Genomic DNA, 144,179 nt, shown 5'->3' on the forward strand with positions numbered 1-144,179 from the left:
ATACCGGTAGATTTTTTTACCAATTACCGACTGCATCTTCCGTTTCGATATCTTAAAACACTTAAAAAGTAGTCCTAGTCCGTTATAAATTTACCATAATTTAGTAACAATACGCAACGCGACATTGCGCTATCCAATATTAACAATTAAGTAGGTCTTCTTTTGCTGAACCTAAACTGTTTATACAGCGTCAGTGTAATTGAAAACCGTCAAAAAAAATCAATTTTGTTGCCGCGCCATATGTCAGCCAAAATCACAAATACAGTAAAGCCATTTTCCAGTCACAAGGTTAAAGGTCTGTTTGGTTTTACATCAACTGTGTGTTTAAAAACGTTGTAACAATCTCAAAGGGATAAAAAAATTAAATTAAATTGAAACTGGCTCCGTGAGAATGCGTCTTATTTACTATGTCAAGAACAGAAAAGGATGTTGGGATAATAACAGGCAGCAAATAGGATGTTGAACTGTGTTTTTGGTAAGATGCTTAGCTGAAAAGTGAAAAGAATTACTACAGTAAACTAGATTTTCAATAATTTTATATAAGTTATTTAATATTTATCAAGCCAATGGCATACGTTTTTGCGAAGCCGGTTTCATAACTACCTATCTTATGCCAGCAGATTATAAAAAACAAAAAAAGCTTTTCTTTTTTTAATGTTTTTTTTTTTCACTGTCAGTAGGGTCGGCTTCGTGGATGCTAATTCTTCACATTACTCTGTCAGTGCACAAAAGAAAGTTTATGATAGTTCAGAATTTGTCAAGAATGAAACCAGAATAAATGAAAGGTGGTGGTTTGTGCCTTAACGTCCATGCAACTTAATCAAGACAACTTTTGTCATATCCAGACGGAGGTCCTGTGGTAGGAAAGGACTTAGAAGGGTTTTTGGCAAAAAATCATGCTCTAATAGGCTGAGAATATGGACCATGATATGACAATTCCGACAAGCCCAAATTTATGCCTTTGGACCATCGTTTACCCTCTTGAACATACCTCTTGAAGATGACCACTTAGTGATTATAAATATTTTCATGCAGTGTTGTCATATAAAATAACATCATTACTTTTACACCTTTTTGTCTTACGAAGTTAATTAATTTATAGATATGAAGAGTTTTTTTAACCAGAACATAAAATTATGTTTGCTGTTAAATGGCATCGTGTTATTGAATTTCGCTTAAAATAATTTATAAATTATTTCGAATGGTAACACCTGTTCTGCTTGGAAAATGGCAAAATTGCAATGTTTCATTGTTTATACAGTTTGGTGCGAGCGATGATAGCCTACAAACCAACTATATCATTTTGTTGCATGCGTGATAGTTCTTAGTCTAAGCTCTTCTAATAGGCTACCCTTTTTGGTGAAAGCAACTTTCAGTCTATTGGAGTCTGACATAGCGCCATATTGTAGTAGCAATAAAGGTGTCCTGTCCACTAGCTCATGTTGTCTGGTTGATGTCTTGAATTTGGTATTACCTTGTGTTAATCTCAATCGTGTCCGAATATCTATCGAGTAAGAGTAAAAGACTGTAAAAGCAAACGTTGTCCAAGAAAGGAAAACGAAAGACATGAAGGGACAGCCACTCTGGGTGGGGACAAACTGGTAGTGGTTGAAAAGTTCTGCTACCTAGGAAATGTTTTGAGTATGGATGTAAGAGCACGATTCAATAATAAAGTGCTGGTTGGAAAAATTCAAGGTGTCCTGGATTCTATGTGGGAGAGTAGGCTACTTTCCCGGAAAATTAGAGGCATTGTTTATAAGACATGCATAAGAAGTACGATGGAGCTGAAAGATGGGCTATGAGGATCAAAGATATGAACAAGATGGAAGCAACAGAAGTAAGAATGGTTCGAATGATGTGTAAAAAAAACTTGAAAGATAAAATAGGAAAAAAAGTATTTATGAGATGACATAGGTAAAAAAACATCCGTGAGTTTCTTAGAAGCCATCGATAGCTCAGTTGGTTAGCGCGTGACTTCGTAAACGAAGAAGCTTTAAGATCATCATTAAGTTATCATCACTTACAGTCATCATCATCATCATTTTCAGCCTGTCATAACTCACTACACTAAGTTACAGTAAAATTTGATATTTTGGCACGATTATCGTTAGAAGACTGCAGAAGTGATGTAGTAGTGGAGGTAACGAATTTGATTATGACGTTACGCATTCACCAAAGAACAGCTGCGTCATTACGTCACTTACGCATAAAAGCATGAGTGAACGCATTTTCTTCACTGACGTGATGCGTGGTGATCGACAGACCTGAAAGGCGTAAGCTTACGTTGTACGTTCCGCCGTTTATCTTCAACTTTAGTCATGATATACAAGGAAACTGTTCGGTTACGCATTGTTACTGTGTCCTGCAGTCACCAGAGATTTTTATCGAAAAGGAGGAACACCAGAAAATAGCCTACTATACTTTTAAATATTTTAAGGACTTTCCACGTTTCGCTGTTCAATGAAGTTTTATTTTTGTCCATGGCTCATTATGTTTTTATCTCAATGCAGCCTACTGATCATGGAATGCTTCAATTAACGTCATTGCCTCATAGGCTAAGTTAACTTTAAAGTTTATTCAAAATAAATCAATTAATTTTTTTTCAAAACGCTTTCAATCATTCAAATAATACATAATATTTTGAGTTTTGTTTTTGGTTCAGTTTATTATGAGTCTTTTTTGTTTCTTTCGGCCTTATTTCTACTTCCGGATAAAGATATATTGTTTTGTTTAAGAGGCCATATCTTTATAAGGTTATTCTGAAACCAGGAATCTTGACAGCAAACAATTCTCTGAAGTCTTTTCTTAATGTGGAAATAGCATTGCGTATCTATCTTTTATGGTGGTTATGCGCATTGAAAAGCGGATTGAACAGATTGAAATTCTTTGAGGGCCAGATTCGTTCCGCGGAACAGACTTTGGGGACCGCTGGTCTTTAGTGATAGTTTATGTAAATTGTAAACTGCTCTCACTGCAACACTTATAGTTCGGCTCTGAAAAATGCTTCTAGACTTTTAGACCTGTGTTATCTTTATTCGGCACTACTATTAAGTTAAAATCTGCAGATTTCAAATTAAAGGCACTCACAAAAGCTTTTTATTCAATAATGTCAAAATTTTGGTCTGAAAGCAACTACAGTGTTTCAGTTTGGCAACATTGTTTGCTGCTGCCAGTGTAGTAGAGTTGAGAGTGGAGTGGGGCCGGAGTTTGCCCAATTATCAAAAAATGGAATGGATTCGGAGTTTCATTTTTCACAAAAGATTTGGAGTGGATTCGGAGTTTGGTTCAGCAACTTTGCATTAAATCAAATAAGTTCAGTAATTTTTAATTTTAGAAGATAAAAAATGAAAACTCTCCTTACGATTTCCGCCTGCCATTAAAAACATTTACGTGGTACTTAAGTGGACAAAAGATTTTTGCAAACCTGGGCTATATTGGTGTTATACGCATTGGTTAGTGTCACGTTAATTTAGAACTTCATTTTGAAGCGGAGTGGTTTCGGAGTCTGAAGTGATGAAAATTTTCGGAGTCAGATTGGAGTTTGGTTTCATGGAGTGGAGTCGGGTCTCAATAATCACACTCCTTTCAACACTGCAATGTAGTAAACATGCGGCTACTTACGTGGGTAGATAGTTTTTGCATTTATTGCTTGAATTCTAGACAGAAACATTTATTTGCTCAAGATTGGACTTGTGGTTGTTCTTCCCAAACAGAAAATCAGTCTCTTTTTACATTGACTCAACGTCTGCAGACGTGATGTGTTCTTGAACTACACCTGGAGTTTTACTACGACGTGGATCTGTATTCTGCATTCTCAGTTTCAAAGTTAGCAGCCGTTGACATATTTAACCAGAATTTTTTAGTTTAGAAGATATTGTTGGTTTTGAAGAGACAGACTAATCACAAGTTTAAATGTCAAGAAGTTTTTAAACCATACTTTATGTTACCTGATGGAATTACTAGAACAGAGATTCTAAAATGTAGGTACGTGTACCCCTAGGGGTAGGCCTACGCAAAAGAAATTTCGTGGTACGCCGTACGCGACCAAGTTCGTTTTACTAGCACTATGACGATTTTTTGCAACAGTGATTGAAACCAATCGTTGCTAACTTTTATATGATGAGCTAGAACAAAGTTTAAGTCTACCAAGCTAAAACCATCATGCGGCGCAAATTACCGACATTATTGATTGTGTAGAATCACTTGGTTTCGTTGCATAATCAGTTAGGAACTTACTTTCCTGATGTGAACGAACTTGATTATCGCCTGATTCGGAATCCATTCGGGTTTTTTCCCAAATCACTTCCAGACGGCTTGCATGATGAATTTGTGAAACATCTGAATGATTCAACCATGAGATTCAACAGACAAAGATATGTTTTGAAATATCTTTCCTGCAAACGTTTTCGTCTTCCATGGCAAAGTCATATCTAGCAGTGTCAAAAAGGTTTGTAGAGAGTCTTTTGCTCTTCCTATCCACTTAGTTGTGAGCAAGATTTTTCAAGCACGTGCATGATGAAAAACAAATCTTGTATCAGACTATCAGTTGAACATAATTTACGAGAGTACCTTTCTAAAACACTTCTCAGAATAGATCTACTCGGAAAAAACGCGAACCTCATCCAACGCATTAAATGTGTAAAATGATGGTTGTAAGTGTGAACAGATAGTTTGCTGTGTTTTGCCTTTTTAGTTGGGTACAGTTTATGCTTTTAACAGGTACTCCATAGATGCATTTAAATCGAAAGGGTACGCAGCTAAAAAAAAGCTTGAGAACCCCTAAAATATAACTAAACTACTAAAATATCCCCAGTCTACAACAAGGTCATTTACAGTTTGGTCGAAAAGGGTAACTTTGTGAGCAAAAAAATCGATGAAGGATAACCAGGTTACTAATGAAACTTCATGTGTTGTGGGTTGATCTCTTGAAAGCTGCAGTCAGTCGCACTTACTGTCGCTCTCTGCGCGCCATATTCTTGTCAGTCAATGACTTGAGATAACGAAACAGGCATAACTCTGGATTTATGGCACGTGTTTGTTTTCGGTCAACGTTTTTTAACGTTGGATTTAGATTTTTACAAATATTTTGCTAACAGGACAAAGTTGTTGATAATTATCCAGGATGATGAATTGGGCTTAAGCAGGATTTGTTACTGTGCACTGCAATCAAAAAACCTGAGGATCAAATGTTGTGTTCCACGCTTTGAGGCGTATTTTTCGAGTGATGGAATGCTTGGATACAAAAATCTTAGCATTTTTTACTATTGTGAGCTACAGTACAGGAAGCAAAATGTAAAATAAACATGAACTCCTTTCACAGCTGCTGTTAGCTGCCCAGTTTCTTGGGCAATAGACCTAAACTATATCAGATTGAGTTGATAGTTTTTAGACAAAGCTAAAGTTCAGTCGATTCCCTGTGTAAAGTCATCAGCATGGTCTCACCAGGAATCAAAGCCAGGCTCACTGGAAGTAATGACAGCTTAAACCACTTACTAATTGTCCTGGTTAGGGAGGTTTCTCTAAATAAGCAACAAGAGTTCATAAATTTCTTTTAGTATCACAGAAAAAGTATAAGAACGTTGTTTTAGTAAATTAATTTAATACAGATTTTGCAATCTTTTTCAGCTCCCCAACAACTTTTTTGGGAATCACTGTAAAATGTTGTGATAGACCCGTCGTAGGCCTGCAATAAAACTTTTCATGTGAGAATGAAACATAACACGGGCAACACGAAATAGCCTATTCTACATTACTTATATACATGTAATTTACTTATGGAAAACTTGAATTTGCTTATTCAGTGTGAAAAATTAAATCGAAGCTTCATAGAAGACAAACTCACATGCAACATAGCACTCTTTTTCGACTAAAGTACCCTGATCAGTGGATAAATGGTAGTTTAGTTGGACAATCAATCAACCACCAGTTTACTTTTTTTTAAATATCACGATAATACACTGGTACAATACGTAATGAAATGAGAGAGGAAGGGAGCGAAAGATCTGAAGAGGTCATTTATGAAAGAGTTTGTTTCGCGGGCCCACTTATGGGAATGCGCTAAATAAAGACTCAGCACTTGCAGAAGCTGAACATAATTATGAGTAAAAATGGGGAGTCTTATTTATTTATATCGTTAAGGGCGAAAAAAACATAACTGAACTACCCGTGAAGCATCACCACCAAAATTGAAATCTTTTGTAGGCAAACAGTGTAAATACTCTCTTAGCAACTGTCGTGTATTTTTTTTCTGCACAAAAATTGTGTAGAATTTCTTCAGCATATGAAGACCCCAAATGAAGTGCTCTTGCAATGTAGATTTTCAGAAATTATTTCTATAGGAATATCTAGAAGCAAGTGTTTGTTCGAACAAGAAAAACTCTTCACAAAAAGTTTAGTTCAAAAGGAATTCAAGATAACAAATATAGTGTCAAAACGAAATAAAATATTTTGTGCAGAATGTTCATAAGCCTGAATAGGCTAATTGAGAAATCGTTTCGTTTCGAATTCAAAACAAAGAAATTCTCTTTATTCGAAATGAAACTAAGACAAAGCTGTTGTGTCAAATGGATACAAAAATTTCAAAATATCCTGATGGGTCAGCCTTATTTGCTTCGCATTGGTTTGCTGTCTTGTTTGGATGTATGAGTTGCTGTTAAGTGGAACACGACAAGATAAAACACTTCTAGCTAAGGCAAAAACTGCCCTTTTTTACATCGCTTTAACGTTACATACTGTGGAAAAAGTTGGAACAACTTTGCTGATAGAAACCATAACAAAAATCAAGCAGCTGCATTAAGTACAACTCATGAACAAGCGAATCACCCAAAGAGACGTAAAAACCAAGCTGCTGAACGTTACAATAACATTTTTAGTTGTTTAGCCAACTTGATATTGGGTTTCATTACCGTACTGCAATAACAGCAGTATAGTAATGAAACCTAATTTATTAATACCGCATTCGTCGTTGCGTTTATTAATTTACTATGTAGTGGACAATCTTTCAATGTTATTAGGTTCGTTGGATTTTGAAGCTGTTCAAATATCAATAAGTACCTTGACATCAATGGGGAGAGAGAATTGTCAGAAGCTTCAAAATGTGATATATTGGTCACATACATACATCATACTCGGTGCCATAAGAGAATTCAGTGAACGTCTGTGTCTTTTTAATAGGCCAACAAATTGTGAAAATGGATTTACATTGATCGATTGTTTCCAGTGGAAAATATTAGCTTTCGCACTTCTACAATCCACATACTAGTGCAATGAAACCTTCCACAGAAGTTGTAACATATAAACTTTCTAAACATACTGTTCATTTCTTATGCTTTTTGACAGCAAGTAAGCTAATATTTTGTCAATTTTATCACTTGGGCAATGAAGAGTCCAAGAGTTTATTTGCCGTGAGCAGTAAGGAGACATGTATGTTGGATAATATTTGCATATTTCTAAAACCAACGGCATCTGGATATTATTGTGAACATCGCACTGCTGGGAACAACCAAGATGGATAATGGTAACCAGACAAAATTAGACGGTAAGATTTTTTTTTTAATTTTAAGATGGTGCCAAGCTTGCATGTAGTGTGATTAATAAGAAGTGACATGAGAGAAAGGGTATTTTGTGTCCTAAAGGGAGTTGTCCACCAGCTTTGAGGGCGGGACCAGGACTGGGGTGATTTGGTGTCTACAAAAAGAAAAACAATTGGCATTCAAACTTTTGTTGTTGTTAAATCAAGATGGGCCAGGAAAGTAAATCCGGTCCCACCTTTTTTTGTGAGAGGTAGTCTTTCGACGGTCTTCAGAGATGCAAGACGACTGGCTTATATCAGTAAGAGCAAACTCAGAACGAACGTATGAGTCGCTTGCGTGTCTTTCTTGAGGTATAGATAAAGTTAGAGTTCATACAAACGAACCATGTTTAACAGAGTATTGGACACAATTTAAAGTACAAGATTTAGTGTATTGCGTGATACAGCCTATTGATTGTGTGCAAAAAATGGGGTAGGCAATTCAACGTATTAGAGAACAGTTTCACGCCCAGTCAAGCTGGTGCAAGAGAGAAGCCCACTTATGGATCAAAATTGATTGTGTGCCTGGCCTGGGGGTTATTTCCATTTCATATAAGTGGATTTAATCCTAACTTAGTGATATACTGTTTAACAAAGTAAAAAATGGAGAAATATTTCATGAGAATAAATTTTTCTATGGTAGCATTCATAAAAAGTTTTTTTCCAACGTTATTTTCATATACTGTTATTGCATTTTTTTTAGCCTACTGGTGGATTAGGTTAATCTTAACTTGTTAAAAAGTTCATATCTTCCTGATACAATCTCATAAATAACATCAGTTAATTAAATGTATGCTTTTAAAGTGAGTTTAAAATGCTGAAGTTTAAGATTCGTAAGAAATGCTTGCCATGTGATCATCGATGCCACTTGTGTTCAATGTCTCACTTGTCATTTGCGCCATACTCGGAAACTGCGTTACGAAAGCTCGCGGAAAACCGTTGTTACCGCAGCGAACCGTCACCTCCGAGATAAGCAATAAAACTAAACTGCTGTCATTAGTTCGTAAGTGTTGGATTGATTGCTTAACCCTAACCCGGGGTCAGAGGAGGGATAGGAGGAGGCGTGTTGGGTAACTGGCATCGGACCTTGTTGTTGGTATAAAGAAGTACCTTTGGCTACCAGATAAGAGAAGCAATGTAAGCAAACAGTATGCTTAAAACAAGAGAACTGGCAGTCGACACCTTATGCGAACTGGTGAATTGCGGAAAGATAAGATACTGAAATCACCAAAGTAAATATATCGTGACTCCTGAAAAACAGTTCTTAGTCTTCTTCTCTCGTTTGACTTGTAGTAGCTTAGATTGGCACTGCCTCCTCGTGCAGCCAAGATACGGTAGTTTGGTCCAGTTGTCGAATACCAATGATTCCACTTGGGGGCCGTAAGATGGAACATTCGTGGAGTATGTGTTGCATTGTTTGTTCTACCGCTCCGCAGAGACATATCGGCGTATTATGCAACCCCCACCTAAACAGATTAGCTCCAGTGCAGCCAACGTCACATCTGATCCTGTTCAATGTAACCTATGCCTTTCTTGAGAGGTCTGCTCCAGGAGGGATGGAGAGTGCTGGTATAACTGAAAACTGGGGAAGGATATGTGGCAGCTCGTTCCATTCCTGGACCCATGTCTCCATGCAGCTGAAGTTCTTATGGGCGCCTTGATGGTAGGCGTTGAGGTCTGACTAGTCCATTTCTTTGGGAGTGACTGTGGAGAAGGTGTTGAGGATCGAGTCTTGCATGCAAAGCCAGTTTGTGAGAGGCTTCTTCCCTACGTACATGAGCATGGATAACGACACATGGTTAAGTTTCTGGTAGAGACCATCTCGAACCGTACCTTCATACTGCATACCAACGAGGGAAAACCCAGCAGACCACGCCGCCTGAAAAATGGCGTCCCCCAAGGGTCAACACTATCGCCACTCCTATTTAATATCTATATAAGTGACCTCCCATGCACTACATCGCAACAGTATGGATATGCGGATGATCTAGCTCTTCTATACGCTCACAGGAACTAGCATGAGGTGGAAAGAAAACTTGAAACTGACCTGAAACTGGTGGCTGACTATCTGGACAAGTGGAGGCTCAAACTGAATGCGTCGAAAACAACAATCTCCGCTTTCCATCTAAATAATCGGGAATTTCAGCGTCAACTGTCTGTCTCGCTAAAAGGAAATCTTTTACCATATACTGCAAACTCAACTTACCTTGGAGTAAAACTTGACCGGCAGCTGACCTACAAACCCCACATCGAGTCACTCCGTGCCAAGGTTACCTCGCAAAATAACCTCTTGAGAAGCTTTGCAGGAACAGGATGGGGAGCCCAAGCATCAACCTTGCGTACAAGTGCACTAGCCTTGGTCTACAGCTCAGCCGAATATGCCTCAGCTGTGTGGAACCGCAGCAGACACACAAAAAAGATGGATGTATGCATTAACGACACCTTGCGCATCATCACTGGCTGTCTCGCCCCACACCTACTGCTTATCTGCCAACTTTGGCTGGAATTGCTCCTGCTCCTGTACGTAGGGAAGGACAGTTCTTAGTAATATTAATTAACGTTTTCAATCAATTTCTAGATCTCAAAATGTGTGAATAACTACCGAAACAAACACTATTCAAAGTCAGAACTTACAGTTACAAAATTAACCAACCTTCGGTTAACTCCAATTGAATCTCTAGCTGGATTCAAGGGCTTCCACAGCTCTTGTCGGTTGTTCTAAATAACTTCCCAGCGAACGTTCTTCAATTTAATTGACGTTCCTCATCTACCTCTCATCACATGTATGTTTACTGCTCAAACTCCATGAAATGAGCAAAGTCAAGAGCATAAGTTTTGTTTTTCATTAACCCACGACGCAAATGATGAAAACAATCCTGACCCGTTTGACCTTCATTGTGGATCATCAGGGATGAGTTCGTAGAAGCTGGGTTGGGAAATATTTCATTTAATGCACACTTTGTTATGAGACAAGGCGCCAGTTTGTTTCGTAAGGTTGTACTTTTAATTCAATTTTTCAGCGCAAGAGAGTATCTGCTTTTGCAACATTGAATAATATCATATGGCTTTTGTCCAGGGTGACAACCGTAACTACTAGTTGATGCAGTACACAGACCGTGTAGTTGTACTTTGCGTTATTAAATCATTTAATCGCGTTGAAGTGACGTATATGAACTAATTGATTGATCGATACGGCGTTTGACAATAATCATTTTGAGCAGCTCAAGTTCATTTATTTAGCTGTTTTCTGCTTTCCTCGGTATAATGTTCATCCTTCAAATTCAGCAATGTAAAATCAATTCTAGCAAACATCTTTTTCATAGTTGTTATATCGACCAGATCTGTCTTGCTACAACGAAAATCCATTTTTGATCTTTTCGATCTTTTGTGATAATTCAATAAAGTTGGACTTTTGTTCAGACTTATTTGAAGTTTACATTTTTGTTTTCACTTTTGAGATAAGTTTGTATTTTTGATTGAAATCTTAAATTTACTTCATTTTTAACAGCGCAATATATATTGTAAACCTTATTTCCGTTCAGTATAAATTAATCACCCATACTGACAAGCGGTAGTTGTATGTAGCCTACCCACAACGTTTTAAGTGAATGTACCCTACTTAAGGTCGGATAAGTGATCTGCAGCAAGCATCCATGATCACAATTTTGTTTCCGTAAAACAACATGGGCATGTTTACTGACTAACTGTATACATTAAACTGCGAGTTTGACAAAATAAAATTTAGTATTTCTAGCCTGCATTATCAGTAACTTCAATAGCTTGCCATGCTTTCCATCTCAGTTTTGTTACTGTGACTGTCTCGCTTCTGCTGTTGCACCAACTTCAACAACTTTAGCTGAAAAGGAATCTTCAAGTATAAACATTTTGACTGTTCCAATTCATAAAAATTTGCTTCACAGAAAGACACCATACTGTTTTTAATGCACAGTGGTGTTCAAACTATAGCCTTTTATTACAAGGGAATTGCAGGGAACCAAAAGGACAAAGCGAGATTACAAGTGGGCACAATAGTCGTTCCAGCAAAAATGTGTGAATTTTTGATCGTCGTGAAGAAGAATTTGAAAAACCATTTTTGAGAAACCAAATTTGGGCTGTGGAGTCGGGAGAAAAATATACAACTCCGACTCCTCTATTTATAACTGACCGACATCGACTACGGACACTTCAAAATCACTTCGACTCTATTACCCCGACTCCACAGACCTCAGCTCTGTGATAATCACTGGTCTATTAAGAAATGTTAGTAGCTGGCCTTAATAAAAGTATCACAAATGATTTGACATGGATCGCATGAGGACAGGAAAAACGAGACCCTGATTGTAGTTACTATTTAACTGAAAACGATTATTGTGGATTGCTACTGGGCTAATTGTCGACAGTTTTGTAGACAAAACAGTATATAATTATGTAAATATACGAATATATCGGTAATCAAATCAACGTTTATAGCCAAACCTTATTCTGTTGTTTTAACAAAGTTGTTTATTTATTGTAAAAGTTACTTGAAGCTTTGATTATCATGACTCGGATTTACTCGTGAAAAAGTTTTTTCAATTTTTTTTAATCAGCACATGACTCAATTGAAAAGTTTTCCTAGGATGTGAAGTCGTCGAAAATACAGACACAAACGGAATGATTCCTGTACGGACAAAAGTACCTCGATTAAATATTATGCACAGAAAAATAGGGCGCCCACAATCAGGGCCGGATTAAGGGTACTGTAGGCCTAAGGCTGTTTACTAGAGAAGGGCCTATTTTTGCAAACCAAGCTACAAAAAGTAATAAAAATACATAGCCTATATGAAAAATTGAAATTATTTACCTACTGCAAAATAACATAAACAGAACAGAAAATTTTTATTGTCAAATTTGAAGCAGATGTAAAAGATTATGGAAAGAAAGAAATGGAGTAGGTACCTATGGTAATACTTTACCTAATGACACCGTAAACCAGGGGTTTTCAACCTTTTTTCCACCGCGACCCTCTCAGAGCAATCAACGTTGTCTCGCCCCCCCCTCCTCTCCTCCATAAAAGTATTCAACAAAAGCATATTTAATGCAAAATTTAACCAAATTTGATTCATGACGACATCCAGTTATGTTTAGTTTTGCTGTTCCAACGTAAACTTCCGAAACGAAAAACGTTTTTTGCGATGTTATCACGGCTTTTATTACATTTCCTCCGATTGTTATTTCCATTTTCTATCAAGCTTGGCTAGATAATAGGAAAAAAATAATGAAAATAATCTACGTTTTCGCACTTTCACCGGTTGAATTTATTGCAATCTTTTATGGATTTATGTACATCAATTTCAGTGAGATGGTTGGTATTTCATATTTTTAACTATTACGTTTGTCAATGCGTGCACCTGTTGCTGAAAGAACTTTCAAACAAAATAGACGACACTAATTTTTTTCAATACCTTTGAAAACGATACTAAGAAATCTATATTTTGCATAGGATTCTACAAAATTTTGCTTTTTTACCATAGCGGTGTTACTGGTTAACTTTAGTCTGCACAAAACAACGTAGTCCTACAAGAACTTCGTGAAAAATATCGAATGCTTATAGTTAAAGCCTTTGCAACGTCTGAAAGCTTAAACGATATAATAACCTCAAGCAGAGAAATGGGGGATTGCGAAAAAAAAACACTTTTTAATCTTTTCTGGCAAAAACGAATTGGAAACAATAGGGCCTATACACTGGAATTTCAAGCGCCTTGCGAGCCTTCGAAAAACAGCTCGCGACCCCCAGGTTGAAAAGCCCTGCTCTAAACTCAATTTCGGTAAAAGTGGCCCCTACGTGGTTTTGGAAATGGGCTTTTTCATATGTATTGACTCAACTCAGTAACTCAGTCATTCGTTTTTAAGAAAAAACTGTATTGTACTGTTACTGGATCTGTATCACTATCAGCCTTGCAAAAATTGAGGGCCGAATTTTTCCAGGGCCTAAGGCTATAGCCTTATTAGCCTAATGGCTAATCCGGCCCTGCCCACAATGGATGCTTGCAGCGGGCCCACGACTGACGAAGTTACGGCACTAGTGAGTCACCACCTTTCTGTCTTTCTGAACAGAAAAACAGAAGTTCATTGCGGTAGTTAACTATAAAGCATTTATAGCAGGCCACATAAATGGTATACTGTAATTCCGAGTAAATTATGTTACTTGTTCAAACAACAGAGATTTGCGTTAAAACGCCAATCGTACGAAGACGAACAATAAAAATGCAACTGCTTTTGGTGGTTACACAGAAAAAAGATACACATTTATTAAATTTAAAAGAGGTGCCGGAATTGGGTGGTACTTTTAATGAAGTGCTAGGAAGGGAAAATGTGAAGTATCGTTGCTTTAATCAGGACGGAGCCAAAATACAAGCCAAACAACTATCTTTTTTGAGAACTTGCGTTGTAATCAAGTTTATAAACGTCCACTAAATGCAAAACTTTTATCAAAATTAAAGAAGTGGAGAAAACAATGATTGCCTACTTGCAAAAGCTTCACGAAATATTTTTTTTTGGTGGAATCGAAACTCTTCAAAAAATAAAAATAAATCGTTGCAAAACGAAATCAAGACAACAAATTTTCAATAGAAGCAAGACTAACTATTTCTAAACTTCGAATTATTGTTCTGCTGGTCGCTCGTAAGAATAAATAGAAAATTCTTTTGTTTTGAATTTACAATCAAATGAAATCGTTTTTCCTTTTAAGTGAAATGAAACATAGCCAAGACAAAAACATTGCCTCGAAAGGAAACAATATTTTCGTTTCACTTGAAAATACTTGATATATACTTTTGAGAATAATGCACCACCTCTCTCTCAAAACGTTTGGTCTGTTAAAAGGTTTTACCATTGTTAACATGGATATGCTGTAAATTGACCATAAATTAATAAGAATTAAACCGAAATTTTTTTGGAATGGTTTTCCGTTTTTGATAACTTAATTGATTTATTGAATTAAACTTTCAGTGTTTTTTAGGATAACATAATTGATGAATTTGGTTCAAACAGAGATTTTTTGATCCATAAAAATGCAAATGTCGATGACACAGGCCTTTTCCATTCTTTTGCATAAATTCCAAAAATTTGCACATAATTTTACATTAACCAACATAAAAGTGCCGTTCATGATTGAAAATCAGTGTGAGCTGTTTTGGCAAGGTCATCCACATCAGAATCACTTTCCCGATATAATTAGCTTTCTTAAAATATTGATGAGAATAGCGCTCGAAATCACGGTACCGTCCAAGCAGCTGGACTTGATGGTAGCCTACTGCTGTACGAAAACTTAGACTGCCACATCTGTGGCTCAGATTAGAACAGATGCAAAGCTTGATATGACAAAAAGCTTCTGTTGTCAAGGAAATTTCATTTTGCAGAAGTCGAGTGGCAAGAATGTTATCACAATGTTAAAGTTGAAAAAGTTTAAAAATCATATTAATCTATCAAATTATGAATGATGTAAAAAAAAACTTTATGCATTAATAACTCCGACATTGCAAGAACTCCTAAACTTAAAATTCAGTCAACTAATGCAAAAAAAGAAATGTAAAACAAACAAAGCAATGCAAAAAAATCTAAGATTAACATTAATGCAACGACAAAGTACGTTGTTCTATTGGTGGCTCGACGTCCGAAATGATAAGATCAAAATAATGATTGGATTGCAAAAATATCTAGACACCTTCAGCAAGATAAAAACGAAAACAAGATTGCATTGCAGTGACGTGTATTCACATTGGAATATTTGAAATGGGTTAGAGTGGAAAAGAATGCGAGTAAGAGGCGTCAGCTTTTAATATTAAAATGATTTACAATCGTTGTACTGTAGATATGGTGAGATGCATCAACTGCACGCATAGTGTTGCTGCAGTTTTTCGTTTTACGAGTAGGCTGCATGACAGACACTGTAGTCAGAGTTAAAACCCTGAAGTTAAACTACAGCAGCTATTGCAACTTTTGCACAGACTTCTTTTTTATCGTAAACGAAGAAAACTTTTATGTTACATAAGCCAATGCAGACAAGCTTTGTGAATGCCAAAGCACAGGATATCGATAATAATTGGATTAAAATTAATCGAGCTGTTATACTGGGTTTGTTCAGACAGGGAATTCAGATAACAATTATGGTCCCATTTACTGCCAAGTGAAAATTTTTTGGTAAATTTTGTAAATTTTAAGGCCAGATATTATAAAAATATTAGTAACCTCCCAAGCACATGTAGCTCTACACAAAGTGGAAATTACATGACTTATTGATTCTTTTATGTTTAAAAAAAATGTCTAAAAATACATTTTTAACTGCAGGCAGAGACCAATGTTTCGATCTTAAGGATCTCATCAGTGCTGAGTGTAGAGAGTTTTCGAAGTTTCGGATGAAGTTTGTATGCCCTGTGGATCCTTCTCGTGTATCATAGGCCAATCATACAGATGTTTGCTGGTACACCCCTTCATTTTTGTTTTGAATTTATAGATATTATAGTTTGAAATTAATCTTGAGAAAGCAATATTCAGTTCAGTCAGACTCGATCAAAGACGAAAAGCCTTCACGCATATTCCTGCTGAGTAAGGGCATTTTCAAAATCAAAACTGCTGGTGTGCTGTGAAGATGTAAAGTGTAAACAAATGCTATAATTCTCTCTGTGTGTTCAATAAGAGTAAAATCTACTCACTTTGCTTGTTTACCATTACTTTCTATGAGAATTTCAGTATAAGTTAGAAGCGTGGTCTGTTTTTTAAAAAGCAAAACTGGTGTGAAGTAAAAGATTTGCTACAGTGCTATACAAGGCTGTGTACATTAACTAGCTTTTACCTACTTGCATAATTAAGGAGCAAGAGCCGGATTTTGAAGTAAATTTAACATTATCTCATTTAAGACCTGCTTTAACACAGGCACAGGCTTTATCTGTTGTAAAATTCTTTTAGAAAAGAATCAATACATCAATTCCAATTTCCAATATAATCAAAAACCATTCCATTAGGGTTAGAGAAAGACATAAGATTTTTGACAGTAGTTGTAAATTTTAATTCACTTTTAAACATCAACATGTGCTACGTCTGAAAACTATAGGTTCGAATTTGTTTTTATTTTATGCTTGTATGTTGCACAGCAATCATCCTCCTGATGTTGTTTCCTATTACGAATCGATGCTACAGCAATATGTGCTCCACATCAGTAGTGTAGTCAAACACACATTTGAACTTTGTACCCCCTCTGTAAGATATATGCGATGTCACGGTGATCGGATCAATAATAACGTTTTTATGGATTGGATATTATGGTGACGTCACTAACGTCTAAAAGGGAAAGGGGGAGTTAAAATCCACAATCTCTACTTTGGATACGTCACAATTTCAGGTTGCATGAGAAAGTGACCTCTTATTGCAGCAAGACTGCTCAATGCAACGCCGAACAAAAGTGAATTAGACCACTGCCAATCTAACAGAATTTTATACGCAAAACATCTTCGGACTGTAAGATTCCCAGGAGATTCTGAAAATCACGCAAAATCGCAAACTTTAAGAAAACATAAAGAAAGCTGAAACTATAAATTATATTGACGCTGTCCTTCACCGCTTATGTAAGAAATGGTTGTTTTGTTTCAGTTTTAGTTGGAATTGAACCAGATGTTAGTTGATTGACAGTTAAAACAGAAAGAGTTGCAAACGAAAAGTAAATGACAGTTTAGGAATGTAATTAAAAGGTCTGAGTAATATTTTGAAACCCAAGCTAACAGTATTCTGTTGAAACGATGTAAAAAAATAACGTTTATTAGCTCGAACCTGATGAATTTGTTTGGTTGATCAAGACGAAATTTCAAAACAGTCTTTGCCTACAAAGTGACTGTTCTATTAATGGCTTATATGATCAGTTGAAGATTAACTTTAGAAAGATGTTAATTGACATTTAATTTATCTGATCTCTGGAGACATTAGGCTTGTTTAAATCTCATTGCTGTTTCAGTATTCGTTTTTAATCTAGTTATGCCATCAATGTCAACTTTGCGGGGCCGGCAAATCACAAATCAGTTTTTTTATCACATTCATTCAACGTTTTATTTAACTTGACGAATTAATGCTATTGAACCAATTACGTCTGCAGGCGTTTATACAATGTACAAAAGAATTTATTTACTGGATGGTTGGAAGTCCTTTTATTCGACACTGTCATTAGTTTCTTACAAAAAAATAGAAGTTTCTACAAAACTGTTTATTTTTTCACAAACAGTGTTTGCACATTTTTAACATTGCATATGAATGATTTCCTGAAAGCCTGTTACCTGAAGACTTTCGGTCAAACATAGCAGCAACTTTTTTATTTTTTCCCAATAAAAATTTACTCTAATCATAAATTTATCATTTTTAGAGAGAGGGCTGCCTGCAAACTGGCATGTTGCAAAACTTCAGCCTTTTGACAATGCTTCAAGCAGCAAGTATAATTATTATCAATTGAAAAGAAAGGGCAATTTTGTGATGTTTGATTGCAATGGAAAAAATCAACCTACGCAGAGAATTTCTTCTTTCCGCCACCGACTCTTCTTTGCGTTTTAAGATCCCAGACAACAAATCAACCGCTTTTTACATTGCTTCAACGTTTGCAGAACGTTGAATCAAATGAATCAATGGTTGAATTGCTGTCTGAGGAACAAAACTGCTGGCTACAAAGCAATTGCTGAAAAAGAATTTCAAGGCTTTTCTTAATCGTTGTTATTAGCGCACATTCTTTACGTTTAACTACGTTGCATTATGGCGACAATAAAACATGCTTGGAGCTTTCAAACACTTTGTTGCTTCCCGGACAGCAAATTAATCGTTTTTTACATTGAATCATTGTCTATCGACGTTGAATTAATGTAAAAAAACGGTTGCTTTGCTGTCTGGGTTTAGTGATTTCCATAAAAAAACGTCATAGTTCTTTTTTAATGACATCACAAACCAAAAAACATCTTCAATTTTACGTTGTTTCATGCTGCTGTGTGCTATTGTTCCACTTCAGTTGGTTTGCTGTCTAAACGAGAATTTCAAGCTATTTCAATTTATTGAAATGACCCGGGCAGACCTTTTGTGCAAAGGAGTTCTCTTAGGCACAAGCGTTTAGTCTCACTAAGCAGACTAGTGTTGTTATCACAGATCACAGTATATACGCTGTCTGTTATAAAATTTTAAATCAACAATAAGCAATCGATTGTAGTTGACAAAGCACTGTTCCAGCTTGGAAAACCAAATTTTTTACTTTGCATCAAAGTCTGTAGACGTTTATTCAATGTAAAAAGAACAGGTTTTGTTAGCTGAGTAAAGTGCTTGTCATTTTCTTGACAATGTTGGTCAAAGATTTCACGAATAAGCTGATACTAATCCACGTTGAGGCTGAGCAAGAGCAAATCCGCAGCGAAGCAAAAAATTTCATTTCGTGAAAACAATGTTTGGTATTTGAAGTGAGCTTAAAAACAAAGAGAAGCAAACCACTATCAGCGTTAGCATATGGAAGAAAACGTTGTATTTTGTCAAAGGCTGATTTTACTAGTTTTGTTTTCAGTTGAAATGTTGCATGAATCAGATCGTGAAGTTAAAACAACAATTTTTTTGTTTTTATTATGTAACTAATGGTAACTAATTTGTGTTTCATCAAGTTAGCATCAAAAGCTGGTCTGTTCTAGGATTAAGATACAAGTTGTCAAATTTGTTTGGGATCTTCAAAGGGATACTTGACATAATGGTAAGTATTGGTGCTGGGATTTTTCGTGTGGCTACTGGTGTAAGTTGCAATTGAAATTAGTCAGTCAAAAGGGTCAGTCTAAAAGAAAGTCTATTGAGTGAATACTTCACGGATGTAACATTTTCTTTTATTGAGAGCACGTTTTGGTCCCAAGAGTTAACCACACACGAAGGTGTCCGGAGATTGGCAGCAGAAAGGTTGTTGTTTTGTACCAATGCTTCTAAGTAAGGCGTGCTGTGTTGAAATCGCGAACCTAAGAAAGTGATCCTACGAAAAATTAACATAACAGAGGCTTTGCTTTCAGTTGTTTCAAAAGTTTTTTTTGTAGCTTGGGAGTACCTACCCTTCAGCTTTATTTCACCACCATTTCATTTTCTTTTTATAGTTTGTGTTTCATGGGAAAAACAACACACTGCGAAAGACAGTAAATGTAAATCGAAAATTTCACCTACAAAATGCATCTTCCTTGACAAATTAACTGGGAAAATTTGACGTGTTTGTATGGCATAAAAATGTGTACTACTTCTACTTGTGCTTACGCAATTCAACTTTACTTATTCAGCGTTTCACTTCTCACAAAAAGCGTTAAAACACAGTGTTTATTGTTTCACTCACTGCACATCAAGCTTCCTACACCAACTGTGGTACTGCATGGGTGGTTTGTCACATTGAACTCAGTTAAATGTGCAATGATCTCAGTTACCGGTACCAGTTTTAGACAAGTTTCCAATCTGTCACAGGTTTCCAATTTGTGAGACAAGTTTTCAATCTGTCACGTGTTTAAAATCGTCATCTACACTTCAGGCCGCCTTAGCTGCAGGTAGTTCAACAGTGTTCATGATTACAGTACTGAAAATCGGAACTGGCAACCTCGAGTGGAAGCCATAAAACTACTCAGTCTCTAACAGCACCAACCTAAATATGGTAACGTTTTATGATATCTAGGGCAACCAAAAGTCAATAAAGTCAAAATTTTTCTGCCTTGTTCAAAGTTTATGAAACGTCCATAAACTAAATATCAGGCTGACACGAAGAGAGGTTTCAAAGTTATTAAGTAAAAAAAAAGTCAAAATTCATGGTTAGGTCAAAATTTTCTTTTAATGTAGTTTTTCTTCTCTCTATTGATATTTTATTAAAAGCTACACAGATACTGATTTTTTGTTGCAATTTCTGTTGCTATTCTGACGTAATAATCGATTTGTTGCAATTTCTGAGGTAATAATCTTGTTTCGCCCACTACTGACGATTGAATATTAGCCAACTACCCTGCTGTTGATGAGTTGGTTGCCAGGGTTAAAGCAGTGACCATTAAAAACAGGTCAAGAAGAGCTAGTTTTACTTCCATTGGCCAACCTCCACAGCCAAATGTAACTAGATGGGCCCTTGGTTGAAAGCTGCTTTCTATTATTCAAGAAGTCTACCAGAAGTAAGAAATATTGTGGAAGACTTCCATGATGGTGGTGTCTTGCTGCGGCGTGCTCAAGATGCTGTAAAAGCTCCCAATTTAGCTACTCACCTTGTAGAAATAGAGGAGCAGTACAGCGCACTGTTCGATTCAATTCAGAAGATGAAAGACAGCCGATACACCATTCAAGAAGCTTACCAGAAAATGAGGTCCCTTAACTTTGGTGTTGATGGCTGCCGAATTGGAAAATATATTCAAGCAAGAATCTCAAGGAATGACATCAAGTGCATTGTGAAAATGGGACGAGATGATATTTCACCACATTTTTATAGCCTGCTGAGGAACTCCCAAGCAACTTCTGTATTTCTCTATTTTAGGAAAAATTTTGGTGAGAGACAGGAACTTCAAAGGCGATAATGTGAAACATTACTTGATGTTGAAGTATAATAGTGCAGGACCCTCTCAGTAATTTCGGGATATTTAAAGACACTCCATATTTATCTTTTGCAGTTTTTCGAGTGACTTTCATTTTACCTGTTCGCTGTTCGTTAGATGTGGTGTCCTTGAGTCTTCCACATTTTTCTCATATTTCATTAGAAAAGAAGATATCCTTACCTAACGGTTTGATTTATAATATGCTTTGTATTTCGCATTTGGATTGCAAACGCAGAAAGCTATTGGTCAAAATTAGGTCAAAATTTGTAACTTATAAAGTCAAAATTTCAAGTTTTTAGGCCAAAAAATTGGTTGCCCTAATGATATCGTTTGACGTTGTTTTTTTTGCAGCTTTTGTACTTTTCGTGCTTGTAACACTTGGCTGGCTTGTCTTTAATTTTACGTTGTTAAAGTCTTCCTCCATGCAGGTCATAGATACAGTACATCAATTTAAATGTTTATAAAAAATGTTTTAGGAGGTTTGTGAAGGCCGCATGCAAGTTTAAGCATAAAAATTAAAGAAGATGAGTTGAGCCAAGTTTTTCTATTTCTGAAAATGCTTTATTTTTTGTCAGGATCCATAATTTTCATTACAATTTTAAGGGGGGTATATGTCGATCAAACTCTTCAAAGTTAGAAAAGCTCACCACAACATGTGGTAAACATAGCTCAGTAGTTTATGTAAACTTCAGCTGACTTACATTGCAAAGATTTGTGGCTCCAACAAAATCATGGACTTTGCTTTGGCATTAGTTCATGACAACGACTATCCTTCATAACATGCGACATTGTCGAGTCTGGTTTACTGTATTATAGCATCTCTATAGCAGCATTGAAGCTTTTTAGTCTTGCTGAAGCTTCTGTCATTTTCTATTTTCACTTTGAAACATTTTAAATGTTGAACGGGTATCTATGCTCAACGATTAGAGCTTTTTGCTTTCAAACAAAGAAAACTCATTTAGAAAGAAATTGAATTTGAAACGAGACAACAGAGTTCGAAATTTTGTTGTGTTTGTGTTTCGAACAATCTCATTGTCGACGTAGCCTGAGCCATTTTTATATCGGTCATCTTTGTGATCGAAAATGAAATCCGGGTGAGAATATTACGTAGAATGAAATGACAAAGGCAGAAGTGAATTCTTTTAGGGATGTTTGTTAAATCCTTGGAAACGTGGTGCAATATCACTTCAAAATATAACCTTTCGGCCACATCTGTGTTTTGAGATTCTTATATTTTTCAAAAGCATAATATGAAGCAAAATTGTTTGATTTTCGAAACGAAATAAAATATCATTATACAAAAGTGTCACAAAATAAAATTCCGAAAAGGAATATTTACTTAAAATCAAACGAAATACTTCTGCTTTAAAAGCTGTCTATATGCACTGCTGCTTCTAGCTTGCACAGGGTATTCAATGTTTACTATATTGGAAATGCAGTAGCCCACATTAATGAACAATCATATGCTGTATATACCTGATACAGTAAGTTCTGAAGCAATTGCTTGCCCATGGTGAATCTGCATGCCCCTGCATTCATGCAACACAAAACTTGTCTCTACGCGCCTAACAATTGTGGCATTTTTGCGGTAGTTTTCCATCAATGTGTACGTGAAAAATTTGTTTCAGTATGTATCATATGTAGCCTGTTTATTTCACAACGAGCTTTTCAACAAAATAAAGTAGCATGACCAAAGAATCCGTTGCATGGTAAGTTGCCGTCAATGCACTTCCCTTTGTGAAGTATCATCCCTGAATCGATCGACATTTGAACAATTTTGAAACGCGAAGTCGGTCGATAGCCTATCAAAGTAAACCACACGAAAAACCATGTGGTTATTTTTCCTCACAAATGGGCCTTTTTATGTAGAAGCAATGTTGACAGACGTTAACCCAATGCAAGAATATCAGGCTGCTTCATTTCGTTTGCATTATAGCGCCTGATATAGCAGCAAAGTTGGTGTCCGATTTGCCATCACATGAGGTGAAAAATTTAATCTTTTTTTAAAGCAAAGAAACTACAGAAAGGGGACACTAATGAGAAAGATCGATTTTCTTTATACGCGTTTTATCTTGTTGGATTTAAAGCCATGATGTATAAATGAAGTGTTTGTCACTTGGTAATGCCTTTCAGTGTGACAATCATCCTGTCTTTTGCATGATAACCTACTAGCCACGTGGCCAGCCTGTACATCAATCCTCTTTAAATTGATTCAACGTCTGCAGAGGTTAACTAAGTTCAAACTCAAATCAAAAATGAGAATTTTCATGAAGAAAAATTATTAAAATTTTGTTTCTAAATAGTTTTCTTTTAAACAGCGCATTCCCCTGATATGTTCAACTTATGTCTATTGAACTTGTGTACTGTTGAATTGAATGCTTCAGCTTTTGCAACCGTGGTATTGAGCTGCTACAAATTGAAGACCTTCCACATGAACAGGTTACCCACTTACCTGCGACAATATTTTTGATTGATTGTGGAATCCTTTGTCTTCAAATTGAGAAAGCCTGTACTTACTGAGAAGGGCTAGGCTATTGAGAAAATAGTACACCCGGCATCAAATCAAGGATCCGCAAACAAGACACCCCTGAAACCAATAGACTTCAAAAAGTACGCGATGTTTTCTTTCAATTTCTGGGCCACCTAGAATAATGCATGGCCCCTAAAGTAATCTCAGAATGAGGTACAAAGTATCCCCTGGAACTCTTTGTCAACGCAATTGCTGGTAAAAGTTTTTAACCACTGGGCCCTGTCATCAAGATCGACAGAGTGAAGTATCCGACTTAATGAAGATTCCTGTTGAGTGCTTATAGGTTAAGCCGAAAACGTTCGATTGTCAAAACTATTTGTAAATATGTAAAATATATTGTTGTAATGCTCAACCCTGTGTTATTGTTGTGTCTTGCCTGTCTTTGGTACAAGAAAGCAAACTCTCTCCCGATACTATATTATTGAAGATTTTGTCAGTAAATTATTCCATCAGTCATTGGCATCAAAATAAGTTTGCAACCTTTCAAAATCAGAAACAACTATTGAATCCTGGTTTGTGGTTTCTAGCAGTAGCTAATGAGCTTGGCAGGATTATCACATATTTGTGCACAACAATGATGCTGGTCAAACGATGCTCTTCCAACGTATTGCCACGTCAAGAGACCATCATTCGATACTGATTTATTGTTAAAAAATGTTGTGGTTTTCAATCGTAAACGGGTTTCGGTGTTTCTAGAAGGCGTGAGAAAGGGCCGATTGTTAACTACAATTGCATTAAATATCTTTTGTTCTATTATTTGCTACTGTTACGCAAGTTTTGTTTCCCTTGTGTAGTTTATTTAAACGTATTTTTAACTGTAGTTCGTTTTGGATTGAAATAAAACGTCAAGAAGTCTTTCAAGAGATGTAAAAAAACGATCGCTTCTTTTGCCATGGTATCAAATCTCTTGTAATCAATAACTTTCTGTGAGTTTTGAGTAACCAAGTTTTAGTTTACTTGAAGCCAGGGCCAAGGTGATATGTTGAACCAAACCTTTCTTTCTCAAAAGCTGAGTTTTGGTTCTCAAGCTTGTCTACAAAGGATGGATTAGTTGTAAATAAGTACTTCTAAAATAGCGCTTTTTCAAACGAAAATACGGTAAATAAAGTAAACAATATCACACCAAATCAGAAGAATCGGTTTATTTAAATACAGAGCTTTCAGATTACATTTTCTTACATTTTCAGATTTATTTTCAGATTATATTTTCAGATTATTTACAGAGATTCTATTTGAATAAGTTTATACTGATGAAGCCACACTTGTGTGGCGAAAGCTCTGTATTTAAATAAACCGATTCTTCTGATTTGGTGTGATATTGTTTACTTTATTTAAAATGTTTTGTCACACCGTGCATCCCAGTGGATCATCAGTTGAATTATAGGAAAATTTGATGAAAAGTTTAGGAACGAAGCTTTGTTTTGGAAAATACGGTAGTTCGAAAAGTGTTGAAACGAAACTTTGTCAGCGCTTTTCGTTGTCGAAGTTTTGTTTTTGACGTAAACGACTTGGCCTTGGATTCAGTTAATTTCTAAACCAAAGCAATTCTTGGCTTATATAAAGCAATTCAATGCTTATTATTACTGTAACATTTTACTGTTACATGTTACATTTTACTGTAACGTTTCAAGTGCTTTGATTTGCATAGTTATTAGAATGTCTACGCTCTATACCAGGGGCGTGCAACTGTTTATCGCAATGGGCCACAACGTACAATTATAATGATGCTGAGGGCCAGTCTATCGAATAACATATGAATTTATATGAACAATTTATTTAATGGAAAAGTACACACAATCAAGTTACACATTGAGTGAGTGATCAATGAGATGTCTGATATCTTCTCTGTCCAGAGATCTTGCCAATGTCAGCTTTGACGGAAGAAGTGGCAACTCGAAGTTGACTTGACAAGTGCTCATCTGTAAGCTGATTCCTGCATTTTGTCTTGAACAGCTTCATTTTTTAAAAGAACTGCTCACAGCAGTATGTGCTTCTTAAAAGAGAGATCATTTCTTTAGCGTGATTTTCTAGATTTGTGTAATCGCTTGATATTGTACTCTTTCATTACTGCTATAGTGTTTTGACAAATCAGGCAAACAACATCTTGATTGTGTTGAACAACGAAGTAATTTATACACCACTCATTGTTGAACTTCCGCCTTTCATAATCAACCTTCCTTTTCTTACTTGTAGACATTTTTACTATGCTAAGCTTTTTGTAGAATAAATATTAATATATTCACCACACTGCACCCATAAAGTAAGATTTATGTTACTGAATCATTGCCAGAAGAACAAGGCGGTTTTCTACAATGCTTACTAATGACGCAACAATAATGCTAATGATGTAATAATGCTAAAAGTCAATAATGCTAATGATGACGTTACAAATAACAACATCCTCCGATCTAACAGTGAAAAGTATTTAAAAATAATGGGCTACTTGAAGAATGTGCGGGCCACGTAAATGGGTACCGCGGGCCGTGCTTTGGCCCGCGGGCCGTATGTTGCACGCCTCTGCTCTATACTATAGTGATTAAGGCTTGGGAATGTTTGAAAGAAACGAAATTCTATTTTACCCACAGAATATGCGTTTCTAACATCTGTTTTTTTTTTAAAGTATACAAAAATAAAAACTTGCCTTATTTTTATAACTTATTAATTTTCTATTTTACTATAGTCTTGTTAATTTGACTTAATTCTATTTTTTGAAAACTTATTTTTTTGCTTCTTGCAATTAATTTCATTTTTTTGCCCATTTGATTTCAGAAATAGCTTATTTGATAGTAAACATTCAACGTAACCTATTTAACTGTGTTCATTTTTTACTCTAGCCTTGGGAAGATGCCCGTGCACTCCTTGATTGTGATCTTTTCTGGCAGCTTAGCACTTATATGATATGATTTTCTTTAGTCAAGCTTTAGTTTTGTCTGGGGTTATAACAAATTTGCACTGTTTCTTTCTTTTTTCTCCCAAGTATATTATTTTGTTTGCATTGTATGGTATCAGTTTTTTAATAGATCGTCTGGTTGCTTTTCCGCATTGTTTACTCTGCAGTAAAAAGTGCGTTGTCCATATAGTGAAAGTTTTGCTTGTTTTGCCCACACCACTGAAGGAACTTTAGGTTGGGTTATTTCGCTTCGTCTTCGTTGCAATTTGCTTCCCCGAGAATATGTTTTGTTGATTTATCACAAAGTCCTCCATGCATTGAGCTGCAGAAAAGATTCGTTCTTTATTGATGTTATTTTTGGGTCTGCTACTATTCGGTGAGTCCGATTCGGTGAGTCCGATTCGGTGAGTCCGATTCGGTGAGTCTGATTCTGTGAGTTCCTAACCTCTAACCCCTAACCCTAACTCCAAACCCCTAACCCTAAAACGGCAATGATAATTAAGCTACGGTACCCGATAATTTAAAAAAAAAATTGAAAAAATTCCCCGTTAAGGGATCGGACTCACCGAATCGGACTCACCGAATCAGACTCACCGAATCGGACTCACCGAAACGGGCCATTCCGGTTATTTTTGGTTGAGACAAACTTGATACAAAAGTATTCCAGGTGTTCATCTTGTCTCTTGTGCTACAACATAATTCTCAGCACACAAAAAACAAATGCAACGTATACAAGCAATTCAAAAGCAGAAAATGATGTTTTCAGATTTTAGTTAAATGTGCACGAAATTTGAATCGGATCTGAGCTTTGCTCTATACGCTATTAGTTCTTTGCAGCTATGGTTCTTTGCGACAGGAAATAAGGGTGCAGTTTGGCACCCAAAATAGTCTAACCGTTGATCAATGATGGGGGAGGGGGCTTTTCCAACGGCATTCTAAATATTAAACAAATTACTCTTTGTTTTTATTAACAAAAATACATTTCATGAATATCTCCATATATGGCGACAGGTTTGCCCAGCGAAAATTTGCTGCAAATTGTACCTACAAGTAGGAGCTTGTTATAATTAACCTCAGCACCAACACAAGTTGCAATCACTGCTTTGATACGACATACGCAATGAGCGTTAATTGTTGCAGCAGTGTGTATTTTTCTAAACAAAAATATGCTGCAAAAATACTCTTGCAAAGAGTTAAAAAAAGTGTTATTGTAAGGCTACGGGACTGTACCCTTGACTATTGTCAAGACTATTGCCTATACTTAAAGTAATGCGTTTGACATCAATAGTTTGACAATTCCTAGAAATAACGACTTTTCATGCAGATTACATTTCAGCTTAATCTTGCTCTGCATTTTTACAATGTAGACTTTGATGTAGAAACATTACGTAAACTTAATCAGCTACTTCCGCGGCTGCGTCCCATTATTTTAAGCAGTTAAAGTATGCAGGTAAACTTCCAAATAACGATTCTCTCAACTGCAGTTGTCCAAATTTATAATGTCTATGTCAATGCAACATCATTTTACGAACTCTTTATGCAAACAATTAAATGTGTTTAATAGGTGTAGCTTAGGAATCTTGACAGAGTGCCCCTTGAGATTTGCGGCCATGCTGGGCGAGCGTTTTTCACATCTTATGTCTTTCTTCCATTTGCAGGTCTGAAGGATGACTCGTCGACAGCCGATAGAAAGGTCTCCAATCTCGGTCGAGTCAAGCAGAATCAGCCAGTTAGTACCAGTTTTGAAAGCAGTAGAGACAACAACGTTGGAAATTTTGGAACACGGACTGTCGGCTTTAGTGAAACTACTTCCCTGTTGCAAAGAGGGAACAACAAGAAAAACCTTAACGGTTTCCCAGATTCAGTGTCAAATTCGGACTTCAACAAATCCATATCTTCACACGGCCCAGTAGTTGTGACTGCTGTTGCTTCTGGTGTAGCTGACAGTCTTACAGGCAAAGCACCAGAAGCAAAATCTTTAAACGCAGGTGAACCCCAAAAAGTCGATTGGTCAGCAGTTTTAGAGGCAGCCAGGAAACAAAATCGAAAGATGAATGGATCTGGAAAGAAAGCTGCACCTTTAGATGAAAACAAAATCTCTGACGATGCGTTATTCTGTCTGGGTCCAAGAAATCCGTTTCGGATTTTTTGTCGAAAAATTGTGGAATGGAAGTAAGTATACCTTTACGCTTTTCATAAAATTTGATAAAAGAGAAAACTTTTTAACAAGAAGTAGGAGAACAACAGACCCAGGCCGCAAAATCCGTCATTTTTACATTGATTAAACGCCTGCAAACGTTAAATCAATGTAAAAATGACGGATTTTGCTGCATGGGGAGGTTAGGTCACTCAAAATGCCTATTTAGTGGGTACTCCACTTGATTAAAACACTTTTCTTAGCAATAGCAAAAGTAGTGATACAAGTTAAGATATGCCTCTTGAATACCTGAAACAAGATATGCCTCAAACAGCTTTTTTTAACAGAAGAAATGACCAAATTGCAGAGATGTCAATTTTATATAATATGTCAAGACACTATCCTTTCCCATTTAATACGTTAGTTTTACAAAGCAGTTGTGGCAGTAATCTTTTGGCTCCCACCACTACAGTGGAATATCAAACCCTGCGCAATCTTTATGCAGTAGCAGATAATTGTTTGAACAATGAAATTCGTAGACGTACTATGACTATGCCTAAACTCTCATCTAGTTCAAACAAAATCACAATCAACAACAAATATCTGAGCTGATAATGCATACGTTTATGTTTTAATTTTAAACTTAAAATTACGTTTTTATGAGCGCATGTACTACTAGAGAGTTAGACGAACTTTCTGTATATTTTTTGCTTGCAAGTTCTAATTTCTTGGTAGCGCTCATGATAATGAATTGCCAAGAAAAAACTTCGCCAAGCCGGCGGCTAAGCCATTCAGTCAACAGTTAGAAGAAACATTACTGCGATGACTGTCTTGTTATTTTATCATGTCATAGTCTATTCACAGACTGAATGCAGCTAACGTTTACTTGTCATTAAACACCATCACATGAACAACATCGAACTTGGTCATTTGGCTTGGAGTGGCTCGTGGCGTCTGCTTATATTATATTTTGTGTATTTCATTAACCTAACTTGGAAACCCATAACTTCAATCTTTCGTAATACAATGTTCCTTAATGTTGGATTTTTGTAAAAATAGAAAATTCCCTTACTTGCGTCTGCTTATTATCGGTAAGGCTTACTCTATTAGATTTTCACCGACCTGAAACATCCATGAGATAGGAATTATGCCTCTTGCGTTTCCCAGCAGTTGGCTTAATCAAGGCGAACAGCTGCTTTAGCTTCAAGCAAGCAGTCAATTGCAATCGTGTGTTACACGGTCGTGTATTGGAGATTTATTCCCAACTGCAACACACACGCGCGCTAATTTTCACATAGTAATAAATGTGATATGGTTTGCAAAGTAAACTATTTTGGACGTCTGTCTTTATAGTTATATTTTATGGCTTTTCGCGTACGAAGATTATTATTTAACACTTACGCGCAAGCGTGTAAAGTTATCGGTTTTCGAATCATTCTACATTGAGAATAATCCAATTGATTAAAAAGTCCATAAAACAAAAATTACGACAATAATATTGTGAACAATCTCGTTTTATGCAAAAAATTTGCAGGGCCCAGCTTTGTGTGGTAGGTTGTTTTATTGCATGACTAACAAATTATTCAGACGTGAGGGTTAAAAGTCACAAGTTGCCATAGTGACTCCGAAAGTGATAAGGTGTTCGCGAGAAAAAAAGATGAAAGTTGCATAGGTAGGCCTACTCGTACTTAATAATTTTTACTAGGTCGTTGAAGGGTCATGTTATCTCGTCTCCCATGAAAATAGGTCCATGGCACATGGATACCAGAAACATAAACAAAGTGAAGAGGTCGGAGGTCACGTTGTACTGTAACGTTTAACAATCTTCAAGCTGAAAAAATCTTATTTCACAAGAATTTTTGGGATTTGAAACATTCAAATGTAGGCTGCAATATAAAAAGGCAGCAAAAAGTAATTGACAACTGGAGAATAACGTGAATTTCTTAACAAATTCAAAGCGTTCGACAAATATATTACTAATCGACCTTGTAGCAAACGGAATCCTTCGCAGGTAAAATATTATTTTCACCCCATAAAAGCCGTGAAACTTCAGCTGAAATCTTTATTTTTCTACTTTCTGTGTATTCGATCTAAAATGAAAGCTTGTTTTTAATTTAGTAGCTTTTTTATAAATGAAAGGTATTGTGTGCCTTTTCAGAGACTAAAGCAACCGCTTTTTACATTGATTCAACGTCTGCAGACGTTGAATTGAACCAATGTTAAAAACGGTTGATTTGCTGTTTGCCTGATTAGAATATTTACGGATATTGTCATCGACGAGAAATGCACTTTTAAAGGTTTTGTGGCATTTAATTGTTGATTTTGCAAATTAATAATAATTTGAACTTTCCATTGTTGATTTAGAGTTATTTTTATGCAGATCCCAATAGTTCGTGACTGTATGCACTAATAACACACAAATAAAAGACGTAAAAGAATAATAATAAATCTTCAAAACGATTGACCAACAAAAAAATTTATAATCCAGAAAACATAATCAATACTAAATAAAAAAAAAGTTCAAATACTGAATAAACTGCAAGTTCTGATGTGACTACTGACTAGGCCTAGGGTGACTAAACGTTTTGCTCGAAGCTTTTGCATTTTGAAAGCTCGTAGTAAAATTCGTTAAACAACGTGCTCTTGCAGATTGCTAAATACAGTACCTCACGCGTTCTTGTATACCGGTACTACCATTACCACCTTGAGGATATTTTTCAGATGATAAAATAAAACTTGTGGTGTCAAATGTTGGGGTCTAAATTAAGTTTTACGTCTTCATAACGAACTATTGCAAACAAATACTACACTGTACAAATTCCATTCAAATTTCAACACAAACCTAGAAGCAAAACAAATCGTATTATCTCAAAGTACTGTCCTGCATTTTAATTATACTTGAAGAGCTTTCATTGAAAATTAATGATTTCGTTTTAAGCATAAGTCTGGTTAAGGCGATGAATGAATTTATTTGAAGTGGAAATTTTTCAATGACTTCTTGCGAGTGTCGTATTTACGACGGGGTACTTTTTTTAATAAACATGATTTCCCCGCGTCTTTGATCTGCGTACGCGGACCCAAAGAAAATAAGAATGACTAATTATTGCAGGTTGTATTTGTATGTATAAGCTTTATGCATTTTTTAGCTTACATTTTATGGTATGATTTCTTGCAGGCCATTTGAAATCGTCATTTTACTCACAATCTTTGCCAATTGCGTTGCTTTAGCCATCTATGTTCCATTCCCTGAGCAAGATTCGAACTCCACCAATGATATTTTGGTAAGAAAACTTTATCATGTTGATTGCGTTGTGATAATGCAAATGTTTTGGCTGATACATCCCAGATAACAAAATCCGTCATTTTTACATCTGCACACGTTGAATCAATGTAAAAGTGGCGGATTTTGCTGTCATGGATACGTTAGTGCAAAGCTCCGCCTTCAAAAAAGTATGTTTTTACATTGATTGAATGCAATTCAAACGTTGAGTCAGTGCAAACAGAACTCAATTGTTGGTTGGGAAGTGACGAGCCTTCAAGTGTAGCTTATGTTTTAAAAGCATTGAAATAATGTAGGCTTGGGAATACGAGTTGTTGGTAAAAGATCTTCTGGTACCTTATTTTGTGATGCAGGAAAAAGTGGAATACATATTTTTAGCTATTTTCACTCTCGAATCTTTTGTAAAAATCATCTCGTTTGGATTCTTATTTCATCCCAATGCCTATTTGCGGAATGGATGGAACTTTCTGGATTTCGTAATTGTTGTTGTAGGGTAAGCAAAGAATGACGTTTTCTTTCGATGACGCATTTTATTTGTATGTTTTGTATTCCTTGACCTTATGTATCGTAGTAACCAGTGCCGGTCTTTGGGGTGTGCAAACCGTGCGTTCGCACAGGGCCCGCAATTTACTCAGAAAATGCAGTAATTTTTGTCATTTCCAATGGAAAAAATTCAATTCGATTCACAAGCAAGTACCGGTATCTTTGAAGTCAGTTGCGGCTTTAGGGTGAGGCAAGTGCTGAGATTGTGGCGTCGGGCCACCTTTACATGCTTTTAGTCCACCCACGACATTTCACCATGTGCCAAATAGTTAAAATTGCACTGTGACAACAGAATTTCGTTTTGTGGCAATTGCATTTAAATAGAATACATGTTACTTTCAATACAAAACCATCGCTATTATGCCATGTATATATAGTTTCAAAACTAAACATTTAAAGACCCGGATTTTTTAAACGCCATGTATCAAATTGCTTAGTATTCTATGAATTCAGGAAACTTCACTCTTGTGAAAATTTAAATGCATGTTACGCCGGCCGTCAAACCTTCCTCCCCTTTCGAAATACCTAGCTACGCTACTGAATTGGATCATTGTCATTGGGGCCCGCAAAGCATATTCCGCACAGGGCCCGAAATACCCTAAGACCGGCACTGGTAGTAACTACCTTATTTTGTTTTTCGGTTTCTTTGTTCCACTAACTTTGGTTTTCCCATTCGTTATTCTGCTTAGTTAGTCTACGACTTAAACAACATTTAGGATAATTCTACACTGTCCAAAACGCTACCAGATTTTAGTGCGTTGACCAGTTCATTTTTTGTTAAAAGGTTTATGAAAAAATAAGCTGGTTGAAAATGAAAACGCTCAATCAAAATCCACCAATTTGTGCAAATTGCGAAAAAAGCAGGCAGACTGTTGATCATTTGCATTTAAACTGTCCATGAACTGCAATACTTCAACACAGTTTACCGCTGCAAAAATTTATTTAAAAACCGGTTTAAAGACAACGAGCTTCAAATGTGAAAATGCCATATGAAACTACTATCGCTTCCAACATAGAAGTTTGGCAATTGGCCGCTTAGAGAAATTGTGTTTTTCCAGTATCCTCCTGCTCTTAGCGTCACTTTAAACTAACAGTAGTAAAATAATTGCAAATTTTTTTAAAGTCTATCTTTAATTTAGTTTTAGCATAGAATTGCTTCAATAAGATATTTTTCAGTTGTGTGTAGGAATTTTTCAATTTTATTTTTTATTTATAGCCGTTTGATAGCGGTTACTTTTTAGAACAATGCAAAAAACACTTTTAGAGTTGAGATTTCTGTAACTATCGCGGTAGCTGTTAACTCATAATTTAAACATAAAGCGATCAGGCAATTAGCTGGACCATTGTCATATTAACCAAAACACTGGATTCTAATCGGCATCAGCATGCTTGGAACTCTTCTTTTTGCGCCGTCAGTTGGATATGGGAGTCAAGTCCATTTGTAACAAACCAGGGGTTGTACTAACTTATACCTCAGAAAACAAAGCTAAATTCTTTGCTTGGTCAAGTTTCAGGGAAAGTTCAATGCAACCAGTAGCCTAGTATTTTTGGTTTCGTCTTTTTGTATTGCGCATTCGACATAAAAAAATCAAACTTTAGAGAAGGTATAATTGAAATCTTGCGTTATTTTGATCAGTATGGTTGCTTATCTTGCAATAATTTGCAGTATAGTTTACTACTTTTTTCAAACTGACTTTGCCGAAATATACCTCAGGTTGTTCAGCATCATTTTTGAGATCACTGACGTCGGAAGCACAGATAAAGTTCGTGCTCTTCGGGCTTTTCGTGTCCTCAGGCCCCTGCGGCTTGTGTCTGGAGTGCCAAGTAAGTTTCCTGCTAGAACAGCACTTTCTTGTTTTGTTATTGCTATACTGCGTATACAGTAGTATATTGATGAAGCTGATATACATTTTAATGGATTCTCGTTAAAAGTTGTTAAATTGGAGTTTTGGTTATTGTGTCATTTTATTTGTAAATTTTTGACCCTGATATGTGCCTTATATTGATTATGTATGAAATTATGTATGCATTTAAACCAAAGAGGGATGCCAGGACAAATGCTTACAAAATCTTCTTGAAATTTGAAATTTCGTCAAAGAGCGCAATGGGAGAGTTCGAACGCTTATGTTTGTACATTTGCATATGTATGGAAGATGACTGAATAGTGCAGAGTTATTGCTGTTGATTCTTGAACAAAACATCCACCATACCGAAGTTAACGACTTGTATTTCACGACTATTTGCTCATGTACTACGTGGTGTTATGCAAGTTTCTTTAGAATTCCTTTTTTTTTGTTACATACTGTACAGCAGTGTTTTTCAATCTTTTTTGAGCCACGGAACACTTTATGCATTAAAATAATCTGACGGAACACTAAACGAAATTTTATAATGATACAATAAAATAAACAACACAACAACAATTCCTTTAGAATGAGGCTGTTCACCAGGCATTAAATTAAATGATATGAGATTTTCTACAGTAGAACATCTCATATCATTTAACAATTCTTTTACTTTTAGTTTTTGTCAGTGCGATATCTGGGCCTGTTTGGATGATCACGAAGTTGATATTCGGGCAGAAATTGCAGAAGACAAACGCGAAGCTGTTGTGATTTTGATTTTCCACCGATGTTAAATTTGGGAAAGATTTCACTGTTCTGCACTGAAACATATGAATAGTTACATGTACAAAATGTCAATCTCAGTGTGTTTTACTTACTCAGTGTGAAACTTGTGCCTGTTTGGATAACCAAAGAGCTGACATCCTGGCAGGAATTGAAGAAAGACACACACGAAGCTCTTCCTCAACAGCTTTCAGTCGCTCTCTGTTTTTAGTTTTGATGGCAGTCAGGCTCGAGAAGCTCACCTCACACAGATATGTCGTGGAAAATGGGAGCAATGTCACAATAGCTTTGCAATGCAACTCGCTACCTACTGTCATCTAGCACTAGCGTTATGTAAGAGTTTTACAGGATTACGCTATGAGTCACTACTGCAGCACGTACACTCGACAACGGTATATTATTTGCAGATAATAATTAATTTGTTTTCAAAAAATTATTTTAGACCAATCAGGTGAAATTGGATAATTTCACACGGCACACTTGACGATCTCACACGGCACAGTAGCTGAAAAACACTGCTGTACAGTATATTGCAATGTCTTTTGAACTTCACTTGAACCAGTTAAATGTTGGCTTAGCTGCTCTTCACATGCCTTGTGCGTTTAGCCATTAAGCTTCTTCGCAAATCTTGATTGTGCAATATATCTTTGATTTTAGTTTTATTCATTACAGTTGTGTTGTATCAATGTAAGTGTAAAATATCACACAATACAGTAACACTGTCAGAATTACAGCTAAATCCTTTTTTACCAGGGTTGTCGGTATTTTACCCAACCCAAAAAAAACGGGTGGATTTTTTAAAAAAAAACCCACTTAAAAAAACCTAAAAAAAAAACATAAAAAACCCAGAGCATCATATTTGTCCAATTTTTATAAGAAAATTGAAAAAATGAACCAAAGCACTTCAAGGTACCTCAAACAAACTTCAAATTAGGACTTAAGGATGTGATTGTGAAGGAAATCTCCAAAGATAAATTGAAAATACAGTGGATATTTCTGTACACAAAAATCAAGTAGGCCTACTGCCACTTTGTACTACACTAAAACTCATTTATGCAAGAAGGCCTCATAGTTAAACAGCCTTAGTGCATTATTTTATTGAGTTATGCCAGCATGTACTGTGAGTGAGAGGCACTTCATTGGTAAAAAGTAGTATTTGAGGTGAAATAAGCATGAATCTACCTTTTTTGCATCCTTTTTAAATAAAACCCAGAAAAACCCGGGTTTTTCTCAACCCTGTTTTTTACAAACTATTATTTATTGCTCCAATTTTATAAAAGGTATAACGTTATTTTTATCACAGTAGCTGCAATGCGTCTTGTCCAGAATTCCATTTATTCATGATTCTTTTACTTTATAGGTCTCCAAGTAGTTCTCAACGCCATCATACGTGCTATGTTTCCACTTTTACACATTGCACTGTTAGTTGTATTTGTTATCATTATTTACGCCGTAGTTGGACTGGAGCTTTTTAAAGGCAAGCTCCATAAAACCTGCTACACTACAAATGCAAGTAAGTCGGAAACAAGCATATAGTTTAGTGCTGTAGCCTATATTTTGCCCCGCTACATGGAACATAAAGATTTATAGAATTTTTGTGACGATGTGGAACCCACTCGCGGGTTCAAATAGTTGCAAAAAAGAACAAGATTGTAGTCAAACCTAACCATTAAACCAGTTGTTTTTTTTGCATTACATAAGTTGAATTACATCAAATTCAGTTACTATTCTCTAAAAACCGTAACAGCCTGATTCACCTTATTAGGGCCATCGGAAGGTACTTAGTCAAATAGACTCTATGTATAAAATTGACTGATTTACTGACTGGGTTGGTAAGCGTTTTCTACAAAAAGGGAAAATAAGATTAGTTTTTATTTACTTAAAACTTGTTTATGGGTTTTTGTTTGAGAATTATTAAAATAAAGTTCAACCAGCCTCATGTTTAAAAAGAATATATATTTCGCTACATAATGAGCATCTTCAGTTCTTATTCAAATAGAATCTATTTGAATTATATTTGAATAAGAACTATTTGAATAAGAACTGAAGATGCTCATTATGTAGCGAAATATATATTCTTTTTAAACATGAGGCTGGTTGAACTTTATTTTAATAATTCTCAAACAAAATTTTCGATGTGATCAAGTCAACCGCTTCTTGCTGACGGCGTGCCAGGGTTAGGTCTCGGTGTCTCAGAAGACATTCACTTTATCAACTTGTTTATGGGTTAAGATTAAACTTTATCGCGATTCGAATAACCTCATTTCGTCCAGTTGCGGCCTATTTTTGGTGTTCGTTTTCCGTTCGTAGCAAGCTACTGTGTGAGGGTTCTGTTGTTTGTGAGATTAGGACTAGATTCTTTAGTTCATTGTAGAAGATGGACCACGAAAAAGTAGCAATGAAATGTTTAAACTTACTCTGAATGTCACAAATGTGTCAGCCTACAAAATTGTGCGCTCAACCGTGACAAAATCGCCACGTTTGTAGACTTGAGAAGTAAATGTTTGTCTACTGAGTCTACAGCAGTTGGTTCCTTACTACTTATGGTTCCACAAATAGAGCTATTTAGGCTAATCTGGAAAAACTTAGATATTTCTCACACAACTGTTGAGTTTTATACAATCCGCAAGGAATGACATCCCTCACTAAAAACAAATTTTGATTTACTTTTGTAGGATATAAACATCTAAAACGTTTTGAAGATTGTTGACTTCATTTCAAGCTAAGATATCTTAAATTAGCTTGTTTTTATTGGCTTTTTGATCATTTGCAATTTCAAATGTCCACCTTAGAAGTGGTATTCTAATGCAAAGAAAATAAATGCAAAAAATGACGAAATCAAATCCCATTGCAGACTTTGAAATCGTGATTGCTGAAGATGATCCGGCACCATGTGCAACAAATGACTCGTACGGCAGGCAGTGCCCTGAAGGGACTTTCTGTGCGGAGGGATGGGTAGGGCCTTCAAACGGACTTATAAACTTTGACACTTTTTACTACTCTACAATCACAGTCTTTCAGTGCATTACCATGGAAGGCTGGACAGATGTGCTTTACTACGTAAGTTCATGCTGTGTCACTACATGCTCTTACCAGGTTTTAGCAATCAAACTAGGTAGATGTACGTACAGGCGCTGCAGCAGCTATAACAAAACTATTAGTTTTAAAATCGACAATCACCTAATACTGATAATGTCGCAAAAGCTATGTTAACTTTGTTTATCTCTGAGTAACTGCGAGACGCAATATCGCAGTCTTTCACTTCTGCGTTGAAATAACGTTTTAGGACGTTACTCCGGTCAGCCAAAATTTTTCCTTTGCTTTGATAAAACGTGTCAAACAGGATGACGAAATTAACTGTCTTCTCTACTCTAATTGATGCATGAAAAATAGATAACTTTTCCCAGACAGCAAAATCCGTCATTTTTACATTGATTCATCGTCTGCAGACGGTAAATCAATGTAAAAATTACGGATTTTGCTGTCTGGATCACTGCCTAAAATGGTCTAAATAGTGTTGATCCAACGCCATTGATAGTCACACTCGTAATGCCTAATGACTGTTTATTGCTTTTAGTTTAGTTAAATAATGAATGGATGGAACGCTTACTACTTCCTCGACAAGAAAACGTTTGATTTATGAGACTGTTCATGTTCCACTTTTAACCAAAGCTTTACCTTTAAACTAATCACTTATCACTTTGCATTGATTGACGTTTGAAACAGGTTTGGAATCCCAAAAAACTTAACAGCAAGAAGCGGCCCTAAAAGTGAAACTTAAATTTTGAATTCCAGTCCCATTTATTTTGACAAACTGTTTCGCTTGATGTCGAACTTGTTTCCCCTTCCCATTATTTGTTACTTTTTTTCAAGAGAAATTTCTTGTTCTCTCTGCAGACCAACGATGCGATGGGTAGCTATTTACCTTGGGTCTACTTTGTGTCCCTCATCATCGTTGGATCATTTTTTGTAATGAATCTTATTCTTGGTGTTCTCAGCGGGTGAGTAGCATATCCATTAGTAGATCCATATCCAAAGTAGATCATCTCATACCTTTAAGTTAGCTTGCATTAGTAGAACCAACGCGGCGATTTTCGGAAATATTGTAAAATTTAAAAAAGCATTGTTGTTCTTAAATTGCATACTTGTGTTGATACAACGTTGGAAAATCTTACGACAGATCATGCTACAGTGCATGATTTCACCAGTCACCACAAAGCTCTTTATTCTATGAATGCGGAACGTTAAAACTGTTTTTGATGTTCTTTGAACCTCCTTTTAGATACCATCTTCTGATTTTGTTTTTGTGTTGTTAAATTAAACGTATTTTCTATTGAACTTGCAGCATTTTTCGTAGTGCTGCGCTACATAGCCCTGCTCTGGGTTATTAGTATTACGTTGTGCGTTGTATGGAGTAGGCTAGTAACCATAAGTTATGTTAAATTTTTTTAACTTACGTCTTCAACAACGCCATGGCTTTGCACAAATACTTGTGTGTTACCCAGTAAGAAATTTAGTTAGATCATCTGACATAAATCTTGTAGAAAAATGAAGTCAAAGAAGATTTAAAATACTCTTGGTTGTTTCAGGTGAGCAACTGCAGTTTAAATTTCGGGATAAAATTTTTATTTAAAAAAACAAATCTATGTTTGACTTTGGAAAAAATATGTCTTTTACCAAAAAGATTTTGTTTTGTGTTTCTAAAGTCTTCTGCCTTACTATAACTATTTAGAGAATTTTCCAAAGAGAGAGAGAAGGCGAACGCAAGAGGAGAATTCCAGAAGCTTCGAGAGAAACAGCAATTTGATGAGGATGTGAAAGGTTATCTTGAATGGATCACTTTTGCTGAGGACATTGACAATGACAATGATGATTCCAGCTGTGATGAAAAACGTAAGTTTGTTTCATTTCAGAGAAAAGCATCCAAAGAGTGCGACTGTTTCCATTTTTTCATGTTTTTGTACTTTATTCGCTTACTAAAGGAGACAGCCGTATACACATTGATTGAAATGATTGTAAGTTTTGAAAATCTTTGCTATGTTCCAAAGCATATCTTCTTCCTGCGTTCGAGGCCGCCGCAGGTCATGTTGTTATATCCAGGCGCAGCGGCCAATAGATTCATGTGTGTGTTCATCGAGCGTTGTTAGGTCCACATGTCTATCCTTGGGTCGGTATACAGGAGTAAGCTATGCTTTTTTTCGCTCGCATTCAAAGTCTAATGATTTTTGTAATTTCAAAAATCAATACCCACAGTTGGGTACGTTTATACTGCGAGTTGAAAAACGATCATTGACTTGAAAACGCTTCTTTTTAAATTGAATATAAATTAATAAAATGAAAGGGATAAGGAACATTCCATGACCAATGTTTCCCCGTAGCTTCCACAAAATTGTTACAAGCTTGGAAATAATATGCAGTGGTGGCTGTGTGATTATGAAGACAAAGCCCAGCATGGTTCGTGATATACTATTTAACTATTGAAACATTGTTGAAAAGGCAGACATCAAGTTCGATTGCCACGTGGTCATGGTGCAGGTGTTGTGTATTCAATACAAAAATCTGTAATTTAAGAAATGCTAACTTCACGCATCATGAGCTGAAGTTGCTATAATTGCAGTGAAATCGATTGTTCAATAATTTATGCTAAGATGTTTGATTGTTGTGTAAATACAAGCATATGATGAATGCAAATTAGAAGTGCTGCCTTCATAATACCAGCTTTGAAACGAATAAAACCAGTTGCAAAACCGCTTACGAATGAACTTTAACGCTAAAAAATCAAAGTAAAAACAATGAAAATAATACACTTGTGAAATGTTAAATATTACAAAAATTATATTGTTTAAAATGATACATTATCTGATTTAAAACTTGCAATTTTGCAACTCAAACTATCAGTTGTCAATTGACGTCTTCCATTAACAAGCGCAGTAGAAATTTGTGTGGGCTCGACCGCTTTGTGCCACAATCTAGTTCATCATACACGTTTCCGATCGTTATTTTTAAACTAATTAACGTTGATACAACATGAAATCGATAATGCATTGAGTAGTTTGGCCTGGCTAAGAAATAGCCATCGAGCTCCACCTGGGTATTGGTGACGTACATTCAATTGGCGCTCTAATTTACCTGCGTCAGTGGATTAAAATAGCCTACCTGCAGAAGAGAGTGGGCGGTTAGAAAAGAAGGCATCAAAGTCAAGTTCTGGACAATTAAGTAATATTTTCTGTTTCTTGATTGATCTAAAACTGATTCGAAATTGCATTTTTAATTTTTTTTGCTTTAATTTGATTGACACGTTCTATTCTAGTTTTATTTAATTTAACCTCCAAATGTAGAATGGATATAATTCTAAAAACCTGTTGCTTTAGGGTTAGGATAATCAACAGGTGTTGCATTGACCACGCATGTACTCAGCCAACAAACCAAAGACCTTAAAGACGTTGAATCAATGTAATTTACTTATTAGGAAAACCTACCGATCTAAAAACATTTTGCTGGAAGGTGGGGATCACGGTGGACACGAATTGTTCTTGTTTTATTTTTCCGTCCAGTTGTTGTAAATTTTCGTCCACGATTGATACGCCTGGGCGACAAAAGTTGTGATGCAAATTTATCGTAAGAATTCTCAAACATAAATGTGTTTTCTGCAGGTTCGGTAGGGTTTGAAGACAATTGCAGTGATAAAGCCCCTTCTCAAGCAGGTCGTACAAGCTGGTGGCAGAAACATAGGTATGATTTTCTTTCTTTTTACCTTTTTCTGTTTTTATGACCATAGTCGTTTGATCATGTTGAATAAACGGGATAACAACATTTAAAACGTTGTTTTCGCATTTACTGTAGTAATGCTATTGTAGCTTGGGTTGTCGTGTCGCATGACTGTCAAAATCGGACTTGACTGAAAATAATAGCTGTAGTTGCACTCACATGATACAATGCAGAAATGGTGGCTGTCACACTAGCCTACTTGAAACACGCATTTATTTTAAAATTTTAATTATATATTTTTCAACTTTCACGATAAATTTTACTGACTATGAGCAGGTTTGGTGCACTTTCACACATATGGCACGGAACGGTCATTGCTATTTTTGTCACTTCGTTTGCAATCTTTCCGTAGTTTCTTATTTTTGAACTGCCATCCTTGAATAGTACGTCACAGAATCAGAGTAGCCTACTGTCGCGCCAAAACCACAAACCGTGCAAAACTTCATCTCAGCCAGCAAATGCGTTCTTTTTGCTTGGATTCAACGTTTTTACATGTTGAATCAATGTGAAAAGGTCTGATTGTTTTGACTGAGAAGTTCGCTTCAAAGCCCTGTTGTAATATCTTTAGGTGATTTGAAAAATTTTGTATACCTGTGTTTCAGACAATAAAACCTATTTTACGTCATCATAATGCTTTTAACGGTCAGATCAACATCAACATGATTGACTTGACAAGCTATGAAAGCATTTCTATCATTTTGAAATAAGCCTCCAAAGTCGACATGCCATTTTGGTTTTTGAGCAAAGCGTTACTCCAAATAGCATGATCCACACTTTGATTCAGCGTCTGCTGAAGTTAAATGGATGTAAGAAAAAGATTGACTTTGGTAGCTGTGATGAAAGTTAAGATGTAGGATTTTTTAAAATCAAACCTCCATTATGTGTACTGTTTTTGTTATGTTTCATTGTGCATTCTCCAATCCATGCTCGTTTCGTCACTTTTCACTGCGTCATCACTTCGTTTGTTGTCATCATCGTTCAATAGAAAATTATGCTGCAGCAAGTTACGCAGGTTTGTTTATTTATAAAAAGTATTTTCTACATATAGTGTTGATGAAGCGTTGAGATTTATTGTTGTTTTGTTTGTTTTTGTTTTGCTTGTTTGTTTTTTGTTTTGTTTAAACAGTTTAATATGATTAAGATTCGTCGTTTTACTTACAGGGGCACCGCAGCCTTGAAAATCGATACGAAAATGCAAAGCGTGCGTTAATTGAGTTACAATCGATTTTGCTTCAAAATGACATCGTTTTCATGATGTGGTCTGAATGCAACACGAAGTTGCAATTTGAATGGGCACAGCATGTCCCAGTTTGCAAAACCCATCCATTTCACAATAATTAAACGTGCAAAGACGTTGAGTCAATGTAAAATGGATGGAGTTTGACCTTTTTAATACTAAAATATTAAACAGAAAGAGTGCCGTCACTTTCTGCTGACAAGACTTCGGTACTAAAATATCAATTGATATATGAGTGTTTTTTCTAAGCTTGTCAGACTTATGCAGTAATCATCCAAGCTTTGTTAATAAAATATGGAAAATGTGCTGTCTGCGTGAACAGCGTCTTTTCCGTAAGCAGCGAACCCTATCTGCGCGATATCCACTAGCGAGATTGTATTCTAGAGATGTAAATCATAGTGATTCTAAACAAAATGATATAAACAGTTTCAATTTCAAATTGTCAATGCTTTGTGCTAATGCAAGCTTCTACCCAATGACCCTGCACATTGCAGTTAGTTCAATAAAACAAACTAAAACTTGAGACGAATCATTAGAATAAAACAAGGACAAGAAGAAAAACTTAGATTTTTTCAAACCTCTCCAATTAGACTTAAAAACAAAATGTTCATTTGTTTTTATCAGCCAAATAAAAAACCAATGCGTCAATACTTGTTGCCTGATGTACAGATAATGAAGGAATTGTGAATAAACCATGTTATTCCTATTTTCCAGTCGTCGCTTTCGTCGCTGGCATCACATAGCAAGACGCCACTGCAGGTGGATGGTGAAGACTCAAGCTTTCTACTGGGCCGTTATCTTTTTAGTCTTCCTCAACACATTGTCATTAGCAACAGAGCATTATCAACAACCTGATTGGCTGACGACTGTTCAAGGTAAAGTGCGAACATTGGTGATGGATAGTTTCACGAAATGATTACTTTGGTGTTGTTTGTTCGTATGCTTAAGATCGTCGTCTAGTCCCACATTTAACACAAATGTTGGAAGGCAAACGCAATGTCATTTCAACCTATATTTGCAACTTTGAACTGTAACACTGACAGTTAAAAACGATGTCATGCGTTTTGTATTTGATGTTTTGATATTGGGTCTGTATACCTACAATATGATAAAGTCAGCTGATATATTGTTGAACGAACAGCTTGGTAATGCAATGTTTTAGTTTCTTTGAACAAGGCACATTGGGCCATTTGAATGCGCTACATTAAATAGTTATTAGCATCACAAGTGCAACTTTTAGAGTTGAAATTTTTCACAAAACTTATGTTCAATTCTAAACCTGACCGGAAAACTTGTTTGGCTGATAAAATATGTTATTCCAAAAAGTGAACTCTTTACCAAAGCTGTATATTTATTTTTGTTATTTGCTAGATTAGAAGCTTTTCTCTCAACTTTCTGTTTTTCCTTAGAGATAACAGGCAGCTGATTGCTTTGCCGGTAGCACAGTCTCCTGCTTGTAGCGTTCTTGTGGTTGGCATTCCGATGAGGGAAACTTTGTAATTAGTTTAATTCGATCATTGAAACGCGATTTTTCGAGGTGAAAAGTTCACACTGTCGCCAGCTCTGAATGCATTAATTACAAAACCATTTTCTTGTCAATTTGCGATTTAAATGGGACGATAGCTCGGTCGATCGCCATTCGCTCTCGCTGTCTTTTGTTGAGCATGCCACTCTCAGATGTGGAATGGCAGTTTGCGGTGCTTGCTGTCACGTTATTTTATACTTTTTTGTCTTTAAATGCAACATTTACCTCGTTGCTGTTTTAAAAAAGCTTTAGACTAGAGGAAGCAATCACTAAGGTTTTTTGACATCCAAACAATTTCGCTTCGTTTTCATCGTGAAACGAGCACACGAGAATCTCAATATCCTTTCAAAGTACATTTCTCAGTGAAACATTTTATTTTTTAAGTTCAAACACTATTTTCTATCATGATTAAACAACGCAAATGGGTTGATCGATGTCTGCTCTAACATTTTGCCCTGCTGCTGCTGCCCCCCCCCCCCCCCCCTGTCTCAAGGACGGAGCACGGCAGAGCATCTTTTACCCTTGGACTAGCAATGAAACATAAAAATAACAAAGAACGCTGTTTAGAGTTTTTAATCTTTTCACACGAACTTTGAACCATTTCACGCTCTGCATTTTTGAGCCACTTGCATCACTTACATCCCTCTTACATCTTACATTCTTCTTACACTTACATTCCTCTTACATCCAAACTAGTTAAACATGTATGACAAAATTCTTTAACGAAAACAGTATATCATTCTTGGAATTCATATGTAAGTATTTACAACGCGCTGATGAGAAGAGCCCAGCGCCACCTACAGAGTTTTAAGTCAAAGGTACAGACCACAGAGGGATGGGATATACGCTAAGGCAGTGGTTCCCAACCTTTTTTTGGCTGTTACCCTAATCTCCACCCTGAAGTGAGCCAATTACCCCCACGATCAATTTTCAAAAACAAAAATGATTATTGCTATGTATTTCAAAGGGCTAACTATGACAATCAAAATGCAATACAATACTGAATACAAGATAACAATGCGTGGTAAACATTCAATGCGAAGGTCAGGCCTGGACTTCAGGCGTCAGCTTTGCGATCCTGGGCTTTGTGGTAGGCTACTGAGGACAATTCTTGTGTCGCTTTCGACATCCTGGCGATTGCGCTTCTTTGTCTTCCTTCCCAAGACAGTTAAAAATCCTTGTTCACAGCGATACGTTGTTGAAAAAGATGTCAGGATATTTAATGCCCGTGTCGCTAATGTTGGTGCGTCCTGGAGTCTGCTAAACCAGAAGGTTTCTAAGCCTTTCCCATTGAAATCAAGTTTCAACGCTTTGTTCATTCGGAGAGTGATAAATTCTTCTTTGGCCGAAAAGTCGTCATCATCCACCTGGCTGTCATCACATGTGAAGGGCTCAGTGCACCATTGAAAACTAGCCGTGTTCAAATTCGGAAAGTAGTTGTCCATCTTCTTGGCTAGCTGGCCTAAGTGGTCAGCTATGTCCTTCCCGCCGCTGTCAACTCAAGTCCATTGCCTCCGAGATACATGTCAAACGTCTAAAACTGTGCTTCTTCCAACTCGCTTGTTCCACAATTTAACCTTTGCGATAAATGCTGCTCCGGCTACTTTGGTGTCGATCACAGTTACATTCTTGCCTTGAATTAAAAGATTGCCTTTGTTCGATTCACCAAAGATATCAGCCAGGTAGCACAGCTGGGAAATCCACTGTTGGTTAGAGAAGTATTCAGTCAAGTCGGACTTCTTTTCTATCAGAAAAACATGGACAGCCTCACGAAGTTCGACCAGGCGGGTTATCCTTTGCCATGAGACAGCCATCGTACTTCTGTGTGGTACAGTAATACTTCGTATATTTCTCCCATCTTCTTGCACAGTTCCTTGTAAAGACGACTGTTCCATTCCCTCGCTTTTATAAAGTTTACAACCTCCGGTCTCGTTACCCGCCGAAAACAGGCAAATTACCCCCCGGGGGTAATTTACCCCCAGGTTGGGAAACACTGCGCTAAGGTAAAGTCGAGTGCATACCTCTTACATTTCACATGAACTACAGAATATACAAAACAGGAAGATATCAGTTGATGTGACATTATCACAGCATAAGATTTTAGGATAGTTTGCTTACTGCTTCTTACAAGGCCTGTCAAATTTCATTATCTTTTCGCGACGTGAGAGAAATAAATTAATTTATCTCATCTTTTTCCTTCTCGGCAAAAGTTTTGTCGAAGTTGAATTAGTCTGATGCACTTACAAGCATTCACTGCACTAATTGCTTTTTCCGCTCCTTTTAACTCTCTCAAGCAGATTGCTAGTGATCATTGAGAACGGCCACTTCTTTCAAATCTCTTTTTTTCCAAGCCAAACTGAGACCGGAACTGTGACGCGGAAATCATTAGCGGTGTAGTTAACATGTCAGCTGATCGATATCAACAAAGCTAATTCCTTTTAAGCGTTCTGTCCGTAATTGTCAGACCTTTTAAATGTAGCTAAGTGCGGAAAAGTATTTTATTGCCAATCAAGCTTTCATTAACTTGAAAGCGACTTCACCAGCACTGTTAGTAAGCTTGTTCAAATATCAAATTTAAGCCAAATTTATTCTGTTTCAGTATGATTTCCGATACCTTTTCGATGGTAAAAGCTTTACTGACTAAAAGATTTCTGTTGTTGAACTCAGCTGCTTTTTTACTTGATAATGGATTCTCGAAATCAAGTGACTCGGCTACACAATGTTATATAACCGCACGCTTGCACAACTTGCAACAACGAAACGGTTATCTCAATTGTCGATACATCACAATGTAGATATTTTACCATGTTAATTTCCGCCGGAAAGTTAGTGCAAACCGCTACTACTACAGGGAACGCGCAGCATCAGGCTAAAACAGGTCGTTAGTATCTACTGTACAGTGTACATTGTGAAGTAAGCAACGATCATGCTGCTAAAAACGAAACTCAATCTATTAATTAAATTGTCCAATCTTTAAATTTTTTAGTTGCTTTTTTCATATTGTTATAATGTAGGCCAGGGGTGTGCAACGTGAGGCCCGCGGGCCAAATGCGGCCCGCGAAGAAAAATTGTGCGGCCCGTGAAACGTGTTTATAGTTTAGTTTAGTCTGGTACGTGTGAACAATTCATTGTGGAGTGGATTATTGTAGATTTCGCCCTTCTGTTAACCATTTTAGAAATCTCCCACCGGCCACCGCTCATCCATTGTATTTAATTATTTGGAATGTAAAAATGTATGGTCACATAAAAGGCATTATGAACAAATTACGACTTATAATAATAATAATAAGATTCGTGTTTTTATTTGCGCCCATATCAATAACATACCGTACACTGCGATCACCGGTGCGATACAACAGACGATAAGAAGCAGCGAAGTTACATATAGTCTTCGAGTCAGCTGCTCCCCTTATTTTGACTTGTCATTAGAATAAGTGTCTTTGTCGAGACACAGCCGCGTGCTCTGAAGCGGTGTCAAACCCACGTCCTTTCGAAAGCTCTGGAAAGCTCACGTACAGACAGGAAATCCTTTCCACTTTGAGAGACTATGGAATGCATCCTGAGAAGAAAACTGAATTTGCAGACCAACTTGAAAATTTGTTGTATGAATTTTTGGCTCGTTTCAAAGACTTCAAATCTCATGAACATTTATTTGGTATATTCGCTTCGCCATTCAACACAGACATTGATAAAGCACCAGCAAATATAATTTGAACTGATTGATTTTCAAGAAAAAACAGATTTGAAAGCAAAGTAAGTTATTTAGAAATGAATCTTGGCGATTTTTACCGAAAACATCTCAACTAAGATGACTTTCCACATTTAAAAAAATCCATGGCTTCAAAAATGGCTCTTTTTGGCTCAACGTAGGCTATTTGTGCAAACAATTTTTTCTAAAATGGGCGTCATGAAATCTCCCTATCGGACGATTCTGACAGACGAACACTTGGAAAATGGACTTGAATTGCGAGCACTTCCATTAAAGTAAATTTGGAAAAAAACCGTCGGGAAAAGAAGCCAGCTGCAAACTTCTCACTGAACTCGTTTAAAGACGGTGTGACAATAAATTTGAATAACAGTTTTCTTCAAAAATTTATGCGTTTTAACTTGTAATTTCTGCAAGGAGATAATTTCTAATAATACCATAAGAATAACATGAATAACAAAAAAACTACTTTTTTGTGCCTGCAACTACTAGAAATCATATGTTAAATAAACGTGCGGCCCGCGGTTTCCCCCCATTATTTATATCTGGCCCTCCTGTAATAAAGGTTGCACACCCCTGATGTAGGCTACTATTTTCGTAAGTATTGCAAGGCTTAGTACAATTTTGCTGACGACAATTTTTGCTGAAAGTGACGATGCTGCTTTCTCCAGAAGGAAAATCGATTTTTGTAGGCTACTTTTAATTTCTCGTGCTGTCAGGTTTTTTGTGTTTGTTTAATGCTTTATTTTGTTTATATTTTTGTCATTTCAGAATTAGCGAACAAAATCCTTTTGGCGGTTTTCACTGCAGAGATGCTGTTGAAGATGTACGCATTGGGAATGAGTGGCTATTTCGTTTCCCTCTTCAATCGTTTCGATTGCTTTGTTGTGTGTGGTGGAATTGTCGAATTGGTTCTAACCAGTGCGCACGTAAGACTTATGCCATCTTCTTTACTTCCTGTACTGATTATTTAGTCTATGTTGACTTTTTCAGCAGCGACTAGGCGAGGCCTGCTCCCAAATGAAAGCAACTTGTGTTTGTGTATGTATGGCAGCAAATTTACCATTGTCATTTTTTTCTTGCATTGTTATAAGTTAACTGTATTTAACAGCGGTCAATAAAATTTGACTTTCCATCCGCGTGCCATTATTAAACTAAGTAACATACATCGGATGTTACTATTGGTTTTTAATCTAAACAAAACAGGAACGTTTTCACCTTTCTTTGAGCATCAGGAATTCAAATATTGTACAAGATAAGTTTTAGTTCATTTTTTATGTAGTGGCTTAAAAGAAATTTAGACATATTTAAAACGAATTAACTGACATTAGATACCAAAGTCACAATGTTAAACTAATCCAGGAGGAGATTGCTCACAATCCAATCTGCATCCAGTCTTTGTACAGTAAAATCAGTACGAAAGTTGGCTCGTATTTTTGTTCCTGTTATTGGTTTGAACTTTAAATTAAAGCAAAGTATTTTGCAGGTGATGGAGCCACTGGGAATATCTGTCTTGCGATGCGTGAGATTGCTGCGAATTTTCAAAATGACAAGGTGATTGCTTGGAGTCTTACCAAAGGACCCCGGCAGTAGCTTAAATTATAACATATTACTTATCTAAGAATTCCTACCACAGTATCATTTTGCGTTTAGAATTGAAATTTTAATTGTGAACAGATTCTTTATATAAAAGTGGCGTTTTGAACCAACCTTTTTGAAGAAGAGTGCGCAATTTAAAACTCGGCCCAAAGGTTCCATAGCTTGCACCACTGACAATAACTACTAGAGTGACTTTTTCGATATCAAGGCAAGAATTCAAGAGCTTGCTTCAACGAATCTAAGAGTTTGTGATAGTTTATTTACAGCTAATCCTTGTTGAAATTTCACCGTTTGATACGATTTTTATATTGTATCAGGTAATTTTAATCAGTACATTTTATCAGGTACTGGACAGGATTAAGTAATTTGGTCGCCTCTCTCCTCAATTCAATTCGCTCCATTGCTGGTCTCCTCCTTCTGCTCTTTCTATTTATTGTGATTTTCTCCTTACTTGGGATGCAGCTCTTCGGTGGTCGTTTTAACTCCATATCAGACGAAAAAATCCGTTCGAATTTTGACACGTTCCTGCAAGCGCTGCTGACAGTATTTCAAGTATGATAAGCATGATACCAGACTGTACTTCATATGTCGTTTTATTTAACATGATTTCGATTTACCACTCTTGTTTTGGCCTTTAGCAAAAAAATTCCTGTATTGCTATTTGTTTAATACATTAGTGATGAAAACAGACGCCACTCTTCATTTAACCTTACCAATTTTTATTCTGCTTTTCCGCTTTCCATGGCATTGAAAGCCGAATAAGTCAGGCGTTTCCATATCTACAGTACTTCCGACACTTGTTTAGGTCGAAAGTTTAATACTGCCAACCATCATCGCCTAGGTCTTAACTCCTAGTAGAGCATAGTTAGTTAAATAAATGTAGGTACTGTAGAAAAGATACCTGAAAAAAAGGAACTGTCCACTTTGCTATTTTTATGCATAGATTAGTCTTAATGCTGTAAGTTTATTTTTTAGCATTATTTTTTTATTTCTTTGAAGTCATTATGTGAGTATGAAAACCACTATCTTTATATCATTGCGCTCTACCCAAGCCAAAAAAAGGAATCTATTAAAGCCCAATTTCCTTGCTAAAGCCTGATTTCGTAGCTAATCCACTGAATGACAGGTCGTTTAACCCACTTTGTTTCTGGCTGGATAATAAATACACTTCTTAGTAGATCCTCACTGGAGAAGATTGGAACGTGGTAATGTACAATGGCATTGAAGCGTATGGAGGAGCAAATAGCATGGGTCTTTTCACTGTGATCTACTTCTTCATCTTATTCATTTGTGGAAACTACATTCTCCTCAACGTGTTCTTGGCTATTGCTGTTGACAATTTGGCGGATGCTGAGAGCTTAAGTGTAGCTCAGAAGGAAAAAGCGGAAATTGAGAAAAAGAAAAAGAGAATGAGACTTAAAAAAATACGGTTAGAATTGAATATTCTCTTTGGTTTGATTATGCCTTTGCGTGCAAGTAGTTGTGACTTAGTGTCGATTGCAGCCACAGCAGCTGGCTTTTTTGTGTATTGCCAAATAAACTAAGCAGCATGTGATGTGAGCTCCTTATTCTTACTACAATAAATCTGCAATAAAACGAAATTTATTTTAGAAAATTTGAATTAAGCTGTGCAATATATCCTACGCAAGCAATTTTACAGCTTCCTACAAAGAAAATTTTTGACCAGGCTGTTGGAAGGTATTCACCTGTTTAATAACCGACACTTTTCAGAAAACTTTTTAAGAAAAAAGAAACCAACAGTCTGGACGTGACGGAGAACATGCAAAGTACAGATGACGGGCAGATAAAAAACGACTTGAACAGGTTGAATTCTGATATTCAACTCAAAGATTTAAAAAGGCTGTCGGTTGCTTCAGAAAGCAATCCGGACGTGAGGTAAATGTTAAACAGCCAGCTGTTTTTCATTGGCTGATGAGATTGTCTAACTTGGCACAGAATTCCCAAATTTATTTCGTTGTGTCGGCTAGTAAAGTGTTCTAACTGAATAAAAAATATTTACCTGCCACTATGGTTCAATGAATTAACATCCTGTTTTGCAAACAAAGAACCCATAAGATCAAATAACAATGGCTCAACTCATGTGGCAGTTAAGACAGCTCCTCAGTCTTCATCTGGGGCCCTTACTTTGAGAGTATTTGAGAGCAACAACACTTTTTGACTGCTAATAAAAACTTCGTGCTGTCAGCATCGGTAGCTGGTCCTGAGTCAGTACTTCAAAGACTACATGAAGGGTTGTAACTGCCAAGATTAAATTTCAGAAGATATTTTTCTTGTTTGACCACAGCATTCCCATCATAAATTTTCGACTTGGAAAACCTTCTTTCTAAGATCAAAATGTGTAGTTTCGCATAGGCTACTTGTACAAAGGGTCAGAATGCTGATTCTGGGTCAAGTGTTAATTTTGATTGTCCTAGACATTTTAATGTTTTTTTAAACTTTGGTGTACCGGGTGATTGATAATTTACTGATCGTTTTTCCTGTTAACCATGTCGATTGTCGATAGTTCAGTTGGATGGCGCCAAGCTTCGTATTAAAAAACAACAAAATTGAGAAGCGCTGGTACAACACTCCGAGTGTGCGCTTGAGAAAAGTGGGCCTACTATAAGGACAACTCTCCATTCAACTGAACTTTGTGGGTGGAATAATTTACAGTTGACACTTCAACAACAAGCAGATGACCTACTTTGTTGATCTCGGTGACTGGGCTGGTGTCAGTGATTCAAACCTACAAGTATGCGAACTACCAAGATTAAGATTCTAAAGAAGATTTCTCAGTCCGAGGATACAAATTCCTACAACCAATCATGGTAGCCTGATGTTAGCCTAATTGGTTTTGCGTTAAAACTACAGGATAGAAGTCACTGAACCCTCAGAAACCAATTCCGATCGCCACTTACCTGAAAGTGAAACAGATTCGTTGCCTGAAGTCCCAGTTGGACCAAGACCTCGTAGGATGTCTCAGCTCAACTTGCAAGAGAAAAAGCCTGAGTTGCCATTAGCCAAATCTTTTTTTATTTTTTCTGCCAAAAACAAGTAAGTCAATTAAGTTCCTTGGTTTTTCTTGCTCTTAATATCAAACGGTTCTTGTTGGAGGTTTGAAATCAATTCTCAGGAATTGTTCAGCTAGAACTTGGAACATTGTACGAGTTGACGCAACGAAATTTGGCTAACTGTTTAAGAAAAATGATTATTTTTAAACTTCATAAACCGGGCTGTGTAAGCATTGGAAGTGAGCATATTTGCTGAGCTACTTTTGAACATTCACATCAAACTTTCTCACTTGAGGTTGATGTCTCAACTGTCCATTAGTTTTGTCACGGTTCAACTTTCTGAGCATGTGGTGTGGTAGTTCAGGTTCATAGATTTAAATTTTACGGCATAACAATGAAATCTGTGCGAATTAGTGAGAATGCTCTCAACTCTTTAGGCCTACATCAGCGTCAACCGTATTATTCTAATACTCGGCTAAGACGCTAATATTCCATCAAAGATCTGTTTTGCAAGACAACTCTATGAAACCTCTTTTTTCAAGAATATGTCTTTTTAAAAAAAAAAAAAAAAGAGAAAATACAACTTTCCAGTTCCTGTCCATAGCTTTTGGAGTTTGTTCGTACAACGACACTGAAAGTTTAAGTGAATCTGATATTCTGTCAAGAAAAACTTTTATTCAACTGAATGTTACGACAAGTTGGCTATCATCATCATCCAAACTCAGTTTTGACCCCACCAGATGGGGTGGCCGATTCTTTCTTTGCAGTAATTGCCTTCGCTCTAATTCTCCATCTCGTTCTGTCCATTGAATCGTCTTCCTTTAGTCCGACTCTGTCTGCCTCATTCTTCACTTGTTCCTTACATGCTCTTTTTAAATGTTTCCTTTACCTCTTCTCATTTACCTTCAAAGTCAATGCCTTTCGAAGAAAATATTTTTTCTTCTTAGTACATGCCCAATGCCCATATCATTTTACACCGTTTGCTCTTGCAAGTTCTTCAATAGTCTCAGTCATCTCTTGCCTATCCATCAGCTCTTTAGTCTTTTTCTCCCTCCTGGTTTTACTCCACACATTGCTCTCACCATTGCCCTTTTCATCCTTGCCGTTGTTCTCAGAATTGCAAGCTCACTCTTTCTTAGCACCCATGTCTCGCTGCCGTACAATATTGTAGGCCGCATACAACTCCGATAGACTTTCCCTTTTATTTTTAGCGAAAATGCTTTTCCATATAACATTTTTGCATAATCATAATTGTTGTTTACCGCCATCATGTGAAGCGCTTAGGAGCATTACCTTTTCTGTCTGTATATTGCTGTGTGAATGCCATGTGTTAATACAGGTATGACTAAATAAACCAATATGATGTCCTATTCTCAAACTAGACATTTTTACCATGTCTAAGTTAAAATTAAGGAATTTCTTCGTCATGTTTCAGATTTCGAGTGGCGTGCTATAGAGTTGCAAATGAAAACATTTTCAATAACGTAATCTTTGTGTGCATCATGTTGAGCAGCATTGCATTGGCCTGTGAAGACCCCGTCAACAGCAAATCCAAACTGAATCAAGTATTGCGGTAAGTCAGTGACCTAAATTTCCTATGTATTTTTTGATTTGGATTTTTTTCTGTTGATTTTATTATGTGAATTTCTCGGTGTGGTGCCAATCATTGCAACTTCGTTTTGATGTGATACAGGTATTTTGATTATGTTTTTACCGGAATATTCGCCATTGAAATCATCATCAAGATGGTGGCCTACGGTGTATTGCTCCATAAGGGATCATTTTGCAGAAATCTCTTCAATCTTTTGGATTTGATGGTTGTGGCTGTGTCGCTTATATCGATGGTTGGCCAGTAAGTTTGACTTAACATTTTTTGTACTTGGCTTTATGTTTCTTCTTTTTGCTAATGAGATTGCTGTCTCGATTTGTTTTCATTTGCTTGATTGCAAGAATCAATTATCAGGGCTCACCATTTGGAACCGGCTGCATTGTTATGGCGAGAGCCCTGGAACAACACTCGAAAGGGCGCCGGTTCGACATCGCTCAAGAGCATGCGGCTGTGTCTTTGGCAGGACACTTAAAGGCATGTCTAAAGGTGGACACGAAGATTGGCTTCCTTGCCTTCCCGACGTTCCCGTCCACTTAATCTAAATCTTCAACCACGGGGTGTAAGCCTGGATACGATACACAACAAACACTAGGAGGTTGACAGCTTGAGCCCCGGCTTTATGTTTCAATCAAAGCGAGAGCACAAACGGAAATAGCATTTTCAACCAGGGCTATGGTAGCACTAGTACGTATTGTTAGTGAGGGCTGATCAATTCGCTGGAGACAACAATCATAAGAAAAAGTAAGCATAAATTAGAAACACGCGTTTTATATTACTACCATGATTTTTACATGGTGGGAAAAACATTTCGATATGGCGTCGTTCCTCAGCTCTGGGCTAGCTAGCTATGCTTCTGCTGTCAACTGTGACACATGTGACGTTTTAGAGATGAGGGAATGTTTTTAAGGGAATTTCATTTGCAGTTCCTTTGTGAAACATTCGGCCACAGCAGCATGGGTTTTATTTTGTGTAGTGTGACTTGAAGTAGTTAAAATCTTCAATTGTATCAATATTTTATTTTAATATTCTGCTTTTGTGTTTTTCTGCTTTGTTTAAATAGTATGATCACTATATTCACATTGGTTCCGTATCCCCCTGCCAATCCAACTGAGTGTTGACACATTGCTCTCTCTAACGAACGTGGTATTGACGTACTGACGTTACTCCGCCACGTTGAGTTTAAGCGTGGTATTCACGTTACAAAATATTCTGTTACAACTTCGGAACTCAACCACGTAATAGTAGGCTAACGTTTCTGTGACGTTACCAACCGAACAATGTTTCTCGGCCCATCCTCGGCCACATTTACATGATGTTCTACAAACGTTTTTTTTTCTCGTTTTTGAAACTTTAGCACGGTCTTCTTCGGGGAAGTTTAGGTATCCCTGGTCTTTTTACCCACTAATAGTTTCTGGAAGTCATACGCTGATGACATTGTTATATGAAGACCACATAAGATTTGTTCACATGATGCAAACGTAAGACTAAAGAAAGCAGATGGCCTATACAAATAATGGAGAGGTAACGTTGCAGGACGTTGAACCTCACGTTACCAAGTCACAATCATGCCACATTTATATCCACGTTACGTGCTGTGTTCTTTGAGTGACCACTTCAGTGCAAATTTTTGTGATTTGGGTTACGCTATTAATGCGTCTATTCTACAAAATTATTTGTTGATTTAGTCCAAGTTCTGTTTCAGAATATCATCCACTCTCATTGGGTAAGTGCATCGTGGACTGATTAAGTTCTAGCTGCTTACATTGCAGATTGGTTTTTGCTGTCGAAATATAGCCGAAAGTCTTCATGCGCTTATGTACTCTATGACCTATGAAACATTACATGGAAGCTCACTTTGCCAGCGATTGTTTTGTCATGGTCATTCTGCTCACTTGCTTAAGCTTGCTATATTTGCCAAAGCAGCGGCAGTGGCGTAATTAGCTAGGGCCAGGGGAACGTTTATCTAAAATGGGCCCGTTGGCGAATTTTTTTGTGATACTAATTGAAATACGAATGTGGTATTAAAAGAGTAGCTATATAAAATCTTGTTTTGGCAGCGAGAAAATGAAATAAGATTCTTTACGAAAATTTAATTGAAAAGAAAACAAAATCAAAACACCAAAATTTGTGTCGAGACGAATATTTTTAACTTTCGAAATACTTTTATTTCAAACAGCCCTGATTGAAATATTTTTGACACAAAATGTAGCCTAAGCAATATGCGTGTGCATTTGGTATAGGTGCAGGTTCAATTTATACGACGGATAGAATACTCTGTCCCTGCCTGTTACGCCACTGAGGGGTTGAATAGCTTAAATAACTGAATTAACATAGTGATGAAAGATCTTATAACATCACGGATATATTTGTTTCGTTGTGCAGCAATGGCATATATTTAAGGTCTTGAAGATGTTTTACATTTTACAAAATAGTGTGAGTTTACATGTTTTGCTTATCGACCATTTATTCTATAATGCTGTGAAGTAGTTCAGATAGACAATTTAGTTTCGTTTCCAGCGACAAATAAACTTATTTGACAAGCAAAGCCAGCAATAACTTCTACTCCAGCACAAGAAAACGCACGATGTCGAATTTACTCGTTTTTACTTTTCTTAGTTTATCAAACTTTGGCTGATATTGCTGACAACACCCGACAAACTATACATTATGTAAACAGAAGAAAGCAGAAAGTACGACCACTTTGCAATTAAAAACAAACATTTGCTCTTCCAGACCATCACTTCATCTGGTACACATCTTTACCAGATCTCATCAGATCCGTACCCGATTTGATGAAGATATGTACCGGTACTAAATGAAGTGGTTGTCTGGGCTGTTTGTAGGTTCTTTAGCATACGCCACGTTGCAAATGCTGACATAACAGACTTCGCCTGCCTTACAACATCTTGCAAATAAGGATGTTTTAAGTAATCTACATATATGCTGATAAAAATCTTATAATGTTTTTGTTGGCTGCGGCGAACGCATATTGTGCCAAAATATCATACCAAATGTGATCAAGAGCATGCTGCTCATGGCTGTTGTGAATTATTTTAGAGCAAGTTTCATTTTCTGTTTATCAATAATATTTTTCACCAAGCTGCATCCATTATTAATTCATTGAAAGATTTTGAGGATTTTTTGTGCTTCGCTGCAGTGCAGAGTTGTAAGAGGGGTCGGATTCGAGCGCAGGTTTGAATTCCACAAAATCCGAGCCTGAACGCTTTTTTGATTTTGAAAAACTTTGTGTAGGTCTTTTTGTATTTTTTTAGGAAAAGTAGTAGAAAAAAATCACTTCTTCTTTGACTTCAAACATATTTTGGTAATTAGGTCTTGGGGCTTTTCTACTCACACATCCACTGCATTTTAACAACTCACATCAATTTATTTTTTAACAGTAGAGCGTTTTTTTTTTTATTCTAAATTTTTGAACTAGATTTAGTATATTTGTTAAAGAGGAATTTTCATTACTGTATTAGCAAACTAATTCTTCCACTAACAATGTCTAACAAAAGTTTGTGCTTCATCACTGCGGATATGCTCAGAGTTTGGTTTGAGCTCTGATCATTCCAAGGCTTTGCAAATGGTTTCCAGTAAGCTTATGCTTTTCTTCGTGTGATGCGGTTGAAGTAAAATTAGCTCATATTGTAAAGTATGTTGAACATTTCCCTCGAAAGTGTAAAACAATCATGACGCAACTTTTTTTTCAGCTCAGAAAGTTTCTCTGTCATCAAGATTCTTCGTGTTCTTCGTGTACTGAGGCCGCTTCGTGCAATAAACAGAGCTAAAGGATTAAAGCATGTTGTTCAATGCGTTTTCGTAGCCATAAGTGAGTGAACAGATTTACTTCCAAACACAATGTCTGTCAACCGCGACTTATTATCAGTTTTTAATTTGATTCAAATACAGAATCCACAAAACGTATATTTATGATTTAAAACTTATCTTTTGACTGATGCGTTTCTAATGCTGATTCTTGTTAGCTTTGCCTGCATCTATGGACTTTAAACCCTTGACGCAGGCACGGTCACTGAGCTTGTGTGTTTGATGTTACTGCTTGTAGGCCTACAGGTATTGTTACCTATAAATTGTTTCTTCCACTAATTGCCACTGAATAAAGAGATTTGTAACACATTTGCAACAACTTCACTTGCAGAAAGTTTGATTGTATTGGAATTTCTGTTCCTTCGTTTTTAAATCCGAGTGTTTATTGGTTGAGCGAAAAGGGCAGATTTTATTTTGTCTAAAGTACTGTGGTAAAGCAAATAATCTTGATTCTGTAATGCAAGATTACATGTTAACAAAGTTTCTTCTAATCAAGGATATCCATACGCTTATATTTGGTTGAATAAACTTTTGTGATCAATTGTAAAAGAAACACACAACACAAAGAACGCAGGCCTTCTTTTGTCTCGTATAATGATTGTCCAACTGCTATTACCTTATATGTATTTTGAAGTGTGACATACACCTGTACATAGGCCAGTGCAGCTTTACAGCAACTATTGTCTGAATCTTGAACCGTCTATTTAGGTACGATTGGCAACATCATTATCATCACAACTTTGCTTCAATTTATGTTCGCGTGCATTGGAGTGCAGCTGTTCAAAGGAAGATTTTATCAATGCACTGATGAATCTAAATCGACTGCTGAAGAGTGCAAGTGAGTAGTCTACTAGTCTAATGGATAAAAATACAGACATGGAAGATATTTTGATTTGACCAGCACACTATGGATACTTTAACTAGCCTATGGCCTGTGTTCCATTGTTTCAACTGTGGTTTTAGTGTATGTGTATTTGTTATTTTACATGTTAACTATATCTTATGTGGTGTAGTTTTTGTGTTTTTACAGTTTACACTTTATTCAAAAGTTGTAGAGTTCTAAATCAATCTTTGTGTTTGATGCAAACGTGGGGTTTAACATCTTCAAGTAAACGCTTAACGTACGCACTTTCTTTGGTAGCTAACGGGCTATCTTGCGCATTCCAGGGGTGTATATTACGTGAGTTCTTCACCAGACAGTGACGAATATGAACTGCGCCCTCGGGAATGGTTGAACAATGAATTCCACTTCGACAACGTCGGCTGGGCAATGCTCACTTTGTTTGTTGTGGCCACGTTCGAAGGCTGGCCTGGGTGGGTGAAACTTGTTTGGACTTGTATCCAGTACTCGATTTCTAAGTGCATACAACCTACTTTATGGCGCATTAGACAATCTTACGTCAGCCATGTTTTCTCTTTCAAATTTAATATACTGCGTCCACAGCGTAGCCGAGTCCGAGTGGTGAGACTTGAGAGCAGGGGTGCATTCCTAAATTTTTTTGGGGGGGGGCTCTAACACTTAGCTGTGTTGTTATAGACAAAGTATGTATAAGTAATCGGTGTAGGTTAGCCAACAATGTTTACCTTTTTTTAAAAGGAAACACTGTTCAGTTTGTTTTTACTTCTGAACATCATGTCGAAAAACAACCCATGCTAAAACATAGCTTGAAGTACAGAAAAAGGTAGAAGCATGGTGGAAGCAACAAAACGTGAAAACGTGGTTGAATCCGATATAAAATTATAAGTTTTAAATTTGGCTTGGTTGCTACACTGCAATCTCCTTTGCTTTTTTTTACTGCGTAGGCCTACACTTGAAACTCGATTTGCATGAGCTAATTCCAATCTCTTAACTCAATTGTAAACTTATTTGTATGAGCCAATTCTAAGCACACTTGCAAAAACATTGACTGCAATAGGCAAGTAAGGAAATGCAATTCTTGAAATGAGCGCTTGTGGTTGCAGATTTGCTATATAAGAACCAATAAGCTGCCAATGTGACAGTTAGGCTACACTAAAATCTCATTTAGTTATTAACGAACAGTTTAAAAAAGTCCAATTACAGCAAAAGCATATTCCAAGTTGGTGCAAACAAGATGACGCAAAACAAATTGCCTGTCTGCCAGGTCTTTGGTTTTATGGGCTAAGTTATAAGCACCACGACAGTCCTTGATTTTAGCCAGCAAACAATTTTTGCAGAGATCTGAGTTCATTCATGGTGGGCAGCTTAGAATGCTTAACTTGAATATCCACAGCCGACCGATGAGTCTGCAACCACTTCTGAGTTGCCGCAGTGCCATTCCATAAATGAGGAGGTGGTTCATTGATGCTGATGAACAACAATGCTGAAACAAGTGATATGGTCAGCCGTGATCGTAGCGGTGTAATGACCAAGTTCATTTGTGAAAATCCACGTTTGGCTTCAGCAGAACTTATAGCAATCATGTTTAGTACTACGTTCTTGAGCAACTTGATCGTATCTGGTATATGACAAGGATTGTCAACATACAATCGAAAATCAGAAATAGGAGTGATGACATGAAATCTCTCCTCTATTTTTCGTAATCTCTGCTCCCCTTCTTGCCATGGAACTTCGACTGCAGCAGGCCATAGCTCTGGTACAATAATTTCCAAGCTCTTCACAGAATTTTCATTGTTGGTGTCCACCATCCTGCTCCCAATGTTGTCAACTAAAGCTTGAATAAACCGATTACGATCAAAAGAAGGGTAGTCTCTACGTCGAGCTTTGATTATATTATTAGTTGTGCCTTTAAAGGAGTAGTTTTTTGTACTTCCGGCACTCAAGTTTTAACAACTTCATCAAACGAATACTTTCCTTCTTGAATAGCTTTTTTTATTTGAAGTAGAGAATTAACAGTCCATTTGACATGACGATTAGCTACTACGACGTTGATATTTCCAGTCTGGAGAGTTTCTGACAAAAGTGATAATTGGCGATTGCTATCAACTTATGTTCGTGTTTTTTTGCAGTTCTGTTGTGAAAAAGCTGTTAAAGTGTTACTTGTTCAGTCGAGAAGTTGTTGTTCAGCCAGAAAAGCTGAAAAATGGAAGCTTGAACGGGTCCCCCCTGAGCCCCCCCTACATCAAGCCTTTTCGTATTTCGGGGGCTCAGCCCCCCCGAGCCCCCCCCCAGGAATGCAACCCTGCTTGAGAGCCTTGATTCGACGTTGGGCGCCGGCGAACCGCTCAAGAGCTTGTGGCTGTGTCTTTGGCAAGAGACTTAAATGCATGTTTGAAGGTGGATACGATAATTGGCTTCCTTGCCTTCCCGCCCACTAATCCAAATTTTCAAGTACCTGGCATAAGCCTGGATACGACTAAACTTTCTCCTCAAAAATAAGCTACCAACTAAAAATACTGAAGTAATAAACTACTGTGTGTACGAAGCCATCAAAGGTTAAAACTTTAAGAACAACTACAATATTTAATAAGTAACTGCCAGATTTAAACAAGATGTTCCAATCACAAAATTGGAAGGCTTATTTTGTGCTTCCAGTACGTAAAGAGAAAGAGCGAGGTGATCTTCCGACCTGCTTTGTGACGTCGATGACGTCACAACAATGGGATCAATGATATTTATATATTGATTTCATTACCGTAATGTCACGCACCCTCAATAAGATTTTTAAACTTCTCAACACCTCTCTGGCCATGCTATTAGTTTCTGAGGTTTGCTAAGGCTAAAACGAAGCTTTTTACTTTTGTCTGAGTTGAACTTTGTACGAATCTCTGAACGTTAAATTCAACAATACAATGAAATTTTGTTGTAGCCTTCTTTACAAATCTATTGATTCCTGGGGAGAAGGTTACGGCCCCAAGTATGACGCTCGTCCCGCTGTTGCATTGTTCTACTTTATCTACATCATCGTGATTGCTTTCTTCATGATGAACATATTTGTGGGTTTTGTCATCGTCACTTTCCAAGAACAAGGCGAGCAAGAGTACAAGAACTGTGAGCTGGATAAGAATCAGGCAAGTGCACAGACGGTGGTTAATAAAAGACGATAAATGGGACAGTAAATGATGACATGGACATTGCATGTTTCTAAATTTGTAGCAAAATTAAAAGCTCTGGCGGTGTATTCATGGCAAACTAGTTTTAACCGTATTATTTTTATTGATAATAATCATTTGCATAGTCGTAGGAGGTAGGGGAGAAAGGGCGCTCGCATCCCCGCAACAAAACAAAAAAAACGCCGCAAATTTGGGAAAGTTGTAAATTGTTGCGTTTTTAAAAGTATATTTGCAAAGATAAAATTCGGGCAAATTTTATTTGCGCCTCTAAAATGTTTTATTTTGCTACGATTATGATCCTTTTATTTGCAACGTAAAGCTCACAAGGTTAGTTTAGTTTCCATGCTTGGCTGTTACCACATTGTTGACAAAATATAAAGAATTAAATGTGGTCTTCTTTTGGGAGTTGAGGGAAATGCTTTGTTGAAAATAGTTTCTCCTTAGATAGTTAGAAATATGCATCTTACTTTTCGTTTATAAATGATGTTACGGCTAACTTTGTGAGTTTACCATTTTATAAACTTTATAGCAGGATCAGTTGATCACTCCTTTTATCGTTTAAAATCGTTAAAAGCTTCTATCAAACGATTTAAAACAATGTCAAAGGAAGAAAAAAAAAAACAAAAAAAAACTGACAATTACCAGTAGGCAAACCTTCTTTCTCCAGAGACAATGTGTTGAATACGCTTTAAAGGCGAAGCCCATCAGGAGATACATACCAAACAACCCTTGGCAGTACAAAGCTTGGTTCGTGGTCAATTCAGTCTATTTTGAATATTTTATGATGGTTCTCATTCTGATGAATACAGTGTGCTTGGCTATACAGGTAAGTGGCAAATTAAACTTTCTGATGCATGAATTACAAATTGAAAATCGCCATGTGGGGGTATATACTTTTGTGGCCATACCGAGTGTGCCTACTGTACTGCACCGATGAGACTAAAAGGCCGAAACAGTGTGCCACTGTCTGCAGTTACATATAGGCCTATACAGATTGTGTTTTATCTTCCAAACTCTGAAGAGTTTTTTAATTTGTTGTTTTGGACCTGCGTAGTGTTATTCATCTTTCTATATGCAGCTTTTTTAGATTTGCCAATCTCACTAGTTTAGTTTCTCGTACGAAAATGTTGATTGCATTCAATCTGGGGCCGACAATGTACTTGCTACTGAAATTTACAATAAAAGCTGCTGAATTATTCTTACACGTAAAAAGGAAAGTTGCAGTTTCAAATTTCAAACCTTTCATCAGGCTACTTGTTACCACGAGCTACTTTGCTTAAAGTTGAATTCATTTTGGTTTAATAGTTTCCCCTTTTTTGTCGATGATGTTTTGAATATATGTTTTTCACCCTAATGTTTTTATATCAAACATGTATTTTTTACCTTTATCACAGTCTTACAAATCTTCTATTTTTTGTGTATACCAAAACTTTAGTCGCCCAGTTGTCAATTTTTCGGTATTTTAAGTTCAAAATTCCTTGTCGCGTAAATTGCGATGCAAGATTATGGTGAAACAATGTATAAAGGACGTTACATTTTTAGCATCACGATCAATCCGCAGAGCTAAGCTACTATCTCAATATTTTTAACTACTGCTTCACCACTTTGTTCACATTGGAGATGATTGTCAAGTTGATTGCCTTCAAGCCAAGGGTAAGAATGTTATTTCATCGTAGTTTAGTTTACTTTTCTACACATTTTAAGTGAAATAAAAATCTGCAGTTTGCATGAAAGTTTATTTTTCGAGAAGCTTGTTGTTTAGCTCCCTGCGAAGCCACAGAGTAGCTTAAGTTATTACTTTGGTTGAAAAATATACGCTACGAGTGCTATCCAAGTAGGCTGCTAGCCTGCTGTAAGTTTAACCTTTTTACCACAACCGAACTTGTTGTTGGTGGCGAAGAGTCGGTGAGCGGACAGAAGGCAAGGAAGCCATTATTCCCTTTCATTTTTATTCAAGTCATTAAGCGTCTTGGCAATGTACATTCGCTCTCAATGGTCGTTTAGCGGATAGATTTTGCGTGTGGTCAGATGCTTTCCCAGCTTCTCCACGCATCGACTTTCAATTTTGCATTGATTCAACGTCTGCAGAATCAGTGTTAAAATGTCTGACATTCTGGCTTAGTTGCAGCAATGCTGTGACAAAGAAATGTTTTTTGGTCGTTTCAACTAGATGGTACAACAAAAATCTTTTTCAACAAACATACCAGGCTATCTATTTTGTTCATCCTTCACAGATATATTTTCGCGACCCCTGGAATGTATTTGACTTCCTTATAGTTGTAGGCAGTATTGTAGATGTTGCATTGCTATGGATCATGTCAGTAAGTATAGTACCTACGCTGATGACAATAGTAGCATGGGTGGCCTACTGTGCGTGGTCTTGCTTTGCAAAGTCTAACCATAGAAATTGCTGTGAAATTTATCGTTTGGCTGCGCCAATGAACCTGACTTAAATGAAGAGCATCCAAACCTAACCCAGAGCTGTATTTCATTTTCTTTAGGCTTTTGTTGTCAAATGTTTTAGAGCTTTTACAATTTAAGCGAAGATGCAAAAAGGTGGTTCTTCTCTACAAAAGGATTATTGGTATTGCCTGTGGGTTTAGAAAACAACCAGTGCTTAAAAATCTTCACCACTAACTTACTTAGTGACAACGTGAAGAGAAACTCATTGCAATTGTGAACAATTTTTTTCTATTGCAATCAGTTGCATTATTATACGATTAGACGTTTTGTGACACGTTTAAGTTTAGTGAAGCGATTCGTTTTAAGTTATGACGGTTTCATTCTTTCGCTTTTGAGCTGTATTTATCCAATTATGTTGAACTGTCCTTTTCTTTGCTTAGCATTATGTAACTGACCCGTGGAACGTATTTGACGCATTCATCGTAGTTGGTAGTATAGTCGATATCCTGGCAGCAGTAAGTAGCTTTCACCAACTTTGAAATCACCCACATGCACTCATTATCACCATTTTTGCACTTTTGTAAACTAGTTTCAACCAGTTCAATCAGCTTTGTGGAATGCAATGTGCTTGCCTGAAACAAGTGATTCTCAATATCTTTGCTGATGGTGAACGATCATCGTGTTTCTTTTATACATTCTGATGTCATACGTAACTTTCGATAAAATATGGATTGGTTAAGATTTGTAAAAACTTTCGAACATCGGTTTTAAACCTTTTTACATGAGAATGCTACTTGTGTAGAATTAATTTTCAAAAACCATATTACTTTTCATAGCATGTGCTGCTCACGCCACTCTCACCAGATGCATGATATGCTGCTTTTGTTTGTTCAATTCCAAAAGATTTCGATTTTTATGTATTCTAAAATAAAAAGCGAAAAGCGCTGGAGTATAGCTTTGCCCACAAAAGTTGCCTTCAAATGATTGTAAAGGTGTTTTTTAATCTATGGCATCCTGTGCCGCTTTCGTTGTAGTCTGTTCTGTACTGCATGCAATGACGTATTTCGAATTACAATAAAAGAGGAAAAGCTAAGCTTACATACGTCACGTTTAAACGGGATAGTCCCGGTTTTAAGGCTTTGTTCGGAGTTCAATCATGGTCTAGTTTTTGTGCTTGTTCTAATTACATTATTAGCTGCATGTGAAGTTGGCTGTGCGATCCTTCATTTCTTGCATGCCAATTGCATGTTAACCTAAGTACCATTATTTTAGTTTGAGTTCTAGGCTATAGCAGAACATTGGTCGTATGTATAAATAATGTTATTTACTTTTACTTACATGTAGCCTACAGTTTTTTGATACCTCATCAAAATGAAACTTTGCTCGTTTTTTTTTAAATTATTTTGTTTGTCTGGAATGAAATTTTGAAATAAAATTCATGTATTCAAAAACTGAGAAAATATTTTTCTTGTAAGTTAATGTGAAGTTGGTCACTTGCTTGGAGAGCACTTAGCTGACAAGGTGCTTTGCAGGGAACAGATAAGTCTTTCAGTATCAACTTTTTCCGTCTTTTCCGTGTACTGAGGTTGGTAAAGCTTTTGAGCAAGGGAGAAGGAATACGAACTCTTTTGTGGACCTTTATCAAGTCGTTTCAGGTGTTTTAATTATATCTTCAACAGGCAGTTTATCTTTTTTCTGATGTTATTTTGTAGGACAGTGTTTCTAGTTAGCTAGTTATATCTGCAAAAAAATTTTGTGCGTAGACAGGCACTGCATCAAATTTGCTGAAGAAATGTTTTTTTCAACACTATTTTGATTAGTTTCCATGAAAAAATCTCCACTAACTAAAACAGCCTTCAGACCAAAACTCGGCGATTAAGCTTTGGATACTATGGTGTAATGTAAACTAATAGAAATTAATACTCAATAGGGCTATGTAGCTGAATTTTCAACTTACTCGCTTATTGGTTTATAAATAACAAATACGTACTATGCGTAATCTTTTTTAACCTTAAATATTTCAAGAGACTATATTTACTAGGGTGTTTCATTTTTTCACCATTTTTGAAATTCAAAATGCCTGGGGTCCCATCTGGTGGTATTTGGGGTAAAAAGTTTACACCCCAAATTTTTTTCAATTATGACGTCATATTGAGGTGGTCCACGAGGTTTGAAATTTTTGGGCTTCAAAATCTCGAAATTTGGCCGTATCTCCGGAACCGCTCATCATAGATCGACAAAATTAGTATCAAAATGCGCAGAAGGGTCGGTTTCCTATACCTGATGTAAAGAATATTAAGGTCTATCTGCTTCAAAAAAAAAGTTATTTCAAAAAATCTGATTTTCGGTGTATTTTCTCCTGATGAACAGAGATCAGGTGATCAAGATAAAAGTTTTTCTGTATTTTTCTATCTTGGTAGCTGCTATTGCGTAATAATAGTCCTTGTTCGTTTTGCAAGAGATGAAATGGTAATTTGAAGGTACCGGTATTACAGTACTATTATAATATTAATGTAACTGTTGAGGAAGAGGTAGGCTATGCTGCTCACCTGCTTTAGATTAAGTGTCATTATGGCATTAAGGTCAGGTATTAGTAAGTTGATGCAAAACTTCAAGGTATTGGAGATAAATGTGCTTCCCCTGAATTCAGACATAGTCAGTCACTATTTTTACTTGAGGAAGAAAGTAGCCGAAACTAATCCTGAGTTTTTTAAGAAAATACCTCATTTCCAAAATTTAAAAGATGAACTGCTGAAAGATGTAGTTGGCATATGGAACAAAGCTGGTCTTCCAGTGCTTAGCAAACAGAGAAACCTAGCACTTCTAGCATACAATCTGCCAAAGCATCGGCACTACTATGTTTGAAACAGAGAAAAAGAAATGAAGTAGCTAGATGTCTACACAGTAGCGAAAGCGACTCTGATGGTGACATGAATTGGGAAGATGATAAGGAATACGAGCCTCTGAAACCAGCTGTTTGGGGAAAAGTGTACAAGAAAGTATATTATTTTTCCATAAATGATAGAAGTTGTGTACTTGCTGATCGTAGGATGACTTCGGTACCCCAGCAGTCAGATCTTATGAGGTCGGTTCTTGGAAAAGATCAAGTAGCTGCAATGCTGCATCACCTTCGACAGTATACCGCCAACGACAAAAAAACGAGAGAAAAATCTCTGATGGAAAGTGAGAACCTTCTCAACTCAGCTTCTGCCATGCAGTTATGTTATGATGGGCGCGTTGTCGATAAAATAGATCGATACGTTTTCTTGGGCCAACTTGTTGATGATAATGGCATGAAGCACGAAAGTGTGCTTGCTGTTAAATCTTTTCCTAAAAGTGTGTTGGTCACTGCAGAACTGATTTTTGGCACCATCATCCAGGAGGCTTGCAGAGTTCACCTATCCCAAGTATATTCAGTCATGGCTGATACGACTGCTCTCAACACGGAAAAAAGTCCGGAGTCAATACTCGACTGGTCAATTATTTTAATAATGAAGTTGGTCATGATATTCATACCCTTTAATGCATGTTCTACATAAACGAAATATATCTTTCCCATGTCATTTCTTTTGTGGACGGTGCCAAGAAGAGTCCCGGAGCAATGCAACATGAGGCTTTGCTTAACCAGATAGCAAGACTAGGCAAGCCCAGTACTGAAACCTTAACACCAACTATTATTCCGCAATAACAGCTTCTCAGAGTGCAAAAATACAGAAAAACTTTTATCTTGATCACCTGATCTCTGTTCATCAGGAGAAAATACACCGAAAATCAGATTTTTTGTAATAACTTTTTTTCTGAAGCAGATAGACCTTAATATTCTCTACATCAGGTATAGGAAACCGACCCTTCTGCGCATTTTGATATTAATTTTGTCGATCTATGATGAGCGGTTCCGGAGATACGGCCAAATTTCGAGATTTTGAGGCCCAAAAATTTCAAACCTCGTGGACCACCTCAATATGACGTCATAATTGAAAAAAATTTGGGGTGTAAACTTTTTTCCCCAAATACCACCAGATGGGACCCCAGGCATTTTGAATTTCAAAAATGGTGAAAAAATGAAACACCCTAATATTTACAGTTTTAAAAAATGGTCTGTTGTGACTATTACAGCGATTTGCAGTCCAAGCGGAGGTTTAGTAGGCCCATAGCCGATCCCACAATTGAAATAAACTTTAACCTCAGCTCGTGTTTACTTTCGTAGGCACTGCCTTACGTCGCCTTGCTTATAGTTTTACTCTTCTTCATCTATGCGGTGATCGGGATGCAAATGTTTGGGAAAGTGAAGCCCCAAGACGATGGACAAATAAACAGGAACAATAACTTCCAAACTTTTCTTCAATCTGTTCTTTTACTGTTTAGGTTGGTGCTTGTTTTGAGCCCTTTTTATTTGATCATTGATTCGCAGCTTGTGTTTTGTGATTATTTTTTAGCCTACTTTAATTTTTTTAAAGAAAAAACATTTATAATTTTCAGGCCTGGTTTGATTGATTGATTGAATCTTTATCCTGGGACTGGGAAAGCTTCTTGTAGAGCTTAATCTTGGCTTTGAATCACTGACGCAGGCCCGGTCACCAAAGTTGACAGAGTGAAGTTTCCGATTGTTGAAGTGTTGTTGGCGGAGAATTGTTTCATCCATTAGGTGCCGCTGTATGGAGAGCAGACCTTAACGTGCGTTGCTCAAGCGCACATTCCGAGAGTCGAACCAGCGCCGCGTGATCTTGAAGCTTCTTCGTTTCAGAAGAGTTTGAACACTTTCAATGATATCAAAAGTACCTGTACTTGCAATTTGTTAAGGTTAAATAGTGTGACTTGCAAAAAGACAAATATTGAAAGTCGCATTACTACCCTCTTGTTCTTGAGAGTAGATGTTTTTAACCTTGAAAACGATTGGTGATTTTAAAACGACAAATTACTAGTGATGTCTTTTGTGGATGGCCAAACCTTTGGGACGCCTTTATAATAGAAAAAAAGAACAGAAAAAATATAAAACTAATAATAAAACAGTAAAAACAGCAGAGAAAAACGATTTATTCACATTAACATAAATCGTGCATAATGCGACGTTGAAATAAACATTCGCTTTTCTTTATCAACTTTGTGACAAGAGACTTCCATATTATTCAGATGTGCGACTGGAGAGGCTTGGCAGGAAGTGATGCTGGCAGCAGCCTATCCTCAGGAGTGCGATGATAATGCGGATTGTGATGACAAGTTTTCTTGTGGAAGCAATTTTTCTTACACTTACTTCCTTACTTTTTACATGCTTTGCGCGTTTTTGGTAAGATATATTGCAGGCCTATTCCACGTTCCATTTTTGCCCCGTCGAGCCAGCAAAATTTTTCCTTTTTACACCTTTTCGAGGAATGATGTAAACATAGAAAATTGTGCTAGCTGAGGGCTCAATTTACTTCTTTGCAATCAGTTTAAGGAGAATATTAAGGCTTTAGTCACGCTCAACTTTTTAATGAACATCCTTAAAAATCGAAATGTGAATCACCACCGATCTGACGTACCTTGACGGTTTGCTTCTGCCGGATTTGCGATATTTCTCAAAGATGCAACTAAGTAAAACAGCCCTCATTGGCGTAAATCTTCAGAAACAATCATAATTCTTGTGATATTCGTGACACTTACTGCAGCTGTTCTTTGTGCACTTTTACAGTGTTTCGATTAGTGGAGGTAAAAATCAGATGCGAATGATTAATCGCTTACGTGCATCTTACAAACTACTTCAGCAAACTTAAACAGCCATATCAGAATAAATTCTATGTACTCTAAATTTAACGAAGTGATTTGATTGTTCTTTTTCGATTTGTGTTTCACAAAAACCAAATTATTTTTGACTTTATTTATTGCTTTTCAAATCAGTGGACGAAACTGCTAACAACCCGCCCTTTAATTTCATGCTGTTTTGATCAAAGTTAAAAAAGCCTTCTCCAAAATTTTTCCCAATTAATTTCAGATCATCAACTTGTTTGTCGCGGTGATCATGGACAACTTTGATTACTTGACAAGGGATTGGTCGATACTGGGCCCTCACCATTTGGATGAATTCAAAAATAAGTGGGCGCTGTACGACCCCACTGCAACGTAGGTTTTGAAACATGATTGTTTTATTCTATTAATCTCGGCAGGGATCACGTTTTGCATAGATGTAGCTTAATGTTATGTAAGAATATTATAGGCTACCATTCTGCAGTAGCCTAGTATTTAGACCTACCTGCTTATGCATAAGCCATATTTTAAATTAAAACACTAAAACTGTACCAACGACATCACTTTACAGATCTCAGTATATTCAAAGTTTAAATCTTTAAAAAAATTAAATCTTTTTTTCTATGTCACTGAAGCAGCTATTTGTAGTGGATTCCATATCTGGGTGAGAAAAGCTTATAAAATACAATGCGTCCATTGTTAGGAAGAGCTCTCCTGAAACGACTCAGTCCAAGGATTTAACACCTATACTAGGTGACGTTAAATCCTCTAAGAACTGAAGTCGATTCATTAACATTTGTAAGACACGCTGGAACACGAAACCCTCCCAACTTCGAGTTAACATGGTACGCTGAAGTAGACGGTCAACCATAAAAAGTTTAGCTTTCTCGAATTTACAATTATATACCTTAGTCTGCTGGGTGGCAGAACAGTGATATTGTTCGTGTGAACGACCACTTTGAAATGGCTAAAAACACTGGAGTGTTCTAATTACGATGTTAATCCCATATCCAGGGGTCGCATGAAGCACTTGAATGTTGTTAAAGTTCTGCGAAGTATACAACCGCCTCTTGGGTTTGGATCACTTTGTCCACAACGAATGGCATGTAGAAAACTGGTGACTATGAACATGCCACTCAACAGCGATGGCACTGTTATGTTCAATGCGACATTGTTTGCTCTCATTCGAACATCGCTTGGAATTAAAACTGAAGGTGGGTAAAACACGATATAAGAAATCATGCGACAACTTAACGCAGCGTTTAGGTTGCCTTTGACAGTCGCTGCTCAATTAGATTCGAGAGAAACTTAAAATGTTGCGATTGAGCTCGCTATTTCTTCACCTGTAGCTTATACACCTGTAGCTTCACCTGTTGAAAGCCAATGTTCACTTATTAAGTCATTAAACCGGAAAATCTGCGTTTTCATCTTGCATGTGAAAATACAGAAACTTTTTATCCACTTGAACTTCCTCTTAAATTACAGGATCCATTGATACAGCCAACGCTGAACTGAGAGCTGTCATCATGAAGATATGGAAGAGAACTCCGATGGATTTGCTCAATCAAGTTGTTCCTCCTGCTGGAAGTAAGATGACGATGTAGCCTAACTTATAAGCTTCTGGTTATTGTTTGCTTCTGCTGGCACATCGGGCAACAGAAACATCGCCCCATCAATTTCTATCCTGTGCTATAATCTTTGTTTTCACGTTTAGTTTTCATTAGAAAGTTTTTTTTTTATCATTAGATGAAGATGTAACTGTGGGGAAGTTCTACGCAACTTACCTCATTCAAGATTATTTCCGCAAGTTCAGAAAAAGAAAAGAAGCCACAAAACTAGCAGCATCCGGAGGGAAGGGTGGTTTTCACAAGAGTGTCGCTATGCTACAGGTTTGCTAAATACTGTACATTAGTTGATTTTGTATCGTACAGTAGTACAGTTAACAACAGTGTGTCATCATTCTCATCATCCGTTGTCGATTTTGACTCCCGGTCACTCTATAATCAATGTGTAGTTGGTATTAAATCTGATCATTTAATCTTTTTGCCTAAGGTCGCATGTTAGTTGCAAAACAGCAAGGTTGCTGTTGAAATAATGGCTTGCCTAAACAGAAAGTGTAAAACTGAGATATATAGACCGTTTAAAACTATTTTAAACTATTTACGTACTTAGCTCGGTCTCTATGCGGCTGCTCTGGAAATTATTCGCTTCGTAAAGCTTCTTGAGCAACGTGTATCAACGACGGATATTGCGTATTATGCAAACACACTTAATTGTTGTTAGCCTGTTATTGTTAAATGCTTATTCGACGGACAGCTTTAGGGTTTTTGAGAAGGCTCGATGTTTAAATGTTCAAAAAATAAAAGCCTGTGCTTTGTTTGATCCATTCAAAGCCAACTTTACATGATTGTTCCGCTCATTACTAGTCACATCTGGTGTGATACATCACAGGCTGGAATACGAGCTGTCCACGACGGAGGACCGGAATTGAAGCGGGCAGTATCTGGCCAGCTCTGTCTTGGCGATGGCACAGGTTCAGAAGGAGAACCAGACACAAGGGTGAGAATTATTGTTTTCAATCCTCCAACAACGTATAGGTGCAATGATGTGCATTACATAAGAAATTGCTGACAACAGTTGTTAATAAATCACTGTAAAACAACAAAACTAGATGAATAGCAATCATGCTAATCACATGTCATCGGAATGACGGAAACTGCATGTCCAAACATCACTGCTTGATCTAGCAAGTGCTGGCTGCAAATGTTTGTAATTTTTGTAAAACTTTTGGAAACACCGGGCCCACCATCTTATGGGGCTTACAGATAATAGATTTTTAAGTTTCGGTAACACGTTTACCGTACTATTTTAAACTTTCATTGTGATAGGAGTGTGGTTAGGTCAAAGTTTTTTCATAAATTGTTTGGTGCAGTCACTTGTACAGTAGAAAACTACTGATTTGAATGGAACGATCATGTTTTAGTAATGTTAGTAATTGGAACAGATATTAGAGTGTTTGTAGTTAGTTTTCGTATGCATGTTCTTTGCTCTCAGTATTCTCTAGGATTCTTTTCGATCGGTGATGTTAGAGGTGTGGTTGTGGTTGTAAGTCAATGTTTTTTTTTTCAAACAATGGTCTCTCGGCTTAGGAGTGTGCTTGTTAGTCTATAATTTTCCAGTCAATGATCTTTCGACTCTTCATTCAATATTTATAGTTCGGTACAATGTTAGTAGCTTGCCGTTTTCTCTAGCAGCCTAGGCTATTTTCTGGTACTGGCATTCTTTTCTTTAGGGGTGTGGTTGTTTGTCAATGTTTTTAGTCAGTGATCTTTTGGCTCTTCAGTCAATGTTTGTAGTTCGTACAAAGTTAGTAGGCTAGTTACAGTAGTTATAACATGCTTGTTCTTTGCTCTCAGTATTCTCTGGTATTGTTTTCGTTTGATGATGTTAAAAGTATGGTTCGGTCAATTTTTTTTTTCGTAAATTGTTTGGTGCAAAGTAACTTGTAGCAAACTACTGATTTAAATGGACTGGTTGTATGCGTAAGTAGTGTTAGCAAGCACAGATGGTGCAGTGTTGGTAAGTGGAATCGGTAGCCTGGTGCTAATTGCTGTGCCGCTGCAATATCTGACAGTCAAGTAGGTTTGTTTGATAAAGTGGTCTACACCTATCAAGCAAAACATATAACCACTTGGTAAAAGTGCTGAAATGTTCCTTTTGTTAAAGCCATTTTTGCACAATGTTGCACTTCCAAAGTGTTTTCTCTGTTTCACTTACGTATTTAAAAATGATGGATTAGTACCATTTCGAATAACTGTAATTTTAAGAAAAATCGCTTTCAAATGCAGCTAACCAAATTAAATTTCTTAGTTTTTCATTTTTTGTCGAATTTAAAAAAAAAAAATTAAGTCAATTTAATGGGCATGCCAAATTTTCATGCTAGCTTCTACTGTCTGATATATGTTCTGGGTTAGGCTATATGACGCCAATGTTTCTGACCATTGCCAGTATTTTTTGATTTTTGGCTTTCATTCAGTGCCGGATTAAGGGTCTGCTGGCCTGTAGGCACATTTTACAAGTGGCCCGAAAATCAAGGTTGCCAACTAAAAAATTAGAATTATCAGTGTTGCTAAATCATTGTCACAAAGATCGTTGTTGCAACTATAACACAGGGTAGCCTACCATGCAAAAACTTGGTCATATGCCTAACTAAATAACAGCTTTACGCGTTTTTGCGATTGAAAATGCGTTAACTAGTTTTTGGAATACTGAGTGGAATACAATCTTATACGGAGTAGATCGCTTTCAATACACAAAAGTGCCAGTGTACCAAGACGTTGTTGACACATTGTTGATCATTTACCGTCTTTAATTTGTTTCTGTTGTGAAAACGAGCGTTCCCCCGAGCAATTCGTAGCCATTAGAGACAAGTACATTCTAAGTGCTACTTCAGTGTTCGGAAATGCATTATAAACACCAGTAGTGTGCTGCATTTTAAACATATTTTGGGCACTTCCTGTTGCTGCTGTTTCATCGCGTCTTTGCTCTTTATAGTCTTTATACTAGCACATAAACTGACGAAATTCTGATGGGAAGTCGGATGACAGGTCCTTTGAATACACACCAACCAGACCTGCAACAGCAACATCGATGTCTTTAACAGACATGGAGTCATGCTCAGTCAAAACCGCAAACCTCTGCAGCACCATGGAATATGCATCGATACGTTTCTGTAGTGCACTTCAGTTGGTCGATGATCACATAAAACGTGTTGATTTTAAATTTTTGTTGGCCCGATATTCCTTCCACATCATCTGTAGCAGCTCCATCACTGACATGCTTCTGCCGCTTTGATGCTCGCCGACTTTCAGATTTATATAATTATGCTGCTGCCACAGCGACCACGTGCCTGCTGCTCATAGCAGTCAAAATTCTCTCTGCACTCATCCAAGAATTTATCCAAGCTTCAGCAGACCAATGGCTGGTGTCAGTTTGATAGTGGAACTTTGAAGCAACTTGCTGCTAGTATTGAAGCGCTGCAAAATATTGTTCCAAAGCAGTGGCGTAGCCAAGGGGGGGGGGGGGGGTTTGGGGGTTACAACCCCCCCCCTTTGGCACGCGTATGACGTCACGATATCGAGAATAATGCTTTCAGTCTAAAAAAAACTTGCCTAATTTTAAACAAAATTGCATTAAAAGAGCGAGTTTTGCCAATACCAAACATCTCAGCCAGGAATTAGCAACAAGAAAACACAGAGACTAAGCTTTATTTCCGAAAAATGCCGAAGAAAACTTGATCTTATCCTTTTGCTATGCTACCGGATAGCACCATTTTACAGGAATATTCGTACCCACATTTTTGTTGAAAATGCTCTCAGAATGCACCAAATTCAAAGTAATTTTTCAAAATTTTCTGGGGGAGGCCCCCCAGACCCCCCGCCGCTGGGTGGTCAAAACCCCCCCCCTTTCAAAATTCCTGGCTTCGCTACTGTTCCAAAGTATGCACATTGCACATTAGGGCAACTTCAAGGGTGTTCATGTGTTTGGCCAATGCACCTGCTTCATTTCGTGTGCTGCCATTCTGAATCTGACTAAAAGTTATTTCTAATTTCTTAACACAACACAACGCCACGTTTGTTTCGTTGCGTCACCCAACAGAAATGCGAATTTTTAAAAACATCAAAAAGGAAGTGGCAACATGTTTCAATTCGTCTTTTTTTAACGATTTTGCAACCTTAAATTCATCTGGAAAAACAGAGCTATTAAGATAAATAGTTATTAAACCATAGGCATACGAAGCCGAGCAACGTGATCAAGTTTAGCATCTTCAAGTTTATTACATTACATTAACTAAAACATGTAAAACGAGAAGCGAAAAATATACTAGAGTAGTCTATTACGAACGCATTTTTGATTTATTGTGGTGTAATAATACCAAAATTAGTGATAAAGCGAGCAACGCGATACGCACGCTGTTACGGTAATTCACGTTAAAAAACTCACCGGGAGGGGAAAGTAAGTTAATTTTGGGTTGATTTAACGTTCGAGTCAGCACAAATCGATTTAATTTTTCTGGCGGATTATATTGCGTAACAACAATGCCCAATAAGAAAGTTACGTTTGTTTTACATTAATTCGACATCTAGCGATGTTGAATTATCATAAAATAACGTGAATTACTCAACCAGGTACAGGTAACATATTAATAGCTCCCGGCGAGAAGATCGCCTCGATTTACGTAAGCTTATAAGCCAACATAATTTCGGCACAATAGGGACACTGCGAGCAACACAAAGTCTGTTTGATGAACTAGTCAGAATCGGTATCATCAGATGCTGTATCAGCTGGACGAGATAACGGAAAGCGAGGCGCAACAAGGAGTAGATGCTTACAATAATTTGACGTCTTTTGGAGTTAAATCAATGCAAATAGCAGGCCTTAAAACAACTTTTTTTTTCCGGCGGCCAAACGTGTCCGACTGAAGCAAGCTGTTCGGCGGTAGGCACTTTAACATTACCCACTCGTCGAAGAGGTACGCAATCATGCGTGACATGTTCAATCAATATTTGTGTTTTAGTCACAATTTCGACTTGTTAAAGTGGCTACCATTAAGATCCTTCTTGCACTCAGTTCAGTTGCAGAAGAAAAAATAGTATTAGCAGAGGGTGGGAATCGAACCCACGAAATCGAAATTACTATACTCCTCTGCCCTAACCATTAGGCAACGGTGGTTGTGGTGAAGCATTCAGTTAAATTTCTTTGTATCAAAATTTTTGATCAGAATATCACGTCACGAGTCACATGACTGAAATCAGCTGAATCGCGAATGAACATGTCACGCATGATTGCGTACCTCTTCGACCAGTGGGTAATGTTAAAGTGCTTACCCTGTTCGGCGGCCAATCACAAGCACATGGCGGCCATCGGAACTTCGACACACATTTTTACTTCGGCAGAAGCGAAAAATATACCAGAGTAGTCTATCACGACCGCACTGTTTGATTTGTTGTGATGTAATAATGCCAAAAGTAGCGATAAAACGAGCTACAAGATACGCACGTGGCACGCTGTTGCAGGAATTCACGTTAAATAACTCACGGGGAAAAGTAAGTTAATTTTGGGTTGATTCAACGTTCGAGTCAGCACAAATCGATTTAATTTTTCCGCTCGGTTATATTGCGTAACAACAATGCCCAATAAGAAAGTTACGTTTGTTTTACATTAATTCGACATCTAGCAACGTTGAATTATCATAAAATAACGTCAATTGCTCAACCAGATACAGGTAACAAATTAATAGCTCCCTGCGAGAAGATTGCCTCGATTTACGTATACACTAACATAATTTCGGCACAATTGGGATACTGCGAACAACACAAAGTCTGTTTGATAAAGAACTATAGCAGTCAAAATCGGAATCATCAGATGCTGTATCGGAGCACGAGGTTGTCGCGTCATCACTGGAATCAGACACATCAAGAGGCTCATAGCTTGGCTGTAAATCTATACCGTCTTTGCCGTTTGCAATGAAGCGTCCACGTTTTGCGGCTTTCGTGCTTTGATACCACTCCACAGGCCTCTTTTTTTTTCATAAAGATCCATCAGGGTGTTGACTAGGGAATAAATCTATGCTGTGCCATAACGACTGGGAGGAATGTTTAACCCTAACATTACAAGCGCTCGTGTGGCCTCGGCATTTTCATTGCCGACGATAATTTTGAGGACTGAATTTATCGCATTAATAAAGTGTATTGTGGGGTCACTTGCATCCAGCTTATCGTCAGACATCAGCTGCTTGATCACTCAATAATGTTAACAATTCAAGCATTATACAGGGTGTATTGTGATTTATCGAGTGCTTTAACTCTTTTCTAGTCCTTTGTGATTATAAGTGGCAAAGTACTACTACTTTATTTACAAGGCCGCTTGTGTAAAATTTTCTCGGAACTTCATGGCGGACAAATGCGGCCGACGGAAGGGCGAGACCCGGCGGACAAAATGTCGATTTTTGTAGGTTAATCGCGGCGATGGCCGCCTTCAGTTTCGAGGCCTGAATTATAGGGTGATATTTTTATAAAAGATTCTCCCAGCTGGGCACGTGTCTAAGCGCCGGCGAAGTAGGAAGTAACCCAAATAAAACATCCAGCAATAGTAAGATTGAATCAACATTCTAGTCTGGTGTAGTCTAAGAAAATTAGTTTTTTCTTGTAATCTTGTTGTCCTTACAATCACCTCGGCAATTGCCGACGCTAATTTCGAAAAGTGTGGTTAGTCTTTCTCACAAAGACTGTGTTTAGCGTCGCTGCAGCAATTAAGCTTTAATAGGTTGGATGTTTTCTTTCTTGCATCTTGCGATCTTATGAGCGCTGCTAAACTAAACAAACTTCTTTTATGTTTTCCTTTGCGACCTAAAAAGCGCGTGACTCGTGACCTGTTATCTTTAAAGTGGCGCCTTCGGATTTGCCGCATTTGTAAAAGCGATTGTTTTTAGTACGTCTTTAGTTTGTATCGGTTATTTTATTGTCATGTTCATTATTATGTCATATTCACATTCCCTTACGCTGACCGGGAACTGAAGTTTGATTGTGACGTAACGAAAGTGAAACCATTCGGAGAAAAGATCAAATTGCTGACGCAAATTTGGAGAAAAGATCAAACGTGGCTTTCTCTCACCAGGAATTGCCAGCTGTGGCAGTTGTCGTAGCAACAACAATGCAGTGCGTACCGCCGTTTTTTCCACGCAGCGTTGTTACGGAATTGCTTTGTTCTGTCGGATACCTAGCGAGAGACATAGCGTAAAACAAGAAGTTGCGCTGCAGTTGGTTGGATAGTCCAGCGTTTAAGAAAAACGGAAATAATTGTAACGAACACTTCATAGGTGGCATGAAAACAGGGTGGGCAAAACATATTTTGCCCACCCTCGTTTCACGGCAGGGTGGGCGTCGCCCACCCTGCCCACTCTATTTCGACGCCTATGCTTGCAAGTGTAGATTGTAGGCCCATTTTTACAACCAACGAAATAAAAGCTTTAATTTTTCTCTTTTCTAGGTTTGGTGGCTGTGCATTTTTAAGATAGTGTTTTCCAAATAGTGTTCTATTGATGCATATTTCAAACCTTTCAGTTATGTTATATTTTCCTTTTGTTGGTGCCAAACTCGTGTGTTTACTTTATTGTTCTCAACATGTTCACGCCAACAATGAAAAATAAATTGAATTGAATGTTACAAATGGGTAGTCTGCCAATGACAGCGTGCAGGTTTTGGACTGGTTACCAGCCGGCAACAATCTTACCAAGAATTCTGTTACTTGAATTCCAGTGTGAGACATATAATAAAATTGTTGTCTCTATTTTGCTGTTACGAGACAGCAAAGGCTCGTAAACTACTAAGGAGACGGAGAAAGTCTTTAATAAACCACTTTTTAGCCCTTGAAACTAACTCTTGCCCTACATGTTAACATTAGAATACTAAAACGCCTTGCTCCCTTCAAAAATAGTTTCTACACCACTTCCATGATACCGCTACGTGACCCGGTATATAGCCTAACTGAAGATGCGGTCTATAATAATAGTGTTGGTTTCCAGAGACGACATAGTGTATTCGGCGTTTTCAAACGGCGTTCCAGCAATGCTTCTCCTTCTATGACTTCGAGGCGGCCTTTACAAGTTGAAAATGGAGATCAGAAGTCACGTGACAGCGCTAAAGATCTTTCTAGGTTTGTTTTGACAAATTTTATAAATGAAAACCATTGTTTTCATTACAATCGGATAGAAAGTTTGTTTTTTTGTTTTGTTTTATTATCTTTATCCTGCATTGCGGGAAAGCGGACTTGAGCGCTATGCATCGGTGTACGCCTTCCGACGTACACCTGACCCATGCTGCAGCCGACTGCAATGTCTGTTTCCGGTTGTCTACTCTACTTATGACTTAAATTTGGTACTACCCATTACTCGAATTCGATCACTGGGTAGAGGCAATTATCGTAAAGTTTCTTGCCCAGAGAAACAACTTGCTTCAAGGTGTGAGTTAAAACAGAGAGTAGCAGTTTTATATCTTAGTTGCGTTTATCTTGAAAGAACTCTTCAATCAATCCCTGCTTGCATTTTATAAAGTGAAAACTTAGCCGACACTAGCCTATTCTTTGTTTCAGTCCATTCACCAATCAACTGACTCCGATGTCATTCTCGGACATCGTTACTGTGGCCAAGAAAACACAGTCGAACAATTCATTATCAAGTGAAAAAGACAATGACAAGAAATCTTCAACCGCCCACAACCATCCAGCATCAAACAACACAAATGGTTCAAACCGTGTCAACACTGACTGCCACGAAGGAAGTAGCCCGAACAACATTCGTAGCAGAGGAGCTGTCACCCACGACGAATGTGCAAACATGAATAATTCCTCTTCAAACTACAGCGTATCCACTTATCGATCAAATGAGGACTCAATGTCTGACGTCGGTTATCCTCATCAAACCACGTGCTTTTACTTACCATCCTCTGTTGCATCTCTTGAAGAAAATGTCGACAAGTAAGAATTATTTTGTTGACTATATCGTTGAAGTGGGGATGTAGTGAGCTATGTCTCTGTTTGAAGTTTGTTTCACTAGCTGAAAAGCGCTATTCTAAAGCAGGGGTCACCAAACTTTTTTTCTCTGAGAGCCGGATTGCTGCGAGATCAACAGCTGCGGGCCGGATGCAAATTGCGAAAAGATATACAACTATTTAGAATCTTCATTGACTTGAATTGTCCAAATCCTTCTGCTTATGATGTCTAGTCTGGCTGGTATGATTTGCTTAAACCAGTGGTTCTCAACCTTTTTGTTTTGGCGGACCCCTTTTGGTACCTTCGAAGCGGTCGCGGACCCCCAAAAAAATTTTATCTGAAATTTTGGTATATCGCTTTTCCTATAATTATAATGGAATCAAATGTTTTATGAGTTTCGAAACGACTTAAAAGAATTTGGTGAACTCGCGACACACTTATGACCATTGATGACATTAGAGAAATTATGTTATGAGCTTTATGTTGGCACATCAAAAATCAGTAGGCTATATAATCTATAATTATGTTGATTTGATGTTTTTCTATAAATTTTATCAAAAACCAATAGAATTTTGCGACCGTTACAAACAATTTCTTCCTTTTTTCGTTTCTAATCAATATTAATTCGTTATAATCTTTGTCATCGCAAAACTGTGAGTGGTGATAGACTGCTGACCAACGTTTGTATTTCTAAGTTAAGCATTGACCAATAGACTACTGTCTCAAAAAAATTAAGTTGAACATAGCCTTATTAAAAAATTAATTCATTTATATGATATTTTTTTAGTTAGAAACCTAACCTTTGAACTTTCAAAGGACATCGCACCGGTTCGTTGGGAAGTACAGTTTGAAAATCACCGTAGCCTAATACACAAATAAAGCACAACCAACCAATTTTTACATTTCGTAATTTATCAATCATGCTGCAAACTCGCAAGCTTTCACGGACCCCCTGAAATCGCTTCGCGGACCCCAAGGGGTCCGCGGACCCCCAGTTGAGAACCACTGGCTTAAACAGAGATATCGCACTGATTAAACATTGGTGTTTTGAACAACAAAGTTTGTGATGTCATAAGAAGAAACATTATGGAAAAATCATTAGCAGGTTGCGTGTAGCTCAACAGCAACGTCAGTCCTTTACAAAAAGTTTGGTAACTTTTTTCCTTAACAGTTGTAGTGCAGCTGCTGTTATTTCCGCAGTACGTGGCGGGCCGGATAAAATCAGTACTCGGGCCGGTTCCGGCCCGCGGCCGTAGTTTGGTGAACCCTGTTCTAAAGCCCATGAAGTCAATTGTTTAAAGGCGGGTGCGCCTCTATTGCAGGCTTACCTCATGGGACAATAAAAGTGACTGAAGGTGCAGCCTAAGGAAGTCAAAACTTCGCCACTAAATTTTTCATACAATGATATTCCTTAAATTTATTTGTGATTTTTGTATAGATACAAAGCGTGATGCCGTATATTAGTCTACTGTACAAACAATACAATAACAGAAGGTGTAGCCTAAATTGATCTACCCAGTTTTATGATAAAACCACATGTTTGTGACAAAAATCTTCATCAGTAGCTTACGTTTTCTTATTCAAGTGGAGTGATAGTATTTAAATAAGGAAACGCACTAATATAGCACTAATTAAACTGTAGCCTATAATTAAACTGAGCTGATCAATTCACCGTGGTGCTCTTTGCTATTGTATAAAAGTCCACTTGAATAAATAAAGAAAGTAAGATGCGAGCCTACAGTTATTTATTAGTGCAAATTTACGCTTAGGCCTATCATCTCTAAGCTGCTCTTTGCAGATTTGAACCTCAATACCTTGTGGTAGCTATGTTGATAAACTTCCCTGCTACGGTAACGATTTTGAACTTCAAAACGGGAAGCTACTGTCAAAATGCTTGTATTGATATGAGTGCATTTTGTAGGCTATACTTTAAAACGTTTCTTGAGTTGTATGAGAATGCAAATAAGTTACTAACAGTCGAAGCATAGGTTACCCGTAGCAACATGTAGCCTGTTGCTGAGCTTTGCTATTTTAAAATATGCACAACAACTTTTACTTTCACAATCTTCAATCAGGTGTAAAAGAAAGAAAAACCGATGGAAGGATGCTGATGCCTATGTTTGTGAAGATAAGCAATCAACTCTTCATCCTCTTCTCTCGTCTCCTTCTTGTGAAGAGGAAAGCGATCTTGAGTCCAGCAACGATTGCTCAGACTCCCATTGCCCATTAAATAGCAACAACCACAATTACAATGTGGGAAAGTCAATGACTGCGGAAAGGTATTCAAAAAGGGGAAATCCACAGCAGAGTAACAGGGCTTCGAATAGGTTGTCATCGTGTCGCCCAATGGTGGTGACTCATAACTCGCCAAGTAGCGGGAGTGAGAGTGAGATGCTTTTTAGGACTAAAAGCCCATGCTGCGACACCCACAGCTTCTCATGTGTGCATCAGGATGAGATCTCCAGTGTGTCTTGTGATTGCGAGTTATGCGAGGATGCTTTGCTCTCTGAATCTCATCTTCACCACCCGGAAGCTGAAAAAACTGGTTCGTTTCCAATTTATTTACCTTTGACTCGTCTTCGTCCGAACAGCAAAGAAGCCGAGGTGGGTCCATGTGATTGTGAAGAATGTAACTTGCAGGAAACTCTACCAAGTCTACAAACATCCTCCCTAACTTCCATGACTGGACCTAGTCGCCCTTATGAAGATGAGTTGGAAAAACAGCCGTCAAAGTGAGTGCTTCTCATTAAACTGTTTATTTTTTTTGCAAATAAAACTTATAGTTTCCAGAGTAGGGTAGGCTACATCGTGAAATGTAGTTTTTGGTAGCCTAATGGTTTTGATATGAGTTCAAAATGTTTGCTATAGTTTGTGTCTTGTTTGTAAGTTTCAATCGAGCCCGCTTGAAGTTTTTCTTTTGTCGGTTTTAAACATACTTAATGCCAACTATGGTCAATCGCACCTTGATGGTAAGGCTGTGTATTTTCGTTTGTAGATGGGAAAACCACTCGAACAAAAATATACAATTGTCACACAAGAAACCAAGCAACTGCGCAGAAATCATTGAAGAGGTTTGTAATTTGGCTTCTTTTTTCATTGTAGTAGTCTACTTGATTCCAAGTAATGATTGCCTCTTGTATGAAAAGTTTCCAAGATTCTTTGTCTTTTGCTGCGTGTAGCCTATTAAGTGCAGTAGCGTTGACAGGGGGGGTCCAGGGGATACTTTTGGACCCAAGCCAGAAATAATTTTAGGAGCCCGGACCCAGAAAAAAATGACAGCGCATTCGTTAGATACAGTGAGTATTTTTTTTTTATAAATATCCCATCTTGATTTGGGGGCCAAGAATCTCATTGGTAGGCTACCAGGCCCAAACTATCCTCTCAACGGCCCTGATTAGGTGTATGTTGGCGTTTTTGTTGGTTTGAGTAGGTTGATCTTTGTCTGTCTTAGGCTCGCTTTTCTTCAATTTTGCCTGTGAGAGAAAGATGTTCCAAGCACATTGGTTACTCAGCTTATAATTACTACTGTTAGTAAGCTATAGTCGTGTTGCAGACACACAATTGTCCATATAAATACATAAAAACGGAAAAACAAGAGTGATCATAAAAAGCCTGATAATAAAACAAGAGAAATATTGAAATTTCATTTCTCGCTTCAAGTAGATTGGAGACCAAGTGGCGTTGTAGCCGAGCCTATTTTTAAAAAGTTCCTCTGACAATAAAAATAATTAGCAGCCATGTGAAAGTAGACTACCCATTCCAACTCCGGAATTTGTCAAGGAACAACTGACTTTGGAAACTAAATCCTACTGATTCCACAACCTTGCAGGCTATAGGATAATGAATTCGACTAACACATAAGACTACCGCTTTGCAATATTTTGAAAACTTGCTCTGGACCAACTCCACGTAGTGTCTGGACACGTTAAAGTTTTTGCGACTCAGCAGCTTGGGCCACAAGTCTATAAAGGATGCGTCAACGCCAGCTTCATGTATCATAATGAAATAACCAATTTTTTTGACTTACAAACTGAAATAAAGAGTTGCGAAAATCTGTATAGCCTAGTTGCATGAGACGTCTATTAGGCCGCTACACATGCTTAGTGGATGTTTTTTAAGTTCATATCTTTTATAACAACACGTTACGAAATTAGTCGTTATAGTTGGTGTAAAAACAATGCTTTAAAGCACGTTTGTGTATTCTTGCAGATATTCCGATCAGAAGGCTTGCCGGAGTTAGCAGCAAATCCAAAATTTATTGAAGATACAGCAGAAGAAATGGCATCAGCTTGCAGCTTGTCAATGGAGGAATTAAACAAAGCGGCATCTGTGTATTTACTGAGCAGGTGTTTGATTTGTTTCTGTAAACTGTAATAACCTAACAAACATGTCGTAGCAAACTGAAGGTAAAGGTGACTCCCATACTTGATTCAAGTGTCGGGTATGAGAAGATAAGTTTCTCATTGTACTAAGCCTTCGGCATTAACGAGAGTAGGGTGGCCAATTCCTTTCTTTTGGCCATCTTTCCTACAGCAGTTATGCCCACCCAATTTATTACACTCTAGGTAGGGGTGAGCGGTGTTTTCAACAACCAGCTTAAGCCGGGAATCGAACCAAGTTTTGCATAATTGGAAAGCCAACGCCTTATCCGTTGCTGCATCCCTCCGTTCAAGGGAACAAAAATTTATACATTTAAAAGTAACCAGTTTTGAATAATGATTTTGATAACTTCACCAGCATGGCATCAAGATGTAGACTAAGGACATATTTTTGCTTGGTAGTAAATTTCACTCAAGTTAGCTTAACCCTTTCATTCATCTTGTATCATATATGATACATCTTTCAAAGTCTTGTTCTGCAGCCCCTTATTATTTTTTATTTGTCAACTAACTTGGTATCATGCCTGAATGAGTGTGGGAATGAAATTCAATCAAGTGTGACGAGTGATTTCCTGCTTGGCAAGAATTACTGGTGGTCAAAGTACAAGGTTGTTGACTTAGGCTATGTGCATGTCAACTTAGCCCTGTATTTCCATCTGTACAGCTTGAAATGTTTCGATTTGTAGTGGGGGGACATTAGAGACTTCGTACCATGTTATTTAGCAGGTATTGGACTAGATTCTCATAAATTATTGGTACTTTTTGACATGTGTATCAAATATGATACAGAATGACTCAATGGTTGTGGAAAATAAAATGAAAGATACTTGTTGCACATCAAAATTTTGCATAAAATGCATGTTTGAGCTAAAATAGAAACTGTTTTCATCACTTCCATTCATTGTATATCTAATGTGTGTATGTAACATGTTTGTTAGGATCATTTTCTGCTATTTGCTTCTTTTTTTGGGTAAGCCAAAGGCTTTTTAGCCAATGCTTGGTAAAATTTTGGGGGAGAGCTGCCTGCAGGGGGGTTGCAAAATGCAAAAAAAAACAAGTTATAATGTCTTGCAGTTTGGTAGTAAATGCAATGTAAGCTTTCTAAGCTATAAATGTAAGCTAAAATGTTATCATTTCTTACATATCTTGTGTTTTGTTGTAAGACACAATTTTGTCATTTTGCACCCATGTAGTCATATTGTATCATATATGATACAAGCGATTTCTGCCAAAGTAAAAATTTTTGGAATACAAAATGTGGTTAATCATGTTCAGTGTACTCAATTTACCCAGAATTACACAACAAATAATAAAAAAAGTGAAAAAAAAAAATTCGTGATTGAAAGGGTTAAATAATTACATTTTTTGCCCTTTTAAACATGGGCCTACTCAAGGTCACTATATTGCATGTCGGGTTAAAGTACTGTGTGTTTGAATACTTGTGAGAATACTGTATTGGCTACCTACTTGATTGATTGTGGATGGTAAGCTTATATGAGGTAATGCAAATTTTTCTTTCTGCTCAAATAATGATTTTGGCAGGAGTTCGTGCAGCAGCAGCAACTCCCTGAGAGATGAGATCGCTTCCTTGAATGACGATTGCGCTTGCAATGTGGTATCAGAATGCACTAATGAAAATGGCAACTCTACTTCACAAGATAGCAAGGACGCAGCCTTGGAATCGGGACTTTCCAACGACAGGCCTCGTGTGCTGAAGCCGACTAGCTAACCTCTGGCCTTCGCACAGCTTTGGCGCTGGTTGCTCATGTTTGGTTTAAGGCCAAGTAGGCTACACATGAAAGAGTTGGAGATTGTTGGAAGTATACAACGAGTTTTGCTTTCGTGCCCAAGTCTCGTGGACAATTTAGTTTATTTTCCTATTCTTTGACAGATTTTGGGCCGAAACAAATGATTGCTTTGGCTCCTCGCCTTCCGAAGCGACTTTAACAATTGAAAGCATTAATATTTTCGAGATAAGGTTTTTTATTATTTTTCAACAGCGTCGATACTGTGTCAGCGTGCATACTGAAAAGTGTTTCCTGCAACTAATTTAATTTTTGCTTTTTCATCACCCACGTCGAGTTTAAAGTTGAATTTTTCACGAATGCTTTATAGGCTAATTTTTGTAGATAATTCATCGGGTAAGCATGCAAGAAAAACGTATGTTAGCCTACGGTAGGACAATACAGGCATGTGCGCAGTAAACTGCAGATATAAAAACAGACTACTATTGAGCACGTAGCTACAATGTATTTGTTTGCAGGCTTACTTTCTCGTGGAACTACAGAAAGTTTGTGATTAAAATACGGAATCACTTAGATCAATGGTTCCCTACAATTTCGTAGTCAAGAACCCATGTAAAAGTTACCAAACGTTAGGGTTAGAGGTCCAATCACCGGAGAGATAACATTTTTTTTCAAAATAGTTTCTGAAGATATGCAGTACGCATCATTAGTGCTCACACTTTAGAACTTTTTTTTCTAAAATCAACGTACTTTCGGACTCCCTTAAAATTTTCCTGGATTGGAAACCGCTTAACTAAATACAATTTAGATAAATGCAAAGCTGAAGACATTTACAGTTTCCAAGGAAGAAACACTGCACGACATAGAATGATCGCTGGCTTGAAATTATATTCCTGATCTTACTTCCAACTACAAAATGAAATCTTGTGATCTCTCATCGATAATTTGCATAGATTTTAAAGGGCGGGGAAACCCAAATTAACTTTGCGAGTTTTTTGTTTCAGCGTGATGTCATTGTGTACAACATGCGTTTTAGCAATAAAAAAATCCAAATTTTGTTGCCCTCGTCTCGCTAGGGCCGCTTTTGTTTGATACCCGTTTGCGAGGTCTCGTTGCGCATCAAGCTGTGATTCTGTTCGCTGTGACGTCACAAGGTACATATAGTTGTGGCCAAAAGTTTAAGACCAGACTTGATTTATGACGATTTTTGCATTACTTCAAAACACTGCATCAGATATAAGATGATGCAACTGAAGCAATATATGATGCAGTATTTTGAAGTAATGCAAAAATCGTCATAAATCAAGTCTGGTCTTAAAGTTTTGGCCACAACTATATGTACCTTGTGACGTCACAGCGAACAGAATCACAGCTTGATGCGCGCGAGACCTCGCAAACGGGTATCAAACAAAAGCGGCCTTAGCGAGACGAGGGAAACAAAATTTGGATTTTTTTTTGCTAAAACGCATGTTGTACACAATGACATCACGCTGAAACAAAAAACTCGCAAAAAGTGAATTTGGGCTTCCCCGCCCTTTTAAGAAACTTGGCAATATCTTGTCTTGACGGCGTCACTTTCCCACGTCGCGAGTGTGGTTGTTTTTTGTGCGAATTTACGTTTTTCATCGGATTGTTTACAAATGATTTGAATTAAAAACTCACAAACGTAAAACCGAGTGCCATATCATTAGTACATTTAACAGACGTTTGCAGGTTGTGAGAATTGGACTTTTTTAAACTCAAGCAAGGGTCGGTGTATAATACTGGCCTCATCTCTAAAAACTGCCTGAACAATGAACATGGGCATAAACTCAACGCAATGGTCTAATCGCAATATATTTATTACCACCACCAATCATGTGAAGAAACCAGGGATATCCCTGGAAGAAACGTACAATTTGACCGTTGCTCACATTAAAAACAAGTGAAAATCCCTACAAGAAACGACATTACTCGATTTCAAACTTCCTGTACTGGTAACTGAATCGAGGTGAAGCAAAAACACTAGAATCCGAGGTGGACGAACACGATAAGTCAATTATTGACAAAAACATTGTAGTTTAGATTGGTCAAAAGCATTTTAGAATGGAAGACAAAGCAAATACAGTAGTCACGGTAAGTAGCAAAATGGATTTTATTGCTAGTTGCGATAAAAAACACATGCCTTTGTGATGTCACTAGTTTCGGCTTTCTTCTCGGAGCGGGAGAAATTCGTTGATTTTGGAGTGTATTACCAACCTTGTCCTTGCTGCCGGTAAGAAATATCACATAGCCTCTCCCTAACCCACCAGTTGATTCAATATAACATGCTTATTGCTTATCCATTCCAAAGTTCACCATTAATGAGTTTTTGCTGCTAGTCATAAAATGCTTTCAAGAATGAGACAGCACGCTTCGTAAAGAATTAAAAAAATTTGCCAATTTAAGGATGCTCTGAAAACGTTGCACGTTAGAGATAAAAGCACTGGAACGAAGATTTAACCTTTCCTAGATATACAGCAGGCCTACTTAGTAGGCTATATGGCAATTACAAACGCGTGGTAAACAATAGGCGATGCAATTCAGATATAACGAATCACTTCATTGATTTATAAAATCACGGCTAGAATTTGTGTTCCGAGAAAAGATACATACATATTACACTAAAAAGAGATGAATTCTAACCAGCCTAATACGATCAAAAAATTTTGAGCACATACATTCTGAAAGCAACATACCGCAGCGGGTCGCAATAATTACAAAAAATAGGCTAACACCACCTTGTGAAGAGTCTACCAAAAATCCCAAGGAGGCTGATTGATTACTGCACCATAGGTAAAATTAACAGGGACATTAATGATCGCACTCTGAGAGTTATGCTTCTTCAGTGAGTTGTTGATCATGCTTCTGTAACAAAAACGTTGTTTGGGAATAAGTAAAATTGTGATGAGAGTTTGAACTAGAAAGTGAAATGACCAACAGCGGACATGCAGATTCAAACTGACCACCTCAGACCTTAGGTCACAGCCATGGCACGGCCTACTTGAAATAGCAACATGTCCTGCCGTGTTTAAGTATGCTGTGGCTGAGATCAATCGCTCATGTGTTGCTCGGTATCAAGTCAACACGTCACAAAACCTAATTTCGTCGCGAATGCGAGTGAGTTGAGAAGTGCGCTAAAATATTCTTTTGTGACGCTCCTGTTTATCATTTACACAAATTATTTTGATAGTTATATTACCAAAAGCAATTCGAAGTGCACAACGCAGGACTATGTCAAGCACAGTGGCAAAGCGCACTTATGGTAAATATCAACAAGACCAATCGTCATTTTTGGCCGCAAATTGTTTTCTCGATTACCGCTCGCCGTTCGTGCAAACTAACGTTTGTCACTCAGCTAGTTTTCCTAATTTTGCTCGGTGTTACAGGAAGTAAAACGTTAAATTGATGCAATTTTTAAAACGCGCTCACTGACGGACTATATCCTAGAAAGACCAAGTGGTCAAATTGGATACACGACTTTATGCCGCCGTCTGAATGACGCAAACATGAATGACGCCATCCCTGGGCCGCAAGGCTTGAATGACGAGAGACTTGGTTATTTCTTACTAAAACTAATTGTTGTTTTTTTAATATGGCAGTAATTTTGCATTTAACCAAAATTTAATTGTTGTTTGATAATGTACACACATAACAATATCAGGTGCGTTGCTAAATGAAAGATACAGAACTTACTTCTACTTTTGTACAACTTTTTTAAATTGATGCGAAGTACTAACGTAACCTATCGATACATGCTCCAGCAACTGCTGAACATTTCTCTAAAACTAAAGGCGGTACTAAATATGTAACAACACCGTTCAAAAACTCACCCATCCTTTCCAAGCATGAAGAAAGCAGGAATTCCAACCTGATCGCTACGGTCGGTCCCATCGCCGATCATTTCAATCCAGTCGGTGTTGTCGTCGGGGTCGCTGTCTACTATAATCGCCACCACAGCGCCGTATAACTCAGCGTTCAAGCATTTAGTGACAAAGGAACAACCCCTAAGAAACAACAGGGAACGTTATTGTAAATCTTTGAAACGAACGGCAAGAGCACAGTTCTACAGAAGGAGAAACAAACATTGGGCAAAAGCTGCCAATGATTCTAGTCCAGCCTCCTCTATAAAACAATACTTTACTCTCCATGTCGAGAAAAAAATAGAGAAATTTTAATAAAGTGTCCAAGTCAAATGAAGTGCTGATCTTATCTAATTACGGCAGTAATATTGTAAATTCAAACACGGTAGGTTAAAAAACTCACAAAACTTAAGGTTCGGAATCGGATTGTCTTAAGCAAAAGTTTATGTATTAACTCTCAAAAAATAACTGCCAGTGTTCTTGTTTCGTAGGCCGTTAACTCAGCGTGAAAATAACTCGAGTATTATTTTTGGGTTGCGCATTTAAACTCGACTCGGAACAATTTCTAATAAAAGTTGCATATGCGGTCACTTTACGGTCTAGTTTCTGAAACGCTCTATCTGCAGAAAGAAAAAAAAAAAACTGGCATTTCTAACTCAAAAACACCCGTTAAAATAGACCCCAACTTCTATGGACACAATCGAAATCACTCAATGCCTCAGATCGTTTTTAAAGTGTAAATAGTTTGTATAGCACTCACCCTCTCTTTATGAAAGCCACTTGTCCTCTCAAGCTTTTGCCATTCACAATCTGGCTACAAGCTTCATCGGGTTCAGTCTTGACAAGCTTGACTCCACGCAGCGGCCGTGAAATGACTCCTCCAAAATCTCTGGCGGTCCGGATCTTGTACGCAAAAGCAACGTCACTGGGATAAAGAACCTCCAGCCACAATTGTTCCTTCGCTCCGTAACCTGGGCACAGATGCAATATCCATTACAGCAGGCATACTTTTAGTTAAGTTTGCCCCGTGGATGGGATTGATGGAGAGGGTCTGCTACTATTCGGTGAGTCCGATTCGGTGAGTTCCTAACCTCTAACCCCTAACCCTAAAACGGCAATGATAATTAGGCTACGGTACCCAATAATTTAAAAAACAATTGAAAAAATCACCGAATAGGGATCGGACTCACCCAAACGGGCCATTCCGTGATGGAGAAAGGGAAGCCACTAAAGGTTTGTTATATCGCTGGAAGCCCAAAGCAACGCTTTCTTTTCACAGGAAGCTGACAATCCGTTTTAGACATACAGTAGTATACTAGAGCAGTGCTCTTCAACCTTTTTGTCCGTGGTACATCTTTTTCCGATTTTTAATAACTTCGTATACCTCACAAATAGCAATGTTTAATTGTGCACAGGAAGTAAAAAAACTAATAATTAATTAATTGTTTGTTAAAGTGATTATAGTAGTCTTGAACTGGGCACAAGAAACTACGCATGCAAAAGTGCAAAAAACGTCAAAATTGAAGTTGATTTAATGGCTAGCTTGTTGTTGCATTGTTTCGGCAAGTTGGGCATAACGTGGTGCGTGGTAACGTGGTGCTCTTTCTCTATTCCTCCCCGCATTAAAGAATTAATGTCAAGTATCGAGTTTCGTTTGATTTGATCTCAACAAGACTGGAAAATCCTTCTTCACACAAATAAGTGGTAGGCATCTGCACCAAGACATCAATGACTTTTTGCGCGAGATTTTTGTATTCCGGAAATTCAAGAAGAGAAACCCAAAATTCTGTGTAATCCACTTCTCGGAATGAGTATTTTTGATTTAAATCAGCCCGTAGTTCCAATAATTCCTCATTCTCAGTTGGTTCTTCATTAAATGGTTGGATAATCCACGAGTTTACTTCCAGACATTGGTCGTTATCTTCAGGAAAATACGTAGTCAAATTGTCGGCAAGTAATTTCAGGTGACCAACAATAAGGGCAGACAAGTTATCTTCAGTAGAAACGTCCTCAAACTCCCAGCTAGACTCATTCATGTATTGACTTAATACAGGAAAGTTATTGAAGTTCCTCGACAAAGCATTCTCTTTTCAGAGTGCAATTTTCATCTTCAGCGCATTGATCTTGCTAGTTGACCGAAATATATCACCCCCTCTCCCTTGAAGACTGATGTTCACTTGGTTCAAACGATCAAAAATCGACGCCAAGTATGCCAATTTTGCAATCCAGAATATGTCACGAAACTTGGAAGCCCTTGGGTTTTCGTGTTCAGTGTAAAATGCATCTGATTGTTCGCAAAGTTCAAACACACGGAAAGAAACTTTCCCTCGCGATAGTCACCGTACCTCTGAGTGCAGAATAAGTTTTTTTTAGAAGAGGAGGTCATTTCATCACAAAGTTTTGAAAAAAGCCTTTGTTGCTTTTCACTTTTTCGAATGGTATTTACGGGTCTGCTACTATTCGGTGAGTCCGATTCGGTGAGAGCCTTTTTCGGTGAGAGCCCTATTCGGTGATTTTTTTGAATTTTTTTTTGAAAATTATCGGGTACCGTAGCCTAATTAAAACCCCTAACCCCAAAACCCCTAACCTCAAACCTAAAAACCAAAACCTCAAACCCAAAAACCAAACCCCCCAACCCCAAACCCGTATCCCCTATAACGGCAATGATAATTAGGCTACGGCGCGCAATAATTTAAAAAAAAAAACTCACCGAATAGGGCTCTCACCGAAAAAGGCTCTCACCGAATAGGGAACTCACCGAATAGGGAACTCACCGAATCGGACTCACCGAATCGGGCCATTCCGGGTATTTACAATAGCCACAACTTCCAGTAGAACATCCTTTAATTCATGTTCTTGACCACCACCCTCACCTGGATTCAGATTGAGTTTCTTCGTTACTAAGGCTTTGCGTTGAAGAATACAATGAATTCCTACGCATTTGGGTGACAGTCGTTCTATTCTCTTAACCACACCCTTCTGTGAGCCTTGCATAGCTGCAGCGCCATCTGTTGCCACGGTTTTACATTTCGACCAATCTAACCCCTCTTTCTCAAAGAACTCATCCATTTTCTTGAAAATCGCTTCAGCAGTTGCTCTTTCTCTAACTGGTTGACAGAACAGAGAATGTTCAACAATTCTGTTAGCTTCTACGTCCGGAAATCTACAGAACACCATCAGCTGAGAGTGAGACTCACTCACATGCCAATTGCTGTCTCTGTCGTGACTTCCACTATCACAGATCTAAGCTGTATAACCTTCTCCAGCTGTATACCCTAGTTTTGATCTGGTATACACTTGGGTATACACTACAGTATACCCGGTTGAATAGCACTGTACTAGAGTATACTAGACTAGACATACCAAACAAAGCGAAAAACACGATTCATCCAGACTGCAGAGGTAAAAGTTGAATAAACCTAAAACGCTTTCAAAACCAGGCGCTTAATACATATATATACAAGAAATATTAAACGTGACCATGTATTGTTTGTGGCAGGACATGTGATCCAATGTTAGAATATTCCCTAAGTCAAAAAATGTGTAAATTGTGACTAGACTACTTCTAACTTTCAATGTTGCAAGGAGGAGTAAAAGATAAAATTTAAATCTTGGATAAAAAGTGTTCTTCTTCGTGTGAGCCTCTGGGGCCAAGGGTCTATCCTTTTACCACCCCAAATTCACGATGGCTCCAGACTACACTGGAAGGCTACTAGAGAGCAGCCAGTCTTTGGTTTCATCATCCATGATGCGCAATTGCGCATACCTTCCACTCTGTTAGGTGGCTTGGTGTTGAAAAAGAGTTTTAATAAGCAGCAGGAAAATTCTTTTCACATTGATTCAACGTCTGCAGAGTGCAGACGTTGACTGAGAAGGACCATTTGCTGCCTGGGCTAGTGGGCTTGTATTCACACAAATAATTGCTAAGTGCAGACAGGCAACAGAGCTGACTTAATTTACAAGCATAAGTAATTAAGTATGCAATACACTTAAAATAAATGGAAAGCAAATTACCTGAAACTAGGGTGTGGAGTTGTGCTTTAAATAAGCACAAAGTAATAAAAGTAAACTGCTTCCAATTCATTAAAAATCAAATCAAACTCAGCCTCGAATTATGAAAAGACAACCTAAAAAGAAATATAACAATACACACCAATAATTCGCATGATCATAGAAGGAAACACTGTTACCATGTCAACAGTTTCCCCCAATACGAATAAATTCAAATTGATCAGTCATGTGTAGAATATTCAAAAAAAGTGACAAGGATACAAATAATTGACACTTTTTCAGTGGTGTTGTTTTTATAAGTCGGTTTAGAAAAGTTAACCCCAGTAAGCACCAGGTTTGTACTAACCCTGTCAGCAAAATTTGCCGTCTTTCCATCATTTCAACGTCAAGCAGCGTGTGTAAAAACGGCAACTTTTGCTGACCAGGATAAGCACGGTAACGATGGGATATCGATGAACAAAGCAATGTTGGTGGTAAATAAATTACACGCATTTTCGACTCACATCACTATTTCGTGGTCCTGGAGAGCAGTAAACAAGCAGCACAAAATACACAATAGCAGTGGTACAATTTTTTTTTTCTATGAGTGCGCAGTTTGATATTCAACAAACTATGCAACCTTCAAAAGCAGACCCAGTGAGCTGAAGTCAATCTTTTTAGTCAATTGCTACAATGATACATCCAAGTGCACAAAAGTGGCTTTTGGTGAGTTGATAAACAACTTATTTCATGCACTCATAGAAAATGTCCCACATGCCATATACGATCATAAACCACCAAAGAGATTTTTTTAATTCTTTGAAGAGTCCTACACAACATCTCGATTGGGCAAGGTTGGATCTCAAAACAGGGCTTAAAGCAGAAAAAAGCTTGACATGGGTGAGCTTGCATCAGCAAGGAGTAAACGAGAGTAACAACGTTAAAAACCCTCTAAGACGTTATGCAACCAAGTTGCGACGCTGTCAAATAAATATGCGAAACAGCTTGATAAACCTCCTCAAAAATTGGACCCACCAAATGACCTCCCTAATTAAATCAAAGCGGAAACATGTTGTTAGTAAGTAAATATCTGCGCTATCGGTTCGCGAAAGCAGTGATAAGCACAAGTCTTAATAAATTGGCCCCCAGTCATGAACATCAATTCGCTTCAAAGATACCACTCACAGTGTGCAGCTGAAACAACTGCATCAAGACAGTAAGGATAGTGAATAAACATGGATAGAAAAACGGACATGTTTACGATGAAATCCAAAAACTTGCACAAAATTCAGATACATTTCTGTTCGATTTAACGGCCCATAGCTAATTGAAGCGAGAGACATTCAGACAGGCAGCTTTTTAAAGTGAACCAATACAAACCAGGACTCCATAGCCTACTTAACAATATCCACAAAACATTCAAACCAATAATAACATGTGATCTGTTCAATTTGAGTCGAAAAAGTCCATTAAAAATGATGGATAAGTATTATAGATATATTCAGCATGCACATCAATACCCACTAATAGTGTTACATTATGACAAAATTACAAAAGCATATAAAAGACTAACGTGAATAGCTTGAGCGGTTGGCTCTACTGTATTCAAAAAACACGAAACAGCAGCAGTTTTGGCGCAAGAATTGCTGTGTACGCAATGCAGCCACAATAAAGTGTTACCGCCTTAAAGTCAACCATAGTACAGTTTTAGGAGTTCTCTTAACCAATTAATAGTGATAAAAATAGTTTTACTTCAGCTATCTGAATGAAGTTGGGGATAATTTCCAATACCTTATAATAAAAACTTCACCAACAGAAAATGCTAGTTATTCATTGGTTTTAGGTGTTAAACGAAATTCTTTAAAAAAACGTTAGAAGATAGTAAGGTACATATTATATTAATTCATTATACAGTTTTTCAAACACATCGCTTTCGTTTTCAGAGATATCTTCTTAACAAATTTTACAAACTTCCAGTGATCCTCTTCAAATTGAAACAAGCTAAGGAAGCTAATACCCTAACAAAGTTGATTTAATTTCCTAATCAATATGTATTTTGAGATAATAGATTTCTGTAAAATGTTAGTATTTCGAACTATTGTGAAGAAAGTAAATTAACAGTATTCAATAACATAACCTTGAAAACAACTGTAAAACACGAGTAAACCTAATGAAACATTGAACAAGTATTTCCAAATATACTTTATTAATCACAAAGTACGTCAAGTGACTTGCAGAAACAATGACGACCGTTTATCAGAGAAGTGAACGAAAATCGGTGGTGTCTTGATTGTGGATTCAACTGTTGGCTTGCAACAGAACAGTTCTCACAACAAAATGAAAAGTACTTTCATTTGAGAAGCTGAAGTTGAATACTTTGTTTTACCTTTGTATTCCTGATCACTGTGAGTTGATATTACGAAGGAATATACCCTGGTTTTACCCATGTTTTATTTCTTGTTAAAGTGTTACGAGTCCATGCCCTCATTGGAGAAACTCTGGTTTTATATCGACTAATTAATCGTGAGGGAGGGTATCTGGGACGTTTGGGAGAAAACAAATGTTTAGCAGGGTACGTCGCATCAGGCAAAACACCATTTTCTTTTTTGGAAACAGAAATATTTCTTCCACAAAACGATGTTCCATCTAAAGCCAATGCCATTTCAACGGAGCTTTCTTCTTCAAACTCCAAGTACGCAAATCTGCAAGTACACAGTATTTTTGATAATATATAGTCTGTTGTTTGCCGCTTTAGGAATAAGCTATTCAGAAGATATAGTTTCATAAATCTTTGAAAAAAAATGTACTGTAATACATGTATATAATTTCTTAGCAGGTACTTGGGGTCCACGTCTTTTAGGCGCAGACAGTTAGGCGCCGGTCACATAGGCGCGCACACTGTGGCGTCTGGATATTTAGGTGCGGAGCAGTGTGGCGCCCGTTCATTTAGGTGCTATTCCTAGTATGGTCTGCAAATTCTATCAGCTCGGCAGGTAGGGCAATGCTTTTCACACAAAATGTTATATTGAACAGAAAAATATGTTGTTTTGTTAATGCGCGTGTGGAGATGAGGTGCGAGACAACGCTCTACTACTCTTAATATTAACAAATTTCCACAGGACATTTGCTATGCATCCTCAACACAGGTTGCAGCCAAATGGAACCTTACTTAATGTGTTATCTTTCGCAACTCTACTCGGGATGGATTGGTCAATTGGTCATGTGGCGAGTTCGTATGAGACAACGCTCTACTACATGAATATTGAATACACTTCTATAGGGCATATGAACTCTGGCTACAAGTTGCAAGCATAATGATACGACTTTGCTCGTTATTAAACCTAGTCAGGGTTTTGACAGAAAACTAAGTTATTCTTCACTCAAGCCTACCACCCGCTTGAATACAGGCTACGGCTACAGTATATTTTCTACTGATGTTTCATCATCATCATAATCCATCGTCGGTTTGTTCCCCACTAGTGGGGGTGGCCGATTGTTTCCACGCAGCAATTGTTTTAATCCCTTTTCTCCATTTCACTCTGTCCCTTGCATCTTCCTCCTTCAGTCCGACTTTTTTAAATTCATCTGTCACTTGTTGTTTCCACGTTCTTCTTGGACGACCGCGTTTCCTCTTCCCATCCACCTTTAGATCTAGTGCCTTTCTAAGAAAACTTCCTTCCTCCCTCCTTATCACATGTCCATACCATCTTACTCCATTTGCCTTGCCATTTGGTCTATGGTCTCTCTCATCTCAAGCATATCCAACAATTCTTCAGACCTTTTTTCCTTTCTCGTTTTCACCCCACACATTGCTCTCACCATTGACCTTTCTGTTCTTCTCAGGATTGCCAGATCACTCTCTCTCAATACCCATGTCTCGCTACCATATAGCATTGCAGGCCGCACACAGCTCTGATATACTTTTCCTTTCATCTTTAGTGAAAATTTTCTGCCATACAACATTTCCCCACATTCCCTGAACTTTGCCCAGTCCAATCTTGCCCTTGTTGTCACCGCTGCTTCACATCCACCACATCCATTTATCCGATCACCCAGATAACAGAAGTCTGTCACTGTTTCGATGCCATGGCAGAACTCATCATCATGGCCTTCCACTTCATTCCTTCCTTTACTGCATTTCCCACAAACAAAACACTTCGCCAATCTTGTTGCGGCTCTCTTGACATTAGCACATCTTGCATGTACCCACTTTCCACATTCCTTGCATTGCATTGAATTTCTCATCACTCTCTTGCCACATATTCCACAGGGATCTACTTTGCTATCAACAACTGTTCCTTCTGCTCCACTCACCATCACTTTCGTTTTTTCAAGATTCACCTTCATACCCTTGGTTTCAAATGCTTCTTTCCATTTGTTATTATTATTTGACTCACCAAAAGTGTAGTTATTATTGGACTCACCAAAAGTGAACTCAGTCATGTTTGGAAACTTGAATAATTTATTGATAAAGCTTTCGCCGACGCAAACCTGGACTAACAACAGATAAATGCCGAACACGCGCATTAAAATACAATATATTTTTCTGTTCAATATAACATTTTGTGAGAAAAGCATTGCCGGTTTAAGCAGCTTCACTCACAGAAGCCATGACATATTTTTCTGTTCAAGACAACATTTTGTGTGAAAAGCATTGCCCTACCTGCTAAGCTGATACAATGTGCAAAATTAAGATTTCAGACTAGAAATAGCACCTAAATGAACGGGCGCCACAGTGCTCCGCACCTAAATATCTAGACACCACAGTGTGCGCGCCTATGTGACCGGTGCCTAACTGTCTGCGCCTAAAAGACTTGCTTCCGTTATTTGCCATGTGTGGTGAATGAAAGCATAACTAAACCAAATTAACAAAAAGCTATATTTTTAAATTTTGAATAATATTTGCAGCATTTGTAACACATATATACATGAATGAAAGTTTATGTAAAAAACAAATGGAAAAGATCAAAGTTGATTTATTTTAATAGCAAATAATTAATTTTTAACTTACCCTTTGGGGTGGCTAGTAAATTGGTCTTTTAGAATTGTTACTCTTAAAACCTTTCCACAAATGCTAAAATGTTCTGTAAGCTGTTTTTCTGTTGCAGAAAAGTGCACATTGGCAATATGAATTGACCGTCTGTTAGGTTTTGTTGTAGTCTGTTCAAGATTAACTTTCTTTTTAACAAATTCTTGTTGCTTTGCCTGTTTTTCTTTCAGCTTTCTTGCTTCGTCTTGCATTTTCAGTAATTGCTTCCTCATAGCAGATAATTCTAAATCTGATGTGTGGTCTTCCATCTTTTTCTTGTCACTAGCGTCCATGGGAGATTTTTCTTTCCTTGCCACTGCTGCTTTTCGGTCAGTTGGAACCGTGGACTTGGCAACGTTTGTAGAAGGTTTAGCTTTGACATTTGTACCTGGAGCTTGTATAGGAATCGCTTGAAAGGGAACTTTATCAGATTCTTTCTCTGATTGTTTTTTCGTTTTTTGAGAGGCAGATGTACCATCCAATGTTACAATAAAACATGGACTTGGTGAACGATCTTTCTTTTTTCGTTTTGGCTGACTATGAGCATGACTATCATCATGGTCACTGTTGTCTTCAGTTGCAGTTTTTAATGATTTTTTTAATGACAGTTTCTGCACCGTTTTCTTGACATCTTTTTGAGGCACCTTTTTAAGCAACAGTTTCCTTGAGTCAAACTGAACCGATGAAGTGGTGTCAGGAGAATTCTGTAAGGGACTTTTCTTGGCTTCTTTAGAAACTGCTTTGGTATCCCTTGAAACTATAACACGAGTATCACCAAAGTTTTTTGGAGGATTAACATTCTCATCTAAAGCTTGCATCTTTTCCGAATTTAGTGTTTTAGAAACAGTGTGATCCACAGTTTTATCCTTTGTCGCATTCAACTGTGAGTTACTCACAACTTCATGATCAGTCTTCTTACGCTTGACAGCTAACTTTAAATGGGATTCTTTATTTTGAGAAATTTCTTTCACAGAAGAATGTAAAAGATTGCTTTGTCTCAGAAGCTTAGAAGGATAGCTTGATATGGATGTTTCTTTTGGATCTCGCTTTGAAGACTTAATTCTGTCAGGTAAACCAGACACTGCCAATTTTTTATGCTCCTCAACTTTTGTCTTAAAAGCTTTTTCTGAAATTGGTTCAGCAACTTTATTTACTTGACTGTGTTTCTTGATACTAGATTCAGCTTCTGACACTGCTTTCAACAAGAGCGAGCGATTAGCCTGCTTACATGGAGCCAGCCTTGGACGTCGTTCAGGTATAGAAACTTTGCTAATGACTTTACTCGCAGTCACTTGACCATCATCACTTTCCTCTTCACTGACATAAACAGGACTTTTAACCACAGTGGACACGCTAGAAAAAACTTGGCTGCGAATTCGCTTGTTTGAAACAACCACATTATCCATGTCTTTAACTCGACTTGATTTGTTATCAGAACTTTTTCTGGATTTATGATACGATTCTCTGTATGCAAGATGTTCATAATCCTTATTTTTATCCCAATCTCTGGTATAGGAAGACTTTGGTGGCTTATGCTTGTGAGACAATACAGAGTCTTTATCACTTGATCTCTCTGTTTTCTTTTTCTTCACAGCTGTGTGTTCTTTGTTTGAAGTTGATAGTTTTTCAGATGAAGTTTTAGACACTTTGATGGATACGCCTCTTTTATTAGTTGATGTTTGCTTTTTAGAGTGATTTGAAGCAGCTGCTTCGGCATGCGAAGAATGCTCTTCAACAATTTTCTGCTTTTCATCACTAGTTTTCTTATCAATTTTCTTTTTAGAGGAATGAGTTTTTGAAACTTTTTTACTTTCAGTTGAAGAAATATCTTTGTGCTTTGTTTCTTTATCAGAGTTCTGAGACTTTTGAGGGGGTTTTATACTTTTTGCTTTTGAACTACTGGCAGCTTTTTTAGAAGCAGCCATAGTTGCAGCTTCATTTGCAGTTAATATTTCATCGTCAAACAAATCATTCATTTCGGGTAAAATATCAATAATGGCTTCTTTTGGGATCCCTTCTGATGGCCCTTCTTTAGCTTTAATTTCTATTGCACTTTCCTCTTTCAATGCCTTCGAAGAAGCTTGCACATCCCATCGATTTTTTTTGCTTAATTGAGTTTTTTTTAAACTATCCTCTTTTCTTGTCACATTTGGTTGAAGACTTTCTTCTTTAGCTGCAACAGGTTTACTTTCAGTCTTGTCCTCTTGTTTTATGCAGAGAGTTGCAAGGAGTTGGTAAAGCCACTTGGTGAAGACCTTGGCGTTATCTCCAAGAAACAATGAAAGAGAATCAGACATTTGCTCTTCAGCTTTACGATTAGCAATCATGATCATAATGTAATCAGGAAGTTCATCATCAACGTATGCATTTATTTCAATCAACTTAGCTTTAATAGCGCTTTGAATTTTTTTGCTTATCTCAGAATCGATATCCATGGCAATTGTTTTTTTACCTAAAAAAAACTTGATTAAATAAAAATGTGATACATCGATAAGAATGTAAAATACATACACAATTTACTAAGCCTGGTTTATCATGCGAGTAGGAATGTCAGTGAAACTGTAACCAAGAAGTTGTAAGTTGACAAACCGAGGGCCTGTAGTATCTCACATGCAAACATTACAGAAACGCCATCTATTGTAAGTTGACACAGAAAATGATAAGTAAAAAGGTTATCAAAGTCATATTTTCTTTATTGCTGAAGAATAGGCAAAAGTAAAAAAAGAAACATCCGTGACTAAGGGACCATAGCCTCATATGCTACCATATATCAAACACATTACATAGGCCTATAACAAAAACACCAATTTCAAAAAAGAAAGTATTTTTCTATGTTTGTTGCCATGATTACGAAAAAGCATTGTTTTGTGTCAGGTGTTGCCAAAGTTAGGATTAAAATTAGCTTTTGCGTGAGAGTAAAGGTTAGGGCCACTGGCGCCGACTTACGGGGTTACGGGGTGGCCACGCTACCCCGTAACCGCTGTGGCGGGGTGGCAGCCACCCCGTTTAGGTTACATTACTTACTGCAAATAAATGTAATTTGAACGGACGTTTAAATGTTTTTTTGATCATTGGTTGTCGCTTCAAGTCAACGTAAAGCAAGAGGTGAACCAATACAGTATTGCGAAGAAAATGATTGTTTTTGTCACAAGCATGATACTCGCGTAACTTCAAGCAAGCTACGTGAAGACGGAATGGCCCGTTTCGGCGAGTTTTTAAAATTTTATTTTTGAAAGGGTGTTATCGGGTACCGTAGCCTAACTGTTTTCACATCATTTTAACGTCGCTAAACGTTGAAAACATGCAGAAAGGAATAAAAATAAAATGTTTGAACTATTAAATTAAAATTTGTCATGTCAGTTCAATTGAGTTGTCAGTTCAATTGATTTGTTTGTTGAACCATATGGACCATATGGTTCAACAAACAAAAAAATCATGTTTATATCTTTAAGTTAGTACTTTTGAATAGTTAAAATGATTAGTTTGGATCAACAAATGTGTGGCCTACAGCTTGGATTGAAAGGAAATTATCGTGTACCGTAGCCTAGTTATCCCTACCAGCAAAACTTTGTTCCAAGAACCCAGTTAGCCTAACAGTTCATTTTTACATTGTAGTAACAGAATGCAAAGGCTAACCAAATGTGTAGCCTATCGTTTTAACGTCGCTAAACGTTGAAATTGTGTAGAAAAGAGAACTTTGCTGACTAGGATACGTTGAAACTGAGATACGTTGCATTTTTAAGATAATGTATTCAGACGTTGAATCAATGTACAAATGATCTGTTAGGCTAAATGGGTTCTTGGAACAAATCGAAGGGCTTCAGTAAATGTTTCCAAGTTTCAACGTATCCTAGTCAGCAAAGTTCTCTTTTCTACACGATTTCAACGTTTAGCGACATTAAAATGATGTAAAAACGGAAATTTCTGCTGGTCGGAATAACTAGGCTACGGTACCCGATAATTTCCTTTCAATCCAAGCTGTAGGTCACACATTTGGTTAGCCTTTTCATTCTGTTACTACAATGTAAAAATGAACTGTTAGGCTAACTGGGTTCTTGGAACAAATCGAAAGGCTTCTGTGAATGTTTCTCAGTTTCAATATATCCTAGTCAGCTAAAGTTCCCTTTTTGCACGATTTTAACGTTTAGCGACGTTAAAACGATAGGCCACACATTTGGTTAGCCTTTTCATTCTGTTACTACAATGTAAAAATGAACTGTTAGGCTAACTGGGTTCTTGGAACAAATTTTTGCTGGTAGGGATAACTAGGCTACGGTACCCGATAATTTCCTTTTAATTCAAGCTGTAGGCCACACATTTGTTGATCCAAACTAATCATTTTAACTATTCAAAAGTACTAACTTAAAGACATAAACATGATTTCTTTGTTTGTTTTGTAACATTTTCTTTTTTTTATTTTCCCTTTGTATCTCAAATTTTTCTGAAGGTGTTGCGACCGTGCCAAATTTCTTTCAACTCAATAACTTACTTCGGTCACAAGCACGTTTTAACATTCGCGTTTTGTCGCTTCTACCTTTTTCTACACCTTTGCTATGTTGACGTGTATTGTTTGTGATATCATGATCAGAAATAAAAACAACTTGAACTGACATGACGAATTCAAGCACGTTTTAACGTTTGCGTTTTGTCGCTTCTACCTTAGCTATGTTGATTGTTGACGTGTATTGTTTTTCATATGATGGTCAGAAATAAAAACCACTCAATTGAACTGACATGACGAATTTTAATTTAATAGTTTAAACATTTTATTTTTATTTGTTTCCGCACAATTTCAACGTTTAGCGATGTTAAAACGATGTAAAAACGGCAATTATAATTAGGCTACAGTACGGTACCCGATAATTTCCTTTCAAAATTTTCAAAAACTTGCCGAATAGGGCACTCGCCGAAAAAGGCTCTCGCCGAATAGGGAACTCACCGAATCGGACTCGCCGAATAGTAGCAGACCCACAGGTTACGAGTTTTTCCTTGTTGTTGTGGCGATCGTTTTATTTGTTACTTGGCATAAGTCATTGTTACATTTGTTAGGTTTACAATGGGATTTATTAATCAATAAAATACGATCTTTCCATTGCCCCCCTCAAAAACCTTTTTTGAAAAATTGTAAACTGCTCATGATATCGCTATAAATTATGACAGCTCTATAAAATACTTGGAAATAAGTTTTATTTAAAAAGTGCACTTAGTAAAGTAGCAGTTTTAACGTTCTGCAAATTGACACATTTACTTCATTCTATTCGAGGAAAGCTACACCCCCTGCCAATTCCCAATAATAAAAGCAACCTTTTTCAATTACTCAAAATTTTGCATTTTGAATTATTTTCCAATTTCGATTGGAGTGTAGGCTACTGTCATCTACTTCATGCATTAATTTCTACTTTGTTATCTACTTCATGCAGTGATATTGCGTGAACAGCAAAAACAGATTTTTGTTTCAACTATATCGCAACTGCTTGATCTATTTTTGCAAGCAATGAAACAACTTCATTAATGCTTCCAAACGTGGTCTGCATTGTTAAAATATACTTATCGTTACCTTCCACCACCTGCGAAGCGGAGCGACCGTTTAGTGCACTCAGGCGCATAAAAACCTACTTGCGATCTACCATGATGCAACAGCGATTGAACCACGTCCTAATTTTAAATGTTTATCAAGCTGAAGCTTCACGGTTACCACTTGACCAGTTGATTAACAGTTGGATTGACAGAGCTGCTGTTCGCAAAAATACTTTTGCCAAATGTTAAGTGTCAGAGCAGCAACTTAACAATAAAATTTACGACATACCTCCTGTGCTTTGTTTTAAAGTTGCTTTGTAAATTATCGAGCTACAAATCAGGTGTGAAAAGACAATTGCATCCACGAAACACGCTTAGTAAAAATCAAACAAAAATATGCAGTTTGAAAGTTTTTAGGTTGCCATATTGTGCTATCCGCCACCCCGTGCAAAAACAAAAGTCGGCGCCTATGGTTAGGGCTAAGGATTAAAATGTTACGATTAGGATTTTTTCACTGCTCAGAAGTTTAAAATTTTCCAAAGTACTGGTACAAATTTTTGGTTTAACAGCTTTACACTTCTATTAAACTAGGGAAAAATTCTTTATCTAGCAACACTTTTGTGGGAAAAATAGCCATAAAATTAGAAAAATAATACTTGCAAAAAACATTTATGAATTTTAGTAAAGCAGCAAATATATATTCAACTGAGACATTAAGTATTGACCAGTGTTGTACGCGTCAATGAAATAAATTGACAGCGTCAGTGCTAATTTCTAGCGCTATTTTAGCCAGGGTCTCACAAAACGGAAGTATTTCAACCAAGTGTAAGCTAACAATAGCTATAAATAAAAAACAGGTTTTATGTTTTGATTTTTGAGACTGTATTGTAATTAGCTGCTTTAGCTTATTAGTTACTTCTTTGTAGAAACACAAGCATTTCAAAACGATTGTCTGACAATCTGCTGCGTTAGAGACGCATAATGTCCTTTCCAAGCGAAATGCGTTCCACAACAACGCTGAATGGTATTGGTGTGTTGTATTTCAAAAACAAGTCTTGAAAACGTTTACTCAGAAAGATACCATAGCCTATCACTGCTCCAAGTGTGCTGTGATGGCTTAGCATATATATAAATCTTATTTTAACGAGGTCCACTGCACCAACATCGCTCTTTTCAGGGGCATAGAGCTCTTGAAATGAAGTTTCTTCAACCTCCGCGATGACATTCATTGATTTTTCGCTTTCTCTCTCTGATCACTCGATTTCGATACTGCTCACGATATGAGTGATCACCATTTGGCGAACTTCTTCCGCTTGTATTTCAGGGAGCCATTCCAACCAACGCGAAAGCTGGTAAATCTAATGAGTTGCGCTGGCCAGAATACATTTATGAAACTCTATTCTCTATAAACTGTATTCTATGAAACTCTCATTGTAAAACGAGATTTTCCACGAAAACAAAAATGACGCATAGCTAGGGATGGGCAAAATAGAAGAGTAAGCTATTCTAGAATTATTCTAGAATGATTTTTCGAATTTAGAATACCTATTCTAGAATAATTTTTAGAATTTAGAATACCGTACCTATTCTAGAATAATTTTTTTTTAATGTCAGAAAAAGTTAAAAAGCTTTGTTTTTATTCTGGTTTTATTGAAGACACATAATGGAAAGTGGCAACTAAACGAAAAGCAATAGTAACTGCCTAGGAGAGCAAGTCTTTGTGGCAGTGAAGAATGCTCTTCTAAATGCTCGCCAGTGAGCCGCAATCGCAGTTTTGATGCTGTTAATCCAGCACTCGAGAAGAGTCTTTCTGAGGATGCAGAAGTGGCTAAATACTTCCTTGCAAGATCAAACAACAGCGGAAACTTTCTTGATTTTTGTTCCACCATTCAATTGCATTGCTATATGGCACTTTTGCCTTAACCCTTTCAGTGCGTGTACCCGGTGTTACCGGGTATAGCAACATGTCGGTGAAATGCGTGTACCCGGTAATACCGGGTAGTCAGTTAAAACCTTGTTAAAGCTAGTTATTGACTTGCACGCGCCAGCTTGGCTTGTTTCTATGCACTAGAAGTTATTTGTAGCTGTTTAAAAACGTCAAACTTTAAAATGTCGGGGAGCAATGTGCGAGGTAGTCGGTTCAATACGGAGGAAGCGGTAGGTCAGACTTTTGCTGGCACAGACAGCCAGGACATTTTTGATATTGCTGATAGAGAAGTTTCGTTTCCGCATGTTAACTATGGCAGCCCGGGAAGTGATGGGGAATGTGATTTGAATGATTTTTATGATTTACATCTTGACGATAGATCCATGGATGTGTCTCCTGATTATGATGAAGAGGGTGGCCGTCGTCGTCGTGTGAGCCTCTGGGGCCGAGGGTCTATCCTTTTACCACCCCAGATTTACGATGCTCCCGGACTACACTGGAAGACTACTAGAGAGCAGCCAGTCTTTGGTTTCATCATCCATGACATGCAGACCTTCCACTCCATTAGATGGCTTGAAGATGGAACAGTCATTGATGATGTGGTCTGCGGTCTGTTCCTCGGCACCACAGTCACAGGAGGAGGAAGAGGCCATTCCCCGTTGGCGCATGGTTGAGCGGAAAAGACCGACGCCGTACGAAGACGGTTGAGGCTCACCCATGCCTGTCTTGGTAGCCTAGGCCGACGGGGTGTGTGTAGGCGTCGGGGCTGAACGAATAGAGTCTGGTGGCGCTTGACTTCCATTCAGAACTCTAGTTATGGGCAGCCCAAGTAGCCGCATTGATGGTCCGCCCAAGTTTGCCCTGACTGTCCAAGCCAGCCAGGCCTGCAGGCAGATAAAGATTGTTTTAGGGTTTACCACATAAAATTGGATTATTCGGTAGCTGCACCCAGGGCCCGATTTAGCTGATGGGGGGCCGTGGGCACTTTTAGATCGGGGGGCCCCCGTGCAAAAATTGTTTTAGCTCCGTCGGCTCGAAAAACCACCTCTACGTATGTAGCCTACAGTAGCAGTAATCCAGCACTGCACAGCATTTTTCAGAAACTTCAAAGGCCGAAAAAAAATATTAACACAAAGTACATTTTTTCTACGTCGGGGGTCCCTTCAAAAGGGGGGCCCGGGGTACCTGCACCCTCTGCCCCCTCCCTAAATCCGGGCGTGGCTGCACCTGATGAAAAAACAGAGATTCATTAGACGTAGCCTAAAGCCTACGAGTAAACGTCCAAATTATGCTCTCACCAAACTCAACAGCCTGAAGTTTGTACTGTGAAAGAAAGCAAAAACATTTATTGAAAAGCATTAGCCTATGTGATAGAAGACTACATTCACTATGTAACCTACAAACTATAACTATTTTTCAATGTATCTTTCATTTTTTACATGATATTCTATGGTTCTTTTTGTCCGTTTTGTGTATTTTTATCCATTTTCAGTAAACAACAAGACATTCCAACAACATTTTACTAGAAAAAACTTTTTTTTACAGATTTTCTAAAAATCGAAGCATCTAAAATGGCTGCCACGAAGTCACGTGACAATCTATCTGCGTAAAATTTTAAATTTTTCCTTTTTTTATTAGTTCAACCTATCTTTAAATCTAAAACATAAAAGAAACTTTCAAAAAGCTCTAAGAGGAGCTCATTTTTTTCACATTCATTATGAAATGAATATTTTTTTCTAATTTTTTTTTTTTTACTTTATTACTTTTTTTACCAGTTTCATTTTTTAAATGTTATTCAGTAATTGATTTTGTTCGTTTTGTGTATCTTTATTCATATTTAGTAAGCAAAAAGACTTTCTAACTACATTTCATTACAAAAAAAACGTATTCTTCACAAATTTCACAAAAATGAAAAAATCCAAAATGGCTGCCATGACGTCACGTGACAATCTAACTGCGCAAAACTCTAAAATTTTGCCTGTTTTTATTAGTCCAACCTTTTTTCAAATCTAATACACAAAAAAAAATTTTCAAAAAAGCTCTTGTAGTACTTTTTGTACATTCATTTGAAAATGCATACTTTTTCCTAAAAAAGGGCTTAGCACAGGGACTAGACATACCTATAGCAGCGAAAGGGTTAAGGTAGGATCGGTTTTCTATGGCAACTCAAAGTTGTTCGTTGTCATGGTTACTTGATGCTGAAGTATTTGTCGCCTCAATACCGGAGCTCAATAGATCATCCATTTCATTGGATTGCTGCATTGTTGCGGAAATTATGACACTAGGTGTAGCGGTAGCCGATAGCCTCACCCAGAGTTGAACTGTGTTCCATGTTTTGTATGTACGATATAAATAGATGCAAATCCACAGCACAATGATCTTCCGACGTCTACAAACCGCACTGGTAAAGAGAGCTGGCTAGCTGTCGTTGAGCCGAATGTAATTAATCGGCAAAAAATCGATAAAAAAATTTGGTAGTCTGAAAGGTGGATATTTTCATTTCGGTTTGTAAAATTCGATTCGAAATGTCATTTCAATTTGAATAATTAGATATTCGGATTGTAACTATTCGATATTCTATATTGCCCCAGTCCTCAAAATTAGCGTCGGCACACGGCAATTGCCGTGGTAAATGCCGCCGCAAACGTCATAATGGCCATTCTGCTACGGCAATAAAAATGCCGTCGCAAAATGAGCACACAAAATTAATTACCGTATTTTACGGACCATAAGGCGCACTTTAAATTCTTTTTTTTCCTCATAAATTGATCGTGCGCCTTATGGTCCGATGCGCCTTATGGTCCGATGCGCCTTATGTATGGATCAAGTGCGGTAGTGCTTTATTGCCTACACTCAAAACCAGTACCGATATACTATTATATGTGGTCCGGTGCGCCTTATGGTCCGGTGCGCCTTATGTATGAACAAAAAACTAATCAAAGCAATTTATTGACAGTGCGCCTTATAGTCCGGTGCGCCTTATGGTCCGTAAAATACGGTAGGACAAAAATTGTTCAAAATTTTTTCCTGTTTGATTTACTCGCAGCGGGAGTTTAATCAGCAGAAACATCGTACCAAGACCTCACCTCGGACTAGTTTACTTGCTGTGAACACTCACACAGTCTTCGAATTAGCATATTTTTACTTCGCAAAAATGTTGACGAGGCCAAACGGCAAAAGTTGAAATTGCCTCGGCAATTGCTGTGAACGTTTATTACGAAAAAATTATACCAAAACATGTGAAACGAGAAGAGAAAAAAATACTCGAATAGTCTATCACGACCGCATTTGTTGTGATGTAATAAGAACTATGTGGCAGGAACTAGTGGTGCGGTACTGATGAACCCAGCCTAATGGGCAAAACACGTGTCTATCGCTGAGTTCCTGCTACACTCGACTGCCAAGAAACACAATACCAAAAGTAGTGATAAAGCGAGCTACGCGATACGCACGCTGTTACGGTGATTCACGTTAAATAAGTCATTGGGGGGGGGAAAGTAAGTTCATTTTGGGTTGATTCAACGTTCGAGTCAGCACAAATCAATTTAATTTTCCCGGCGGGTTATATCGCGCTACAACAATGCCCAATAAGCAATTTACGTTTGTTTTACATTAATTCGACATCTAGCGACGTTGAATTATCATGAAATAACGTTAATTGCTCAATCAGGTACCGGTTGTTACTGCCAATTTTCTTAAGTTAAGCCCTCTGCGTTCATTTGTGACTCGTTTGTTAATATTTGGATTTTTTCTCTTTTGCCGACCACTGTACTAAAAAAGCCACCTGTTTTTGTTTCTCTTTTATATTGTTTGGCCTCTTTCGCATCTGCGTTTGGCACCTGTGGTCTGTTTTCGTTAAATCAGTAACTTATTAGTCGACGATACAACGTCAGTTTTCATTGAATTATACAACCATTATGACCTATTCGTTTTTCAATAATTGTCAATCCTTGAGAAAGGGAATTCGTAAATTGTACTGTAAATCGATTTATTTCATTCTACAAAATTGCTTTTCTCTGGACGGTCGCAAATTAAGAAATCTCAAAGTTACCTGTGTTTAAAAGATTGTCTAAAAAAGCACATTAAAAGAACACGTGAAAACCAATTCAAATTCATGTGTCGTGTTGTTGGAAGCAATCTAGACAGAAGAAACTGACCAGGCAGTTCAATAGAGCAAAGGTCAACGACAAACAAAATACGTCACTGTAACGTAGCAATCAAATAGACAAAGCGGACGTTACATTCAGTTTTTAGACATTTCAATCAAGAAAGTCGTCGTTGTTGACAGTGAGCGAAGTTGAATGCCAAGAAAATGGCAACAAATTCTGTAAAGGCGACAGACGTGGCAGATAAATCAAATGCCGAAGAATCAACAAATCCAGAACCCCAAACATCAAAGGTGACAACAAGACCACAATCAAAAATGCTCTACCAAGCAGAAAATGGCAGTCTGCACCCAAGCGACAGCACCAGCAAAGTTTCCAGCAAAAGCCGCTCCTCTACAATGAGCGCTAAAATTAAGAAGGCGGTAATATTAGCTCGATTGGAATCACAAAAAAGGATCTGCGAGTTGGAACAAGAGCAAGCGAAAGCAAGGGCAGAATTTGAAACAATGGTCCTAAAACAAAGTCAGCTACGTGAAGAACAAGAAAGAAAATTCCTGCAACAAGTCCAGGAAGCTAAACTAAAGGCAGAGCTCCAAGAGACAATTGCCCAACTTTCGGAAGAATCGGAAGAAGATGCTGGTGAGCGCTATAAAATGTCTAAAGACAATGTTGATATAAACGGACAATTTCAATCGAATTTAGCAACTAATGTAAACAATAATTCTGTGTATCCTATGTTATCCCAATTAACGTTGAGTGGCGTAGAAGCCAGGTCTAACATTCACGAATCTATTGTCGTTTCAAACAAAATTAATCCTTCACAAACAGTAACAAATAAATCGTTTGTGAGACATGAGCCGAGTACGTCGTATGCCCAGACCCCTGTACTAAATCAAATAAACAATAATCAATCAGTAAACTCGAAACAAATTCCAAATATTACTATCAACCCGTCCCCACTGTTGTCTGTAGAACCCCCAATCTTTGATGGAAATTCTGCTGAATACTGTGGTTTTCTAGACGCATTTGATACGTTAATTGATTGTAATTTCACAGAGCCTAAACGTAAACTTTTTTATCTGTTGCAATATACCAAAGGCTCTGCGCACACTTTGGTAAAAGGGTGTCAATACATGCTTCCCCACGAAGGTTACACAAAAGCAAGAGCTTTGCTACAACAAACCTTCGGTCAAAAATTTCAAATAGCTCGCGCATGTGTTGATTCCGTCATAAACGGCCCATCTCTTCAAAATTCTAACAAGGATTCTCTAATCAAGTTCTCTTCGGAACTAACTTCCTGCATATGTACTTTGTCTGGCATGAATTACTTACAGAAAATGGACAACATGGATACCATAACAAAAATAATAAGACGCTTGCCAAGTGGCTGGTATTCTGGCTGGTTACGCGAAGTTGACGTAATTTTGCATGAAAGAAATCAAGAAATAAGCCTTTCAGATCTCTCACGGTACGTCTCGCGCAAAACGAGAGAAACGACCAATTTGGCATGCGATATTCTAAAATCTACTAAAAAACAATTCGATGATTCCAACTCCAAACGTAGGAGCAGCGTAACCTTTGCAACGCTAATAAAATCGTCGAACCATGAAAGGACATGCCATCTGTGCAGAGATAAACATTTTCTCAATCAATGCAAACAATTTCGAATGATGAATATTGACCAAAGGCTTAAATTTGTAATCGACAACAAACTCTGCAAGTGCTGTTTAAATGCTGGTCACTGGGCATATCAATGTAAAAGGAAGGACCCTTGCATAAAACTAGGATGCACTGAACGCCACACTACTCTCTTGCATCCCCCAGATGCAACACAAATCACCACAAATATCACACCTAAAGACACAACTCAAAAAATTAATATCAATCAACCTACACAAGCAATACGCAATGGGTTTGTCAACACACGAACAAATTCTCGCAGTCTGCTTCCCATAATCCCAGTAAAGGTTCGCCTGCAAGGAAGTAATCAAACTATTACTACACAAGCGTTTTTGGACAGTGGAAGTACAACATCTTTCATAACAAATGATTTGATAGAAAAGTTGCAAATTGCCGACTGTCAAGAAACTAATATTTGTACCACCACGCTAAACAACACTGGCAAACGTAACAAGGTAAAGGTAGCCACAAATAAACAAAATGCCCCAGCACACAATCTTTGCTTGTCTCCAGATGAGCTCACAAAGGCACAAGACTTTATTTTTACCTTTGTTCAGTCAAAACACTTTGCCAACGAAATCAGCCAACTGAAAGCACAAAAGCCATTAAACAACTGCAGTAGCTTAATAAAATTCGACCCTTTCTTAGAAAACAATTTACTAAGAATTGGTGGCCGCATCAAAGCTGCACCTCTCAAACACGATGCAAAACATCAAATTATCCTTCCAAATCGCTCCCAAATAGTTCCTCTCATCATTCAAGAAATGCACGACACATTTGGTCACAGTGGCAAGGAACACGTCCTGTCTGCCCTGCGCGAAAATCTATGGATTATAAAAGCCAATTCAGCAGTCCGCAAGGTTTTATCCAAATGTGTTGATTGCCGCAAAAGAAGCGGAAAACTCAGCACACAAAAAATGGCTGATCTTCCTAAAAACAGATTGACACCAGACAAACCTCCATTCACCTATGTTGGTGTAGACTATTTTGGCCCATTTATTATTAAAAAGGGTAGAACAGAACATAAAAGATACGGTGTCATTTTTACTTGCCTTGTAATAAGAGCCGTACACATTGAAATCGCAAACTCTCTTGACACTTCATCTTTTATACTCGCTCTACGACGATTCATCGCAAGAAGAGGGCAAGTAGAAGAAATTAGATCTGACAATGGTTCAAACTTTGTTGGCGGTGAACGAGAAATGAGAGAAGCCATCAAATCATGGAACAACAGTCAGATCGAAGATGCTTTAACACAGAAAAGCATCAAATGGATCTTTAACTCTCCAAGTGCATCCCATCATGGTGGTGTGTGGGAAAGACAAATCAGATCCATTAGGAAAATCTTATCAGCTATCTGTAAAGGCCAAACTTTAACAGATGAAACGCTGACTACCTTCATGTGTGAAGTAGAAAACATTATTAACAGTCGTCCACTTACAAAATCGTCAGACGATCCTAATGACATGGAGGCTCTCACACCGAACCATTTGCTTCTTCTAAAACAGCAAATAAACCTTCCTCCAGGCTCATTCACAAACAAAAAAGAGCTTTACTCTCGAAAACGCTGGAGACAAGTCCAATACATGGCCGACGTCTTTTGGACACGGTGGGTAAAAGAGTACTTACCTTTGCTCCAGCAAAAACAAAGGTGGACCAAAAAATCTCCTAATCTGACTGTGGGGGACATAGTTTTAATCGCAGATAACACACCCCGAAACAATTGGCTCATGGGTCGCGTAATTCAAACGTTTCCCGACAAAAATGGCATTGTCCGTAGCGTTAGCGTTCAAACTAAACAGTCCTTGATTGTCAGACCAATTCAAAAGTTATGCTTGATCGTTCCTGCAAAACCAATGTAAATTTGTGCTGATTTTGTTTTCTCATGTTGTTTATACCTGTGTATTTGAACAAATGTACGAGGCCTTAAAGGGGAGGGAATGTTACTGCCAATTTTCTTAAGTTAAGCCCTCTGCGTTCATTTGTGACTCGTTTGTTAATATTTGGATTTTTTCTCTTTTGCCGACCACTGTACTAAAAAAGCCACCTGTTTTTGTTTCTCTTTTATATTGTTTGGCCTCTTTCGCATCTGCGTTTGGCACCTGTGGTCTGTTTTCGTTAAATCAGTAACTTATTAGTCGACGATACAACGTCAGTTTTCATTGAATTATACAACCATTATGACCTATTCGTTTTTCAATAATTGTCAATCCTTGAGAAAGGGAATTCGTAAATTGTACTGTAAATCGATTTATTTCATTCTACAAAATTGCTTTTCTCTGGACGGTCGCAAATTAAGAAATCTCAAAGTTACCTGTGTTTAAAAGATTGTCTAAAAAAGCACATTAAAAGAACACGTGAAAACCAATTCAAATTCATGTGTCGTGTTGTTGGAAGCAATCTAGACAGAAGAAACTGACCAGGCAGTTCAATAGAGCAAAGGTCAACGACAAACAAAATACGTCACTGTAACGTAGCAATCAAATAGACAAAGCGGACGTTACACCGGTAACAAATCAATAGCTCCCTGCGAGAAGATTACCTCGATTTACGTATACACTCACATAATTTCGGCACAATTAGGATACTGCAAGCAACACAAAGTCTGTTGGATAAAGAACTAGTCAGAATCGGAATTATCGAAGGATGAGGTTGTCGCCTCGTCACTGGAATACTTAAAGACGCAAAACTGCCCTTTCATGAACGCGCGATGCCATATGATCGGAAGCATTACTTTTCTTTACTGCCGCAGAACCATTTATCCAATTTTGTACCACTTTTTATATTCGCAACGATACCGGTAAAAAATAAGCATTCGATGAAAGAATAACTTTTGCATAACAATTAAGCCAGTATTTGTAAGGTTGCAAACTTTTTACAGTTCACAAGAGCATTTTTAACGCATAAAATAGCTTGCCTGATGCTCTTAGTCTAGGCTATACCGCCGTGTGACACACGATGAAGAAGCGCATAAAATTTCGTTTGATCAAAGCATACGGCAATTGCCGCCGCAATCCAAGGTTTGTTGATTTGGCAACGGCAATGTTTTTGCCGTCGTAGATGGAAGTTAATTTCGAGGGCTGTTGCCTATCCGTACGCATAGCGCTTGACGCCTAAAATTGGCGCAATAGTTGACAGCGCTATCACTTCTGTCAACTGAAAAGTAAACTGATGGCGCTAGCCTCAGCGTCAACGTACAACACTGGTATTGACCTAAAGTGTTTGAAATAATTTTTTTTTTTGAAAAAACAACAGATAACAAATTTTACATTTTGCTAAAACTCACAAAGATGCTGAAGGCAGCCAGGTATGCTTTGTTCGTCTAAACTTTAAAGTGAAACATTAAATAATTGCTGTTACAATAGTTACGGTACCGGTACCCTAACAAGAAGGAAGTGGCTACATTTATGGCGCTGTAAATACAGCCGTTCCATGCCTTTTTTTTAATCTTTACGTCGCTTTTACTGCGCATGCGCGCTGGTGCATATCTTTCTTCTTTCTCGAAAGTCCAAATGAAAAAAGTGCATATATAGCTTCTAAATTCAACCGCTTTTGCCAAGTAAACCTGTGGCGGGTGCGATCTTTGTCTGGCTCGTACTCCCAAGGATATGAGTTCGATACCTCCAAGAGGTGTTTCTTTTTTTAAACTAAATTTGAACCTGAAGTGACTCAATCGTTAGGCTACGGTACGCATTTTTGTGGCCGTTCATTTTATTTTGTTTTTAGTTCTGACCATAGGCGCCGACTCCGGGGGGGCAGCACCCCCCCCCCGTGAATTTAGCTCAGGGTGGCTGCCCCCAGCAAATTATTTAAAAAAAATCTTAAAGCAAATGTTTCTAAGTTCAAATTTGCGTTAGTTTGACATTCATTGCGGAGCGATCTCAATTAAAAGACCTACTTGTTGCAACAAGAGTGCTGCTCCTAAGATAACAAAAGAAACAGAAGTACAAGTACGGTAGCTGATAAACGCCAGCATGGTGCCGTTGAAGCATTGTAACAATGATTGAAAAACGTTTTTCTTGATTTCTCCTGCTTTGTTTTTTCTTGGGAATGTCAATAACGAGGTGCAGTTTGCTCAGTTTAGTATCTACGCGTATTAAGAGCTAAAGTTCAAAGAGACTAGCATATAATTCGAAGTAGCCTACAGGCCTCGAAATTCATTTTTGTTGACGGCAGACAAACGTGTCTGGTCTGAGTAGCTATCTCGGCGGACAAATCAAGTCTCACGGCGAACACACCAGTCTTAGCCGTCGATCGTCATGTTTAATCACTTTATCTTGATAATAATTCTTCGCCATTTCAGAACTATAACTACGGTTTTAGAACGCTTTTTAAAAAATCAGTAAAGTCACTCTGAAAGGCTTTCATCAGACCAACGACTTGCGCAGGAGTCGGAAAATTTCTACAATGACGCTACTATTTTCTGCTGTGCAAAGTTTCACAGGCTTTTCTTTAAGTTTATTTTTGCGTGTCATGTGAGCGAAAGTGAATTTTCCTTGAGTCTTTTCTTTCTTACTGTAATAGCAAAACTTAAATTTTGTTGCATCTTGCTGTAATAGCGTATTCGTATAATCTAGTTTAGTAAACAACCTTGCCGTATCATTATTACTCGGAGATCAAAGCCAGATATTGTGACGTAAAACTTGAACTAAATTGCACGTGATTAGTGAAGAAGTACCTGTACTCCTATCGATTCTTAGCGAAGAATTCACCTTTGTTACGCTGATTCAATGTCATCAATCCTTGAAGCAACGTAAAAATCGAAAGTTTTCCTCCTTGAATGGAAGCTAAGGGCATTGGCGTAATTTTTTTTTAAAATTATCGAAATTAGGGGTGCTCTAAGTTATCTTATGAAAATTGTCAATATAGGCTAATCAATTGAAAACCTGACCGATGGAAAATGTTAAAACAAATGACTCAATCTAATAGTAAATTCAACCATGTTTAGCCTACGTCATGAAACGTCGAATCAATATAAAAGAAGATACTTTTGTCGTATGTGTTATTGTGTAATCGAATAGACTGCAGCGGTATGTCAAACGATCAGATAGAAATGAAAACAAGTATTACATGCGAGGCGAAAGTGATCTTACATTGAATATTGAAATATATTCGACTTTAATTTGTTCACGTCTGCCTTATAATGCGGCTTGCTATAAATTAATCACATCCAAATTTGTTTCTGCGGGTCGTTGTCTTGGAAACAAACTCCCGTGACAAGTTCTTCCATGTTTAATTTCTCTGCCAATTTGCGATGACTACCTATAACGGCCAAATTGTTCAGTCGTTGTTGCGTTTGAGTGCTGCGAAGGTAGATCTTCAAGCGTCGTAATAACGAAAAGGAATGTTCGGCTTCACAGGAAGAAGTCGGCATAACAATGTGTAGTGAAATTGCATTCTTCTGATTCGCGTGTGTGACGTCATGATTATTTTGTTTCGGACGCAGGCATTCTTTCTTTGTTGGTACACGCGGCGTTTTATGTTTTCAACTCGTTGCAGTCTTTAGTTTGTTAGCTGGTGTTAGGTTCCTATGTTTACAGAGTAATGATATTCTGTTGTCGTCACCTGTCTATAATCACAATCTTTGGCTAACGTTTTTAGCTTTTGTAGATAGTCATCCAGCGATTGACTTATTTCTTGTTTGCAAGTTTTCAATTGGTAACGTGAGAAACTACTGTTGATAGGTTTCTCATAAAGAGCACGTAGTGTAGCGATTGCATTGTCGAACGTGTCACTCTTACTAATATAGTCATAAACGTCGGCATCTACATGCGCAATTAGGCATCTTAGCTTGTCCGCATCAGTCGCATCCGGTGTACCTTCTAAGAATCCCGTGAAACCAATGTAGCCAGGTTTTCTTGGATTGCGCAGAACTTGGATCAGCCTTGAAGACGTTAGGTTTATAAAACTTGCTTTCCATTTTCAAATAAGTTAATTAAATTGTTCTGTTAAGATAACCAGACATTTCACTTTCATAAGTTTTAATTAACTTAAAAGTAGTACATCTAAATACAAAACATAAATACATACGTAAACAGAAAAGAATATCATTACTATCAATATCACCAACAATATCGAAACGAAGTTATATATATGTGAAACGTTCATTTCTGGCATTGTCTCTCACGAGATTCGACAACGTCTTTTGGAAAACAACATTCCAGAGACCACAACGCTAGAAGCTATTTTCAAGCAAGCTCGTTCTTTAGAAATTGCTTATCGAAACTCCGAACAATATGGCAGGCCGTTTGTGTCAAGGCCGATTTCTGAGTATCATGAGGAACCCAGTACTGCTGCTATTCAAAACCAACCTGCGGGTAGTTCCAATCAATCTAGCTTCAAATCAAAATGTGGATATTGTGGATGTTTTCCAAAACATGCTCGGTCGCTGTGCCCTGCCAGAAAAGTCAAGTGCTACAAATGCAACGCTTACGGACACTACGCGGTGGTTTGTCGCACGAGTTGGAAGAAGTCTTCTGCAATGGAATCGCTCGCGGTGGTATCATCGTCGAAACCAACAGGAGACCCCCCGACAAAGGTAAATGTTAGAATTAGCATCAATGGCATTTGGGCTAATGCATTAATTGACACCGGATCCAGTTTAAGCCATGTGGATAAAGAGTTTGTTCGAAGGCATAACCTTGTAGTTCACCCTCAATCATGTAAAATTGGAATGGCTATAAAAGGAAAAGCGTCAAGTAGTCAAGGTTATTGTCAAGTAAACATTGAACTCGGGCAACGCAAATATGTTGATGTCAATCTTGTGATTTTGAAAGACTTACTGACTGACGTAATTTTGGGCCAAGACTTCTTAAAACAACATGAGTCAGTAAAAATTGATTTTGGTGGAAAGGAACCATTACTTCAGCTTGGCGCTCTAGAAAAAATTAAGACACCTCTCAAGCCACAACTTTTTGAACATTTGACTGCAGATTGCAAACCTATTGCTACAAAATCAAGAAAACAATCCATTACCAATGAAAGGTTTATTGGGAATGCCGTTCGAACACAACTAGCTAATAAAATAATTCGTCCAAGTACTTCTCATGGAGAGCCCAAGTTCTTGTTGTGTCGGGAGAAAATGAAGAAATTCACCGGAAAAGAATGTGTGTGGATTATAGCCGCACAATAAACAAATTTACTGATTTAGACGCTTACCCATTACCCAATATGCAAGATCAAGTAAATAAAATTGCGCAATACACGTTCTTCAGCACACTCGATCTCAAAAGTGCTTATCATCAAATTGAAATTCCCGAAGCTGATCGCTTGTACACGGCTTTTGAAGCAAATGGTCAACTGTACGAGTATAATGTAATTCCATTCGGCTTAACTAACGCGGTGCCATGGTTTCAAAGAATTATAGATGACATTATTGATCGACATTCATGTAAAAGTACTTTTGCTTATTTAGACAATGTGACAGTGTGTGGCAAAACAAAACAGGAGCACGATGAAAATCTGTGTCATTTCTTGGATGTTGCTAAAGACTGCAACCTTACTTTTAATGAAAAGAAATGCAGGTTCTCCTGTGAAACGATTGATCTTCTAGCTAGGGTATAGAGTTCAAAATGGAACTATAATTCCAGATCCAGAAAGAGTAAGGCCCCTCCTTCAAATGCCTGTGCCCCAGAGTGCAAAGGCTCTGCGCCGAATTGTCGGGTTATTTGCGTACTATGCACGTTGGATACCGAAGTATTCGGACAAAATGAAGCCTCTAACGGAAACAACATCATTTCCATTGACTCAAGATGCTGAAAACACGTTTAAAAACTTAAAACAAGTGTTGGCGGACGCGACGTTGCAAGCTATTGATGAAAATTTGCCTTTTTGTGTTGAAACCGATGCGTCGGACGTAGCACTGTCAGCAATACTTCAACAAAACGGTAAACCGGTTGCATTTTTCTCTTGCACCTTGAATCGCAATGAGAAGCATCATGCAAGTGTTGAGAAAGAGGCTACAGCAATAGTGGAAGCTGTTAGAAAATGGTCACATTTTCTCCACGGCCGCCGTTTTAGCCTCGTCACCGATCAAAATTCGGTAAAGTTTATGTTTGACAACAAAAATCATGGCAAAATTAAAAACGACAAAATTCTCCGATGGAGAGTTGAACTTTCACAATTTTCTTACATCACCTATAGGCCTGGAACTTTGAATGTAGCACCAGATGCCATTTCAAGAGCATATTGTGCCAGCACAGCAGACACTACACTGTATGAAATTCACGACAAATTATGTCACCCAGGTGTGACAAGAATGTTTCATTTTGTTCGTATGAAAAATTTGCCGTATTCAGCTGAAGACGTTCGACTGCTAATTGTGAAGTATGCTGTGAAGTAAAGCCACGATTTTATAAGCCACCTAATGCTACTTTAATAAAATCTACCCAACCGTTTGAGAGACTGAACATAGATTTTAAAGGCCCAATACCATCAGTTTCTAAAAATCGTTATTTTCTTACTATTGTGGATGAGTATTCTCGCTTTCCGTTTGTATTTCCTTGTGCTGATACCAGTGGCGATACTGTGATTTCATGTTTGCATAATTTGTTTTCAGTGTACGGTACGCCTAGCATCATACATTCTGACAATGCCAAAGCGTTTAAATTTTCTAAGAGGTTAAAACAGTACTTGAGAAATTTGTCTGTTGCGACTAGTTTCACTTCTGTGTACAACCCCCAAGGCAACGCTCAATGTGAACGTTACAATGGTATTGTGTGGACTGCTATAAAACTGTGTTTAAGATCGAAAAATTTGCGCACTGCCCACTGGGAAGCTGTGTTACCCAAGGCTTTGCATTCGATCCGATCATTGCTTAATACTACCACAAACGAAACTCCTCACGATCGCTTGTTTAAGTTTTCACGACGATCATCGTTTGGCACTTCTGTCCCGACTTGGCTGGAAGATGGTCCTGTGTATGTTAGACGGCATGTGCGTAACAGTAAATATGAACCTCTTGTTGATAGTGCCGAAATTCTCGAAAGTAATTCGAATTATGCTCGTGTACGTTTCGAAAATGGTCATGAAGCCACTGTATCTGCCAGAGATCTTGCCCCCACAGGACATTCGTCTTCACCTCCGTCACAAGAGGGCTTACTTGAACCTGATAGTATAGAAGTTAGCCCAGCAGATAATAGGCCTACCGATTTACCGCTCGCCGATGTTGACAACGCGCCAAAAAAGGTTGTGAAAGCACAAACTGAAGTTGGTTGGCGATCATCAAGAGAACGTAAACCTCCTGATAGGCTGTCTTACTAATTGTGTTGTCTTTAATCTACCGTGTTATTATATTTGCTATGTATTCGTTATTAATATTCTCACTATTTTGGTGGAGGAGATTGTAGTGAAATTGCGCTCTTCTGATTCGCGTGTGTGACGTCATGATTATTTTGTTTCGGACGCAGGCATTCTTTCTTTGTTGGTACACGCGGTGTTTTGTGTTTTCAACTCGTTGCAGTCTTTAGTTTGTTAGCTGGTGTTAGGTTCCTATGTTTACAGAGTAATGATATTCTTTTCTGTTTACGTATGTATTTATGTTCTGTATTTAGATGTACTACTTTTAAGTTAATTAAAACTTATGAAAGTGAAATGTCTGGTTATCTTAACAGAACACAATGTAAGTTACCAAAGCTGCATATATATTTGGCATTATATCGACCATTGACGGCTGTGCAATGAATTTCTGACGTAGCGTATTCACTGTCACAACATCACCGTCACGTTTGCAACAAGCGAACCACTGTTTGCGTTCACGCAGCAAATCCTTGCGTTGCCAGTCACCATCATAAAATTTGCTTACTTTCGTAACATCGGCTTCTTTCATTGTGGGATTCTCTAGCAGCTCTCGTAGCAAGTCTGCCATTCGGTATGATGAAGAAGGAGAACGGCTAACGATTGCATCTGATGCCGTTTGCAGAATGTTTTTGTAGACGTTTGAGTAGAAAACAGCAATTTTCTTCAAGCCAGACAAATTGTTTTCTCTCGAACGGCACTTCTTGACGCAGTGCGCGTGTTTGTGCGTAATTGTTACGCAATAGTACAATCATGTCTGCCCTTGATATGTGTGGCGCTGCGTTCCACACACTAATGTAAAACACTGAAAATATTGCGCTTTCGTGAAACGACTTTCAAGAAAGAAAAAAAAAACGTTATGTAGCAATGCAAATTTCCATTTGAATCGGTGTATTTTGTATGCAAACCAGGGCCCAGGGGTGCTCTCGCATTTATGTTGCTACCTTAGATTTTCATTTTGGGGTGCTCAAGCACCCTTCGCACCCCTGAAATGACGCCTATGGCTAAGGGATACAGTATTCACATTTTCTAGATGCACGCTAGAATGCGCTGGAAACTGGGGGTTTTTTTCGGTCATTGACCGATTTTTTAGCAAAATGACCGAAAAAAATATATAGTCAATTGACTCATATGACCAAAAATGACTAAAAATGACCAAAATAAATAAAAAATGACCGAATTTTTTCAAGTCATTTCGGACAAATGACCGAATTTTTTCAAGTCATTTCGGACAAATGACCGAAAAGTCTCAGCGAAAAAATAAACCCAGGCTGGAAAATATATTATTGCAATAATTGTTCATGCTATGCAATGACGATTTGTATCGCTAGTTCCTGTGTTGTTTCTCGGCGGACAAAGATGGTGCTAGATGGTACTTCTCTCGGAAGTACCATCTGACCGAGCTAGATGGTACTTCCCGCGGACATCACATGCTGTGACGGCGGACATGTCCGCCGTGACTTTCGAGGCCTGAGCCATGGACTTCTAATAGAATCTGGACTGGAAACGCAGTGGACAACAGTAGGCCAAACAGTTGGTACAACTGTTGGCCAACAGCGTTAGTTACTTGGCTGTTGGCCCACTGTTGGCCAACTGTTGTACCAACTGTTTGGCCTGCTGTTGTCCACTGCGTTTCCAGTCCAGATTCTACTATTTAGAAGTCCATGCCTGCGCCTACATTTTAAAGCTTGGAGATATACAATTGCAGATAGACGCAAACAAACATCAATGCTGACAAACAAACATCAGCATTTAGAATGTAAGCAATCAGTCGGCTAGAAAGTTTGCCCCCCAGCAATTTTCAAAACCCGGCGCCTATGGTTCTGACCATCACAACGAAAAAACAATATATGATAAACATAGCAGAGTAAGGTAGAAGCGACAAAACGCGAACGTCATAGGCTAGCGTGCATGATACCAAAGCAGGACAATCAGTTCAAAATATGGCATGGTCGCAACACCTTTAATAAAATTTTTATAAATTGAGAACAAAAAGAAAAAAAAGACTGATGAGTTTTTTTCTTTAACAGTTAATATGAGTGAAAAAATGTTGAAAAGACAAAAAAAATTGGGCTGTAGGCTACTCAAATTAAAAATTGACCACAAAAATGCAGCAGTTTAACGATTGAGTCACTTTGGGTCAAAATTTAGTTAAAAATTAAAAAAAAAAAAATTTCCGTGTAGTATCAAACTCATTCCCTCTGGAACACCAGTCCGAGACGTATCCTACACGCCACCAAATCAGTTGAACATAATTGTCGAATTTAGAACTTATATACGCACTGTTCTCGTCTTTTGCTTTGAAAGAGAAAAAGAAAGAAGTGCCGATATAGTGTCGTCATGACCGGTCAAATAGTAATAATAATAATAATGTATTCTGGTCCAGTACACATGGTACTACAGAGAAAAACATTAACATACTCGCAGATAACAATTGATAAGAAAACATAAATAAATAAAAATAAGAAAATTTTGAAGAGAAAACAAAAATCACAAGGAACAAAAAAGATAAGACACAATCATAAATAGTTTTCGACACGTCGCTTAAATGTCGCAATAGACATACTATTGACTACAGCATATGGTAAATTATTCCAAGTATCGACTACTCTATTGGCAAAGAAAATTTACGGCAGTTCAGTTGAGCAAACTGTTTATGCAATTTAAAGTTATGGCCTCTGGTTGAATTAGAGTTAAAAAGGAAATATTTGGAACATGGTGATACCGAAACATTGTGTACTAATTTAAAAACTTCTGACAAATCAAAAATTAATCTCCGTTTTTCCAACGAGAGAAGGTCTAGTTCAAACAGTCTTTGTTCATAGGTTAGGTTTTCCAGTCCATGAATGCATTTTGTTGCTCGTTGTTGCACCCTCTCTAGCAAATCAATGTCGCGAACAGAATGGGGATTCCAAGCCGCCACTGCAAATTCCGAGTGGGGCCTGATCAACTGTTTATATAATCTTAAAAAGACATGCTTGTCCCTGCTGACCAGTGTTCATTTTAAAACACCCAGGACCATCTCCGCTTTTTTAACTGCATACGAGACATGGGTGGATGTTTTAAGATCAGTCGTTATCATAACGCCCAAGTCTTTTTCACTCTTTTTAGGGGCAATTGGCATGTCATCTAGAACATACTGATGCTCTAAGTTGCCATGACCAAAGTGCAGCACTTGTCAACATTAAGTGTTTCAGATTCAAAGACCGGCGCCGGTTAAATAGCCACTGCCTTAAAAAAAGGCATGGAACGGCTGTATTTACGGCGCCGTAAATGCAGCCACTTCCTTACAACAAAAGCAATAAAAGAGGTGTAACCACAGAAATTTAACAGCAAATGACTAGCAGTATATGAATGTAGATAAACCTAGCCACTTCCTTTTTGTTGATTTTTTTAGCATTTTCAACTTCCTTGCACCAGCAGAAAATACTGGAATATTTTTTTTAGGTAATTTGTAGTTTTTTCACAAACTGCCCTACTTCAGTAGTACACACTACACACCCTAGTCACTAGTCAGTTCAGACTTTCAAAATTAAAAACACCTCACTGGCCTGGCAGGATGTTTTGCAACATGATAGCTGGTTTGAGTAAATCAGATTACCCTTTAATCTCAATTAAATACCAGTATATGCAATACGCAGTAACTTTATCGTACTTATGTAAATAGCTTTAGAGCCCTTCCTAAAAAGTAATATTTGAAGGAGGTGTTACAAAGAAAAATAAACCATAGGTCTTGGAATATTTTGCTGTATTCGAAAATGAGGAATAAATTTGATTTTAGAATTAGCACTCCTGCTTTTGTCCAAAATGACACAGCAGCAATTGATGTAAGCTTTAAGCTGTCCATCAACTATTACCATATTTGATAAGATTTGAGTATGATAACTCACCTCCAGGGGGCTGCCATCAAAAAAAAGTACCGTACTTGACATGCTGAAGCTGGGCCTTGGCACTACGCAGTCCCCACACCTGATAGTTAACTCTAGTCTAGAGCATGATCACAGATTTAACAAGAGATTTTAATTTTCCTTTTTCAAAACCTACGGTACATTGTTGTTTACAGCTCATGCTTTTCGTTCTCTTTTTTCCTTTTTAATTGTGTAATGCAGTGCCACATTGGAAAGTTTGGCCTGCGCGGGGGATAAATCCCCCGCGCACTTCAATTTCCAGCCGCGGTGTCAGCCGCGCAATTCACGAAAAATCACAAGCGCAGCCGCGCAATTCACTAAAAATCACAACCTCAGCCGCGCAAAATCGCTTCGGCCAGCCGCGAGAATGCAACTAAATAATCGCAACAACTCTATCGTTTTATGCAAAAACCACTCGTGAGTTTTTGTTGAATCGAGAAAATCAACAATTTATGTTCCATTGTTTTATATGTGATGTATCAACGAAAATTGCCCACCCTCGCAGTGCTTCCACTTTGAAGGATTTTATCCCGAAATTGGGATTTTTCAATGCTTCGAAGGATAAAAAAAGGAAATGAAGATCGGAAGGATTTTTTAAGGATTTTTAACAATTTTACAAGGAAATTTTGTCTTAAAAAGGGAATTGTTGTTTTTAGCACTTTTAAAGAAAATATTATTAACATTCCCTTTCAAAAGTTCTAAAAATGATTGGAATAACGATGATCAGCTGGTTTCCGTCGTCACTCGCCACCAGGAACCCCCCCTCACTCCCTTTCCCATTCTCGCCTTTCTGTCGCTTGATTTCTATTTTCGCTATTTTGGGAATTGGACGTGAGTGCAGTGAGTGAGTTAGTTCTCAATTCTTTTAGTTAAAATCAGGTAATCCGTTGATTTACAGTTGAACTTGAGTAGCAATGACAAAGTTCACTGAGCTTCGACGTAGGCTACAGTTAGGCATAATAAGCTTAGGCTAGTGGTATCCTTCAGGTTTAGAAAAGTTAGTTATAGCCTAGCCTATGCTAACCTATTATGCTGTCATAATAATAGAGCTAGCTAGGCTGTGTATGTGTAGGCCTATAGCCTAGGCCTACAGCATAGATACTGTACACAGACTGAGTCAGTAGGCCATCATGAATAGGCTTAGTATCTTGAAGTTTTTCACCAGTCTCAGATCATTGTGAAGACGTTGCTGACAAAGAGAAAATTTTGGGGAATATTTGCATCCTCCTGCCAAACTTTTAGGGGGAATAATTCTCCTCTCTCCGGGATTTACGCCTATGATGGCTACCCATTGACAAACTGGTGTCGTTATTTAATGATTTTCATATTTTTCAGACGTACTTAATACTTATTCTTAAACGGCGATCAAAACAGGATATTTGTGGAGGAGTAAGTAAAAAAAGAACGAAAAGCGGACATGAAAAAACGCTGATGTCCTTTTGCTTAGTTTGCTTTGAGCAAAACAAAAGTAAATTTTGGTTTGGAAGATTCAATACTTCAACATCAAAAGCAAACATTGGTTCTGTTCACAAGAATTGCAATGTCTCAACGGACAAAATTGTCTCAGAACACAGCCCGCTAGCAAAAGAGGTGTTGAAGGCTTATCAACGTACCCTCACTTCCAAGTAGGCCTAGCCTAAGTCTGGTAAAATGCCGTACGTTTTTCTGCTGAAGTGTGGTCAAGCTATGTTTCTGATTTCAACTTTGTTTTAGCTTAGCCTTGTTGCTAACAAATATTTTTTAGTCTGTGCCGAACCATCATTTTCTGCCCCGAAGCGCAAACTGTTTTTTTGAACAGGACAAACTCAGAGAAACAAGACAATTTATGTAACATTCACGAATTTTACAGTAATATAATAACTCGACGACCAACGTATAACTGTAACTTATAGATTTATAGAATGTATCTTGTATAATGGTAGGCTATAGTGATAACAACTTTTTAGGAGATTGATTACATGTCGCGGCTGATTCGGTTAATGATTTCGTGTCTACTTCCACTTTTTAGGAAAGTTACAAACCCGAAAACAGCAACATCCAGATCCAATCCGGCATTCATTGATTTATCGAAATCACCAACGAAACCACTAAAGAAGTTACCACCGCCTGATTCAAACAACGTGGATGATGCCTACCAGGATTTATCGATGCAAAACATGAATAGCCTACCCTGCCGCCTTCATATCTGGCTCTTGAGTGTTTAAATAACATTAGACATAAATTTTTTGCTATTATTGTGGTCTCCCTGTGTACAGACTGTAGGCTACTAATTTCATTACCGTACTATACTCTACCAGTTAGCCTACAATTGCAGTGTAACCAGACGCAGTAAGTTATAATATGATGAAGATGATATTTAACAGTGCATTTATGTAAACATAAATTGCAAGTTATAATGCCAAAGTTTGAAGTACAGATGCCAAGCAAAATTTGTCTCCCCCGAACATTTTGACTATTTTTGACCAAAAATAGCCCTTTTTGGTAGTCATTTTTGAACCAACAATGTCAAAATTTTTCCTCAAAATTGGCATGTCAGTGGCGTACGCAGGGAGGGGGGGGCATTGGGCCATGCCCCCCCCCCCCCCCCGTTAAAAATGTTTTAGTAGCTAACGACGTAGATTAAGGCATTTAATATGTTTTGCATTGCTCTGTCAAAGCAATTACTGTAACAATGTTGTTTTATGGACTAAGCCAATACGAAATACATAGCCCAATCCACCTACCCCACCCCAGGTATGCCAATGTAGCATAGTGTTCTGTAAGCCTATTATAGTGATTAGTGAGAGAGAAATGGATAAAGTCTAAACTAGGGATATCAATGGCCAGTGGCATAGCCAAGGGGGGGGGTTGGGCCTTGGAGGTTACAACCCCACTTTGGCACGCGTGTGACATCACGATATTGAGAATGATGCTTTCAGTCTCTTTATGCTTGGGAATGATGGTTTCAGTCTAAAAAAAACTTGCCTAATTTTAAACAAAGCTGCATTAAAAGAGCGAGTTTTGCCAATACCAAACATCTCAGCCAGGAATTAACAACACGAAAACATAGAGACTTAGCTTTATTTCCGAAAAATGCCGAAGAAAACATGATCTTATCCTTTTGCTATGCCACCTGACAGCACCATTTTACAGAAATATTCATACCCACATTTTTGTTGAAAATGCTCTCAGAATGCACCAAATTCAAAGTAATTTTTCAAAATTTTCTGGGGGAGGCCCCCCAGACCCCCCGTCGCTGGGTGTCGTCTTAAGAGAAAATGCCGTCGGGCTTCGCCCGCCGGTCGTCGAAACCCCCCCTTTCAAAATTTATGGCTACGCTACTCTCAATGCCCCCCCCCCCCCCCTTGAGAAAATCCTGCGTACGCCACTGGGCATGATGTTAAATAATATTGGTTTTACTTCGTAATCAGCTAAATTATTGTTAAAGTGAATTCAATTAGCCGCAATTTATTGAAAAATTTGTCCAAAATGTACAAAAGTTGCAATATATCGCTCATAAAGTTGTTGGATTGGGGGACGGGCCCCCTAGCTACGCCCTTACACACTGCTCAATATTTAAAAAAAACTGTAAGTTACTGTGCACGCCATTCTTAATATTTTTATGTAGCCCCATGTCTTGCGCACTGGTCGAATCATGCAAGAGCGCTGCAGCACATTTAAATTACCGAACCGCAATGAAATTACGTGCGAAATAATGTTTTCTACTGCAACGCCTAACGGTCGTCGGTCGCGTTGTTAAAAAAAACAGGAAAAATTTCATTGTTTTCAAGAAACAAAATTTAGTTTTGGATAGAAAGTTCAGTTCAGTTGTTTTTATTTCTGACCATCATATCAATATTTTACGCATTTAAGTTAAAAATTGTTTTGTGCCATGATACGTAGCCTAGATTAAAAATAAATAATGGAATGATGATGGAAGACCTTCTTCCATCCCATCATCCAAATCTTCCATTCCATCCTTGGATCTTCCATCCCAAAATATGCCTCCCATCCCATGCCTTGCTCCTATGGCACGTTAAATCAGGTCACGGCTTATGTTATACCAGTGGTTCTCAAACTGGGGTCCGCGGTCCTTTTGGGGTCCGCGAGACAATTTTTTAGGACCGCGAAGCACCTTCCAAAAAAATAACACAATCCCGAAGAAAAAAATTTTGTGGAAAGTAAAAATTTTCAGGCAACTTGTTTTCCAAACCAAACTTAAAAGATATATTTTAGTACCGGTAGCCTAAGCTGGCTTGGCATCCCTCACACAGTTTTTTAAGCCTGGCCTTTTGTTTGCTTGTGGTAGTTTCTATCCATCGCCTTTGTGACATCAAGGAGTGCAAAGTAGTGACGTGCTCCTACAACACTCGTGTTTACCAGATCAAGAACAGAATTACGAAATATACTTGACTAAAAGGAAGTACGGTAGGCGAAGTTGATTAAGGCTGGTTATTTTTATTGATTTAAGGTTTGAATTGAATGCTTTTCCGAACTTTTAGCTTTTTTAGCTTTATTCAGATATCAAAAAATGTCGTAGTAACCTATGAGAAAACCAAAAAATGCACCTCAACAACAAGTTGTCACAGTAGCCTCCGCACAAATCAGTGATGTCACGCATGATAGCGCTACCAACATCAGTGATGTCATATGTCACGCATGATTGCGTCGACCAGTGGATTATGTTAAAGCAGGGTTAAAGTGCCTACCGTGGTCCGTGGGATCATAGATACTGTGGTCAAGATTAGCGCAGTTATTGAGCTGTAATGCTATTTCCAAAAGAAGCTCAGCGAGGCAGGACAGCATTGCAATTGCAAAGTTATGGTTTCAGTAAGCGTTTTCCTTACGTTTTTGTGAATAATTTTCAAACGCGCAATTTCCAGCGTTTGATATTGACAACCGCGCAATTTCCAGCCTTTGATGTTGACAGCCGCGCAAATGCAGCAGCTGAAACTCTTCTCCCCCGCGCAATGTTCAAACTTTCCAATCTGGATGCAGTGGCAGTGGGTCTCAACCTATGGGTCGCAACCCAAAGTTGGATCGCCAGATAAATTTTCTGGGTCCTTGTTTTAGTTGGAAATATAAAAAATATCTGGCAACCTTGCCACCAATAGCTTTGCGAGAATATTGGGTAAGCACTTTAACGGCAAAATTTCTTTAACTGTTGAGAAAACCTCGAGCCAATCAGAAGCTACGTTGTCCGTGACGTAAGAACGTCAAAATCATGAATGATCATCATGAAACTCAATAATTTAGCCTACTTGTTTTGTCAGCTACATGGCGTGTGTCAGCTACACTTAATCTAAATCAGGGGTGACGAACCTTTTTGCGGTCGCGGGCCACTTTATCAATTACACATGGTTATCGGGCCACACAACTTAACGCTTGTCAAAATGCTATGACGTCACATATTGGAATCGACCAAAAATACAAGGTGAAGTTGGTGAATAGTGTTTTAACAACTTTGCCTTATAGCTTTCCTTTTTCTAACTTTATACCGTACCTTGAAAGTTAGTGTTTAGGGCAAGAAAATAGCAAAGGAAAGGTGTACCAGTGAATGCATAATACAGCTTTGAGATGTCTTTAATGCATGAGCGATTGTTAAAGAGTTTTGCGGGCCTAACAAAACTCTTTGACGGGCCGCAGGTTCGTCACCTCTGATCTAAATCTTCAACCACCTGGCGTGAGCCTGGATACGACAAAAAAACTGCTCTTCATCTTCGGTACTATAAATCCCAATAACTTTGTGAAATTACTTTAATCAAACATACTTCTAGCTGAAATGTGTAAGTCTGCACTCTGCCACATTTAAAAGTTTAGCTCAATTAGCTCCAAGTGCCTTTGTCTAAATCTTTTCTCAACTTTTTCTGCCGCTGCGGTACCCAAAATATATGATTTTTGTTTAACATGTGCGGTATTAACGTTTTGTAAATAGCCAATGCACTATGGCACTTCCACTATTGTTAGGCCAGATCATCATCCATGTGTCTCTCCTCCCCTTGCCTAGATGAGACCTGCCATTTGTCCTCGCAACCCTTTTTTTCCGGACCAAGTTGAGAAGTTTAGAGTTTCGTTATTTGTTGGATGTAAGTAGACGCATGCTAACAGTTTTGACCACCTTAACACACTAAACCAGCTTCTGCTCAACATAGCCTACAGTTTTCAATTTTTGTCCCAGGAATTAACTCTTCAAGCAATACTTTCCCTAGTTTGTGTGTGCATTAACATCCTCAATTATATGTCGTCGTTAACAATTGCGACATTTGTGAATTCATTTGAGGCTTTGGTCACCGAAATCAATATATTTGAACTAACAAATTCAGTCCACAACACTTTCCATTAGGCTGTTATTTAACACTAGCACGTTAAGTTAAGCACGCATATGTGCTGCGATTTGTGACCGTGTTAGCAACTGAAAAAAACCTTGGTGTGAAGATCACAGAACTGTGCTTGCAACTGCACGGTGTTATCAAAGTCCAAAACAACTCGGCTCCAGGTCCCCTGCGGTCACAGACACGCATATTATCCCTGAATTGGGGGGTATCGCGTTTGCCAATCGCTCATTGTCGCCTGGTTTGATTGCAAACAAGTCAATTCTATGTAGTTGCTTTCCTCATTGCGTCCAGAGTTGTTGCACCATAAGCAGCCCTCATTGCATCCGCATGCTCTCCATAACGGTGAGTGTAGGGGTTTGGTTTGGTTACAATTGCTTTATCATCACGAACGCCATTGTCACTTTTCCTCATCCACCTTTCCCAGGCTTGTTCGCGATGAAAGGCACAGAGTAAAACGGAGCAATCTGCGGAACAAGAAGTTGTGGGCATTGAGTGGTACAGTGTAGTATCAACTTAGCAGTGACGATACAAATGTATGAGCAATGAAGACAGCACACAAGTAACGAAAATGTGAATGCAATTCACTAACTTGAAAAGACGTTCTCACAATAATATAAAGGAATCACAGTAAAGCTTGACAGGAAAGTAATAAATGATATGGAATAAGGAAATAACGCTACGGTGCTTTATTCTCTTAAATTAATGCAAAGCCATATCTGAAGTGAATTATTGAACACAAGTATCCAGAAAAGTAACGTACTGCTTGGGAAACAACCAACTCTCGTTTTCTGTCATTCCGCACTTTGTTGTAGTCTTTCAGAAGCTGACACATCAATGCAACACTTCTGGAATTGATGTACGGTGTATCAGATGAAAGATCCCAATGAATACGACTCTTTGCAAAATCTATCAATAGATAGTACATACACAACATTTAAAGAATTTGTTGTAATAAAATATGGAAAAAGTTGATGAAACAGAACACATTTGCAAATCTTTATAGCTTTCTTTTTATTGCAGTTAGTAAAATGTTTCCTCTTTTGTGATGCCTAACCTCCACTTTGGTGAAAACACTGTGCTTTGCAGAAACCTTTTTAGAATCTTTGTCAACAAGGAAAAGGCTTATTATTGTAGTATGAATATCAACACTTAGTACACTAATGAATTGCAATGGCAAGATATTAAAAATCAACATTAACATGGCACCGTATGCTTGTTTCTGAACAACAAGAAGTTTTGTTCCTGCTTTTGCTTCGTACTCTTCAATGGATCTCATGGCATCTTCCACTGAAGGCAACCACTACAACAAAAAATAATTTGTTTTTTATAAGCAAAGCATTTATGCCATAGCCTAACAGTGAAGAAATGCAAATACTACACACATGCAACAAATCTGGGTTTAGCGAGTATAAGGTAGCTGGTAGTTTGAAGCTTCAGTTTTTCTTCTTTCCTTCTACTATAAATAGACTATTTCACCACATTTAGGTTTGTTTTATTCTGATGACAGCTCCTGATGAGTCAGTAAAAAAAAACTGCAGCTTCGAGCTACCTTTTACTTGCTATTTTCAAGTTCTGTACTACCATTTACTATTATAGAAGAGTTCAACGTATACCAATTGTGTGAAGTTGGAAACAGTAAAATAGTTGAATATTGGTTGGTGAACTGTTGAAGGTCTTGGGCCCTAGTATATTGCAGCAACTACATTACAAACCTGTACCAGTCCATGACTTTCAGTGTCATCACTTTCCTCTACTTCTGCAGAGCTCTGAAAATCACAAAGAACATTTGTAATGACACAATATATATCTTTTTAAACTTTTTAATTATGCTCTTTTTTAATCTTACTATGGACATTCACCTGACAGGGATGGCTCTGTGCATCTAGTTTAGGAAAAGTCGTACTTAAACTTGCTTTGTTTGTTTTTAAAGCCACTCGGAGTTGTTTGTTTAAGTCCTTTTTGGTTGTGGAAGTTTGTGTGGATACCTTAAAAAAGTAAAGAAGGTAGAACACACTAGAAAAACTGGATGGTTGAATTAAAAAAAATTTCTTTCATGTTAACATGATCATTTAAGCTGTAGAAAACCTATATCATTGAGTGTATAAGTTGAAGACACTTTACAATGATACAAAAAATGTAAAAATTTAATTTAATTAAAATCAAAATGTTGCATATCAATACACCCGGTAGTGCTTTTTTAATTATCATATTAATTTATTTTTTGTCATTAATGCATCCGGAATGAAAACGATACCATTAGTTGAGGTACCGTAGTCAATACCCCAGTATGTAAATGAAAAGGTGACATGGCCAGTGGCCACAAAAATCTGTCCGCCCCATTTGCTCAGTGGTTAAGCACCCTACTAAGACCAAGCGGCGCTGATTCGACTATTGAGATGTGTTCTTGAGCAACACATCGAAAGGACAACTGTCCATTCAGCAGAACCTAGTGGATGCTGCACAATCTACTTCATAAAACAATCTGCAAAAAACTCGTGGTATATACATAATGCGGTGATAGTAGCAACACTCAAATCCTGATAAAAGCACTTCTCGTTGACATATTAGCCTACATTTTTATGCCACTTGAAAGTGAAGATACCACTTTTTGAAAAAATTGAGTACTTCTAAAAACGTTATTTCAAAACCAATACATCGAATTGCCGTAAAAAGATAACATTTACACAAGTTATGATAACATTATAGCCTAGCAAAATAAACTTTAAAATTTTGGATGCAACCTAGTTCGTACCCTGAAAAAATCGAAAAAAAAATAGCACAAAGCCGAAGTTGCTGATCGCAGTTTCCGCAAACAAACAAAAACTCTTAGGATCCTTACAGGAAATTTTAAAATGTTTGCGAAAACTCCGATCAACCATAACCCTTTTAAAATGTTTGCGGAAACTCCGATCAGCGACTTCATCTATTTTTAATTTTTTCTTCTTGATCTTTTCCTAACCCTAACCCTTTTAAAATGTTTGCTGAAACTGCGATCAGCGACTTCGGCGAACTCTAAGGATCATTACCGGAAATTTTAAAATGTTTGCGAAAAAAAGAAAACTCCGATCAGCAACTTCGGCTTTGTGGTAATTTTTCTCTTGATATTTTAAGGGGGAAAATTTTAAAATGTTTGCGGAAACTGCGATCAGCGGCTTCAGCTTTTTTTACTTTTTCTCTCGATATTTTCAGGGTATGAACTGTTCAGGGTACGAACTAGGTTGCACCCAAAATTTCTACTGTCAACAAAGGTAAACCTCTACAGTTCAGTAGGCTATGAATTTTGTAGGATGTTATGTAGCAAACAACATTCACACCATATGCTCGTTTCTGTGCAACAATAAGTTTTGTTGCTGTTTTCTCTGCATAGTCTTAAGTGGACTTCATGCCATCTTTCACAGAAGTGAACCACTACAACAACAATAATAATAATTGTATGCGCTGGCAAATAAACACAGTGCAACCACATGCCATGTAGCTGACAACTGTTGAACTTCAAATACCACTACTTTTGTAAAAATATATAGCCTACTCAGTACTCATACTGTAAGATATAAATCAAATATAAGCACTTTTTGTAGTACTAATAGTTTACCCTGAAGAATAGATCTGACTTAACTGAAACAAACCTTACCTGAGTTTCAGGATGATCATTCATGATGTGGGCTACTTGCGTTTTCCTGCACTACGCTGCCTGCTATGAAGCTAATAATGCAAATGTCAGCTAATGCAAATGTCGTCACACCGCCAGCTATGAAACTAATGCAATTTTGCAAATGGCGTCCATTTGGGTTTTTGCGCGTTTTTTATGATTCACGTCACACAGAACGTAGCTTCTGATTGGCTCGAGTTTTCTCGACAGTTAATGAAATTTTGCCGTTAAAGTGCTTACCAGAATATTGCACGATGGTTTGCCCAACATCAATTTTGAACGTGAAATCTTGCAAAAGGTCTGTACAGAAACCTAAAACGTTAACCACAAAACCTATTTTTGGTAAGAGGATGGTCCGTTTAAGCGGAGTAGGCTACTACTAGTGGTCTGGTGAGTGGACTGGTGACCGACCTGGTCGGCAAAATCCAATGGATTTGGAAACAGCAAAAAATGTTGCCAGCTTATTTTTTCTGTGTGCCTTCAAAGTAAGCTATTTGGTTATACTGTAGTTGTACGTAAAATTTTCTAATCTTGACTTTTTAGAAAATTTAGGTCGCTTCGAAAAAAGGTTGGGAACCACTGGTAATGGTTTACCTTTTCGAAACCCACGCTTTTTCCTTACAGTTTATGCTCTTTCTTGTCAATTTTGTGCATGTTCTAAAGTTTACCAGAAGACAGTGCTGTGTTGCCAGAAGCTCATTGCTGAACTTCCCTGCACCAAGCCAACATTTCCCAATGCAGCACGAACTTTCTCTATTTCCATTTACTGGAGAAACAGAAGCAAAGATATTTCAAACAAAAATCTTCGTTTCTTTTAAATGATAAAAATAACAGTACTTTTATGAAAATGAACTTGTTTCAGAAAAAAGTTTTCACTTCTTTTTGAAAAAATGAAAATTACGTGGCAACACCGTGATGCCACAGCCAGAGCTGCCAACATAAAATTGCAACATATTCTGAATTTTTGTTCACATTCCTCTTTCTACAAGTTTGGTAAACGCGTTGGCGTTGTGTATTTCTCTTTCTTAAACCTAACAAAAAAAAATGATGGGTTTGTTAAACAAGCCAGAATATCAATCAATCAATCATTTTATTTTTCGTCATTAACGCGTCCGGGACGAAAAAGATACTAACTACAAAAATCGATATAAACCTACCAGCACGTTAACGAACGGAAAAAGATGGCAAAACCTTGAAAGGTTTAAAACGTGCCTGAATGAAAAATTATTTAGTAGGCTATATATCAGTAGTTAGCACGGCCACAAAACCCAAAAAAACAAATAGCAAAAAATAAAACAAAAACAGAGAAGCACACATGTAGTATTGAATAACAGCCTGATGAAAAGTGTTGTGGATTGTGGATATCAAGTCAGCATTGCTTGGTTGGCTTGTAGGCTAGGTTACTGTTTTATGTGAGATGTGGAAATCAACCAAAAAACATAGGTATTGACAATGAAAGTTTGCAAACTTCACTTAATTATGAGTTTAACCTTTTTGACTAATAAGTGCAAAACTATGGAACCTATCCAATCCATGCCTCTTCAAAGCCTGATAATTTTTAAGAGTTGCCAGTTCCGCAAGTTTTGCCTGCAAAACCTGGGCTACTTTTGCTATCTAGTTGCGAAAAATTTTTTAACAGTAATGGAGTTTGGTATCGTCGAATCTTTTGATTTTCTTTTAATTCCAATTTGTTTCAATAGCGTAAATACTATTTTAGTTGAAAACATCTGGCAACACCGATAATACCTAACAATACCGTAGTAGAGGTACCTACAGAGAGAGAAACCTTTTATTTTGTCTGTTGCGAGAAAAGTATACGGTACAAAATATAGACAATGCAAATAAAATAGCACCATAACTAGAATCTACAACAGACAGGAAGCAGCGAAAGACTATATTAGTCATCGAGTCAGCTGCTTCCCGTGTTTTTAATGTGACAAATGTCAAACATCGGCATTACGTTGAAACCAAGATATGCGTTAAAATAGGATAAGCTTAAGTTCCGTAAAAAATGAAAACAAAAAGTTGTTTACTGCTGCGACAGTCAAGTGAATTGCTGTGATTTTATTCAAATTTAAAAAAATATCATGCCCTACAAAAGTAGTAAGTTATGAGAAAAAAAACAAACAAAAAACTATGCATAAACAACAACTTCTAACTGCTAGCATAAAAGACGAAACAGAAACACTAAAAGTAGGCCTAATCATACTAGTACTCCCTTTACAGTACTCAGTACTCCCTTTACCCTTAATCGCAACGCAAACCCAAACTGTACCGGTAATTCGCAAAACTAGTCCAATTGGAACGAGCAGTCTTTTCACCTTTTAGTGGGGCTGTTTATTTCGGAATTATTGTTTGCAGTTAGTGCATTGAACTTCTACTTTTTAGGTAGGCTACCTCTTTTTAACATTGTAGATGTAACTTAAGCTATTCCTCACGAGAACACACTGCTGTGTTGAAAACGTTTGAATGTACATTTTAAGTACGGTATGTTAATATTTTTTTTTGTCTAATAAAAATAAAACTTGTTAAACCCTTTCAGTTACTGTAGGCTTCAACATTTTGTACACTATCCATGACAATAATGTGTGCTTTTTTAGTATCAACGAGCATCTTCAGACTAAATAATGTACGTACGATATAATAATTTGAAAAGATATATAGCCTATCATATATAGCCTATATGATATATTGCACCTCGAACTTTTGCAGTGCAGGTGATGGTTATTTATGATTATATATCATTTAAAAAATAATTTCTAACATACTTAGCAAGAATGAATATTTTACATTGCTTTACAAATGGTATTTTTACAACGAATATTTGAACGCTGTTTGCTCAATGTTTGTACCTTAATTCGTTCAACCTATGGTAATTTTTTGCTTGGCATAACTAATCGTAGTTTTAATGCATGTTTTGTTATGTATATTTTGTTTTATCATGTCCTAGATTTATTTTGCCAGAGTGGCCATAGTGGGTCCCACAAATTACCCATAAGTACCCATAAGCACCATAAGTCGCGTCAAATTACCCATAAGTTGCGTCAAATTACCCATAAGCCCCATAAGTCGCGTCGAATTACCCATAAGCCCCATAAGTCGCGTCGAATTACCCATAAGCACCATAAGTCGCGTCGAATTACCCATAAGCCCCATAAGTCACGTCGAATTACCCATAAGCACTATAAGTCGCGTCGAATTACCCATAAGCCCCATAAATCGCGTCGAATTACATATCAGCCCCATAAGTCGTGTCGAATTACCCATAGGCACCATAAGTAGCATATTGAATTACCTAGAAGTAAAGTCGAATTACCCATAAGCCTGTAGAGTGTAATGTATAGAGTGTAGTGTAGTGTAGAGTGTAGTTTATATGGGTAATGTTTCGAGAACACTCACAATATTATTAGTTTAGATTGTTTTTATTTCTGACCATCACAACGAAAAAACAATATACGACAAACTTAGCAGAGGTCTATAAAAGGTAGAAGCGACAAAACGCGGACGTTATAACGTGCATGATACCAAAGCAGGACAATCAGTTTAAGTGACACGATCGCAAGTCGCAACAGCGACTTGCAGATTACGTAGTTTTAATTAATTCGAAGCGAGTCGAATTAATTAAAACTACGTAAATTCGACGCTCGAGTCAAATTACCCATAAGCCCCATAAGTCGCGTCGAATTACCCAAATGCCCCATAAGTCGCGTCGAATTACCCATAAGCAACGTGGAATTACTTACGTCTCATGTCAGCATAGCCGACAGCCGTATATGTAATCTGCAGGTTGCGACTTGCGACCGTGTCATGTTAAACTGATTGTCCTGCTTTGGTATCATGCACGTTATAACGTCCGTGTTTTGTCGCTTCTACCTTTTATAGACCTTTTTCGTTGTAATGGTCAGAAATAAAAACAAACTAAACTGATAATATTGTGAGCGTTCTCGAAACATTACCCATATAAACCAAATTAAGCGAAGATTTCACGAGTGCTTGCGTGACGGAGTGGTTTAGCCAAAGGGCTATTGAATTTGGTGACATGGGTTTGATTCCCACCCTTGCCATTATTCTTTTTTTCTTTAATTATCAAGTTCAAAGCAAGAATTAAGTCTCTAGCTGAGTGCGAGAACGATTGGTATGCTGCAGTCACCTGGTTCATAGGGAAAATTGTCCAATGTTAAAGTGTTTTATCGGACAAAACACTCCATCTGCTGCAGCAAACTGCAGATTACACATAAGCGGACGGGAAGGCAATGAAGCCAATCTTCGTGTCCACCTTTAGGCATGCCTTCAAGTGTCCTGCTCTTGAGCGGTGTCGAACTATATTTTGGAACGCCCAGCCAGTGCTCCTCACCAGTCGGCTATGCAGCCGACTACTAGGCTTTTAGACGGCTATAGACTACACTCTACACTATACAGGCTTATGGGTAATTCGACGTTACTTCTAGGTAATTCAATGCTACTTATGGTGCCTATGGGTAATTCGATGCAACTTATGGGGCTTATGGGTAATTCGACGCGACTTATGGAGGATTGGGGGCGTATGGGTAATTCGACACGACTTATGGGTAATTCGACGCGACTTATGGGGCTTATGGGTACTTATGGGTAATTCGTGGGACCGCCTACGTAACCCCGTTTCTCTGAGTGTTCAACTGTTCATTGGTCACTGACCTGTTTATAACAGACTAACAGAAAAGTATTTTATAAACATGTACGGTACGTGACTAACTTTGCTAAAGGTTTGTGTTCTTCTTTTTAGATTGAAGTGTGTTTTTAACTGAGTTTTGTTTCAAGATTGTTTGCCATAATTAGTAGGCTACATACCGATCTAATTATGGATTGTGTTCCTGGACAGTTTGATGATGCTGAGGAAGAGTATATACCAAGCAAAACATTTGAAAAGACTGTTACATTACACTTAAAAGCAGAAAATGAAAATATTTTATTGAAAAAATCTGATGATTATTGTGATAATGACGGTTTTGTAGAAGACGAATTGGACATCTTGGAAGATGATTTGCTTAGTTATCAGAATAAAACTAGTTCTAACTCGCACATTGGATCAAGTTTTCAACCAATTGACAAAGTTCTTTCAAAATATGGAGATAAGATTAAGCTTGATGCGTATGAATATTCTGATCTTGGAGTAAAGCAGAAAAGCTCTCTTTCAGGCCATAAAGTCAAAGACAAATCTGACCGGGCGACGATAGAACAAGTCATGGATCCGAGAACGCGTTTGATATTGTTTAACTTAATGAGCAAGCGAGTCATCTCTCAAGTTAACGGGGTTATAAGCACTGGAAAAGAAGCCAATGTGTATCATGCTACTACTGCCGACAATTCACATCGTGCAATTAAAATCTACAAAACATCCATTCTTGTTTTTAAAGATCGTGATCGTTATGTTACTGGGGAATTTAGATTTCGTAGAGGCTATTGCAAGAAGAATCCCAGAAAAATGGTAGCAACTTGGGCAGAAAAAGAAACTCGTAACCTCACAAGGCTATCTAATGCTGGAATAAACTGCCCCACTCCTTATCTTTTAAAAGGTCATGTTCTTCTCATGGATTTCATTGGTTCTGATGGATGGCCTGCTCCGCTACTAAAAGATACTAGTCTTTCTGAGAACAAGTATAGAGAGTTGTATTTGGAATGTGTTCACATTTTGCGTCGTGTTTATCAGAATGCGAAACTAGTACATGCTGATCTAAGTGAATATAATTTACTTTATCACAATAACCATGTGGTAGTTATTGATGTGTCACAGTCAGTTGAGCATGACCATCCTCATGCACTTCACTTTTTAAGAAAAGATTGCTCAAACATCAATGAATATTTTTGTCGCAAAGATATACCAACAATGACTGTTAGAGAGCTTTTTGATTTTGTAACTGACATCACTATCACTGATAAAAACATTGACGATTACCTGGAAAAGCTTATGATTATTTCAGCTGAACGTTCGTGTGGTGAGGTTCAAAGTAAAAATGAGGATGAAATTTTCAAAAAGTCTTTTATTCCGCGCACTTTAGATGAAGTCAAAAACTTTGAAAGAGACATTGATAATTCAAAAAAAGGAATTGTTGAAGGCGTGCTTTATCAAACAGTCACTGGGATCAGTTCAGATCTTTCCGGGGCTAGAAAGTATCCAGACTTATTAAAAAAAGATGAAGAAACTGATGATTCAAAAGACTCGGATAGTTCTGGTAGTGATTTGTCTGATGAAGAACATGAATCAAAACACGTGAAAAATAAAGTTATCTCAACAAAAAACATGACTAAAGAAGAAAAGAAAAATCACAAGAAAACAGTCAAAGAAGAGAATCGCGCTAGAAGAACAGAAAAAATACCTAAACATGTAAAAAAACGGAAAGAAAAAGAAGCTCGAATGAGACGAGCCAAGTAAAGTTACTGGTACCACAGTAAACTTAACTTGTGTTTAACAATGTGTTCATGTGTCTAAATATATGACTTCTGGGTATTGTGATGTTTCATTATGGTGATTAAAGCTACTCGTATGCTTTCAGCATTATATTTTATGATAGATAAATTTTGTTTAAAGTAGAAGAATATGGACAAAATTCAACATTCTTTCACGCTTTTTAATTGTTATTATTAACTTTATAACTTGCCAGAAATTGATGCATAATGTCAACAACATAGCTGACCTTCTAGGCCTACTCAATGCTCTAAAAGTTGTGTTATCTATTCTCCACCTCCATAGAACTTTTTCGGGTTGTGAACTAACTGCTTAGCGCCAAGTTTTAAAACTGATGCAGACTCACAATTGGCTTCCTTATACTTCATTTAAATAATTAGCTACCTGATTATATTTTTGGAAACATAACACATTGCCGAAATTGTTCTCTCCCTGGATTTGATGAATTATTGATCAATTCAACAATGTTGACTTTTGGCTTTTTGTTTTTTTTTAATATCGTTATTTTTTGCATAATTGCAGCTCATTTTGTTTGTGAAAACATGATCTTATTATATATGTTTGATGTTTAACATTCTGAATCAATTGAGTATTAAGTTAAAATTTCATCAACTTGAGTTTCGTAAAATATCACTGTTTATTCTCTCTTAAGTTTTCTGTAGTTGCACACACAAATCTAATGCTACAATTTCAGTGCTTGGAAAAGGTATAATATTCTAAAGGTGATTTCAGTCACGCATTTGTGGCAGATGATTTGTAGTCTGTTGGAAAGCATGCCCGCTCAGCATTAAATTTGTAATCAGATGATATTTTGTTCTTTTGTTGATAATAATGGTATTGTTGGAATGTTGGTAAACATGATAGAGCCCCTGTTAGATGATGAATAAGTAGATATTGATCACTATTTTAACACTTTGGAAATGTTCTACTAAATCTTTGGACAACAATGGGTGTTTTTACTTGCAGCTGTTAGTAGTTAAGCACATACATTTTCTATCGGAAATCAAGTGTTATTTTAAACTGCAATGAACGAGTCAAAAGAATCACTGAGGTTTCCAGATCTGGTTCCTGTTGATCACCCAAGGCATTGTCAGCAGTACACTCATGGTCAGTATGTTTAATCACCTATAAAGTATATATACATTATACATGTAATGTTCGCAGCAGCGCAAGTCAGCAA

At 37.6% G+C, this 144,179-nt stretch overlaps 5 protein-coding genes across 6 annotated transcripts in view; 3 read left to right on the forward strand and 2 right to left on the reverse strand.

Moving 5' to 3' along the window:
• The first annotated feature begins 31,905 nt into the window (after positions 1-31,905).
• Positions 31,906-88,928, forward strand: LOC145776409 (voltage-dependent L-type calcium channel subunit alpha-1D-like). The gene is made up of 38 exons (XM_082587811.1): positions 31,906-31,985; positions 32,338-32,477; positions 34,242-34,351; positions 36,515-36,667; positions 38,009-38,214; positions 39,052-39,155; positions 39,887-40,047; positions 41,808-41,886; positions 43,874-44,034; positions 49,162-49,319; positions 49,877-49,944; positions 50,334-50,541; positions 51,168-51,418; positions 51,721-51,885; positions 52,861-53,043; positions 54,436-54,573; positions 54,694-54,852; positions 58,320-58,438; positions 59,143-59,272; positions 59,602-59,748; positions 62,223-62,424; positions 63,134-63,292; positions 64,009-64,119; positions 64,701-64,787; positions 66,402-66,524; positions 69,077-69,234; positions 70,000-70,153; positions 70,838-70,965; positions 71,605-71,804; positions 72,076-72,177; positions 72,337-72,479; positions 73,042-73,149; positions 80,174-80,304; positions 80,740-81,123; positions 83,214-83,870; positions 84,134-84,209; positions 85,348-85,484; positions 87,060-88,928. Exons 4-38 carry the CDS (start codon positions 36,550-36,552, stop codon positions 87,244-87,246), a joined length of 5,802 nt encoding a protein of 1,933 aa, XP_082443937.1. The 5' UTR covers positions 31,906-31,985; positions 32,338-32,477; positions 34,242-34,351; positions 36,515-36,549; the 3' UTR covers positions 87,247-88,928.
• Positions 88,929-89,082: 154 nt separating this feature from the next.
• LOC145775075 (protease-associated domain-containing protein 1-like) lies at positions 89,083-95,272 on the reverse strand. The gene is made up of 4 exons (XM_082586271.1): positions 95,158-95,272; positions 91,904-92,114; positions 91,114-91,287; positions 89,083-90,148 (listed from the first exon to the last, which is right to left on the reverse strand). The coding sequence occupies exons 1-4, from the start codon at positions 95,225-95,227 to the stop codon at positions 90,034-90,036; spliced, it is 570 nt and encodes a 189-aa protein (XP_082442397.1). The 5' UTR covers positions 95,228-95,272; the 3' UTR covers positions 89,083-90,033.
• Positions 95,271-102,610, reverse strand: LOC145775074 (uncharacterized). The gene is made up of 2 exons (XM_082586270.1): positions 100,145-102,610; positions 95,271-97,835 (listed from the first exon to the last, which is right to left on the reverse strand). Exons 1-2 carry the CDS (start codon positions 102,595-102,597, stop codon positions 97,550-97,552), a joined length of 2,739 nt encoding a protein of 912 aa, XP_082442396.1. The 5' UTR covers positions 102,598-102,610; the 3' UTR covers positions 95,271-97,549.
• Positions 102,611-141,325: 38,715 nt separating this feature from the next.
• On the forward strand, positions 141,326-143,965 carry LOC145775174 (serine/threonine-protein kinase RIO1-like). The gene has a single exon (XM_082586409.1). It carries the CDS (start codon positions 141,395-141,397, stop codon positions 142,964-142,966), a length of 1,572 nt encoding a protein of 523 aa, XP_082442535.1. The 5' UTR covers positions 141,326-141,394; the 3' UTR covers positions 142,967-143,965.
• A 5-nt stretch (positions 143,966-143,970) lies between these two features.
• The window catches only part of LOC145775175 (transcriptional adapter 3-like), a 5,690-nt gene continuing 5,481 nt past the window's right edge, over positions 143,971-144,179 (forward strand). For both annotated transcript variants that reach the window (XM_082586410.1, XM_082586411.1), the window contains exon 1: positions 143,971-144,106. In XM_082586410.1, the coding sequence (XP_082442536.1) occupies positions 144,025-144,106 (82 nt within the window). In that variant the 5' untranslated portion in view covers positions 143,971-144,024. The remainder of the gene's footprint in view (positions 144,107-144,179) is intronic.

The sequence above is a fragment of the Aplidium turbinatum genome, chromosome 8, assembly GCF_918807975.1.
Source record: "Aplidium turbinatum chromosome 8, kaAplTurb1.1, whole genome shotgun sequence".
Classification (NCBI taxonomy): domain Eukaryota; kingdom Metazoa; phylum Chordata; class Ascidiacea; order Aplousobranchia; family Polyclinidae; genus Aplidium; species Aplidium turbinatum.

Coding starts and splice junctions, on each gene's coding strand:
- LOC145776409 (XM_082587811.1), top strand. CDS start 36,550: ATGTTTCCACTTTTACACATTGCACTGTTAGTTGTATTTGTTATCATT. Junction 36,668..38,008: donor CTGCTACACTACAAATGCAA/GTAAGTCGGAAA, acceptor ATCCCATTGCAG/ACTTTGAAATCGTGATTGCT. Junction 58,439..59,142: donor ATGCGTTTTCGTAGCCATAA/GTGAGTGAACAG, acceptor CCGTCTATTTAG/GTACGATTGGCAACATCATT.
- LOC145775174 (XM_082586409.1), top strand. CDS start 141,395: ATGGATTGTGTTCCTGGACAGTTTGATGATGCTGAGGAAGAGTATATA.
- LOC145775075 (XM_082586271.1), bottom strand. CDS start 95,227: ATGAATTGGAAGCAGTTTACTTTTATTACTTTGTGCTTATTTAAAGCA. Junction 92,115..95,157: donor ACTCCACACCCTAGTTTCAG/GTAATTTGCTTT, acceptor ATCTGTGCCCAG/GTTACGGAGCGAAGGAACAA. Junction 91,288..91,903: donor GTGGCTTTCATAAAGAGAGG/GTGAGTGCTATA, acceptor GTTGTTTCTTAG/GGGTTGTTCCTTTGTCACTA.
- LOC145775074 (XM_082586270.1), bottom strand. CDS start 102,597: ATGGATATCGATTCTGAGATAAGCAAAAAAATTCAAAGCGCTATTAAA. Junction 97,836..100,144: donor TTTACTAGCCACCCCAAAGG/GTAAGTTAAAAA, acceptor GTGTACTTGCAG/ATTTGCGTACTTGGAGTTTG.